We start from the raw sequence: 144179 nt of genomic DNA on the forward strand, positions 1-144179 counted from the left end.
TGATTTCATTGCGGTCACAACAGTAGAGCTCCATGGATGTTACCCAGAGCTACAGGGCGTGCTAAGAATGATGCCTGAAGTTGCCATAATTCCTTGTGGCTTAAAGCTTATTTTTTATCACATAGTTAATGAAAGCCTTTTCTCTACATTGACACAGCCAAAATAGATTTACATTGCTTTTCTTGAGAGACCCAAAATCTATGGCAATTTTTGAAATCAAAACCAACATGCATAGCCTGGAGGCATACGTAAATCAAACCTATCCATGACTGTCCCCTGGCTCTGGGGCCAGGAGCCACGGAGCACCCTGAGCCCATGGAGCACCTGAGCCCTGGCTACCCCGCAGAGCCTGGCTGCGGGCAGGCTGTCAATGGGCTCCCTGGTCCACGCTAAGTCCCATAGTCATACCAAAGAATTGTTCGGCAATGTACTAGTCCTTCTGGGCCAAAACTGTTCAAAAAAATCAGTATGGGATCATGTCCCAGTGCCCAGGAGCCTTTAAACCAGTTGTGCAGATGCATCCTCCTGACTGCAGCACTGGTGCCAGCCCTCTCTTTTCAGAGTGGCTTTAATAGCAGCCTCAGGGACAAAACCTCCGACCAGACATACTGTTCGCTGGGGCTGGTGTGAAGCTCGGTGCCCTTCTGGCCACCACATTGAAGGGAAGGCTGCGCAGGTGAAGAGGACCCAAACTGCTGGCGTTGAGCCCTGGTGCTGGCAGAGCTGCTCCCCACGAGAGCCGGGCGTCTGCAGCAGGAGCAAGGGAGCTGCTGCAGGAGCATCTGGAAATAGAGCAGTGAGATTTTCCTGAGGAAGATGAGGATCCAGTTGTGCAAATGGTAGAGAGCTGTATGCTGGGGAAACAGGAGGTTCTTCACACCCTGAGACTCAGCCGGGTGCTACCCAAAATCTGCATCAGTGTTCAGACATTCAGCATTGGCTATAAGTGAAGAGGAGCCAGCAAAAAAGACCAGAGATATTGCCTGTGCTCAGAGATGACAAATGAGATAAAGTAAATGAAGTTTTGAATGAAATCTGTGACTGGGTTGAAGAAAGACTCACATGTTTCTCTTCAATATTTTCTGGAAGTGCTAGTATCTCAAGAACACCTTGGGTTGTTTTAAGCCTTTTCATGAGTCTTTCTACAGCTGGTTCTCCTGTTTAACATTAATAATCCCAAGGATGTTTACTCTTGCTATATGTGCACACGAGGATTACTAACCAAAGCCCACAAAAGATTTTCATATCTATAAGCCATACTGACTGATGTTTTTCTCATTGAGACTGGGATTTGGGGGCAAATGCCGACTATTAAACTAAAGAAGTGCTGTAAGTGATGATGTTTTATTTAACCAAGAAACAGATAGGAAAGAGCGTTATTTTACAATACTTTATCCTAGAATTCACAGAAACTCTGTCTTCTTTACCTCCAAAACATCAACAAATTCCACAGTGTCCCATGGAGAGGATGCCACCTTCTGCTACAAATGTGAAATCTTATTCAGAAAAGAGACCCAGTTATTTATTTTAGAGAGACAACACAAAGGCTCACCAGAATAGCTCTTGGTTCGTTGGGCTGCTTATTTAAAACAAGGCTTATAGAGTTTTAAAATACCTGTTTGGACTACAACTTCAGGGAGGACTGAGAACAGCAGAAACACTTCTAATAGTGTTCCCTCTTTATGTTTGCCTTTGAAAATGTAGTAAAGATATCCTCTATCCTCTCTCTTTCTTGCGCAGCTGAGGGAACCATTTTGGGTCATAGCTTCTCAGATTTTCAACATCCCTGATTAAGTTAAGTTGAGACACAGAGAGGTATTTACAATGATACCACTCTTTTAGGTTCCAAATGATTTGTTTATCACATAATCATTTATGGCTAAAAAAAAATTAGATTTTGAAATTAAATCATTTTGTATATAGCATTGTGAATATAAATGGACACTTTGATCACTAGCTGACACAATGGATTGTCTCCCTGAGAATAATTTGGATATTAGACTTATGCGTGCTTGCCCGCCATCACGCCTGTAATAAGTTAAGCTACTTAATAAGATTAGCTTCCAAAATGGAATTTACTGAATCAGAGAAGACGGGAGAAAATGAGGAAATAAAGTTTTCCTTACTGCTGAGTACTAGAAATACTGTGTGTCATTTTCGATATGGGAATCTGAGTTTTGTCTTGTTTTAATTTATGGCACAGAATAGAAGTCACACAAACACTGTCTTCTCTTTGGATGACAGTTTAAGGGATAAGGTATAAGAAGCTCAAATTTAGATTTGGTTTATGAGAAAATAATTCACACATTACGTCAGTTCTACCAGAGGCATCGTACAGAGATCGAAGACTGTCAGAGTCAAGGTTGCTGAGTTGTTCTAACGAGGCCCATGTCCTCTGCACCCAGAGGGATAAATCTGAGACCTGGCTTTTGTCTCTGGTTTAGTGTGAACTAGGATCTTGCTTCTGCCTTTCTTTCTGTAGAGAGGTCAAGAGCCGTGGCTGCCCTTGTTTCCCCAAAGCAGCAACCTTCTCTTCATGAAAAGACTGACAAGTTATAGTGCAGGGGTCAGCTTGATGCAATTTCAGAGAGTCCAGACATGAAATTTCTGTAATGTAAAGAAAAATAAAAGACTTTCAGGTTTAATAATGAGAAAAAAACAGGGGGAACATTATTAACTATAACCACTTCCATGGCAGCAGTGGTATTAATTAATGTTGCCAACACAAGAAATCGATCTTATAGTCATTAAAAAGTTGCAAAAGTAGCTTCAGTGTAAGCAATGTCCTGTTCAGCTGAGTTTTTAGTGGTTTAACTTTCATGCAGCATGTAGTAAACATACAAATAAGCCATTACACGATGTTCAGGTTAGTGAGGATCTAAAAGAGGAGGAAGAAGTTGGTTTCTTCCCTAGTGTTACTGGAAGGGAGCCTTTAGCATGGAAAGGATGGGGCAGATCCGTACCGGGAAGGCATTTGGCTGTACGGACGTCAGCTGAGCTGTGCGTGCTGGTGCAGGTCTGACTCCGATTCCTGCAGTCAGGAACGAGGAAGCAGGATTTTTTCTTTTGAAGGAAACCAGTTCTGAGAAAAGCCATAAAACTAGCAGGAACCTAAACTTGTTGAATCCCAGGGAAGAAAGTTTTATGCAAATATAAGAAGTCATGTTTTACTTAGAATTAAGCTTCTGGAGTTATTCACTCCCTGATTAAGCTGTGTGAAGAATTAGGCCAATAAAATGGAATAGACCATAAGAGAGAATTTTCCTGTCGCAGTGTTTTATCTGGGGGCTGCTTGTGGCAGGAGAATTTCAAGTAGTGGCAAACTTTTTAAAAATTTATGTGTATTTACTCGTTCTTTCAGTCTCAACAATCTTCAGTTGAAGGCAAACGGGAGGTCAGGGATACATGGATGCGTAATAATCAAAGCTTCTAGGAAAGCACCGAGTTTATCCCTTCTGCTGGGAAAGGCAGACAGCAACCCTTTCGTTTTACCAAGACAGATATAATTATTGCAGTTCTGTTTGTACAGTTTTATTGGAGATTCTTTTGAAAATCGTAATAGGAGGGAGAAGAAAAGATGGCCTTTCACCAAAAGCTAGGAGAACCTGAAAAAAACCTCTTACTTTATCACTGCATAAAAGGAATACACAGTTCAAGAGACATCTGCCCTCCCACTGCTTTGAGCCTAATTTGGCTGGAGAGAAACAGAAAAATAGTGGTCCTTGAAAACTCAACATTGCACTGCAAAAATCCGGTCTAATGTTAACACGGACCTTCAGCTGCCATTGCCACAGTCAGATGGTTTAGAAGTGTTGATTTTCTTGTACAGATGATAAAATGTTACGAGAGTATTTGCCCAGTGAGTGCTTAGTGGCTCTTTTTTCAAAGTTAAGTACATTATCTCATCTGTTTCAGAACATTTTTGTTTCAGGGAAACCGTATGACATTAGACTGCTGGGAGTATGACTGCCTGCCAAGTCTCCTTTGTCTCTTCAATATTTAATTACAGGTCCAAAGAATGACACAAATGTAGGAAACTGTAGTCTGAAAAGCTGTGCTTACTGCAACCCATTTTTCTCAACAAGGAGAACAACAAAGTCAGAGCAAGGTTTTTGGCCGAGTCGAACAACGAAAACATTTTTGCATGAATATTCACTCATATTTTCTAAGACTTCAGCTGGTTACATCGGTTCTGTCTGCCTTCCACGAGTTTCAGATTTCTTGCCGAGAACATTCATCTTGGAAATGAGGTCCCATAGGAGTTATGCCAACCTGCATAGCCAAGTGTCCCATGTGGCATGGCTGTGGAGTATGTAACTCCACCTCCCCAGCGTTACCTCACTCTGACCTCTCCTCTCCACCAAACTGCTGAGATCTGCTCACACTTGTTACTACTTTGGCCGTGCTCTTGACACGAGCGTGGTGTGTATTCACTGTGCTGATCCGGCGGATCTGTGCGAGTTCAGGCGTGTCCTGGTCTTCCCTACAAGAATCTATGTACGGTGTGGTATAACTCATTGTTTTGAAAAGTAGGATCGACCCATTTTGATACACAAAAAGATCTGAGGACCAGATTCATCCACATGAATCGCTCTCTTACATTTAGAAGCTCATCATCAGGTGACGCACCAGCCTGGTCCCTTAACTGATCACCTTCCTTAAGGGAAGATGAATTTTTAGCATCTGTCAGAGCCCTCATATCCTTCCCTGCTTCTCTGGACCATCAAGGAATGAGTTCCTGCAGGTTCAGAGGGAGACTAAGCCTGAATCTGGGGGCCTTTTTTCTTCCTGCCTGCCTGTTTTCTCAGACTCTTTGGGTGATTTAAGCCAACACAGTCATGTGACAAACCATTTTGCAGTGCTAATACACAGTTACAAAGCAATCCCCGGCTCATTAGGGTGCGTGTCCCACAAAATACAGTTTTATTACTATTTGCCCTGCCATCATTTATGCAGAATGCTTTGCTTCAGAAGGAAAGTTAGAGACAATAAGAAAATTAAAACACTGACACAGAACTAAAGAAAGGAGGAAAGTATTTGCCCCAGTAGGACTCTTAAGGTCAAGCAAAACAAGGATATCTCTGGTTACCCTCCAAGTGATTCTCCCAAAAGGCCACAGAGCTGTCCCATCTTTTGTCAAACCACCTATGTTTGTTCTTTTTATAGTCCTGAACAGTAATTTATTCCTGGATTGGCCGAAATATTAAGACCCTGGTGTTGCCACTAAGATGCTTAGGCAGAACATACCGCTAACATAGAAGGACAACTGCTCGTGTGTGCAGTTATGTGTGTCAGAAGTGTTGAGAAGGAGAGAAGAGCATTTTGAGGAGGGACATGACCGCATCGATCTCAAGTGAAGCAGGGGACAACTCACCACGACAGGGACTTACCTGGCCCAGGGAACTGACCCATGAATCAGCCTTGCCGGTGATGGGCTTCCTTAGGCTGCGAGCTCAACTCAGTTTTGCGCTGGGGGGAGTCTCAGTTATTTCTTCCAACACTGATACTCAAGTCTTTCATTTTACTCTCTACGTGGGCAGCCTAGGCAAGCCTTTTTAGACGCAGGCCCTCCTGGCCTTTGGGTGAGAAATGTCCATCCTAGAGGGAGTGCCTTGAGGCAAGACAGGGCTTCGAGGAGCTTCAAGGGAGCTTGCAGAGTGTTGTTCCGCTTTTGCTGGGGAACATTATTTCCTCTGCAAAACTCCATCACCATCCATAAGCCAGGGCTGGGGAATTCACAATTATTCTCTAAAATTGTCAGAATCATTCTATCTTCATCTGTACCCACAGGCAGATTTCTACAGAGGGCTATCCACTGTTGTGGTTAAGGACACAGGTCTCTTCTACTTTGCAAAGACCTCCGCATGGTCTCTCTTTCATGAATACACACACACACACACACACACAAACCTCCACAGCCCCGTTTCCCTGCCTGTTACAGGCAGGACAGATGATGTGATTGGCAGTCTCCTAAAAGCTTTTTGGCTAGCAGACAGAGGCACACCACTCCTTTAATCTATTCAAGCTCTTTAATGGCCTCACCAGAACCATACCTGAACCACTTGCCGACTTTAAGTGATTCTGTTTTACAAAGCCCCTCGGATACAGAGAAATGCCATCCCTACCTTACAGACAGGGAACTGAAGCACAGCAAAGATTAGATGTTGAAAATCACAGCTGCAGCAGAGGTATGAGCAAAAGCAAAGTACATCCTAGGTGAGTGTCCTATTCATTCAACTATCCTATTAACAGTTACATATTTGGAAAGGAAAATGAAGGTAAAATAATGAGGGAAGGAGACATTAATAGAAAGGAAGGAACCACGGGAAAGAAAGATTTATCATCAACTGATTTTACTGCGTAATCAGGCAATTGCTCTCCATTTTGACTGCTTGAGAGTGTCCCCTGTCGCATAACTAAAATGGCATTTGGGGCAAGTTTTCATATTTCATTTAGTGCTGCTGCGAGCGTGGGATGTATGGGAACGAGAAGCGCCACTGGATGAGGGAGCAATATCTGCTTTGACGCAGGACCCCAGGGGAAAGCAGAAAAGCAGGACAGTGAGAAGAAAACCTCTGGTTAGTGGTTTGAGAACGCGTCCGGTAAATAGGTGAAACGCTGATCGCTGGCCCGCTGCTTCTCTGCACTCCGTATGCAGCTCCGGGTACTGCTTACTCAAACTGAGGGGCTTGGAGTCAGATCTTTGTTCTGGGGAAACGGCTCAGAGCTGCAGGCACTCAAATTTCAGAAACTCAGGCCAAACTCAATTTGAAGAACAGAAAAAAAGAACAGAAAAATAAGAAAAGGAAAACCAGCCATTCTGCAAAGCGAGCTAGAGCCACTGTCCCTTGGGTATCTCATAAACGGGGTTATCAACAGATACTCACCTTTGGGAAGCTGTTTGAAACTCAAACAAACTCAATGTATTTAAATAATTATATAAACTATACTTTTCTAGACTATTCCTGCTCCCATTTTGATCAAGTTTTCTTTTGCAATAAAAACAAAAATCTAGACGTTTAACTACCATCTCCCAAGACAACCGTATTATTATAAAAGAAAAGCAGATTTAGAGAGTTAATAATGAAGTACAGATTATGTTTTCTTGAGCTAAAAGAATCACTTCATAATATATTGCTTGCAATAAAGAGTAAGCCTCAGATTTCATGCAGCAATATTAATTACAAAGGGGAAAGAATGAAAGAAACCACGTCAGATTAAGATTCTTCTGAATCACAGCAGAGACGATAGAGCGCATCTTCTGAATAAACAGATTATGTTACAGGGAGTAAAATTAGCAGGCAATCTTCAGCGATGCCTGCCTCTAACAGTTATCCATATGACTTCTTGTGGGCAGGCCCAGGGGAGAACAACTGATGGCAGAATGATTATTTCAGTTTCCCATGTTATTATTCTGCAGCCTTTCTCAGAGCGAGGGGATATTAACTATTCCACCTCGTCTCTGCGCTGCGGAGAAATTAGGCTTTACATCAGCATGTAATGTGCGTGTAACAAATAATTGCTTATCACAAAAGCTTTTTGATCTGAAACTATGAGAAATGGCACGCAGAAAAGAAAGGACTTCGTGTATTACTGCTGGAGGAATGATACATTTCAAATAATTGATGTAAAAGAAGATTGCCATCAAGAAAGCAATGTAATAACCACAGGTTCTCATACATGAAAGACCAAGGTACGCGCTTTACATGTTGCAGTGAGAATACTTCCACCGATTTTGGTGGACTCAGCCATTCTCCCCCGCACACCAGGATACTGCCTGCGGCAGCGCAGCCCCCCAGGGCAGCACAAGCCAGTGTTACGGGGGCTGGGCCGCTCTCCTGCTCTTCGGCTAACGCTGCCTTTTAGGAGCTGGTTCTTTAATTAGCGTATACACGTTTCATCCCTAATGGAAACAAGGTTTGGGAAGGCCCTGGGCTCTGGAGGAATTTTTGCAGGCTGCCTCTGAAGAAAGCTCTGTTTTCTGCCGAGGTGACAAGAAAACTAATAATGTCGATGGTGCCGGAGCCTGCCAGTCTGCACGTGTCTTCCCAAGCCCCTCCCGAAGTCATCAGCAACCCAGTAGTTACCCCAGCTTCATGCCTTTGAATGCCTCAACCTTGACTTAATATTCTCTTCTCCAGCCTGCTGAGGAGAGCGAGCAACAGATCAGAAATGCTGAGAGGGGTCCACGTTGCTGAGACACGTCCTATGTAGGCTGGAGCACCCGAAGGACTGCTGGTGTGGGGGCAATGGCTCAGCACCGGGGTGGTGGGAGGCGGGAGAGACGAAGGACCCCTCCGCAGGCTGCTCTCGGAGGATGGGGTGCCACACGGGGAGCGGGGCACCGGCAGGAGCGCAAGCAGGCGGGCAGCCCCAGTTGTAATGCCAGCTCGGTGGCAGGGAGCAGAAATGTTGGCCCCAGAGTTCTCGTGTATCAGGGTTGGGGAGACGAGTACCACGCCACCAGCCTACCCTCAATGCCAAAAACACTTGCCCACGTGTGCCGAGTCAAGAAAAGCTGTCACTAGCAGCTTACTTGTAAAAATCTCTCCTATCCTAGAAACCCTGTGGGGAATCCATATTAAAAAAAGAAAAAAAGAAGGTTCTGAAATACTAACTTTCTCCTTTAAATGCAGTGAGGTTACACCACCTCATGCCTATGTGGCGTTCACGGAAATGTCTCTCCTTTTCGTCAGCTGAAAAACTCTTTGCTTCGCTGAGCTCTGCAGAGATCCTCAAGTGCACCGTTGTTATTTGGTGACAAGAGCGGGGTCAAGCATGAGAGAAGTTCTTCCTCCTCTAAACTTTAAGGTGCTTTTTTAAAGTCATAGAGTTAACTGTCCCTCCTAGAAAGATGACTAAAATAAATGTACTAGTGTACACCGTTCAGAGCTGGTGGGTAGACTATACCACACACCGTCGGTTCTCTGCCCTGCAAAAGGCATTCCTTCCGTGCCCTTGTGGTGGGCAAGGCTTGCCCATGACCATTTATGACACAGTGTTTCTGTTAAGAACTCCAATTTAGCCTAGGTGTTTCTCCAAAGTTTCATGCAACAGCGAAACAGCAGCTGCCTAGAGGTAATGACGTAACATCTTGCCCTTTGGGAAATACCACCTAATAAGAATTTACCCACTCTTTGAAAAATGGGTAAGAGAATATTTTTCTTTTTTTTTTTTTTAAAAAAACATTTATATTTAAATCCTTACTAAGGAAGAGACTGGCTTATATTGTGCTTGTAGTTGTGCCCTACCTTGTATTTGGGGGCAAGATCTCATCTGGTGTGTACCACCACTGGGGGCTGAGCTGGCTCTGGAAGAAGAGATAACCATGTGAATTTGAACTCCAAACAAGGCAAGCCCCTCTCTGGAGGAACGGAGGGATTCTGCCTGCTCCACTACTCGCCGTGTCCCCCAGCACCACCGTGCCTCAACAACACGCTGGGAATGGGGAGCTTACAGAAAAAAACCCACAATAAATTGCTATTAGTGATAACAAATACGGTCCTTTATTTCTGAAATTCTGTGATAGTTCCTAGTTATTTCTTCACTGTTTTCACTAGAAGAGTCAAACAACCTTTAAGGCAATGAGATGGCTTTTGTGCTAGCTTGGGGGTTTTTTTTAGATTTGTGTCTGCAAGGTCCCCAAAAGCAGAAGGGGCTCTGCCTTGGAGAGTAACGTAAGAGGGATATAAAGAGTTTCCTTGCCGTTCTGAGAAGCATTTACAACTAAATGGTAGACAGTACATGTGAAGCAGTACAACTTTCCTTTGTTGTAACTATGGTATAAGGTACTTAATTCCCATACAGTTACTCCCACCCAGGAAGAACAGTGTGATGTAGCCAAATGGGGCACCCTTGTGCCAATAGAAACCCTAACTATATGTTGGGGAGTGAAGAAAAGGGGAAGAAAAAATCTCAGTTACTAAAGCAGTTATTAAAATAAAATAGGAACGTTTCAGCTCAAGATGAAGCATGAAGTCAGAGAGAAGATATTTGATGGCATCGAGAACTGAATGCTGGATGATGGGTAGCCCCCAAATCACAGACCAGTGGTCCCTGCTCTGCAGGAGAGGAGGGCTCTTTGCCAGAGCAAACGTGTTGGCTGTCATTTCTTCAGGGGATTGCCACGATTTGGGTTTGGGCACCCATGAGCAGACCAGTGACAGCAAATGAGCACAGGTCTCACTGTATAATATTTCCACCTGCAAGGTTTTTTTTGGTATTTTCTTGAGCTTGCTTTGATGTGACACAATGAAGGGCCGTAACTGTGGATACAATCATAGAATCATAGAATAGTTCGGGTTGGAAGGGACCTTTAAAGGCCATCTAGTTCCAACCCCCTGCAACGAGCAGGGACATCTTCAACTAGATCCGGTTGCTCAGAGCCCTGTCCAACCTGACCTTGAATGTTTCCAGGGATGGGGCATCTACCACCTCTCTGGGCAACCTGTTCCAGTGTTTCGCCACCCTCATCGTGAAAAATTTCTTCCTTATATCTAGTCTGAATCCACCCTCTTTTAGTTTAAAACCATTCCCCCTGGTCCTGTTGCAACAGGCCCTGCTGAAAAGTTTGTCCCCATCTTTCTTATAGGCCCCCTTTAAGTACTGAAAGGTTGCAGTAAGGTCTCCCTGAAGCCTTCTCTTCTCCAGGCGAACAACCCCAACTCTCTCAGCCTTTCTTCACAGGAGAGGCGTTCCACCCCCGGATGACCCAGTCATCTTGCGTCAGGATTTCACCTGTCAGCATATTCACCGTCCTCTCTCAAAAAAGAGAAACAAAGGGCTCAAAGCTGCTGCTCACCCTGCTGAGAGGAGGAATTACACTCAGGTCAGAAGAGTTGGGGCCAAGGGACTTTTACTCATGTACTCATGCTCTTGCTCAACAGGCAGCTTTCAGAGGAAAGGGAGAGGGAACTGATGTGTGAAAATCAACTACGGACATAAAAAGATAATTTGCCAAACTACCTGCTGACTTCAGTCTCATTAAACTCACATTTCCAGCAATGTTTCGTGAAGAAGCTGGCCTATCCCAGCTGGATATGAGGTGCCAGCCACCAGGGATGGAGACAGCCCGAGGGAGCGGAGCCCACCCCACGGCTGTGCAACGGCACTGCAGACCAGCTCCACCACCTCCTCCTGCCCCAGAGTCCCCACCAAACGCAGATGCCGATGGCACCACCACGGAGAGGGAGGCACCGTGCTGCTGTGCCTTGTTGCAACAGGGGCAGCCATCAGGATCCGTCCCGTTTGGTGCATAAAAATGGAACTTACAGCTTCGGTTCAGCTTTAAATGGGAAGGGAGCTCTTCCTTTCTTCAGCTCAGCTGAGATTTTTAAAAGACTCTATCTTCCCTATGTGAAAGATGGGTATTTGCTTATTTTTTTTAAGCTGTGAGATAGCTACTGACTGTGGGGTGACTCCTGTTGTTTGCAGAGTGCTGTTGAGGAAGGGAAAGTTGCTGTCAATATTAAAACAAACAATGCTGACTTTTATTTCTACTTGATTTTGCAATAAGATAACTAGGACTGGTTATTAGCTTAGCCTGTGGTAAAACATCTTTTTTTTCTTCCTTTTTTTCAGCAACCTTTATTTAAGCCTGGAGATTTCCTGGACAGAAGTATAAATGCACGCACAATAAATCTGAATTTTCTGGAAAGCTCTGCGAAGATGCAGCAAATCTCTTTCAAAGACAAAATTAATTTACCACAAGGAGCAGGCAATCGGCAGCATCTGAGCTGAAGACCTCTCTGCCCCTTCCCAGACCCATCAGGCCTGCGGGGAGCGCGGGCGGCCATGCGGCCGGCAGCAGCGTTTCTTCCCAACAGCGGCAGCCTTCTGCCTGTGACTCTTGTGTGGTGGCTCCAACGGGCCTGCTGCATATTCCCAGCAAAACTCTGGAAAGTCCTCAAAACCTGCCGAGAAAAACCTTCTGGGTGTATATGGAAGACAGAGAAAAAACTGTGAAAACTTGGAGACGAGGTCATCTTAGCCTAAGCAGGCTACAAACCCCGTGGCTTGTGGAAAGCTTTCCTGTATTACAGTGATTTCATTACTTTTGCCTCCAGGTCGTGAAAGTTTATTCAGCATTCAAAAATCATGGAAAACAAAGGGGGAAAAAAACCTTTCTTTTCCCAAAACCACAGGCCAGCTGCTCACTTCAGGGTAAACCAACCAATTTAAAGAAAACCGTCCTATGCAACTCATATTCACCCTTCATTTATCAAAAGACAACCTTCTTGTAGGCTGTCTGTTGTAAGGCAAATTATAACCTACAATATCAGGTACAAAGTTTAAAAAAGGAGCACTTCCCAACCCACTTAGATGGCTTTAAATTCCTTCTGGTCTTGCCAACACCCCTGCAGCGTGCACACGGGTAACCATGCTTCCTTCCACTAAGGGGCTTAGGGCAGGTGGGGTGGCCTGCAGTCACCACAAGAACTGAAGTCGGTGCCATGGTCCCAGCAAAAGGTGTAGATCGTTAAGTCTGTGTATCACACTCCAGCCCAAGAAAAATTAAATTTCAAGATCAGTGAGGAAAGCCAATGATGAGCCTTAGTCAAGCTCAGCAATACCACACAAGTAACAGAAAACATACTAATCACCAGTGAAGCCAAATACACCATGGGAGCTTCATCTTCCATGTAAATGGATGCTCAGACCAAAAGGTTCCTTTACAAGGCATTACCTGTCCTACCGCACTGCCCTGGTTTTGGCTGGGATGGAGTTGATTTTCTTCCTGTTAACTGGTATAGTGCTGTGTTTTGGGTGTAGTACGAGAATAATGTTGACAACACACTGATGATTTAGTTGTTGCTAAGTAACGTTTACGCTAGTCAAGGACTTTTCATCTTCCCGTGCCCTGCCAGGTGCGCCGGGGGCTGGGAGGGAGCGTGGCCAGGGCGGCTGGCCCAGCTGGCCAATGGGCTATTCCATACCATATGACGTCATGCTCAGCATATAAGGCTGGGCGAAGAAGAAGGAAGGGGGGACGTTCGGAGTGATGGCGTTTGTCTTCCCAAGTAACCGTTACGCGTGATGGAGCCCTGCTTTCCTGGGGATGGCTGCACACCTGCCTGCCGATGGGAAGTAGCGAATGAACTCCTTATTTTGCTTTGCTTGCGCGCGCGGCTTTTGCTTTGCCTATTAAACTGTCTTTATCTCATCCCACAAGTTTTCTCACTTTTACCCTTCCGATTCTCTCCCCCATCCCATTGTGAGGGGAGTGAGCGAGCGGCTGGGTGGTGCTTAGTTGCTGGCTGGGGTTAAACCACAATACGTACTCTGTTCTCATGCTGCCTTTGCGGGATATCAGACCTCACTCAACTCAACGCACCCAACTCTAATTTACTAATAATGACATGAGTAATGCAGCAGCAAAGACACGGGGGCAAGGGGCTTACAGCAGCGGTCTTGGCGTGTGGTGCAGCCTCTCCAGAGCCCCTGTGTACCTCCCCGATGCGGGTCTGCGTGTTGTGTCCTCTCTGCTGCCCTCCCAGGTGTGCCACAACGCGCGACAATCGCACCTCCATGTCGCCACGCAGACCTCTCCTGAAGTCTTGCCAGCACATTTCAATGAATGACGCTAGCAGGACACTTTAACTATCAACTTTGTATTCAATATTTCCGTGGGCAAAACTGAATATTTTGTCATGCCCAATTACATTTCTAAGTTCAAGTCTTCACTCAGACCCTAACTAGATGCTGAGTAATTTTCTTCCTGAATTACACAGAGACTAGCAAACCATACGTAAAGGAACCATTAGGGGAAAAAAAAGCTATTTTGTGATTGCTTTGTCTCTAATAAATAGAGATTGTGAAAAGGTATTATGTTCAGTATCAATTATTCATATTTCCAACAAGTGACTGACACATCCTCAAGTTACGACTTCCATCCACACTGGCTATAAAATACCATTTTCACTATGATTGGAATGGCTGTTACCGGCTGTCAATTAAAATATAGATCATGTACCAGGCAATAGAAGCTGACAACACCAGGAAGAAATAACACTTGACAGCCACTTGGGAAATATATAGGCAAGAGAAGACTGAAAATTGCTGAAGATCTTTATCTACATCTTCTTACTTTTAAACACTGACCTCCAAGATATGAAGAACAGAAAGATTTATCTGCACTTGAAAATTTCCCTTACCTCCTGTTGTTCTGTTTCCTTTTCATAACCAGGATAAATGAAATATTTCTAAATTAGATTGCATTACGCATATTTTAAAGAAGCAGCGCCGAAATCACTCCCACTGCCCAGCATGAGAAATTCCCCTTAGCAGAAATCCTTGGCTGTCATTTCCTAGGTACAAGGCTGGGTGTACCCTTGTACCCAGGGTGGACTGGAGCTAATTACCTGAAGTGAGGAAGTCTTCAGGTGAAGCTCAGGGAAGATTTATCATTTTGTTTGTTTAGCCCTTGGATCCACTGGAATTGGCCTTTCATAGCAATGTATCATTCATACAGGAAGGAGGAGGTTTTTTTTCAGAAGCTGGGAAGTCAAACAAAATATTCTCAACTCTCGGGTAGGCACCCAGATATGGACAACTTACGCAAAGTAATTACACTGTCTCAAAAATTAACAGTCTAGAGATTGCAGAGTTGGCCAGATAATTGCCCAGCAGTTCCCAAGGCTGGATGCAGATGCTCGGAGCTGTGCCTGTTCCCCTGTCCGCGCTGTCACCGTGCTCTGCAGGAGGGCAAGGATAGGCAGAGCTACTGCCAGAGGTCAGCCTGTACCCCGTTTTCTTACTCTTGGGGCATGGAAGAAGCAAATGGCAGAGACTTAATTGCCCTTTTCAACTGCAAAGGTCAAAAACACCAGCTTATCAAATTGATACAAAATGAGTGAGTGTATTTCTGGTTGTAGATCCCACCTTGCTTAATCCAACTTCATCATGCAAGTCTTACATGAGGGTCATGGTGAATAGGGCACCAGGTGAACCAGATCCTTTGCTCTGTCTAGACCAGAATTATTCTTCTGTCGCAGACGGAACTGATCACTCTTGTCCTATTTCATTTATGAAAACTCTCATCGGGTACCTTGACTATCATGATCAAAATAAGTCTATTATCCATGGATGGGGAAGTGCTTTAAAACGTCAGTGAATCTGGAGCTCCAACTAGTGGGATGCTTTGTTTTCCCTCACTTCCCACAAGCCAAGATCTAATATCTGAATCAATCCCTCTTATCCTTACTGGTGTCAGAAGGATCATTGTCCAAGCTTACCACTGAGTAGATCAGGCTTTAAAAGGAAATTCTCTGCACTTATCAGCTAGAGAAAGAACATATGTTGGGCTCCTGATCTTTTTTTTTTTAAATGAATATGACAGGTGTGGAAGGGATAGGAACATCGGGATGCTACTCTTCTGGCTTTAAAGACAAGCATCAGTAAACCTACATGTTTATGTTGTGACTTTTCCCAGGCTTCTTGGTTATCAGGTCAAGCTTGCCTTTCCGCAGGACTTCAATCCTGGCTTCATACAGCATCCCCTCTCTGCACCCACATCACTAGTCACAGCTCGTCCTCAATTTCACTCACTGAGGCTGACCAGAAGTTATAATCAGCAATAAAAACCAGCAACCAGAAGGATTTTAATGATAGGTTTTTCAATGAAAATAAGTATTGGCTCTTGCCAAGCTGAGTTACTTCCATGCCCCCCATTCGTTTTGCCACCCTGCAGGTGCCACACACCAACCCCTGCAGAACCCGGGAGCAGCCGCTTGTACAGTGGGGTGTGAGCACTCACGGCTGGGGAAAGGAGCCCTCCCCGGTACAGAAGGATTACTAATTGCCCTAGTTTGATTGTAATCACATAGTGAGAGCTGGTGGAAGCCTTGTTTTACTCTACCAGTCTCTCAGATGTGTCAGGGACCATTCATACCTCGCTATAGTCTCTTGTGGATCATGAGGATGGATATACAGCGATAGCGTAGCAAGGGCTGTGGCAGACCTCTTAAACAAACGTTCACAGTTTGTCGTAAGGAGCCTAAATCTATCACCCAGGTAGGACGGTTTATCTCCAAGTTCATCATTAGGCGCACACACGTGTATCAGCTGACTTCCCAATCCTGAATCAGATGGCTGATCCCCCACCCTCCACCTCAGAGGAAGAGCACCACCAAATGAGGAACAGTAATGCAGCACGTATGCATTTATTTTCATTCCTAAATCTCAAGAATTTACCTGACGAGGTCTCAGCTGAGGCACAGTAGTGGAGACTGCACTACCACAGCACTTCTCTGATGAATGCCCACAAGAACTCTGCCTTGTTTTTTCAACACAGAAATAATGATGATGATAATCGACAAGGGCAACCTCAGATGATTTCATAAATTCTTGTTATGTGAAGTAGCAGGTACAGAAGCAACCTTGTCTCTTAGCTGTCAATAAATGGCAGGTACCCTGGTATCCCTTTATGCCTTGGCAAGTAACCAACCGCCCCAAGCCCATTACGGTAACAAAGCAGCTCACTGCTATGATACTCGGCCTCCAACAAGGGCCACTCGGAAGTATACAGATTTATTCCACGTGTATGTTCTGCATATCCCACTGTACAATCTATACAATCTGTAGTTGTCGAGTTATTGTTCAAGTTTCAGGGTATAATGAAAGAGTTTGAGGCCTACTACATGGGTTCACTGGATTCCCAGCCATAGATTAACATTTTGTTTAATTAAGCACAGCCTAATCACCAACAAGTTACTGCCTGTATAAGACCAAGGGGCATTACATATCTAAAAATTAACCCAGGAAGTGTATTATACTTCAACAAAAAGGGTAAAAACAATTTCCCAGTTGAACGATTGTTCACAAAGGTCCAGACACAGAGCAGGGGCTATAGGTACCGAAATCTCAAGGCAGCCCCAGAGAATGTTTGGGCTTTGCAGTTTCACAGATGCCCATAGCATGCCCTCCTCTCCTGTTAAAGATGATCTACAGCGAAGGAAAACAGAAATGTTTAGAAAAGAGGAGATGTGCTGTCAACCTGATAGCTGGCAATACACGGGGAAAAAGACATCCCTCGGAGCTGAGCTAAACCAGAAAGCAGATGTGGGCATGACTTCTTTTTCCATTTCCCTTTCCTCTTTCTAAACTGACCACATTTGGATTTTTGGAAACGGAGAGAGAGAGCGGAGTTTCATCACAAGCAAAGCTTGGGCTGAGGGTGATCTCAGGATAGCTGCTGAACAGCTGGTCTTCCTCCCCTGCGGAGGAGGTGATGTTTAAATCCAGGGCAGGGATGACTTGCAGAGCCCAGCCTCCCCAGGCAGCTCCCAGCGGTGGCAATGGAGGGGGGCAGGGGAAGGGTCTGCTTGGAAAATGTTTTCCTGTGATCAGCGGTCTTCGGAAAAGCTCTTTGGCAAGCAGCAGTAAAATAAGGACACAGCCCTGAGGGATCTTGAGAGAGCGTGTAAAATAAGGGCAACGAGATGAGTCACTGGTAAATATGCTGTAATATAAAAAAGACTGGGCAATTTGGATAAACTGGCAAAAGGCCCCACCAGTGTCCAGATTAGGTCCTGTAATGGAGGACTTCCCGTCAATACGATGCAGGATCTATCGAGAGAAAGTTGGGGATGGCTTACTGGCCATGAAAAAATGGTTTTGCCCGTGTTCCTGAAAATGAACATATCATAGATGTGTTGCAAAGGGCTAAGATGGCCAGCCTGGCATTAATGCAAGAAAAGAGAACTGCCTAGAAGCCTCCCCCTCAGCAGGTTTCCTGCGAGTGAGCAGAGGGCTCAGGTGAAGACTCCGGCCTGGGGAAAACCAGCATTACACAGTTCCCACTTCAGCCTCCCTCCTGCAGGCTTCAGCTATTTAAAATCAGCTGCCTCCGCTGGCAGCAGGCCAGCTCGCCTCCATGAAGGAACCGGCTCCATATGCTAGGCTGACAAAAAAACCCACTTTCTTCAGAAACACCTAAGTCTTTGGCTTTCCTTTTGTTTCTGTTGGCTTTAGTCCATTCTTAGTCACCACTGTGATAGCAATGGCATCCAAAGGCTGCCCTTTCCTACTCTCCACCAAGGATGCAAAATACTAACGGTGCATAGCGTAACAAAAATAATTCACATTTCCCATTCCCAGTGCTGTGTAAATATTGACCATCTAATCTTCACAGCAAACCGGACAGACAAACGTTTCTGCTCTAGTTATTGCCTCCAGCAACTTGAGTTACATGATCCCCAAGCCGGAGCTCCCTGGATCCTTCTCTGGGCTGTTCTCCTGATTGCATGGCAGCTCTTAGCACAGCCTGTGCTCATCGCTTTTGCCCTTCCTACAGTGACGGTCACTGGCAACAGCATCAGCGAGCGTCCTCCGTAGGTCATGCAAAATCAAAAAGTCTTGACCATTTTGTTTTTCCCCATCTCTCCTTCCTTTTTGTAAAGTGAGGGACCATCACCCCTCCTTTCTTTAGTCCTCTGCTTGTTCATCTCTTTTGGCTGCACACCAAGATCATGATGGAGCAGGAGGGGTGTTTTTAGAATGGGTGCACTACAATCCAGGCTTGGACCGGGGCTCTGCTTTTCGGACCTCATACATTGCTGCAATATAAAAACCACCAGTAGACTGGGCGTACCCATTGGAAAACAATAAGGACCACTTGATAGAAGGTCCTGGTCTTTATTTTCTCAAGGTGTTTTGTCCAAGCACTGACGTTTTAGTGAAACTGAAGAAATATATTCAATTTCCCTTGATTCTTTTGTGCAGTTTCTGCCTCAGGGTGTTACATACTATTACTGTGTGCTGTTAAATACATGTTGCATTTTATTCCAAGGTGACTAAAATAATTATTTTTCTAGTTACTAAAGTATTTGGAGAGCTTCCAGGATGAAAGTGAACACAAAAAATGCCAAACATTTACTATTCTGATAGCCATCAGTGCTTTATGAACTATCCCATTATGTCCAAAAAGTATCACTGTGGTTTCACAAAGGGTCTTGAGAACATTTGCTTTAAATTGAAAGACTCTATTTCTACTATGCCGAGAACAGTGTTAATATCGATCCAGGTGCTCTATGGAGCAATCTGATCTTTTCATTGTGGCACTATCGAAAATCCGGTCTAGTGCACTGGTAAAACAGCATCTTTCAAAGTTATCAACATTAAAAAAGCAAATCGTTACATTTTTCATTAATTAAAAAAGGCTTACAATAGCATTAACGATCCTTTCATCGGAGTGTGTCATTTAGGTAATGGCAGCCTAGCACATTAACTTCCCTTGGCTTTGCCTTGGCCTTTTAACTCCTCCAACTCATTATTACCTAATTTGTAAAGTCTCCCAAATGGGTCATTAGCTCTTAAATACATTCCTCCTGCTGTTTGGTATATACCCGAGAAACAGTAGGCTGTCAGAGAGATAACTAGTTTGGAAGTAGCTCTTTCTGGGAACAAAAAGTTAAAGGAATGCCAGATTAAACTAAGTTTGCAAAATGAATCATGGCTTGAAATATCCCCGATACATGATTAACTAAGACATCACACAGAATTCTTTTTTTTTCCACAAAAGAGGACTGGCATCAGCACGTATGCAAGCATATGTGCCCTTGTAAGCACCTGCAACTCCTGCTGCTTCCAATCCGTAGCAGCAACCGTGCAACCAGGCAGCCATCTAATGTGCTAAACTACGGAAGGACAGAGAAAGGCTCCTGGGACCCGGTCCTGTACTCCTGACACAGTGACCTTCCCCGTCTGCCTCCCCAGCTCAGCCTAGAAATCGTGAACCAAAGGCAGAGCAACCCCAGACCACAAGAAAATCAGTAGCATCTGGTCCAAGTATATGAACTGCTCAGGGCAACACTACATTCACTGACCAAATTAGTGATATTGTCCACTGCCAAGCGAGAAAAGCAAAAGATCGTTTGGCCTTTCCCAGCCATAGATTACATTTTTGTATTTTTTTTCTTACTTTAGAGTATGATGTAGGGCATGAGACTGAAATAAGTCAGTGTGACTAAGTAAAAAGTCTTTGTACTAGTCCACTCATCTGCAAGCTATTCATGTGAAACAGAATAAACGACTACTGGCCGGCAATATCTGCACTGCAGGAACTTTGAATATGGAGGTGTTGAACAAATTACATGTTTCCACACAAAGAAAGTAACACTTAAGGTATAACAACACTGCAATTTTTTCAACTAAATTCAACTAATAAAACTTGAGTATTAGCAAACGCTCCCATTTGTTTAAGCAACAACTTCTTTGTTCCATTCCTTTACTTTTATAAATCTTTCTCACTCCCTCCTCCTCTTTGGCTGTCTCAGTTTGCTTGCTTATTTTCGATGCAATCATCACCTCTCTCTGAAAAGAGGCTACTCTCTACTAGTTTTACCTGGTTTGCTGGAAGGGCAACACCTTTATGTTTTATGCCCTTAGCAAGGACAAGAGATGTGGTGTCCTTTGAGATTAAAATCATTGTCTGGTATGGCCCAATATATATGAATCTGCAGAAGATTAATTAACATACTAAAATCAACATCTACATTAGTGTTTCCATATCAAACAAATAGCTCGCTATCGCTATGAAATTCTCAAATTCCTATTTCCATAATTGTCCCCTGGAATAAGCCATGTATACGTTGTAGGTACTTCACTCACCGTGACCTTTATGCAAGATCATCAGAGGCAACACGCAATCGTAAAGCTGAAAAACAGAGGACTCTGTGATCAAAGACTTTTAGTTATTTTCCAGAAATGCCTTTTTATTTAAGAAACCTGCTCTATAACTTGTTCTGACAAATGTCACAGCTGGAGAAATTCTTCCTCTAAGGGAAGATTTACAATCTATAGGATAGTTTTCTCTCTCTGTATTTTTCGGGAGACCGGATTCATCAAAAACAAACTGTGCTTTGATTTGTGTGTCTGCGTGTTCAGCACAAAGAAATGAAATACAAGAATGGGAGAAATGACAATACTCCTTATCTATAGGTAACTTTTTGGCACAGAAATATCATCCCGTATGATCAACTGGAAAGTGCTGAGGTACTAGCGTAGAATGATGTGGTACAAACAGGACTTCCCACAGAGAAAACTATGCTTATTCTGTTCTTCACGCTGGCCACCACGTTGAAGGCACATCAATACCCCAGCAGATGGTTTTGAGCAGGGACTGCCAAAACATCGTGCGCAGAAGGTTGCACTTCATGGGAAGATTTCAACTGAGGAACATCAGTCTCTTGAGAGGTCATGGTACCAGCTGAAATGTTGCGGGACGTAGGGCAGAGTAGAAGTAATTGTAAGGATAACCTAGTTCCGGACTTGTCACCTCTAAGCAGCAAAACAGAAATGAGAATACAACTCTCCTTCCTTGGAGAAGACTCCAAGGGACCAGCAGCAACCAAAATCTATGACGCAGCGCAGTTCTCCTCTGACTGGGTTACAAATGCCTAGGTAGCCACTGGGCCTGTGACTCAAGGCTCGGTTTGGCCAAGGGCCACAACATAGATCTTCTGAACTTGCAGTGGCGAGGACTGAAGCCATTTGCGCTTTCAAGTGGGGTTTCAAGAGGATAAGCTTAGTCAGCCTGGAAAGGACGAATACAATTACAGAATCTGAGCAAGAACAGTCCATAAGGTCTTGTTCACAAGAAGGCCTCTGAATAACTTTTGTGCTCAAAGTTCAAAGGCTGCTTGAGTTCTTCCCGGAATCAGGACTGAATGCCAAAAATATCAGACTTAGGGGGTGATGAGAGGTTGTCAGCCGACCTCACTTGGATATGGTATCACCTTTTGCAAGCTGTTTTTTTATTCATTAATACACTGATACACCTGAAAAGAAGATGAGGGCCACACTGGAAAACATTTAAATGCGTTCTGATCTCTGGGAATCAGGGTAGTCTCTCCTTCTGAAATGGACCTGGTGCTCTGTCCTGAACTCTAGATGCTGTATTTTTGTTACCTTCTGCTATTTTGGCTGTAGCATTCTCAAACTGCCCAGCCACCCCACTCAAACTAAGGGCATTCAGCACTTTTAAATCCCCAAAGAGAACCACTGTCTTCGTGGTTCGCATATAAAACTGAGAAAAATACTAGTCTTACCATTAAAGGATGATGCTTTAGGTAATGGGATACTCTATTCTGAAGTCAAATAGGTGCTGCTGAATTACAGTTAGCCCCGTAAGTATATGGAACATTTTAAATCATGAAGGCCTGTACTTTACATAGTAGAGATTAAGACATTTTAAACAATATGTGTGACAAATGCAAAAAATATTATTTGGTGACTTACAGTTTTAAAATGCCCAAGACAACATTCAAAAGTAATCTGATGCTCACAGTCTCTCTGCTCATCTCTTTGGTTAGGCTGAGTATCATTATTACTGGTAAGCAATATGATTTAAAAAAAAAATAGTCTTTATGCAATCCAATTGAAGAAAAATCTGTGTTTTAATATTTGGGTTGTATTTCTTCTTCCACTTGTGAGTTTTCCCGATGCAGCATTTTTTACAAAAAACGAAGTATCATTTGCTGATATAAAAGTCATTGTAGCACATGTCCAATGTATACAGTATTTAAGTCCAGGTAAAAGTAAATCAGCTATAAATTAGTGTATTTCACATTAAAAATGCTCTTTATGTTTACATTTCAGGCTAAAACTAGTCTCAAACTGTTTAAAAGTAGGCACTTAAAACAACCTGCACTTGGCCAAAAAAAATTCCATTGTTTTTTGGTTACTGAATAACTCCAACAGCACTTCTCTTGATAATATGCTTATCAGACCAATATGCACAGCTGATCGTCGGGTATTATCGGTCTCAAGTAGAACTGAAAATAGCTTCAGTCTTCCTGGTTCTTCCTTATTCCCCTCACTTCAAGAAAAGATGTAACACATTCTTGAAGACAACAGTTGGAGTTTTCCCCCCAAATAAGCCCCAGCAGCTGCCTCCTGTGCTTTTGAAAGAGCTTGAACCATTTGCACCACGTGCGTGTTCTTACATGGGAAGACCCCCACTCCCACGCGCTGTAATGGGCTGCCGCTGAAGCTAAGCACTGATGCTAAGCTCTACTCATCAGGCACTAACTTACAGGAACTGTTTCTTTGGTCACGCGTTGTTTAATCATGAAATATGATGGTCCAGAGTGGACAGTATTTTTCTTCGTCGTGAGCCTTGGCAACCCTCCCAGGTTATTTCAACACCTGGCCATATGGGTTGATGCAGACCCCATCCTATTTGTCCCTGAGCTGACAGTATTTGTTCCAACGGTGCTGGCTGTTTCAACAGGCAGTTAATATCCCTGTGAAGCCATGAGACTATTTCCCTGAATATCCAGGGTAAGGAGGGGGTGGGGGATACTGTATCGAAGTCTGTGGCGTTGGAGTATAAGGTGGAGGTAGGTCAGCTGGGTACTCCATTTCGTATTCGTAACTGTATGGTGGTGGAGCCACTGGAGTGGGAGAAAAAAGAAGACATAGTTAAAAATGCGGGCCTCCAAGTATTTTCTAGTTGACATTCAGACTTCCCTACAACAGATGTCAAGTCTCCTGGCAACGCCATCACTTTTTTTTCAAACTGTCATTATACAGTCCCTTTATGTCAATGCAAGCCCTTGCTTATTGCCCTTTCCTTCACTGCTTAGCCGTGTGCCCACCGACATGTTGTGCTGGTGACAGCGTTTGAGTGGCCATATGGCAGATGATACCAGGGTGATGTGGCAGAGCTAAACTTTTTCAGGGGAGGAAGGTTGGGTTTTTATCAGATCCACTCCCTTCCACCCCCTTCAGCAGCAACATGGACTTATGTCCTCTCAAATTGACGGCTTTCGCTGATCTCCACAGACCTCTCAACCACCCTCTGGATCCCCAGGAGACGTGTGCCGTGCCATGCCATGCCAAACACAGCTGAAAGCTCCTCACTGCACAGCAGCGTCACATCTTCCAGGGCAAATGCTGGACTTCTTCCCAGGACTTCCCAGGGCTCGGGCTGAGGAAGAACAAAGCTTTCGCCTTGTTCACCCCAACAGAGACATCTGAGGAGAGCCCCACATTTGTAAACTGGGTCAGGCATTTAGGAAACAACAAAAATATTCACAAACAGCTGAAAACATTTTCTCAACTACTTCTAATAACTTTACAGAGGGAGGATTAATTCAGGGATCATAAAGACAGCAAATGCTGCAGAATGATAGCACGGTGGGAACTGAAGGCTCCATATCAAGACCCCACTAGAGTAGTCTCTACAAATTTTAAGGTCCAGAGTCTGCAGCTTCTCTGTTCATGTCACCATGGATGCTTTCCTACGCCCTCCCTAGATGTCTCAGGCAGACTGGCAGTGAAATAGCACTTGAATAGAGAGGAAACAGAAACCTAGGATGTTTCTGATGGGGGGAAGAGACTCAAATCCCAGTGTGCCATGAAAAGCACTCCCTGCTCTCTGAAAACCCGTCTGCCACTGTGGCTGAGGCCAAAGGAAGGGCATCCCCTCGCTTGCTGTTCCTGTCCAAAACAGGTAATGGCAGGGGGGAGGTGGATCACAAACCCTGCAGTCAAAGCCAGGTCAGTCATCCAGAAGTGTTCATGACAGCAGGGAACATGGAAATAATTTCAGAGCTTCCCCATTCTCCAAAAAATTGCTGCTGCTGAGAGGAAGCACTGCTCAAACTAATGTTTGCACCAGGAATGGGGAGCATGCAGAGCCAAACTGCCTGGAGGTGGAGAGATAGGGGTGAGTCATTGCAGGAGCAGACTTGGGGAGGAAAAGGCTACAGCCCTGGAATCTTCATTTTGCTCTTGTTTTTACAGCTTGCAGTGACTATTAGATCCTGAAGTAGCTCTTCAGCAATTCATGGTTGAGAATATTGCAGTTTTCTTTCATTACTCATCTCTCTATGCAAAACAATGTTGCAATGATAAGGATGATTATAGATGGTTTTAGTTTAACTGGAAAGTAAGAGCATGAGGGAGAAAACAGACACTCAGAGCAGTGAATGTGATAAAGGAATGCATAATAAATATTGCATAGCTTGCCTGTAAGTATACATAATGCACCTGGGATTTGCCGCAACCTTTGCAACAGGAGGGAATATAAAGGCAGGGGATCTGTAAGAGTGGGGTGAGGGGACTTCATCCATGAAACACCATTGCCTTTTATTACAGTGAACTCTCAAGTTATCCCAAGGCAATCGCTCCTGGATTTGTAATTAACAGTGTCATTGAAGCACAGACATAGTTACATTGCATAAACACCGTTATGCTGCTTCCAGGGTCAGTTTTGCTCTTCAACAACGTGGCCACTTTCTCGTGGTGGGGAGCCAGACAAATGAGCCTTGCAGACCCCAGCTGGCTGGATGCAGATCCACCTTTGGTGCTCCTGTACCCCAATCTAGACTGGCGTGAGTTGACAAGTGTGGTGCAGAGCGGCTCTGCACAGAGCTAGCTCAGTTACAGCCTGATGTACCAGTTCCCACTCACTATGGGCACAACTGCACTGGAGCAGACCCATGAGGGGTCCCTACTGTCCCGTGGGGTGCCCCAGAGCCTGTAACAGCTTATTTGCTCAGTGCCAGATCTGACTTAGGCTCTGTGCCTCCCCTGGTACTGCCCTGCACCTAAAAAACCATTACACCAGAACAATGTGAACCCACAGACAGGCCTCCATTGAGCACGTCCAACGCTAAGCTAGAGCTAACAAGCACTGCCAGGTCTCAGCTAACTTTGACCAAGGCGCAACGGGCATCTCTGCACCGTGCTCCAAGTTCCTATCAGTTCAGGCACGGTGCCAGGCGGATGCAGAGAGGTAGCTCGGATCCAGCACCGCATGCCAGCCAGCAGTCCCTCCTGGGACACTCAGCAGAGAACACACCGCAAAGACGTCTGTGTGCCTTTGTAGAAGTCATCTGGGATCCTGCAGCACCCAGCAGGGCTTGTGAGCTCTGGCCGAGTACCAGCCAGCTGGGGCTGCATTAGACTCCATGTGGCACCACTCGAAGCCTTTGCGCTATGACCCACAGACCTTCTTGTCCAGGTTTTCCCCTCTCTGTGGTATGTCAGGCCCCCATTATATCCGACAATGAAAGGGAGCTGACTGCACGTGAACAAGGGCTAATACAAGAACCAGAAGAACAAAAGAAGAACAACTGATCCGTTGCCAGAGAGCCTCTGGCACACGGAGAAGGTCTATCCTGCACAATGCAGCACCGCCCTGAGCGAGGTCTCAACGTGCTACTGCGGGCATCGCAAGCCATACAGCTGTGTGAGTATGGCACCCCGCCAGATCTCATTAGCCCACTGAATAGCTGAATAAATTAGCCCAGGCAGAGTGCTGCACTGACGAACACTGCGCACACTGAGCTGTCTCGCGTTTCTCAGCAGGGAGTCATGCCGCTCCCCTCCGGACTGAGAAGAGCTGCCTGCTGTATTCACGTCCCCCATTTACTGCGGAGCCGTAACTATCCGAAGATAGACTTTTACCACGAATGCAGGCACTCTTGCAGGGCTGTCACTTCGCTTCCTTACCTGGGTACGTGCTGATAGTGTTGATGTGCGTAGTTCGGATGACCCCTACTCGAGTCCCACGGTTGTTCTTCATGCACATGCAGATACAGATGGCAATCCCAGCAATCACTCCCATTATAAATACTATACCAAAAACAATTCCAGCTATGGCTGTGCCTCTGCAAGGGGAATGGAAACATGCAGTCATTCTCAGCCAAATGATGTTTACAAAACAAAATTCTTTTCTCAGGAGTGGCCCTCATTTGAGGAAAAAAGTGCATATTGATTACTGAAAATGCTGCAGATCTTGATTCATCAGGGCATCTGAATAGAAGAAATGAAAGATCTCCAAGACCAAAATGCAAAACTCTTTCAAAGTCGCCTTTGCAATCGTGCCAGATCACTCTGCTGATTTACCCCATGTTAAATCCTCCCATTCCAGGGCCTTCTGAATTTAACAACTTTTAAATATTACCAAGAATAATTTCTTCCCTTTCCCCTCATCACACAAGACTTTTTTTTTTCCTAAAGGCATCGGTATGATTTTTTTTTGAAAAGAAAGAGTAAGTAATCCCCAGTAATATATTCCAGAAGCATCCCGAAGCGCCTGCATGCTGTGCTTCCACAGGAGTGGTTTTGTCATTGTTTTATCTTAGGTCAAAAAGTCCTTCTGCTGTGCTTCTGAGCCCACAGATTAAGAAAAGCCTCCTCTTCTTTGAGGATGAGCAGCAAAAAGCAAAGCGAATGCCCACTCTTTCACACATCTGCTGCTGCAGCCAGCATAAGTATTTGAGGCTTAAACGATTTCTTTTAAAATGGTCCAGAGGAAAGAATTTAGCTCAGCCCCTGAAGTAAAGAATCAGACTTTCCTTGAAATTATATAGAGAAAGGAAAGGAAGCCTTAGTGCACTGACACATGAGAGAAAAACCTCACCAAAAGGCACTGAAGAGCTCCCAATAATATTGAAGGCAAAATCAGCCCTTCTGATGAACCCTAGTTCACTCAGGTTTGTTGTCAGACACAGGCAGTGAAGCATATGTTATATTAAAGATGGTATTTATAGCCTGCCCTTCTATGAAAAATACCCAGTGACTTGACAGAAGTATTCTTACTCTATGCACCTCTTCATCTTCCAGCAAAGATTTCAAATAGCAACCTTGCTGGCAACTCTTTTACTAGACATTTTAATCAATCCAAACTGATAGTTTGTCAACATGAATAAGCTCCACTAGGAATTATTGCAATGTAGAGAATAAAACAGGCACTGCAATACTACAAAGACAACTATTAAAAGGAGCCTAAACCATAGTTTAGCTTCCCCATACAAGTGTGGGAACACATAGAGGCCTGATTTTCAAAATGCTGATAGCCTGATAGCCAAAAAGTCAGCAAGAGTCAGGATGGACTCAATATTTGAAAAATCAGACCTTAGGAACCTAAATATGAATTTAAGAGCTTGTTTTTAGGCCCCAACTATTGAGGAACTTGGCCAAGATTTGCAGTACAATTACTGAATTCTATAGCATAAGTAAACACAAACAATTTGCTGTCTTACTAAAATACACTGCCAGGGATCTAAATTGCTCTCTGCTGTTATGTAGCAATGAATGAAGAGTGTGCAGGGAGAGTAAACCTGTTAATATTTTGCAGAATATATAAAGGCCTAATTTACAAAACCCTAATTCATGGCAGCAAGCACCTGGCCATAAAACCAGTAGCTCAAAACACTGATGTGATCAAGTGCTTTGGTATTAACCACCATGAGTAACTGAGAAATACTTCCCCACGCCCTTCACGTCCCTGACAGTTTGCATCTAACAAAAAGATAGTCTGATGCTCTTGGAAGATGTGACCAAGAGACCTCCAGTTTTCCCATCCTGCTCTCTCTGGGAATATTATCTCTACCTTGAGAGAAACTGCCGTATGAGAAAACAGTTTGATTCAGGAGACACTTTAACACAACACTCTCTTCATTCCGGAAAGTTTTCTTAGAATATCACAATTAAAAAATCAGGCATAATGCACGGTACCCCTATTATAAACAACAGTGAATCGCTACTGCTTTTGCTACATCCACTTAGTGGATGAATCACTGTGCCCCTTGCCGGGAGGGCTGCATCGCAGAGTCGCAGGGAACTCTGTTACGCTGAAATAATCCGTCTCCCAGGTGGAAGGAGCAGAATCAGCCACTGCTGACCACTGGCCTCAGGTCCTGCATTGCATTTCTGCTTTGTACGCGGTCTACTGCTGCCCAGCTCCTGCATCCCAGGTACGCCCTGCCTGGCTGACCTGCTCAAATCCCAGAAACCACAACAGCTTCTTGCACTTCTAACCAGATGCACCCTGAGGAAAACCCAACCTCCATCCTAAAGGCTGACAGAAGTGGGTAACACACAGCACACCTTATCTTCCCAGTGCTAAATTAATAGTTCTCTATTAACAAAGCCCATTTTAAACACAGTTTAAATAGAGTTTGTCTCACCTGTCTCCAAAGGCAAAGGTGTCCCGTTTGTTCCAGAAGTGGTCAGCCAGATGCCATTCGGTCATCTGCCCTGAGCGATGGGTTACCCTCTTCATGAGCCAGCGCCTCCCGGAGACCCGAGCCTCACACCCAAAGCCCACTCTCCCCTTCCGCATGAAGAGCAACTGCTCCAAAGCAATATCGCTCCACTAATTTAAATGACGATTCCGTGCTACTTTACATAAGAAGTATTTATAAGGAAAGGAAAAAAGATGACAGAGGATCTGATACCATCTTCAAAAGCAGTTTCCACCCTTCCTCAGGTATTAAGCAGATACTTATACACCCGCCAGCTTGCTTTGGGTGACGGAACTGAGATCCGAGGACTCATTTGCAGTCCTATAGCTTTTCCTAGTGACTCTTTGGCAGTGCTGGCTGACTGGCACCATCTTGCCTCTGCAAAGAAACAGTGGCAGGGCAAGACACAGCTGTAGAAAGCCCATCTGTGTCTGCCTGCATCTGAAATTCAAAAAGGGCTGAAGTCCACGGGCAAAACTTCCAAGTTGGAAAAGGCCTCTAACTCTGAACACAACTATACTGGAAAGCAAAAACCACTTCTGTCGGGCTAGCAAACCTGGTTCAGTAAGCAAAATAAGGAATATCCACTAAAGCATTCTTTTGCTGGTCCCCACCATAGCTCCTGTTGGTATAGCCATGAATCAGAAACAAAAATGGTCACCAAAGAAAATATTCACCAGCTTAGCTCTGCTGACAAAACTGGTAAGTGCAAGTCTTACTCATGGTTCTGAAATCAGGACAAAAAGCAGTTTAAATAGTTAGACCCACCGCTGCTCGTGGATTCAGATTTTCACACTGCAGTAGTAAATTTAGATCACCTATGGATGGTTACGCAAAGAGAGCCTGAGATACGGAGCAAAAGATGTAGGTCACTTTTTAAATCTGGTTACAGCCTGACTGAGTACCAGCAGGATGGTTACAGCCTGACTGAGTACCAGCAGGAAGGCGCTCGCTGCTGCCGGTGGGCTTCAGATCAGACCCTGTGCCACACATGTGAAACTGTTCCAGGAATGGAGTGTTTGAGTTGAAAAGGATCTGTCTGAGAGGACTTCAGGAGATGTACTCTCCCAAATATCTATAACAGAATATATATAACGCTATATCACTCTCTGACGGTGAGTCAAAGCGTAAACCCACCCTGACTCAGAGACCTGCAGCCCCTGCCACTTACAATGGCCTCCAGTGAAACTAGGAGCACTCTGCCTCTGAACATCAGGCTGCACCTTCTTCAGCACCAAATCCTGGCAGGACGACGGTCATGCAGTTCTGGGCACACAGCACAAAAATAAACGCTTGTTCTTTTTGTGGAACGCCTGTGGTATGACTAGAATGTATGAAAACACATAAGCATGTATGCTTTATAAAATGGCTATTAGGGAAGTTTTTAAAACAAATATCCTATCAATAAATATCCCTTATTTTATATTAAAAAATGCTTGCTTTGTCTCTCTCTCACTGCTATTGTAGACTTCTGTATAGCGACACAGATACACAGAGATTTTTCATGGTATCACCACTGTAGAGCTGTTCAAGGGAAAGTGCCCAAGAGAAAAAGGACACTGCAAAGCAAAAGAAGACCTAGAAACCACACAGCAGAGTCACATAGCAACTAGGAAGTTTGAAATAAAGGGAAAACTTGGAAATGGTACAATTTGAAGGAAAACATTATGCAAAGTCCTTTACAGAAGCAACACCAATGAAGAGAAAAAGACTGCCACAGAAGAACAATGCACAGAAAAGTAAAGATGGAGAGGGGGGAAAATAATTTTAAAGCCTTGGAAATGTCAAGAGAAATTGTCGGAGTAAAAATCAGATACTCAGAGAAGCAGCTTTCCACCTGCTTTTAACAACAGCCCGCTGGAAAGAATATAAATCTCATTCACAGCTTAACATTTCTGGCCTAGCAGAACCCTGTGCAGGGGAGCAGGGCGTTTGCTGGGTGGCACCAATGCCTTGGCAATGCTGCAGCCAGGCAGGGCTCTCACAGCTCTTGCAGCCGGTGCAGCTGAGGTGCCCGGGGTCAGAGGACCCATCCCTCGGGGGAACTGGTAACTTGAGGGTTTTACACAAGTGGCAGAGGCGTCACCAGCAGTTGCTCCAGCCTGCGACAGCTAGGCTTGAGATGACTGGAGAAAAGGAGAGAGACTGAAGGGCAGCCCTGCTCCTTCAGGTCTTAATGAGTGGGAATGGAGTTCATTTAGCGCCTCTTCCTCCTCCAGAAGGCTACTAATTTGGGATTTAGGCAAACAAAGTGGATGTCAAATTTCCTCAAGACGAATACCGCCTCCGCGGTCATCTGCACTTTGAGGACAGTGGATCTGAGAGGCCTAAAAATCTTATGGCTCAATAGGTTAGTGTTTCCTGAAGGAAGAATGATTACTGAATAGGCATAAATTTTTAAATGCATTGTCAAAATCTGGGAGCCAGGTATACATGGCCTGCACTGCTGTATGGCAGGGACTTTGTAGTCTGTTGGCCTCTGTTTTTCCTTCTTGGGTTCTGCCCTAACTTCACATGTGGTATGGTATGGAGCATAAAACTTTGCTGGGGAGCCTGGTTTATTAGTACAAAACTGCAAAGAAAAGAAAAAACCTTTCAGTCAGCTTTTCCAGAAACCCCGCAGACTGTAATGCAAAATGTTTTAATCCCACTGGCACCAAGACAGTCCCTCCTGCCCCCTCCACCCCTTCTTCCCACCCAGGGATCCCCAGCAAAGTGCATGTCCCAAAAACTCCCTGCATCACTGTGGCCAAGGGATGCTGCGCAGCACATCACCCTGGCCTCCTCCTGCCTCTGAGGTGTCCTCTGGATGGGGGCATGCACAGGTCTGGCTCCAGTTATGGGTCAGGGCAAACGAGGCGAGGCACAGGGGGACAGATGCCCGCCAGCTCATCCTCGCTGCACTAGAGACCTTCAGCCATGTCCTTGCATCCCAATGCTGCTTCAGCCTCCCCCCAAAACCCTCCTGCTGAGGCTTGGGTTGCCCCCCTCCCCTCACATTAGCACTCAGCCTCCACACCTCCTCAGTGTGCCGGGACAGCCCCAGCTGCTGGCGCCGTTCTCCGAAGGTGCTGTGGAGACAGTTTCCATTTGCACGTCCCTCCGTGTCCCCATCGGGCAGCACCCCTTGCCCCTGGGTGCCTTAGAGGGAGCGGGTGCTGCCTGGCGCTCTGCTGGCTGTCCCCACGCTCCTGGCTCTTCAGCTGTGGGTTGTGCGACCCTCACACCCCTGCCCTTCTTGCATTTGTTGTCCTTCACAAGCAGGTGGTTTCTCTTGATTCCTATCTTCCTTTAGCCCTCTCCCTCCCTGGAATGCATTTAAAGGCTTTCTTAAACTGGAGAAGCCACTAGGGGCAAGTAGGCAAAAAGATGCTTCGGGAAGAGCATAAGAAAAGGGAGAAAACTTTCTCTCCTGGCCTCCTTCAATGATTCGCAGCTCAGCAACTTTCTGACCCAGACAGGTTGGTTTGTTTTTTAACTGTATCACTCAGTGAATTTCTCTTCTGCAAACCTGCTCAGCCTCGTCCTGAGCTCATGTAAATTTTAGCATCCACAGCCTTATGCGGCAAAGAGCTCCCCAGCTTCGTGACGTATCTGAAGAACTGTCTCCTGTGGTCTATTCTGAACTGAACGCCCAGTAATTTCACCCGAGCCTCCTAGCTCTCAGCTCGTCGGTTGTCAGCTACCCCTTCCGCACTGCTCGTGATTTTACAGACCTTTAGCATCAGGCGCAGCAGCCAACTCTTCCCCATCCTGCAGGAGCCCTGTCCTACTTGGCTGTCCTGTGTGCAGGGACCGCTTCATGCCAGATCACCCCGGCCACTCGTCATTGCACTTCTTCTCATCCTCTTCTGTTGTCTTCTGAGAGCTGCAGCAGAACCATGTACGACACAGAGGCACGATAACGTCTGCTGTTTTCTTCTCTATTTTCTTCTTAAATCATCCACGGTATTAGATCTGTTTTTTCTTGACTGTCAAACAGTCAGGAACTAAGGTTTCATGGCACTATTTACCATAATATCAAGTCTCATTTCTGAGAGGTAATGTCAGCCCAGAACCCATCAACTTCTGTGGGAGTTTGGGTTGTTTTTCCCTGTGTGCATTATGTAGTGTTTATGGGCCCTGGATTCCCTGCCATGCTGCCTGGACTCGTGTCCTCTACCGGAGGACACAGGCTAAAGCTAGCACAGGTGAACTTAAAGCCACCAGTTTTTCCAAAGCCCAGCTTACTAATACTGTATCAATTTAGAAACTATCACTGCAGAAGTGACAGAGCTCCGCACCAGAGATGCATTTATATTGGCATAAAGGTCTTTTCATCCTGTAATAGCTCACGTTAGCAATTTTACAGAAATTTGACCAAGTATGGCAAGAAGTTGTTAGAAGCATGTGAAGATCAGTATTCCCACTCTGTCTTCGCTATATTTCATTACCATATTAGTGCAAGAAAGACGTGCCATCTCAGTCTTCACTTTGCTCAGCTGATCTCTTCCATCTCATCATCTTTCCTAATTTCCAGTACTTTTTTAGTTCTCCAATTAATTTATTGCCAACTCTCTGTATCTATGATTTGCTGGCACTGCATCTCTAGAATAACATTAATAATAATGCATGCAATACATTTTGGAATACTACTGCTAATACTAATAAACACCCTTTATTTTTCCCCCCTTTCAGGCATTCAAAAAGAAGCTGATAAGGGATTTTTTAAAACTCATTTTCTGAGATAAAATACAATAAAAAAAATCAATGATCTTTGATCTTCTGATCCAGCCACTGACGTTTTGAAAAACGTACCCTTTGGATTCTTAATCAGATTTGATGTTACTTGGAGGGAGGGGGTGTTGGGCTATTTATTTAATTTGATTGGCAAACCCCGGTTTACTTGGACCGATAGCAGAAGTGCAGCGGGGTCGCGCACCATTTTCTCCTGCCTCCGCTGGAGCAGGCAGACCCGTTCTGGGAGGTTTGCCCCTCTCCACGGTTGTCCCTTTATTTTCTTAAGGACAAAACCACGTAGTCAGTGATCCTCTAAGAGATTGGCTTTGCTGTCCAGGGCATCTTGCCCTTACGGCTGGGGTACCTTGAGAATCCCGTGGCAAAAGCTGACGGAGGAGCCACTGAATCAGCTGCGGTACCCCATGGCTGAGCCAGCAGCCTTCTCACCACAGAGTTTTACAGCCCGGGAATACCGACACCAGGGTAGCATGGACTGAAAAGCCATCCAACTCGGGAATCAGTTAAATAGTCAGCTAGCTGCTGCCTCCTGTTTTAAATTAAATAATTAGTTTACAGAGTAGCAACTCAAACAGACCAGGCTTGTCTTTGAGGCTTTACTTCGCAAGTTGTACTTAGACAAAATTCCTACTAGTACCTCCTTTAAAGACACGTTTTACCACAGAGAGGAAGGAGATGATTGTCTGCTTCCGTAAACAAATCCCGCCTGCCTGTTAAAACTGGGTACAGCCTGTACTTGAACAGTATTTCCCTTCTTTTGCTTCTACTCGGTTGTATTTAAGGTGCGTTGTTAATGTTTAATTCCTTCCAAATAATTTCCTTTGTGCCGTTCCCTCTCTACCTTGTTATATTTGTAAGATTATTAACTCAAGCACCAGAATATCCTGAGTAGCAGCTGTACAATGAAAAGGTAGTGGGTAATCATCCCAACTCCTGACCCCCCTCCTGCCAGCTCCTTGTGGACAGGTCATCACTTTGAGACTGCTCCATATTGTTAAGCTACATAATCTTGCAAAGGGTTAAAGAATAGTATATACCATCTTTTAGTATTGCCAGTGCCTGAGCAATAGGGTACTTTCTACAGCTTGTTAAAAGGCTGCTGAGCCACTGAAGCGTAACTGTGGCACACTTGCAAAACCAGAGAGAAAATCATAAAACTGCAAACCAAAAGGATATGTAATTACAGCTTGTTCTGGTTTGGGCTATCGTCAGACAGACTTTTCAGACAATTTGCCTTTTGAGAAATATGTAGACATTTTATGCTTACTTCCTTTATGCCAAACCATACGCTTTTCTCCCCAGCACACTGCCGGAGGTGCTGCTTGGCCAGTAGTGCTGCAAAGTGCTTCCAATAAGCAATCCTGGAAAGGACAACATAGCTGCTACAGTAAAGGGAGAGTAGAGAAAGCGGGCTCTTCCTCTAGCTGCTTCCCAAACTGCTTCCCCTGCCTGTGTACGACAGGCCTGAGATCTTCCCGCTGCCCTAGACAGCAGGGGTGGAGGGAGGGATGGCATCGCTTCCACCCTGCTTAAGACTCAGTGCAGGGCTGGCTCAGAAATAATTTTAGGAACAGAGGGAACGATGCATGAAATATAGCCGGGAGGTGCATGCTGCAATATAGCAAGCACAATACTTAATACACAGTGCTGTTATTAACTGATCACGCCTAAACAAATACATTTTGATCAGTCCCAGCCTGCCCAGCATTTTCATCAGACGAGTATGTGCGCACATGCAGATGCTGGTTTTGAAACACTGAGTCTATCTGTCTGGCAGTTCAAAAATTTCAGAACATTGCCAGAATGTGAAAAAAACCCCAACAATGCATATTTAAATTAAAAGAAGAGATTAAAAAAAGTCAGAAATAGAGAAGGGGGGAGAAGCTTTTTTTTTGACCTTTTATGTGAAAGAATTCTGATTAAGATATTGTAAGGTTTCCGGTTACCACTTTTCACCCTCATGCTCTCCTGCTGCTTCTCTGTCCTTGTTTTGCAGCAGCTCCTCTCGCCCCACCTTTCCCTCTCAGACATCCTGTGCTGCTCCCTGCAGTCATGACCTTCCCTCGCTCTGTAATGTGCTTCACATGCTTCCCTGGAAAGGAAACAGAAACCATAACGCAATTTCCACTTTCCAAAATGTTCCTCATTGTGCTCTGAATTCAAGGCCCAACCTGACGTTGACTTAAATAGAAAAATATGGCACAATTGTACCTAGTGTAGCCTTTGCTTTAATTTAGGGATTTTTATTCTTTTTAAGCCTGCAGTTTGCATTGCTGGCTGAGCCTGCCATTTAAAACACCTTCTGAATCAACGGCAATGGGAGAGGCTAAAATTGCTGCCCAACTTCCAGCCCTTTGCGCATCAAAGCCCGAGAGGTCAGGACAACATGGTGGGCTTCCAAGACCACAGAGTTAGTAACCCTTAGTAATAGCTCACTTTTGGCAGCTGGGTTACTGGGTGTAAACACTTAGAAGAATCCCAGGAATATTATCTTTCTGATAATTCTTAACATACTCTTTCTGACAGTGGTTTTATTTATACCAGCTTCTGCAAATGCTTCACTTTGCACGCTCCATGAGCTCAGCACAGGAGAATCCCACAGCTCCCCTCCTGGGAAGCTCTTGCTGTAGGAGCCTGACTTACTATTCCGACTTCTGGACCTCTTGCCTGTCAGATCCTGCAATCTCTGAGCGATCGACAGTCAAACCTGCCTAGTTTTACCCAGGCATGCATCTAGAGCGTATTTTTACCCGGCCTGAAGCCAAGCCTGTAGAGTCACAGTTGCCAGAAGGGTTGATACTTCGGCACCTTTTAGCATGTCTGCTGCCTGCTTTGAGCATGTAACAAACCCCGAAGCCAGCCACGCGTGATGAGATTTTGATGTGCCAGGGAACATCCTGCACAGGCCTAACTGTGTTTTGGTCAGTGAAACAAGTGAGCAGGCACTAAGGGAAAGGGCCAAAAGACGGGGCTCTTAACTCTGCTCCGTGAGGCAGAGGAGCACCAAGGCAGGACGGAGGTAACCCACAGATTAATTAATTTTAGAAGAGAAAGAACTATGATGGCTGTAATTAAAAAGAGCAGTTCCTCATCATTTCCAAGGCAATGGGCTAAACAGAGACGTAAACACTAGATATGGAAACCAAAGGAGAGCTCTGCCACTCTCCAGGATGTCTTCTGTGTCCTCCCTTCATTTTCTTGCTGTTGGCCTTGATGTCTGTCTTCATAGTTTCACACTCCTCTGCCTGTTCCGATCAACTTCACTTGCAAAGTTTTGGTGAAGGCTGGTGCTTACAGTATTTTTCTCCACTAAGACTGTCTCCTTCTCAACAGCCTTGTGTGTGCCATCTAGCCACTACCCTGAGTACTGCGGCACGAGCTGGCACAGCAGAGACCAGGACCGGGTGGCTGAGGAGGGCAGCGCTGGAAAAGACTTCCCTTGCCCATTCCCAGTGGCAGCAGAAACTCGTGCCAAACTCACTTACTGTGTATCTCTGGCTGAAACTCAATGACTGAGTGAATTAAGGTAACAACATGTCATTTCCCTGCCAGTTAAATCCTTTCCATGACAGGGTTGTCTTTGAGAAGCAAAATGCCACACTTCCCAAAGAAGGCCATAGTTCAAGCATTCAGTCTCAAAATACTCTAACGGAGGCAAAATCCCAAACTTGGTATCTTGCATTCAGTCCATGCTTCATATAGAATTGCATGTTGCTGATTCAAGATCTCCTTCCCAATTGTGGAAAAGTTGACGCCAACAGCAACATTTTTTTCCTTCTTGGTGGTCAGCTCTGAAGACAAAGTAACCTAGATGCCAATCTAGTAGCTTATGTAAATTGCTAAGTAAAACATATTTTTAATATTGAAAGATTTCTGCCTAGATGCAACGTAGCCCCTAAATAAACACTTGGTGAGTCATTGCAAAGAAGTGCACTACCAGCTCCTGACAGACAGCACAAGCCAAATATGTGCTTTCAGAGGAATGAAGACCACAGGGTGCAGAGGGAGAAGCCACCAAGCAAATGCCACAGACCACATATTACAAAACTGATTGCAGCTCTTTCTTGTGCGAACTGAACTGGAAGAGCATCACAGAGATCGTCATACCTGAAATGCTCCCTGCTCATTCAGCCCACTTTTCAGGAGTCCATCGTTCTCCCTCAAGGGGGATCACAGATCTTCCTCTGGCGTCCTAGGATATATCCTCATCACCTATTTTAAAGTTGCATGGGACCTCAGATCATCCAGAGTAACAACTTCTCAGGAACACACTGTTTCTTCATAAATTGCCTCTGTCTGAAATAAGTACTGTCTTGGGAGACACCAGTAGACACCTGAACGCAGCAACACCAGGACTGCAAACCGTATTTATCCACAACGTCACTGGAAAAGCATCCCAAGAGTATAAACAAATTGGAGGCTTTGTCTCCCCCCTGCACCTTCTGGAAAGACCAGCAATGCTCCCGCTCCTTTTAATGGAATGTCGCATGGACACCAGAACCATGAGGGAGGGAGCACTGGGACCCACTTGCTGAAGCAGTGCCAGGGCTGGTGCCAATTACCTGGTGACTACATCTGCAACTAGAAAACAGCTTTGACGGCGAAAAGCCAAGCCCCTTCCAGTTCCTGCACAGCTCAATGCACGTGGCATGCAATTCATGGTCCTTTCCTAACTCATAGTGTTGTTTCATTTATACTCTTTCACTGACATTAGTGAGCTATAAATTACTGCCAGAGCAGAAGTTTATTAACTCTTTTCTTTTTTTTTTCTTCTCGGAGATTGAGGGAGGAAGAAGGAGAGAATTTTGCCTTTTTAGGCAACAAAGAAGAGGAAGATGGTAACCAAAAATCCCTTTTCACAACAACAACAAAGTAAAAATAACATCAAATAAGACAAAGCAATAAAATATCTGAAAATTAACAGATGCCTGCAACCAACACTACTTTATGGACCTGAAAAAAAAAAGGGTTTTGACTTTTTCAGAAATCTGATTCTCAGAACATAAACTGTGGCCCCAAAATGCATTTATGATTTATTAATTTCAACTCAAATTGCAAGATTTTACTGCCTTTAGAATTCTGTCTGTTAGACAAATGAAAAAGATGTAGTATTTTTTTGGACATTGAATAATCTGAAGTGGTTCCAGGACGATCTGGGAGAAAAAGTCTGGATTAAGAGCTTAAAAATCCAGCGTCATAAATTATTTGATTCCATTTTAAAAAGAAAATGATAAATTATATGTATTGCCTGAGTAATGGTGCAATAACTTTTAAAAAAGGCAGTGCTAGCTAGTACTGTATATTTTGAGTCTTAAATAAATCTATCTGGGCTTTGAATTACCCAGCATAGGGATTTTTCCTTCATATCTTCCAATAAAAATAATAAGACATTGAGAGTTTAATTTTAGAAATTCTGGAGCAGAGTGAAAGAAAAAAAAATGTTTTTCATCTTCTCTTTCCATCTCCTTTTTCTAATGTACTTTAATATTCAACTCTTACCCTTGTGAAAGCAATAAAAGAGCCTCTTCTGCATTCTTTTCTGCATCAGATTTATAGCACCAATTCCATTTTTCTTTCTTATTCTCTCTTCCCAGGTGCTGGGTCAGAGCTTACAAGGACCACAAAGACCCGCTGAGTCTAAGCCAGTGGACATTCTGGCTCTAAGTCACCATTTGCAAAAACCTACAATGAACTTGAAAGTATTTACAAAAGTCTTTGCAGGATTCAAACCTTATTATGTAGCATAAGCAAATTATGGTTTTAGTGGTTTGGAATACCCTCATTAAGCATGCATGAAGTGCCATTTACAAATGTAAAAGGAGTAAAGTGCTTGCGTATATGAATCATTTTATGTTTCTGGAGAAAAGGACTGTGAGTCAGAAAACTAAAGAAACCTGAAAATTAAACTGTAGGCTGTGGCTCTTAGAGATTCCATAAAATGATGAAAGTCGCTTTATCTGAAGGCAGCTGTGCTGAGGATGCAGAAGTCACTGCACGATAAAAACGTGTGCACATGCTACATTAAGTAACGTTGAGCTAGATTCGACCTCTTCCACCTCAGGAGCTGTTTGGGGGCTGGAGAAGAGCCAGTTACCTATGAATCAGCAGTAACTTCCCTTGCAAGTGCATGAAATCCTTGCTCATCTGCCTGCATGGCCGGGACGAAGGACAGGGAAACCTCAGCGAGCAGCAAGGGAGAGCAGCCTGAGGACCCAGTCCCTGCCTCCTCTTTCCCAGGAGATGGGACATTGCTTATTCCTGTAGAGATGTGCAGAAGAGACACCCCTTTGCCCTGGTCCCTTCCTCACAGTTTCGGTGTCACTTTACCTTGCTTTTTACGCTAATGAGATGTAGCATATGAAGTGCCCTGACTTCTTCAGGCACAGAGCCCAACGCCTTTTCCCCTCCCATGCAGGGAAGGTAAAAAGCGCTCTCCCCAAGGGCCTCGCTTGGAAACCTCAGGAATGAACTTAAACATATGCTTAGGTTTAAATATCACACTCCCAACAAAGACAACAGACTTCATGTGCTTTGCTGAATAAAAGCCTAAATCCACTGTGTCTCAGACAATTAAAATGTTATCCTTCCATTTTAGTTTTGCCTAAGGTAACAGCTTTGACGTTCGCTTGACTATTTGAAAAGAAATGCTGTGCTCCCTCCTCTCGGAAACGTGAGGAAGCCTGGCAGAAGGCTCTCCCATGCTGTGATTATCACATTTGACAGTAGTTAAAACACAACCGGGAACACCAAAGCACAGCCAACCTTCAGGTGTCCTTTGCCATACTGCACGCTCTAGTAATTTTGTGCTCTTTAACAGGGCTGCGCATTCATCATGGCTCTGTGAAACAAGAATGGCATCCGCAAGCCAGAAGAGCTCATATCCATGCAAATATCTCTGGCAGCAGAAATAGAGATGTAGTGAAGATCTGAGCTATTTTGACAGAACGATCTGTAAACATAACAAGTTTTCCTTGAGGCTTTAAGTACTGCTGTTATGTCACGACCTCTTACTAATCTAAACTTTACACCATTTTGCAACAGTGTGAAGGAAGTGACAGAATGCCATTATATGGCTTGCAAAATATTTAACATCAACAGCATCCACAACCGCTAAACCACATATTAATACAGTTTTCATTAAGATACATGCTCACGGGGTCAATTTTTTTTCCAAGTGTCATAGTCCATTACAATCACTTCAGACGTACATGCAACTGTTGGAAAGAGCAGGCAGATCGGTCAACAGTGCAGTGAAGTAACACAGAAAAAGGTTTCCCCAGGAAAACGGACCGAATTCTGTCCCTTGGCATAAGCGAACCATGTACCCCATCTATTAAACAAGAGTTACACTCTTGAATCAAGAAATGCACTTTAGCCTACACAGCCGCGATACGTGCAAGGATATATACTTTGCCACACAAGCAGCTCCCCAAAACAACTCCAGTCTAGAAACACCATCACTTAAGAAGGGATCAAAAAAGCTATTTTACAGTTTTATATCAAAATGGCATATTCAGGGTCAATTTAGAAACGCATCACTAGAATTAACATATTTGTAGAGGAAGCTTGCAAAAAAAAAGATTTTCAATGATCAGAAGAATATGGCTCCGAAACAGCTTTCCAGCAGATGCAGCAGGGGTTAGCTACTTGAGAGGTGTGAATATTGAGCTTGGCACATCCATGAAAGCAATCACGTGATGGGTTGCCTGTGATAGCAGGAGCCTGGTCGCAGTGACCCGGGAGTGCAATGCAAGCAAAAGTTCTGAATTCAAAGCTAAGCTGCAGGTTTAAAAAAAAATATGCAAAGACATCAAAAGGACTCACATCTCTCTGAGTCAGTGCTAAGTCACCAAAGCTCTGGGAAAGCTCTGGGCTCAGAGATTGAGAGAAGGATCTAATTAGCAACCTCCATTCCAAACTTTCAATTCTTTTCTTTCTGAAGCCACTGCATGCATCGACTGTTCCCATACAAAACACAGGAACACCCTTGTATCAAGTAGCACAGATATTTTCATCCCGTCAGGACAAACGGAGGTGAGATAGTACCCTCGGACAGGTCTCGTCATGGCATGAGAGTGGCATTCTTGGTCACCTGCTTGATGGTACCAGAAGCATGCCAGGGACCAGCCAATCTGAACTGCCAACTCAATTAAACTAGTTGTACTGTACAGCAAATTTTCTGAGGTACAAACCAGAATTATGCTTCCCAACTCTGGGGAAGACAAGTGGTAAATGAAAGAAGAACAGAGTGATGTGAAGCAAAAAGGCAGATGGTACAGTAAGGCAGAGAAAGTAAAAAATTGGAATCTAAGAGCAATTATATTGAAGAACCAAAAACACTAATAAAAGAAAGCATTAACTGGTCCCCTCCGAGCCTTTCAAACTTCAAAGGCTACTCACACTCAAACAGGCCGAGTTGAATGCAAAGGTCCTGACTCAACAAAACGCTTCATCACTTAGAGTTGAACATATGTTTAAATGCTTTGTTGCACTGGGACTCCAGAGCTCAAGGGGAACGAGGAAAGCAGGAACAGAAAAATAAGTGGCAGTATGTTGGACTTGGCAGAAGCAGCAGAATGCACTGCGTCTAATACGTGACATGAGTTGACACGGAAGGAGGCTGGGAACAGAGTTAAGAATTAACAGGGTTTTAAGTACTGACAGCCTAGATGACATAATGGCCGAGAAGGTCTAATCCTGAAGTTAAGTGAAGCTAATGAGGCACACTGATTCCTCTAAAATGGATCAGAGTTTTACAAGCAGTTGTGCTCTACCCTTGGATTCCTTTCCAAACAATGGCCTTGCCGCTTCTCACCCTTCAAGTGAATAATGAACATTTCAACCAGACTGAAGGTTTGGGACAGGCACGCTTTAGGAATGGGACAGCAATGGCACACACAGATTGTGGGAGTGAGCGAGAGTGGGGGCCATGGGAGGGCCCAAATTCTGGTCGCCTGACACGAGAGCATCCAGGAGTATGAGAAATACAGCAGAAACCTGTGACTGTATCCCCCGGCACACACATACTCCCATCACAGAGTGAGATCCCACGGGAAGCCACTATGTTTTGGCCACATGATGAAGATACATCCAGCCACAAATTGCAGAAAGGGCCATGGAAAATGAGAACAGCAGTTGAGTAAGGTGTTAGCTGTGTTAATTAGCAAATTAGCCACTCTCATTTTTGAGGAAATTTAATCACTGCACAAAAACAAAGCACTACCAGGAACACTGAAGAAAAATTTTCAGACTTCAAAAAAAGGAGGAAAGCAAAACATTAGTGAGTATAATGAAGGAACTGGAAAACAGGGAAAAATGTGAAGGTGTTTTATCATACAGTTCTCATTTTCAGGCTTTTGCAATGGACAGCTTACACTCTGAGTGGCTTTTTTGCAGTTTCACTATTTCATACTTCAGCTACGTATGTCTGCCTGAACAAAAAACATGACTTAACAATCAGGTAAATGCATTTTTATCTGCCTCTCTTTAATGCTATCCTCTTGTCTACAGCACTGAACAGAAGGTGAAGTCGACACGAAACCCATAAAGCAAGAGAATACAATGACCGGTGTATATGACTTAATGGTGTAATTTAATGGACGTATTTCCTGCCATAAAAATGCACTTGTGCCTTTCTTATGACCTGCCAGCTTGTGAGTAATGAAGTATGTGATCTTCTAGCTACTTAATTATTGTAATGTTTCTGTAGTTTGGTTTTGCTTAGGAATTACTTAATAATCCTTTTTTCCACATTGTGTTTCTACCCAGCTTTATCACATAGTTAATTACAAAGAAAAAGAGATTTACAGCTTCTTTTTTTCTGATCAGAGAACTCATGTGGATAAAGTAACATACATGCTTGCATGTTTTATAAGACCTTAATTTCAAACATCAAGATATCACTTGATTTTCAGCTTTCATCTCCTGCACTCACCAAAGACGACAAAGCTTCTAACGGGACTGCGTCAATGACAAATCACCATTATTTGTAAGAAGCAATTTGCATTTTTTAAAGTGAATATAAGAAAGTAAAATAAAATGTAGTCTCTCTGTATTTCTAACATCTAAGATATTTATTTCGGAACTACTGTTCAGTACATGCCTCACAGTACAGTCACCACAGTAATATATAAAAACTGCAGCTGCCGAAGAAGTAGCATGAAGTATCCAAGGAATCATTTCAGTTCCGCTGTGCTTTTCCTTTCCTTTATCAGCAACTTATCTTGAAAGGTGTTTCATCTATTTCAAAATGTTTTTACAACCCCCTCATTTCTTTAATGGGTTTGGGGATTATGAACAGACCCTCCCACCACAAGGGAATCAGATAAAGCTCAGATAAACATCTGTTTAGAGACTGAAGGTTGTGCTAGACCCATTACCAGATTACGGGTGGTCTGGAGACCCTGTTGTAAACACTAACTTTTGGGAAGCAGAGAAACAGATAAATTAAATCCTTCCATTTCAAAACAGCAATTTGACAAAGTGCTTTTTCCTATTTTCCCCCCTTCAAAAACAGGGTTCAGGAGATTTCAGAGAAAAAGGTTTTCCCTCCTAATGAGAGGCTTAGCTAAAAGCTCATATGGTTTAAACCATGGTGTTCCTTTCTTCCTATTTAATTGTCAAAAGGAACAGCCATGTTTTAATTTTGCCTTTTTCTCATTTACTAATTGCACAGAAAGCTGTTTCATTTAGCTTATTTAGTTCCTTACAGAATTAAACTCTACAAAAACAAAATGTAAATCATGCTCAATCATTGACAGTTCAGACTACCGGCAAGCAGTTAGGTCTGATTTGAAGTGAGAGAGAGTTTAAACGCATATCCAATACAGAAGTCATGATCAAATACTCTGCTCTTCCTAGCCTTACAGCTGTGTTAGACTGGATGCACGCCAAGACAGGAATTTTGACGGCCTTTGACTGGCGTTTTGCACCATGCTTCTGGCCCCACTACTCAACCTTCAGCCTCAGGTGAACGAGCCATCTCAGGGTGAGGGAAAGCAGGAGGCGGGCAGAGAGAAGATCTCTCTCCCAGCTTCCTAAAGAGCCTCGCTTCTTTTTAATTAATCAACACCATGCATGTGTGACAATATTCACAATGTGGAAAATAGCTTCTCCTTTCTTTCCAGAGGACAAAAAAGTTGTTTCAGATCCCAAGCTGGCTTGAGAGAATGTGGGTCTATGAAAGTTGACAAATACTAGTGCAGATACTCACCAGACAAGGACCTAGCTCACAGGGTTTCAGAATAATTTCTCCTCAGTAGCACTCAAATGACTCTTACTGTACTTCCTCTGCGTAAAACTATGGTCAATGAGAGAAGTAATGGTTTCTCCAACTCCTACAGCACTGTACCGAGCAGGTACCCACACTGCACCCCATTAAGGAGCTCACGCTGGAGCAGGGGAAAAGTGTGAGGAGGAAGGAGCAGGAGAGGCAAGCTGTTATGGACAAATCACACCTACCATTCCCCATTCCCACCCCCCGTGTCGCTCAGGGTGGGAAGGCAGAGGAGTTGGGGATGAAGGAGTGAAGTTGAGCCTGGGATAAAGCCCGGGAAAGGGAAGGAGGTAAGGAGAAGGTGTTTTAGTTTTTGTCTTTGTTTTTCACCATTCAACTCTATATTTAATTGGCAATAAATTAAATTAATTTTCCCCTGGTTGAGTCTGTTTTGCCCATGATAGTAATTGGTAAATGATCTCCCTGTCCTCATCTCAATCCACAGGGTTTGCCATCTTATTTTCTTTCCCTGACATCTCCCCCTGACAGGAGGGGGAGTGAGAGAGCGGCTGGGTAGGTATCTGGCAGCCATCTGTCCTCTTTTCATCTGGGATAGAGTTAATTTTCTTTCTAGTAGCTGGTATAGTGCTGTGTTTTGGGTTTAGGATGAGAATAATGTTGATAATACAGAGATGTTTTAGTTACTGCTGAGCAGTGCTTACACAGAGTCAAGGCAGTTTACCAGCAGTCCTGGTTAACTGGGGAGGTCCCGGACGACTGGAGGCTTGCCAATGTGACGCCCATCTACAAGAAGGGCTGGAAGGAGGATCTGGGGAACTACAGGCCGGTCAGCCTGACCTCCGTGCCGGGGAAGATTATGGAGCGGTTTGTTTTGAGGGCACTCACGAGCCATGTCTGGGACAACCAGGGGATCAGGCCCAGCCAGCACGGGTTCATGGAAGGTAGGTCCTGCTTGACCAACCTGATCTCCTTCTATGACCAGGTGACCCGCCTAGTGGATGAGGGAAAGGCTGTGGATGTGGTCTACCTGGACTTCAGTAAAGCCTTTGACACTGTCTCCCACAGCATTCTCCTAGAGAAGCTGGCGGCTCACAGCTTAGACAGGTGCACTCTTCACTGGGTAAAAAACTGGCTGGACGGCCGGGCCCAGAGAGTTGTGGTCAACGGAGTTAAATCCAGTTGGCGGCCGGTCACGAGCGGTGTTCCCCAGGGCTCAGTACTGGGACCGGTCCTGTTCAATATCTTATCAATGATGGATGAGGGGATCGAGTGCTCCCTCAGTAAGTTTGCAGACGACACGAAGTTGGGTGGCAGTGTTGATCTGCTGGAGGGTAGGAAGGCTCTGCAGAGGGACCTGGATAGGCTGGATCGATGGGCCGAGGCCAACTGTATGAGGTTCAACAAGGCCAAGTGCCGGGTCCTGCACTTCGGCCACAACAACCCCAGGCAACGCTACAGGCTTGGGGAAGAGTGGCTGGAAAGCTGCCCGGAGGAAAAGGACCTGGGGGTGCTGGTTGACAGCTGGCTGAACATGAGCCGGCAGTGTGCTCAGGTGGCCAAGAAGGCCAATGGCATCCTGGCCTGTATCAGAAATAGTGTGGCCAGCAGGAGTAGGGAGGTGATCGTGCCCCTGTACTGGGCACTGGTGAGGCCGCACCTTGAATACTGTGTTCAGTTTTGGGCCCCTCACTACAAGAAAGACATGGAGGTGTTGGAGCGTGTCCAGAGAAGGACAACGAAGCTGGTGAAGGGCCTGGAGCACAAGCCTTATGAGGAGCGGCTGAGGGAACTGGGGTTGTTTAGCCTGGAGCAGAGGAGGCTGAGGGGAGACCTCATCGCGCTCTACAACTACCTGAAGGGAGGTTGTAGCGAGGTGGGTGTTGGTCTCTTCTGCCAAGTAACTAGCGATAGGACAAGAGGAAATGGCCTCAAGTTGCGCCAAGGGAGGTTTAGATTGGACATTAGGAGAAATTTCTTTACTGAAAGAGTGGTCAAGCCTTGGAACAGGCTGCCCAGGGAAGTGGTTGAGTCACCATCCCTGGAAGTATTTAAAAGATGTGTACATGAGGCGCTTAGGGACATGGTGTAGTGGGCATGGTGGTGTTGGGTTGACGGTTGGACTCGATGATCTTAGAGGTCTTTTCCAACCTTAATGATTCTATGATTCTGCTTCTCACCCCACCCCACCAGTGAGCAGGCTGGGAGTGCACAAGAAGTTGGGAGGGGACACAGCTGGGACAGCTGACCCCAACTGACCAAAGGGGTATTCCATACCATATGACATCATGCTCAGCATATAAACTAGGGGAAAAGCTGGCCGCTGGTCCGCTGCTTGGGAACTGGCTGGGCATCGGTCAGCGGGTGGTGAGCAATTACATTGTGCATCATTTGTTTTGCATATTCTTTTATCATTATTATTATTTTCCCTTTCTTTTCTGTCCTATTAAATTGCCTTTATCTCAACCCACAAGTTTTACCTTTTTTTTTTTTTTGATTCTCTTCCCCATCCCACTGGGGGGGGAGTGAGCGAATGGCTGTGTGGTGTTCAGCTGCCTGTCAGGTTAAACCACAACACCATCCAAGGTCAAACCGCCACAAGCAGATAAATAACCTAAAGCCCTAAATCTAATATTCTTCAATGATTCAGGCTCTCAGAGAGAGATGTTCCAAGTTATCCAAGTACCCAGCACCTATGCTGGGACGAGTCAGATTTTTAGCTGATTAGAAGGGAGGATCTATCTTAGAAACCCCCAGGACTGGCCCTTAGCTGCCTGCTCCACCTCCTCTCCAGAGATTCCCATCCACACTGTAGGGACAGTTCAGGTTTCTGCTAATTACTTACTCAACTGCCACAAATGACAGCCTGATGTATTAAGAACACACAAAACTGGAGCTAGTTTACCTTAACTGCATGAAGCTTGACTGCCATTTTAGACCAGGTTGCATAGTTTTTCATTGAATGTCTGGGCTTTTTTTTTTGTTTTGGTAATGTTAATGTGACCTCCGAATCAGGGCAGTAGAAAGTTCTGCCTCTTCCAAAATTTTCTGCTTGGTGAGAGCAAATACAAAGCAATTCACTGTAGAGATATCAGAACTGGCACAGACCGGCAAAGAATACATTATATTTAAAAATATAACACACAGATGCTCAGAGGTTAAGCTCACCTATTCTGATCTCAAGCTGACATGACATAAAACCAGAGGTAGAACAGCTTTTGTGAACCGAGCTGAGGGAACAGGCCATTCATTAAAATGTCACACTGAAACACTGGAGATAAGGGACAGTAGTTTAAATAGAAAGCAAAAATAGAATGAGGGGCAACAAAACTCCTTATTTAGCAGTCCAGTAACATTTAAAAAGACTTGATAGTAACTGGTTAACCATCATTTCCAGAAAAAACAAAAATATCCATGATTTAATGTGGAAAGAGAAAAATAAAGACAACCCCAACACTACAAAAGAAAAGGAAACACATTCTCTTTAAGGGTAAACTCAGCAAACACCTGTGTATCATCTAAATTTGTGAAGATAAAGCTAGATCACACCTCTCACTAATACCTGTGCCCACCCTACTAACCTTCCACAGGGAAACCTTAGGCACTTTTTTTAGTGTGTGTGCAGCATCCTATTATGTGGAGCTGTAAAGAAATTAGTCAGTGCTTGAAGGGCAAAGCTGGGAAATGCAGCCGAGAAAATCATAGTCTAGAAGTTACAGTGGTGGCAGAAAGAAGATTTGCTGCTGTCCTGGGGCTAACAGGGAGAAGTGGATGATATTTAGTCCTTTCCCACCCTACCAGTCTCCACTCCCGGGGACAGGATCTGAGTAAGTTTGACTGAAGCAATCAAATAAAATGGAGATGTCATGCTGGAAGGGATAGCATGGCTGGACAAACTAGAGGTCACAGGCTGGATTTTGCCTCCAGTGCCTGTCTTCTCTTCACTATCTGAAAAGAGAGATGGATTCTTTATACATTCACTCCTATGTAGTAGGTTTGCTTTGCCAAGAAATAACATTTTTTAAGTTGTGGAAGTTGATGCTGGTGTCCCAAACTGGGTTTTACAAATCTTGTTTACGACAGAAATTAGCTTTATAAAAGCACTCCTGTAAGGTAAGTAAACAACCCCATTTTACGAAAGAAGAGGAGGCACAAGAGGTTGAACTGCAGCAGTTCCTGGAAAAGAACCCAGGATTTCTAATCCTCATACGTATTAGCTGCTTCCTACAGGCATCCATCTCCCTATTGCAAAATAAAGTTTTATAATTTCCAAGTGTTCTACTGCATTGATGTGGAGATACTGAAAAGCAGTGCTAGAGGCTTCCTCAACAGTCAGAGGGCAAAGATCTGCACAGAAATGTAGAGTTTGATGCAGGCTGTAGGATCCTTTCCTTTCTCTTAGCATATGCTTTCAAAGGGTCTAACACATAAAGAATGTGCTCCAGAAATCGGTGCCGAGCTGAAGAGCCCTCCAGTGATTCAGTCTGACTCCAGGCTTGAATTTCCTTCACTATTCGCAAGCAGTTCTCACCCGAAGAGGCTGGCAGTCATAAATAAATGTACAGCCGTTTGTGGCTACCACTGAATTTCCATGATCCATTAGTTTGGATCTGGGCTAATTATGAACCGAAACTGAAGAAGTTACGGGTCAGGGCACTGATGCATAAGCAAGGCTGGCAATAAATGGAAAAGTGCAGCCCCAGAACATACTACAGATAGTTTCAATCTCATCCAGGCATCTCTATTCAAAAACAGACTTTGGTTTATTGGGTGCTTCTCCTGCCTCAGGCGCTGTGGCAAACAGGACCCTTACTGAAACACTAACCCTTGATGTGCTCAATACATAAGCATTGAGGGCTGCAGATAAGCTGCATGTAGCTGCTGGAAGTAGTAAACTTCAGGGATTTTCCCTCTTTTGTACCGTAACACTTAGATTTTTTTCTCCCCCTTTGACTGGAGGATGAATGGAATGAGTGAATCCAAGCAAAGAGTTACGCTGTAGGTTTGCTTGTTTTGTATAAAGGGGGAAAAGGCCTCCAGGTAAATACAGAATTCTTCTTTTACTTGGCACTAAGTCATGGGGCAAGAAGCTGGGTGGAGTGGAGTCACTCCCCAGGAGAAAAGACATAGGTCTTCTCAGCTATCTGTTAATAAAGAGGTTAAAAATCGGTAGCGCATCCCATTCTTCATCATGTTTTGCACTTTAGTGTGGCCATTTACATTCATGCGAAACGACAGTAAAAAGTCTGCAAATTAGAAGGGCAGGAGTTTACACTCACTTTGCTCCTGTATAAACATGCAAGATGAAAAGCAGTGGAGGGGGAAAAAAAGGTAAATCAGGCATTCATGGTAGAAGTGGTAGGAAAAAGGAGATTGTAAGGCTTCCATGAAATCCTCATGGCAGATTGTAGAAGACCACAACACTGATAACTTGCTATGCTGGGACCCCGTCATGCCCTATGCGCTATGCATAGCCCTAAGCCCCTGTCAATCTCTGTGATGCTCCTTCTTTCACACAACTGGTGCTGTAGCAGAAGATGAGTTATTTAACAAGCAACATGCACTTCTCAGATCATTATTACATGCTCAGACCTTAAAAACGAGCAGTGAAATGGTGACACAAATGTAATACAAGAAGACAGTACCCACTCCCCTGGGAATCTTAATGGCACTGCTGTGCACTTTTGAACCAGGCAGAAAAGTCAAGAAGGTATGTAATAAAATATAAGTGAGCTTTTGTAGAACAAGTCTGATCAAAATCCACGCCAATGTGTTTCACCCCCTTCAACACTTCAGTTCTTTTAATCTTTGTGTCAACTTCCCCATGTTTCAAATAAACCAGGAACTATTAATGCATTTCCTTTCATTTCGGGAACCAGGCAGGCTCTTGGCTCAGGACTTGGTGATTGGAAACAGTTATTTTGCCTCAGCATTGAGTCTGCATGAACATAAAATGCTTTGGAAGCCACGATGGCATTGGCAACATAATTCTTTCAATGTTATCTATGCGGTGTAAATCCAACCTTTTTTGAAATTCATTGCCTGCCAAGGAAAAACTATTAATGCATAATACATATCTTGGAGTTGGACACAAGATTACTGACATTATATTACTCCCTATTTCCTTCGTCGTGGAAGCTCTGCATTCCTGGCAAACAGAAAAAAAATCTTACATCTCTTGTAAGGAAAGACCTCTCAATTATGTTTTTATTTACCATTTCTGAGCACTGACTCAAAGTTTGGCATCAGTATAAGAGATACTCCTGTTCTTCGTTTTCATAAAGTTTTGAATTTTTTTGCATTGTTCATAAACTATCTTCAAAATGACATTAAGAGAGAGCGTGCTTTACAACAAGCGCAACCACAGTACAAGTAACAGCATGTGTTTTCAAGAAGGTATGTATCAGCCATTCCTGCTGTAACAAAATAAAAAATGAAGCAACTCTGAGGTAAGCCTGTATTTTTTCTGAAAGCCGTAAGTCCACATTCTGCTCATATTCTTCACACTTTTGTAAGGCAAGACAGTGTCACATTTGAGCTTTGCTTTGTCATCTTTTTGAACCTAAGCTTCTCATTAACCACCTCGAAAACATGTATTTGTTCCCAGGAAGAAATACATGCGTACGTACTGTGTTGCATACATGCGGTAAGCGCAGTGCATCCTGGACACAACAGGGCTGCAGATATTCAGGAAAAACAACTTCAAACCATGCCAGGCTAACTGTCTCTGTGTCAACGGTATAATGCCTGCTTATGAGGTTTGCAGACTATGGAAATTTTGGCCTTTTGGCCTTTGTGTGCAGTTCTTACCTCTGGGCACAGAAGATCAGAGTCTGACCCCTGAGGTGTTCGCAATGGAAATCCTCCTGGTTATGGGAAGTCCCAGGACCCGGCATCAGGTCTGCACTAAGATGGCCCATCCTTACCCCTCATCTCCATGAGCATGACAAGAATGGCCAAAGATGGGTTTGACAGATCACAGAATCATAGACTCGTTTGGGTTGGAAGGGACCTTTAAAGGTCATCTAGTCCAACCCCCCTGCAGTGAGCAGGGACATCTTCAACTACATCAGGTTGCTCAGAGCCTCATCCAACCTGACCTTGAATGTTTCCAGGGATGGGGCACGTACCACCTCTCTGGGCAACCTGTTCCAGTGTTTCCCCACCCTCATTGTAAAAAACTTCTTCCTTACATCTAGTCTGAATCTACCCTCTTCTAGTTTAAAACCATTCAAATAACTTCTAGGGGCTAGCAATGGGTCAAATGTAAAAGAAACTCAGACTTTGAGATAATTAAAGACAGCCTGTAACCATGTTCTTTTAAGTTGTCCCACTGGCCACTTGGGAGTGTGACTATTCACCTGATTTTTAAGGTGTCTCCAAGGAGGTGTTTTTGAGGAAATCAGTATGATTTAAACTCTTGGCTTTGTACTAGATAATAGTACAGCAAGCATGATAAATATGCAGAATTAAATTGTGGAGCAGAAGTCAAGCTGGCAACGGCTGCTGGCATGGACCTACCAAACATTCAAGCCTCTGACCCAGGTGTATCGGGTTCTCCCCCGACTGTTAATCACACCTGAGTCAGTATTTCTTTCAAGGATTATATGGAGTACAATGATAGTACAAGGAGTACAATGACAACATTTGTACTAGCAAATTATGCAAAATATCATGTGACAATTACTTGGCAGTTTCAAAATAAGGAAATAGAGCTAAGAGGTCTTTAGGGTAGCTTTCCATTAGCGACAATACGTCCACTGATGGAGCGAAGTATTTGGTTTTCCCATCTCACCACTGTGATTTTTTAAACAGAGTAATTGTCAAAATCCAGTCTGCTTTCACTTCAGAATCTCAAATGACAGGGCTCAAAGATTTCCTTGTTGCTTTGTTTAAGTTCACCTTTCTTTCACTACACCTCCATCCTCCTGGTTTATATCCCTGTGCATAGGTGTTTGCTCAGCTAAAGCCTCAGACAGAAAGATGATATGGCCATTTCATGGGAGCTACTCCATGAGGGCAATCTTGGGTCCCCATATCACAGCTGTGGAAGGCCGTTTCTGACCAGGGCACCGGCACGTAAGGCAAGTTCGCAGGCTGCAACAGTGCTACACGCCCTGGAAGCTCCTAGGGTCAGTTTTGTGAGGGTCCTGGCATAGTGGTGTTAAACAGGGCAGGAAGGCAGTCAGCGTCTGAAAGCATCTGTTCCCGTACAGGGATGGGCTGCAATAAAAGCCACTGCTGACTGAGGCGCCTGCTACCTCTGCAATGCCTCTGAAAACACAGTTTCATGCAGAGAGCCTCTGGAGCTGTTCCAGAAAGTTACTCAGTTTTTCAAAGTGCGAAGCAACAAAGTGAGTGCTGCTACTGCCGAGCCAGTACCCCCCGGCCATGTTACCTGAGCTGCATGTTACCTGCCCTTGGCTATGGGGAGCAAACTTTCCAAAGGAAAACAGTCAAGTGCGATGGACGCGTGGATGCGGCCAGCCATGCAACCCTGAGCAACAGCTTGCATCAGTGCAGAGTGAAGACGTGGTTGTAGCTATCTGGCACAGTTGTGTTTTCTTCTCTCTTTGTCAGGACCTAAACAACCTGCCTTGGGGAGCAACAACGAAGGAAAACAGTGGAGAAGATGGAGACCAGGGCAGTCTGCAGGACGACACAAACACGATTGCCAGAAGAGGAGAAAAGAACTTCTTACGTGCAAAAGTTATTTTCCATTCTATTCAGAAGTAAATTTAGTCCTCTATCAGAAATCATTTTAAATATGTGACAGTCTCCGCTACCGTTTTGGCAAAAATGATTTTTCCTTCTGAGCAGCCTTTCAGGATTATTTTCGTCCTGCTGGTTTCTGCATTTGGCCAGGCTGATCTCCTGCCAAGGGCCACTGCTGAGCTCCCCACCCCGCTGATCCTCACAGGACCTCTACCAGTCCTGCCCCTCATCTCAGGATCAGGACCAAGAGGGTGACCTCGACCGTCAGCCCTGGGAGAAGCCGACCTCTAAATGCACCAACCAAAGGGAGCCATGCCACTGCCAAGAAGGGCCAGCAGCAAATCACACTCCATTGCTATTACTCATTACTCAACATGTAACCATTTAAAGTCTCCAGAGAAAGAAAAAAACTCTCCTTTCTACCATGTTTACTAGGACGTTTCTTACTGACGACCCAGGCTGAAATAGAACACCAGGACCTATGCCAGTGCATGCAGAAGTAGAAGCAGATGCAAACCATGTGCTGTTCTTCCAGGGATAAAAAACCCAGAAATGCAAGACCAGAATTTTCCATTTAAAAATTATGCCAGGATTTGTAAATCTGATAGAACCTCAGGATTTTTACCGTTCGGATTCATAAATCAGTGATTTCCACCCCAAGGGTAAAGAAAGGATTTATATTTGAAAACGTGTTTAGTATTTATTGGCAGGATTTGTACTGTAAAGGCATGGAAGGATTTGTAAATCTAATTTCTCACTTATAAAAGCTTTTGAGCATTTTTGTGTGGTAAATCCAATTAATGTAATTTTAATGTCATGATTAAAAATCAGGTAACCCTGCCCCCCCAAATTTTGAACCATATCACATCCTTATCAGTGAGAGCCACTGGAATAGTAAGGGTGCCCTGCTATTGAGTGAGGTTGTCTGGAAAAGCCTCAGCTGCCCGCCATGGAGACAGGGGAAGACAAGGAGCACAGCTTCCAGCCAGATGGGTGCTGCAGAAGAAGAAACACTGACAGCACAGAGGTCTTCAACATTTTTCTCAGTACCTTCTTTGCTTGCTCATCACCACCTCTCCTGAGCCACAGCAGGGAAACAGCCAGGGCTTTTAGCCCCAGAGAGGCTGACAGGAGACCACCTCCTCATTTGGACACAGCTGTGTCCCTTCTCCCAGCTCATCCAGGGCAGCAGATATAAGGGAAGGAAAGGATCTGGTGGGTGATCAACCCGCAGTTTGGGACAGCTGTCTGCAGAGCATTGCTGTCTCCACGCTGATGAAGCCAACAACACCTCCTGACACTTTCACCCTGATGGACCTCTCTTCTGCATCTATTCCTGTCTGGGTCTGGGCACCCCCAAACAGGCAGAGTCACAGCATTCACAGCACTGCTTCCTACCAGCACATCTTCATGCCAGAGATGCTTGTGCTTCCGTAAGGACGCTACCATCAAGCTTACCGCTACCCGAGAGACCAAGATCCAGACACTGCTAATCCTTGAAACCTCAGCCTTCCCAAGGTGGAGAAGGTACGTGCATTATCTCTGCAGGGTTTATTTTGAGGACCTAAACTAGTTTAGATCCTAAATAGATTTAAGTTTTGAAATTCCACTGGACTCAGGTCCCCAGGGGCTGGCAGGGGGCTGCAGGGGGGCCTCTGTGAGGAGCGGCCGGGGCTGCCCCGTGCCGGACACAGCCGGTTCCAGCCGGCTCCAACCCACCCACCGCAGGGCATGGCTGAGCCCCGCAGCCACGGTGGCGGTGCCTCGGGGAAAGCCTGGGTAAGGAAGGGCAAAACGCTGCCCGGCTGTGAGGGGAAAAGTGTGAGAAAGAGCCCTGCGAGCCCCGAGGGGAGAGGGGGAGGAGGAGGGGAGGAGGTGCTCCAGGCGCCCCAGAAGGGATCCCCGGCGGGCACTGGAGAGACCACGCTGGAGCAGGTGTCCACACTGCAGGACCCCACACTGGAGCAGAATGTGCCCTGAAGGAAGCTGCAGCCCATGGGAAGGACCCACTCTGGAGCAGGTTTGTCTGAAGGACTGCAGCCTATGGGGAGCCCACACTCGAGCAGGGGAAAAGTGTGCAGAGGAAGGAGCAGCAGAGAGGAGCTGTTATGGACGAACTGCAACCCCTTATCCCCCAAAATCTCCTGGCGCTGCTTGGAGGAGGGGGGAGGCAGAGGAGTTGGGGACAAAGGAGTGAAATTGAGCCTGGGAAAAGGGGGGATGGTGGGAGTAAGGTGTTTTAGTTTTTGTCCTTGTTTGTCACCATCCACTATTCTAACCAGCAATAAATTAATTTTCCCCAGGTCAAGCCTGTTTTGCCCATGACGGTACCTCGTAAGTGATCTCCCTGTCCTCATGTCAACCCACGAGCTTTTTCATCTGATTTTCTTCCACCTGTCCACCTGCTGAAGAGCGGCAGTGAGAGAGCAGCTGGGTGGGCATCTGGCCGCCGGCCAAAGTCAACCCACCACAGAAACACAGGAGGTGTTGGCACAATTCAGGCTGCTGAGGTAGCAGCACCCATGCTATTCTTTTTCCATGACTAAAGTTTCACATTTTTTAACTCTTCCTTGCCAGTCTGTCAGTATTTTTATTTGTTAACCTAACTATGAGTTTACATTTTAGATGAAAACAACCACTACCCTGTTCCTGATGTTTGAAACATTTAATGCAAGACAAAAGAATTCCAAGTACTTAATTATCCACAAGAAATGAGTTGTTTACAGTAACATTAAAAACAAATGGTATCACATATGCACTTGGATTTTAACCAGTCTGTTTCCTGCATTCAAATTTGCCAATCAGTTTCTAAGTCTCCCGTGTCACCAGCTAGAACAGCCTGTTTCTTTCTAAAAAATGAAAATGACTTTTAAAGAAACCAAATTCCAACTTTAGGGCCAACTGACTGCAGGGCAAGATGAGGGACTGAGTCCATTAGCTATGCCAGGCCCTGCTGATCTGCATCTGGTAAAGATTCGCATAGAGATGCAGTTAGTGGAGCAAGGGACCAGATATCAGGAGAAATGGGTTGTGAGTGGTGATGTAATTCCATCCCTTGCTCATTTAAAATGTTTAGACAACTTACTGCATCTCATGGTGCCATACTGCAAACACAGGGAAGGAAAAGAAATTATTTTCTGCTACTTCCAAAAGGAGCTGTAAAGCAATATCTGGTTCCTAGGAGCTTTGGGACGCGGGCAGTATAAAATGTGGAGGTAATTCTAACTTAATTTCACTCTTAAATTCTGTCATAGTGCATCCAGTAAACAGGGAATATTCTTTATTATGACTAACAGTACCACAGGGTTTCAACCAAGACTATGAACCTACTCAGCCAGGAAAAAAAAAAAAGAAAATAAAAAAGACTGCACACACACGCTCACAGATTTGGGAACACTTGATTCCTTCAATGTGTTTATAGGCCGAGCTGATGACATCTTGCCCAAGGCTGCCTGGGACGTCAGTGCCAGAGCCAAGAACTTACCTGTGACTTTCACTAGTCCTAATCCACCACTTCAACCTGAATTCTCTCCTTGATACTTTCACAAAATGAACCAAGAGGGAGGAAATCCCAGTATTAGCTAAGATAATTTTGATGAATCACAAAAACTATAGTCTGGCTGGAACATGTGTTTCTCTCCCACGCATCAGAAACAGGGACGATGCAGACAATCCCCAACAAACCACTGGCTTGGTAAAACAATTAATTACTGACCTTATAAAGGTTTAACAGGATAAAAAATCCTGCTAACAGAACAGCACAATTAAGTTTTATCTTTTGATGAAGAAACCTCATTTGTACTAAAATACTGGGTGATTTATATTTTCTGTTTCAACAGATCATTTAAGATTTAACAGATTGCTGAATGAATTGTTTAAATATGCAAATCATCTGGGCATTTGGTAATATTTCTCCAAAGGCTTTTTCCCAGTAGTTCTCACCAGATCATGCAAATCACTAGTGATTCAGAAAAAAAAGCATATAATATTTTAATTGACAGAGTGTTTATTTCGGCTCCAGTTCTTTTACATCTTCCCCCTCAGATAAATAGAAACATATGACCACCAGGAATCCCCATATTCTATGGGGCTCATGACAAAATCGAGTATTAGGAGAGACGGAGCACAGGAAATTAAGTATTTTATGTAGATAAAATGAGCTGACCTGGGGAATACAAATAGTACTAAATTACACTAAATAGTCTGCCCTGTATACCTAATTTCCATGATAAATGACGAGCTTTAATGGGCATTCCTTGCACGGCATCCCCAGAACTTCATTTTGCCTCCTCCCATGTCCTGCTTAGAGGCCAGCAGCCGCTGCTTCCCAGGGGTCTGGTCTCGGGCAGCTCTGCGAAGGGAGCCGCCGGCCGTCGGGCTCGTCACCACCTCGATGCTCGGGTGGGGGCAGCTCACCCGCCTGTGGTTTCCACCGCCACACGCTGCTGCAGCCAAACCCCATTTCCACGAAGCACTCCCAACTCGATGCTCAGGGAATCTACCTTTCCACCCCAAAGCCACAAAAAGGAAAGGCGGTTTTCTCCTTCTTTCCCATAACTGTCTCCTGAGACTAACCCTTTAATTACCTTGTTAACCACTAGCAGCCCAAAATCTGAACCTCTGGGCCAGAAAAGGGGAAAAAAAAAAAAAGAAGGGGAAAAAAAAGGCAGCTTTTTTCTTAATGAGTCATGCACTGATTTCACTTGCCCGCTACCTGGTGAAAAGGGCAATGCATTTGTAATTACATTACCGAATAACATTAGACATACTACTTTTTTTTCCAGTTTTCTTAAAGCTCAACCTCTGTACCAACCTAGAGAGCAAGTAACACAGACCGCATTCAGTGCCTGCTAGCCAAATTGTTCCTCTCATATGCTTCTGCTGAGAAGCAAACCCTGCAGAGGCAGATTTGGGTACGCTGGCTTCAGCATACACACAGCTCCCCAGTGATCCACTTCAATCAGAATCCGAAAAAAGTGATTCCAGCCCTGCAGCATGGTGTGAGCTCTGCTACCCCATGCATTATTTCAGCATGAAATATTTATAAACTGGAGAACAGGGGCAAGCTCCTTCTTTAAAGTGTAATGAATTTTTTCTAAATGTATGAGCACAACTTGTAAGAATCTGCAACTTGTTTGACATCCTGGGTTTAACAGCCTAGTCCCCACTCCTCATCCACCCAAAAGGAGCCGAGATTTTACCCTGTAACCGATTTCTCTTTAAAAACTGAACTTAGACTAAACAGGTATTTTTATATCCTAGGGCTAATTTTGCTTTTCTTGACATTAGTTCTCAACACCACACCTGTATATTTTTTTGTAGAAAAGAGAAAATAACAGCATTTGTATCATAATTATCTTTCCCCTGGCAGCAGTTTGTATTCTGAAATTAAAACAGTGGTCACAGTCTACAGTGACACACTGTCACGGAACTGGTCCTTGGAAAGCCATAGGGGACTGATGGTGGCAAATCTGACAACTTAAGGGCCAAACCAGTATTCCCATAACACAAAGCAGTCGGTGGAAAAAGCCACTGACGGGTAGATTCCCTCGCTCTACTAGATTACACTTGTAAAATGAAACTCCTGTTTTAGTTGGAAACCAGAAGGTGGGACTTCAAAAAAGCTGCAGGTAAATTGGTCCCCTGTGGGCAGCAGTGTCCTCAGCCAGTGCAGCAGTCTTATAGCCTGGAGGACTTGGGGCTGACGAGCACAAATCTCTGCAAATTAACCTTCTGCTTTTACGTGTTACTCTGCTAACGAATTCTGCAGAAGCAGTTACACAATTGACCTGTTCTCTGTAGCACTGATGAAGCTTTACTCTTTTTTTACCTACAGATTTAGAAATATTTACCAGCAGAGAACTAATTGACTCTCAGGAGAACAAACCCAATTTTACTTCCTTTGAAACGTCAGGAAAATAATAGCACCTCGCAAGCAGGAATACAGCAGTTGTTACTACCTAGCATTTCTGAAGTCATTTGATTACAGAGTAACTAATTACTTTTATTTTTCATGAAAATGGAGTGATTTCATATATATTTTTTGTATTTCCTATTTGGCAAAACAAAGGTTAACTGACCTGCCTTCCACTCAGCTCTAAAACACGTCCTATCTCTGTCACCTGCTAGTGTATGCCTTAATTTACATTTCCTTCAAGCCTGCACTATAAATAGACTTCTGTGGAGGTACTGCATGTGCAGAGATCCTTATAGATGCCAGGACCACTGTGACTCCAGCCCAGGGAGCCAAGAGACATGCGTGGAGCTGAGAGCCCAAGCATGCCATGCAGCCTCTGCCGGCTAAGGGGAGCGCAACTTTCAGAGGGAATGGGCAAGTCCTAAGTGTCCTGGTTTAAACAGACCACAAAAAAAGCTTAAATCCAGTGACAGAACGCTAAAAATTAGTTATAACTTGGATTATCTGTGGGATTTTAAATTCCTGGTTTGGTAACTGCACTGTTTAAACATCAGGACAGATGCACCACAGCTGAATTAGCAGATGCAAATTGTCTGAAGACAAGGCATTTGCATCCCCTTACTAAAGTGATAATAGGAGAGTACTACAGTGAGTTGCTGAAAAGATTACGCTTTTACTTTATTAAAGGTAGCTGGTCTGGCTACAACAACTTATCTCAGTACAAGGAATCTTCCAGGAAATCAAGCACTTGCTCAGGCTGATAACATTTTTCCCACCTGGGGTCATCACCCCCCTTTGGTCATTCATTCCTACAGAGCATCATCTGCTTGACTGACAGATACTGCAGTGAAAGGTACTATGTGGGGAGAAAAGTCTATTTCTATCTTGCTGGACATAGTCTTACCACCACCACCACCACAAAAGGCTCCATTTCACTCAGTGCAGCGCAGGCTGTGCTAAACCTGTGCCATCTGGTGCAGATGCACACAGTAAGTACCTATTTAAATTTAGAGAGCAGTTACAGCATGACCTGCAGACCACGGCAGTAGATATTCATGTCTGAGCAACATTATGTGCTTCCATTATCACCCTGCCTTTTAAATGGAGCCCTAAAGCCGACAGCACATTAGCTATTTTTGCAGGCGCTGTCTGTGTTACACACCGCCTGCTCCGTGGCAATATAACTAATTCACTGGAAACTGCCAGACGTGGACTATACATTGCAATATTCACTGTCCTGCTTCCTGGCATTAAGCGAATAGATTCAAAATATATCAGCTTTACTTCAAAGCACCTCTCTTGGAGCCAAACTCAGCAGTCTTGTGTTTAGTATATGACTTCGCTTCAGGTGCTACATGGAGATTACACTGATTTTTAAACGCACTGCTTGAGAGCTTGAGACACCCAGGGGAGCTGTAATAAAATCTGTATCCATGTGATCAGTTCAGAAATACTGCTGTAAGATCAGCAACGAAATTATTTGATAGCTTCGGTCCACTTTTTGAACTGGAAGGAATCCAGCTCCCAGTAACCACAACTGGCTATTAAGCCACCATAACCGGTGCCAGTCATGATGCTGACTGGTCGACTCAGCAGTAGGATTGAAAAGCAAATGCCATTTCTGCTCAGGTGGAGGAGGAGAGGATAGTATTACCACTGAGAAGGTGACAGTCCTCCAATCTCCTCTGCCACAGCCCATGAAATACAGCATGAAACTTTCTGCTGATTCCCTGGGAGCTGAACTGGGGGCCAGGTTACAAACCAAGCAGATTTTAAAAGAAGTTCGCTACAAATGAAACAAAATAAAAGACGACATCTCCATGGGTTACAGCAAATCCATACACTTCCAGCATGATCACATGTACTTACAAAATAAACAGTATTTTAAACAACACTTTGGCCCTTGTAAAACGATTCAAGAAATGTTACAACACGCCTTAGCGTAAAACTACTCTGGTTCCCACTAAACACGAAGGCTTTCAGAAACTTGTACCAGTGTTGGAAAGGTCACTTAGGTTCAGACATCACTATGTATTTCACAGTAGATGCTTCTTTCTTACGCCCCACTCCTTGTGAGAACCAGCCCAGCGGGCTATCTGAAAGCACACCCCCTCCTGCCTTGCTGACCCCACTGGAGTAAAACGCCACCTTCTCCTCGTCTTCCTCCTCACTGCCCTGGTGAGGTGTGGTGGGAGACCTTGGGGATGGGTGGTCACCTCCACATAGGCATGGGCGAGCTGGGCACGCGGAGGAGCGAGCTGCCTTTCCACGTGCTGCTCGTGCCAGCAACCTGGCAGAAAGAGGAGGTGATTCATGAAACAGCTTCGGCTGGTTTCTCATATCCTGAAAACAGGCCAGGCTTCCAGAAAGAGAGGGATTAAGTGGATGATGTTCTCCACAACCCCTTTCAGCTCTCACACTCTGCAGGTTGCTCTGCAAGAAGAAACATCCCTGAAAACTGGCACTTATATTTGAAGGATGACAACCTCTGCTACCCCTTTCCTGCCTCTCCTCGAACATGAAGCCCCCCTGGAGGGGGCAGATATGCTCCACCATCACCCCTCATTTCTCATACCTCCCTGCTGAGCCCTGCCACCACCTTTGTGAGCTCCTCTGGACAGACAGCTTACCATGAACTAATACAATTACGTAAAGTAAACCAAACCGATCAGTTGACAGAGCTATTAAATGGCAAGATGCAGGCAACAACTGATTTGCCAGGGAATAATCAAACAGTTTGAGAACTTAAAAAGAAGCAAAACAGCAAATTCACCCTGACTTTGGGTGGGAGAGGCTTTAAATCAAGGCAACGTCTTCTTAAAGTTGCTAGATCTGTGCAGTAAGCCACGGGGAAGGTAGTCCCCTTCAGCAGACAGTCTCTGGAAAAATTTCTAGAGCCCATTTACTGTACAAAGTTGGATGGTACGACATCCTGGTTCACGAAGAGATGGAAGAATGCCACAGGGATACTACACTGACAATGCATTGCTATGATGATCGGGCTCCAGCCATCATTTCCATCTATTTTATTTCAGAGATTAAAATGGCACACATGAACCATGCATCAACCATTGCTATGCACGTGGACCAAAGGCATTTATTACCAGTCCAGTTCTACAGCCTCAACAAGATTCCTATTGACTTCAAGATAAATCAAGTTGGCATTTTCATGACCATTGGAAATCTGTTTTCAGACTGCAGAAATTAAGCCTGAGACAGACATATAAAGGCAGATTTTAAATTTTTTTTTAAAAGACAGTTTTGAAAATATCTTGCTAAAAATACAACTACAAAAATCTTGTTTCATAGCTATGAAAAATATGATAAGTAGCTTAAGAGAATGAATATATTGTTACTGAAATCTATTTCAAACAGAATAGAGCTTATTTTCACTCTCTTCTTGACCTCTATTTGAGAAGATGCCCTGAAACTCTAGGTATTTTGTATTACATCTGATGGCACTAATTCAAAGGAGTTTTCAACCTATATTCAACTATCAGAGATCACAGCACAATCCAAACCCCCCCTCCCTCCCTCGTTTAATTCACCGTCTTGGACAGCTTTCAAAAATAGGAATGCAGTCACATCTGATTAAGAGTTTATTTATTATATTTCATGGTTTAGCAGAAATAATGTAACAATGTTAGGGGAAAGTATGGAAGGATCAAGAATCAAATTAATTGAGCAAGCAGAAAACGCAAGGGCTTTTTTGGGGGGGGTGTTCTTTTTTTAAAAAAAAAAGAACAGGAAAGAGCCATGGTGCTAAGACTAAAAAGCCAGGAAGTAAGTGCACTGAAGTCAGTGTACACAAAGATATGCAGTTTTCCAATACAGGGGGTAAAATTCTGGCCACAGAAAGCAGGTGTCCCAAAAGCCAGGGGTGACTCCACGAGTGACCACCTGCAGAAAGTCTGAGTCTTTTGAGGTCTTCCAGAGCCTCTCCTCTGAAAGCAAGCCTCTTGCTGGATACATAAAATGGGATCTGGGATCCCTAAACACTTTTGAACACAGGGGCTGGAAAGCACTTCGTTATGTTTTTAATTAGGTTGCGTAGATCATTTCTCATTGTATTGTGACTGAATTCCTGAAACACCACAATAAAAATGACAATTAGAACGCTGAAATTTTTATTGCCTTTTCTTAACGTGCTAACATCACAGGAGAACACATCTTGTTTGTGTTCAGGAAAGTTATGCCAGAGAAAACAAGAAAAAAGCATCCCTGCACTGCTTTGCTGGTTGTTCACCCTGGCCAGGAGGTACTGCTTCTGCAAGGAAAGGGCACACTCAATTCTCTGGCCCTTGTGCTTCTGGTTTGAGCTATCCAACTAGTGTTTCGCCTGGCATCAGCTATGATGAATTTTGGTTGTAACCACTAGCAGCTGGAATGAGGCCAGCAATGTATTTCATATGAGCTGGTAAAGAATTTTGGTCATCAAAGGCCCAAGCCACTTACTGGTCTGAAACCGCCCATATCAAGATCAGAGAGGGGATCTTTTGCACTACTGCATGCAATATGCATAAGGGGCCAAGTTTAAATCTGTATAGAGATGTACATGCCCTTACACATTGAAAACATCTCCATGGAAGACATATACGAATATTACAATCTCACTGCTCCATGAAAACCATGTAATTGAAGGCTGACCCAAAAAGTATGCAGAAGAGGAACAAATTAAGGTCACAGAAACACCCTTAAATCTGTCATCTGAGAACTTCCGAAGTGCATGCATTTAAAATGCATCTTTCTCACACACACACATTTACGACCAGGGATTTTGCATTTACATGCTAGGTCCTGACTGGCATTGGAAAATTTTCAGTGCTAGTACTAATCCCCGAAGAACCTCACTGCAAACAACCTTCATTACATGATAATTCTTTGCTGCCTCCACTTCTTGACATGTCAGCCAGTTCTTAATCCTTTTAACTTCTTAATGAAGGAGTAGTTACACAACAGAAGCGTCCCACGGAAGGTCACCAACCTCTCTCTTGAGAGCGCTTCCCTGGCACATGGCATGGAGAAAAGGGCTGGGACCCTGCTCATGGGGACGGACAGCTCTGGGACACACACCTTCTGGGAAGATGGGGCTCCCAGCCTGGGAGAAGCAGCAGCAGCCATTTAGTGCTGAGGAGTAACACCGCTGCAATGCATAATTTCCTCTGAAGAGATGTCCTGCTTGCAGCTCGGCTCCCTGGGCGGAGGCAGCGACAGCTCCCACCCAGGGACTGCTGCCCGACCTTTCTCGGGATGGCTGATCCATGCCCGCATGCATCCCTACAGCACGAGAGGCACAGCATCGTCGCCCCATCGAACAGCAGCGGTGACGCCGAGCCTATGCGACGAAGAGAAAGGAGAGCTTTTCCCTCCAAACCATTATGGTCCTGCAGTGGATAAGCTGCACCTTCTAGACCAAACTGTTTTTATTTTGGCTCCTGGGCCTGTTTGGAGCTGCTAAAGCAGAAGAGCAAACGCCTGGCAAGGGAAGCTCTTCCAAGCGATGTGGAAGAGCTTGGCCGAGGCTTTTGTGTTGCTGCAGTCGTCGTGAGGGCTTTCCAAGTCCACCGGCAGGCCAGGCAGGTGGGACAGAGACAAGTAAAATCAGCTGGCTATTTTCTGAGGAAGAAGCAGCTAAAAACCGCGAGAATAAAACAGGACTGGAAACACTTGGCTACAAAACAGAGGCCAGTTTGAAGTTCAGCCTCAAGCAACTTCTTAAGTAGGTCAGAGCATAAAACCTAAAGCTGAAGATTTGCATTCACAGGGGGAGAAACCTCCAATCCCTGTTTTATGGCACAGGCACCTGGACAGAAAGCTTTGTGTTGCTCTTGCAAAGCCAACACGAGGATTTTGTGTACAATACCAAGGAAAAAGGTACTTCTTACACCTGAGCGTGGCCAGTGGAGCACAGGGAATCCTTATGGCGGTGGAGCTGCTGCAACGCTCTTCTGGATGGCCCAGAGACAGCCCGAAAGATTTTGTTTGCCAGTTTTGGAGGAAAATTGCATAGCTTTTCTCATGCTGGACCATATTTTCAGCCAGCGCATGTCAGTATAAATCAAGTGACTAGAGGATTTTGCCCAGTTAATTGACAGTTTGTATCTCCTGACACAAGTTGAAGAAAAAAATGAGAGTGATAAAAATATAATGCAACAGCTATAGCGGTGCTACTGGCGGTTATGAAGCAGCTGTTAGTTCTGGCAGTTATTAAAACCATTCAATGCAAGTGACAGATAACAGTAATAAATCAGCTGACTTGTTTCACGTATCCACACATCCAGTGTTTTCTGTGAGCACAGCAAGTATTCAGCCTGGAAGAACAACGGCATCTCATTACAAAGCCCCATCAGCAACTGCAACATACATTAAATTATTGACACATAATGAAGCCAAAGTGCAAACCCTGACTTGAGTCATAGCTCCTTCAGATTTAAACAACGGCTGCTAACTGGTAACTTGCTTTCCAGTTACCAGTCTCACAGAGCAGTAATTGCTTTTATATTAGCTAAAAGAGGTACTGCATTTTCCCTCAACGCAAGGGCTGTATCCCGATGGGGTGGCCTTGGGAGCCTACCAGGAAGGTACAAGGGGGCAGCCATGCAGCAAGAGCACGTCCTCACCACCCGCAAGGCCTCCGCGTCCTCCCTGCCAGGTCCCAGCCTCGCTTGGGGGGGCCCTCCAGCTGTCCCCAGCCCACCAAGCAAAGGCTGAGCACCAGGCTGGACCAATGCACCCAAAACCACGCCCTCCCAAAGCACGGCACCACAGGCAGGTCAGGGAGGAGAAAACACAGGTGTCCACCAGAGATGGGCAGTGGGGTCAGGCCCCCACTGAGCGAGCTCGGTTGGCGGAAGAGCTCATAGTACTGAGGTACAACCTGCCCTTTCCCTTCAACTATGGAGCAAAAATGCCATGAGCAATTCTCCTTTAAACCCCAGCATGTGACGAGGCATAGCGAGAGAGTACCAAGCAGCAGTTTTCCATCTTCCACACAGCCTTGCTCTCCCCGACGGAGTCCAGGCAGCTGGAAGCTCCTCAGAAGGAGTCCCATTGATTTTCTGGATGAGCCAGCAAGCCTCCTCCCCTGGGGAGTAACCTCCCCACCTTTTAAGCAACAAGAACTTCCAAGTAACGCAACTTCTTCACGGAAGAGATGAGTCAACCTTTAATGAGAGCATAAACTAGTCGTTGCAAGTTCCTGGTGTAATTTGGGATTGCAAGTAGCTCTGCGATGACAACAAATCTCTGGAAGAAAAATAAACCAGAAGTATACAGAAACTGAACTGATGCTGTCTCAAAGGTATCTGACTGTAGCTGTACCTGACAGATTTCAAGTGACATTGAGATGAACTACAAGCATTATTTTTCTGGACTCCCAAAAATATCTGACGATCTAGTGGACACTCAGCACAGAGCTCAGGGAGAAGCCCTGGGCTGGCAATCACAACAGCCTCCCTGCAGCCTCCCATCGCCCACCTGCCTAAGTGGGATCCCCTGGCATGGCTTCCCAGCCCTTCGGAGGGGATCGCAAGGCTCTTCAGATGCCTACCGGGGCATCCTTCTGGGGAATTGGTCACAGACACGCAAAACAAAACCTCCCTTGCAGGAGGTAAAAAAAAGACCCTCCCTCTGTTAAACAAGGATGCATGGCTCAAAAACCCAAAGTTGCTTTGTAACTTGCCAAATTTGAGTGACGTCAAACAGGGCTGTTTCCCCCGCAGGGCACGGGCCAGCTGACACGCAGAAGTGACTGTCCCCGCTGGACAAACAATACTGATCACCCTCTGCTGCGCAGACGCCAGCTTGGAGGTCAGCTTGTAAGTAGCTGTTGTCAGCCTGTGACTGAAGAGGAATACAGGAGAGAGACCCCATACCTACCAGCTTGCCGAGAGCTTCAAAATGTTTGATCAGCCCAGGCCCGAAACGGAACAAATTCTTACTTTTGTGGCTAATGCAAAAGGACCTTCCATTAAATCCAGCCCCTGCTAGCACAGGCAGCCACGCCATGAAGGCCATTTCACGAGCTGATCGCACTTCCTCACACATCTACTTCAAAAGAAAGGATGACTAGGGAGGGGAGTGACGAGCATGCAGGAAAAATTTCCTCTCCTGAAGGAGAATACAGCATTTTAATGCAAAGTAAATTATATTAGCAGATAGCGACAATGTAAGCTTACCAATACAGACGTTAAATACCATAGCTCCCCTCCTAATCTCACCACATTATTTTAATGTAGCATATTATTCAAAACATACAGCAGACATGCCACTATGTTTACAGCACCCCTGTCATATAGCAATTTTGAAAGCATTATTGTCAAGCTGACATTTTATTACATTTCTGGAAATATGCTAATTCAATCATTAAGTTTCGTTCCACAATCGTGAAGGCTCAGGAACAAAGACATATTGTGCTTTACTTCAGACAATTTTACATGTTGTTGAAAACAGAGAATGAGGGCCATAACTTTTCATCCATCTCCCATCCCCTTGAAGCTCTATTCTTTCGCTCTCCACTGGAATTTAGTATCAAATTACCCCTGCTAGGAGCCACCGGAGGAAAGCAATGCGAGGTAAGCAGACTGGCAATCCTGTCATCCATTTTCATAATTTCAGTTTATGTAAATAGGCCATCTATTTCCAAGCCAAACACAAGGTTACCGCCGTGGACTGAACAAACTTTATTAGTTTTCAGCCATGTAAATATATTAGCTATCATCAGACACAGCCACACCAAGGTCTTTGGGGACTAGGACCATGCCGCACAGCAAGTAGTCGGCGCAATTCGGGAGAAGCTGTGCCCCAGAGCAGAGATGTCGGCAAACAGAAAGGTAGACAAAAATAGCTGTTGTCTTAAAAGAATGCAATGTTTGCACATGAGATGCTCTGACAAAAGAGATTTTGCGGGAAGGTTAGTAATTACTTGGATTAGATTAACACCACGGCTTCTCACTCACAGCTGAGAGCACTTTTGTGCTGGACATGGCACACAAGGACTCCTCACACGCAAGGCCATTCTCCATCCCAAGAGGTTTTCATATGAATATGCTTATAGGTGGCATATTCAGTGTCTACATTCAGACATCAAACTTTCGCTCCAAGTAATCAAAATTCTGCCCATAACCCAAATAATTAATCTGTATTTGTGGTAGTTTATACTGCTCTTAGAACGGAGGAGCCATCCCCAGCAGGCGTACACGCCACGTGGATGGCAGACAGGCAATGATGCCCAGACACTGTAGCCTTGCCTGACAGGATATTGCGAGAATAAGACTGACACAACTGACAATCTTAAGTGTTTTGAAACCCTTGGAAGATAATACACTACACAAGTGGAAAGCAAAGATGATACAAAAAAGCTGTATTCTTTATACAAAATACCGCACTAACAAAATTCTTGTTACTCTTCCAGAAAAACCTCAAAGATTCCAAGAGATGTATTTCAACAAGGTCTTGTACAAAGTACTATTACAGTTGCTTTAGTCCAAACAATGAAAAGTTAAGTGTTAAATTTATGCTGGCTGCTTATTTTCTCTCCTCTTGGTTTACATTTCCAAAGCAGCAGATGAGGAGAGGCCCAAAAGCTCAGGGACTTGAAGGATTTGATCCAAACAAAAGAATTAAGAGCTGCTGTCATGTATCATTTAAATACCATCATATTATAAGTGCTACTTATACTCAAGTAATTAATTTTGGGTCTCTCCAATGCTTGTCTTCTATTTCTGAACTCTCCTCAGTCTGACACCAGAATATTTCTGTTTCTCCGTTTCTCCACGCTTAGGGGTCTATTGCAGAGGCATCGTGATACGAGAACAAGCGCTCTGCAGCGCTCCTCCCCCCTCCCCGTTCACCACCCCAGCCAAAGTCGCAGAGGCCCGCTGGCCTGGAGCGCTCCTGGCAAGGGGGTCCCACAGGATCCGCGGAGCCTTGAACTCCGAACGGCGAGTGCTGCTGATGGGCACCACCAATGTGGTGCTGCAACAACAGAGATACCAGAACAGGATCGTAACGCCAGCCAGTACTCTAGATGGTTTCAGTATTGTAGGAAACCGGGAAAGTAGAATTTCAAACGAAAATTGCCACTCTCCAAGGCTAACTGCTTCCCTCCTGTCCCAAATAATTATGTCTATTCTATTCTTTTTCCTGGGGAGGAGGAGGGAGCACCAGTGGTGAGGGGAGGGAAGGGAAGGAAGGGGCACTGCTTACATCCAGGCCCTCTCTGACCCTGCTGTTAGAAGGAAAAAGTCAAATGCATGGGCACAACAGGAATAAGCAGTAGAGTATCAGACCAAAACTGCAGGTAATGTCATAGCGTAAGCACACACATTTGGGACTGCATTTTATCTGTTGTTCCTAGTTTACTAACACCGGTGCCCTATGGGCTGCTCAGCAGCTGGAAATAGCTATAGGGCAGCAGTACCCTAATTATACTTTCATTAGATCACCTTGACCATGGACTGTATGAAGGACTGGAGTAGAGATAGTTTGCACAGTCCCTTTACGCTTCAATGGCAGCGTAGCAAGTCCACAAGGCACCTAAAAATAAGGTTCACTGCATCTGGGCTGATGAACAGATGTTTCAACAGCAGCTGTAGATCCTTAGTACCTCTTGAGCTTGTGACAAACTGTACCACCGGCCTCAATAAAGAGAGAGAAGCTGGAACATTCAACATTAAACCAAGCCTCCCTTGTGAGCAAAAGGAATAACTCCATTTAATGATAGGAGTAAAAATCTCTTACCTGTGTGGATGAGCCAACAGAGGGAGACACGATGACGAAACATGCCTGCCCAGTTTGTGGTATTAATGCCTCTCCATCCCATACTAAATACTTACGGATAGAGTAAGACCCAGGAGAAATCTTGTCTTTTACAAAAATAATTCATTACGGGGGGAAAAAAAAGGTTTTTATGATAGCGTAAGTGATTCTAAAAGTAAACGTCACAACTTTTTTCTTCTCTAAATAGAGAAAAGTCATTGAGAAAATTTCACTGAATTTCTAAAGATTGTATTAACTGTGGAATTTCTATCTAGTTGCGGTTATAAATCTCGAAGGAACTTGTGGCTGCCGTGTGAATTAATAGTTCATTTCCTTTAATTTTTAATAACTCACTTATATACACCAAACGTCGTTTCTGTCCCTTAAAGAGGCGTATTAAGATTAGAATGAGAGTTTATCTTTCTAGGACAATATTGTTCAAATATTGAATCAGTGCCACAGGTTTTATTTGGATTGGCTGCAATTACACTGTGTGCAGCATCAAATGGCCCTCTTGCACAGCTTTTGACCCAGAAGTATCTTCATTAATAACCCTGTTCTGAGTTGGTGTGATATTACTTACTACAGAGCAACCACTACAAAACGCAACAGACTAACCCTCTGAGAATCCCACCAGCTCAGTGAAATCTCAGAATTAGCCAATAAAACAGAAATTCTCCAGCTGGGGATAGGGGAGGCACGTATGCACTGGATGTGCAAGGAGTGGCTGAATCAGCTGAGGTGGGATTTGTCCTGTGTATCTCCTGACCCTCCAGGAGTGAGTGACACACCTTATTAAGCAGCGCTTGAACTGGGAGCAAAGGAGCATGAGGTGGCAGTGAACGTGGAAGGTACCATGGTGATTAAAAAAAAATGAGAAAGAAAAAAATGGTTTTTTCTGACACTTGGATTCAACAAGGTACTTCAGCTTACAACTTGTCCCATTAGAGCCAAGTGCATGAAATCCCCACTGAAGTAATTAGCTTATTGATTTCAACAGGATGAGGACTCTATCCATTGCACCTACTCACCACCTTGAAGTTACAAATGCATTTAACTACTTTGCTGAACTGATGCCTGGCAGACTATCTGAATTCTCTCGAAAGCTTCGGAGGTACAGATGACCGAACAAAGTCAGAGGTTCTTACCAAATTCAGAGGTGGACCTTTCCCCCACTTGAAAAAGGGAAAGAGTTGTGAGGGGCTATAAAATAACAGACAGAAGGTAAAATTCTTATAAAGAAAGGACAGTCCTCTTGTGATCAACATAATCCCCAGGCTCAGTCTTTACGTCAGTCTTACTAAGTGTTAAGAAAACATTTATCTTTTACATGACCAAACCTCATGCGAAAATCCTACAGACTTCCAAAACAGACCACTGCAAATGATAAACACAAAATGATCTCTCCTTTTCACTGAAACATCTTTTCAAAATGAACAGTGCAGTATAAGCAAGCTAATTTCACTGAATTCCTTATGAATGTTTATTTTTCCCCCTTAGAGTTTTCTGTAAGCCACACAGAGCATTTCGGTGATTTATACCTTAATGCTTCTATTTTCAGGCCAAATTCTAACAATCTTCCAAATGATGAAAAACAGATGATCCACAGACATGTCAACAATTCAAGTTTTAGCACAAAACCATGCTAGCCTTTTTTCTCATGAACAATTGAACTTGCATGTTTACAAAGACTTCCAGTTTTCACTAAAAAAAGTATTCTAGTTCCTATGGCTACCTACTAAAATAAAAAACCGTAAACTTCCAAAAATGATCAAACAAAGAAAAGAACCCAATCCCATTAGTCCCAAACATTTCAAAACAGTTAGTCAGACACCCAAAAAAAAGAGGTGGGAGACTTGAAGCGGGAGCTATCTTTTGAGAGCTGCTGTTTGGCAAGCAAAACAGTTTTTTCCCATTTTGAGCTGCCTGTCACAACACAGGGTCAGAAATGAAACCACAAAGGGCTAAAGAAGAGGCGCCCTGTGTTTTAATTCTGGTGCTGACAAGGGTTTCCTCTGCAGCCGTCATCAAGAGCAGATGCTGCTCTGGTCGTAAATCTGATCGCACATTCTCTGCTGAAGGATATGAACTGGGACAATAGGCATGGAACAAAAAACAACTGGAAGTTCAAACACTTTGCAAAGGTCACATTTCGAATACCAGTTTTCTCTCCAGCAGATCTTACAATGAAAACGTGGTGCTAGATCTTTCTCTAAGCTGTGGTTAATCAACCCCGTGCACAGAGTGAGTTGGACACCTCTCTTGCGGAGGTTTTCCCAGGCTGAAGCACAGATAGCATGCTTCCACAGGTACTCCAGGTGTTGAAGACCAAGGATTAAAAGGCTGAACTGCTTTTCACCTGTTACACAGAATGAAAGGGAAACCGTTTTAGTCTACCTATCAGAGTCTGGCCCTTACCGATGACACGTTTGTAGCTGGCCCCCAGCACGCAGCACGAGCATCCTCAGGCTCTGCTCCATGCGCTCATTCAGGAAGACTCTCCTGATCAGAAGCCACAACTCAAGCCAAATCGAAAAAATAATTATTGAACCAGGCCTTTGGCGCACCTCTGGCATCGTATCAGAAGTCACAGAGCCAGAGGCATGAAATGGCAACTACCAGGTAAATTGCAGTTTTACATATTGTCCCAAAGTGCTTCAATCATGGGAAATTTTGAACATTACGTTGATGAAGAGGAACACAAATTTATTTTAAGCAGAATACCATACAACTGTCGTGCAGACACAGAACCATCCCCAACCCATATGCTGTTTCACATATTTACTGTGGGATGCCTGAAATTGTCTAATTTTAATTATTTGGAATCTACAGCGAATGCCAAGCTTCCTGAAATTTTTTTATTCACTATGAACTCCAGAGGCTACATCTCTATATTCCTAACTCTTAAAATGTTAATTCTGTCCTTTGGTGCGCTCCTCCTCCATACCCATCCTCCATCCCATATTCTCATATCAAGTGAATCAGCTTAAGGGACATTCTTCGTTTCACAAACAAAAATGGCATTCTCTCAGGTCGGCTGCTTTTCTCAAAAGTACTACTTGATATAAAGTACTCCACGTCAAATGCCACGCTTAAATACACATGGCTTTTTCTACTGTTTTGCAGGCTGAGGCATGCACACAATTTTTATGCTAAGTGTATTCTCTGCCTCTTTTCCTCCCATTCTCTCTGTCTGCCTTCCTTCCTTCCTGGCCACATTGTGCAACCTCTAGACTTAAAACAAAACAAAAAACCCACCCAAAAAATTCAGCCCCTCCAACATACATTAAGTTCATGTAAATAGCAGCTGATATTTCAGCGGTCACTGAACAACTCTTGCATCCTCATTAGCTCTGGTAAGATTTTTCCACCTACTCTCTTGCAAATCACCATCCACTACCTGTAATGAGATCACAGTTCTATAAAGTTTTTATTTACTTTTTCCTCCAGTTACTTCTGAAGTCCTTGCAATCATGTGGGTTTTTTTATTTTGCTTTGTTTTTCTAAATAAAAGTTGCCTTACAGTAAGTCATTCTGAAGACATTTACCAAGAAACTTCAGACACTTTGCAATGTAATGCAGCATCACTGCATCTTAGCTTTCTGCTTAAGCCGATTTTCCATTTTACTCCCCTTAAAGACTTACGCAGGAAAATACGGACCAATCACCAGGGCCGAATATTTCATCGATGAGTTTTCTTAAATACTATGGGCCAAATCTGGGTGTAAGTCCCTTCATTTCCACTGAATATCCAACTGGCCCAGCAAGATTAATTTGAAAGAACAGCTGGACTATTGGTCCTCTTTGCTCCATTATTTACCTGGAATCTGGGATTATTCCACATCAACTCACAGCTGCTGGCTGTGAAGTGCTGTGAAAGAGCAAAGGCAGCATCCAGAACCACCGCTGACAGCATGGAACTCCTGACATCTCTGCCCAGAGAGCTCCCCGCAGCTCAGAAGTTACCTGTGGGCCATGATAAACACAAGGCACAACGTGGTGGAGAAGACTAAGCTGGAAATCAGCCCACAGAAAATCCACCAGGATAAGCATGAGGGCCAGACAATTTGGGGCCTCTCAGAAGCAAATACAAAGAGCACTGTCAGAAACACGCACTCAAATTTGGGTTCTGCAGAAGAAACCCCTTTCGTACCAACTCCCACCTCTGAGGAGCTCTGTGGTTTGAGGCTGGAGCTGAAGGCAATAACCAGATGTCTCCAATTCCTCTGAGCGACAGAAGGCAAAATGCTGCTGGTTGGTTAGTTAGGGAGGTACTGTTGTGGTGGGCAAACCTGAAGCATCTGTCACGGAGAAAACACGATGCGGTCCTCGCAGTCCCTAGCCTGGTAGCAAGCTGCAGAAGCAGACGCAGCACAGGGAAACTGATAAAAGGTCAGTCACAAATGATTCAATAGCTTAGAAGCAGGAGGAGGAGGAGTTTGAGTTAGAGGAGGAGGGCAGTTTGAGTTTCTTGACTCAAAGGGCTGGGAGGATGCTGAAGGCTGGGAAGCCTGCCTGCCTCCAAGCTTTCTTCTGGTGGGGAGTGAAAAGATGGGCAGGAGCGCTTAAGCATCCCTGCACCTTTTCCTTCATCCCACAGACACAGCTCTGATATGCTGCACAAGTCCAAACATAAATCTGTAACTTGTCCAAGAAAAAAACATTTTTAGAAGGGCCAACTATTAAGCACTAGATGCCGAGCAAATAAATAGGAGGAAATGCACATGCATCAGAGGAAATAATGACAGGCTGTAGCTATGGAAAACTAGTGGGAAGGGAAATCTAGCTGGAACATTAATGCTGCAACAACTTGCTCTGAAAGGGTATCATGAAGGGGGGGGAGGAGGAAGGATGTGTTACTTTACATTAGAGATGCTCATGGGATTATAGATGACTCAATCACTGACCTCGAATGCTTACAGATTATACTTGTAGTCCAACTAAAGATGGAGTTACTGGAACATCTCTTACAGGCCCTGAAATCCTAAAACTAGAGTGAGCCGGTAACTCTGTATCTGTTCTTCACGTCGGGAAAGAAAAACAGGCTAATCACAGATGCACATAGCCTGGAGGATGTTTGCTGAAAACCTCATCTGACTAAAGAAAAAAAATTCCCCGGTGTTCTAAAAACATGATGATTTCTTAAAATAGAAAATTCTATATGGAATATCTCAATGTTGAATCTCATTTTAACGAGTAAAGAGAGTTAATTAACCACCTAAAAGCTACAAGCAACTTAAGTATTAATGATCATGATCTAGTCACACTGACTTTGTTTTAAAATCAGTATATACATTATCACCTGGTGTTTATAGTCTGTTTGCACAATTGCTGGCATATGGGTCTAGAAAGAGAAGAGTGAGAGGCGTGAAACAAAACAGAGAATTGTTTAAAAAGAACCTACTGCACACCAAAAGGCTATTCCAAAACTACAAGAGAGAGTTATACTTGTGAAAAAAAACATCCCAGAGAAGATAAAGAGCAGAAACTTCAGAAAGACATGCAGATTTATAAAGAATGGAGAGAGCAGAAAAATTAGTGTAAACAAATGAGGAAGCATAGGCAACCTCTAAAGAAGCAGAGGAATCAATACAACACTGAGGACTACTAATGGTGTTTAAGACAGTAAAAAGGCACTTTTGAAAGCACCCACACAGATCAAGTCCATTGTTCGGTGCAGACAGTAGGATCAAAAATGATGACACAGGAAAATAAGGACCCGTGTTGGAATAAAAATGGTTCTTTAAAAGATTTCAATACACAGTTGTTAACAGAAGGACATAAGCAGACAGGTCGCTAGTCGCCATTTCCAAATCCCAAGGACCGTGTTTTCTTCTAATGCAATTTCACTGGTTTGTCATTTGGGGGTGAGGCAACATGAACCTTCTGCGGGAAAAGCTTGCATGTAAAAAAAAAGACCAATACAGTGCCAAATAATGAAAAGGGAAGGTTATTCTGATGGAGCATAGTTAAAGAGACAATAACATCTTCTGCAATGCAACTAAATGCAAGGTAGTAAGCCTAGCAAAGACCAGTTTGCAGGCTTAAAGCAGTAGACATGCTTTGAAGACCGTGACTTAAGGACCTAGAGCTGGAACAAATTGCTAGAGTTCATTTATGTCTTCTGTGATCATCACAGATAGCTGCTTCAAAATAGGTACTCAAAGAAAGGTACAGGAAAAAATAATCCTAGCAAGGCTTCTGTCAAAACCCTGTGCACAGCCCTGCTAGCCACACTTCAAGAAGGAAGTGAAAATACTAGAAGGAGCTCAAAGGAAGGCCAAAGAATTGACCCCTGGGCAGAGCAAAGCGAAACAAAGCAAATCTTACATGTGAGGCTGACAGAGTTCACCCAGCTCAGTGATAAGGTTGAGAGCTGTCATGATGACTACTTAGGGCCACATTTCAAACTCACAGATAAGTTAAGAGCTGACAGTAGGAATTTCAACCTTCGTTTCCCAGCAAAATTTCCCAGCAGTGTGAGTAAATGAACTATAGAACAGTTTACCAGGACAAATGGTCAACTCATTAATGCCTGAAGTTTTCAAAATGAGATCACACAAGTTTAAAGAAGACATGCCCAAAACAGCTTTTAAGGAAAAAAAACATATCTATGGCTCAATCATGCAAAATATCAGGTCAGAGGAGTATAATGACTCCTGACTGGTCTTCAAGTCTGTGAACTGGAGTACTTAACCACAAAAAGGAGAAGAATCAAATGTCTCCTTCGAGACATGTTGTGGCAAACAGCACTTGTAAGAGCCCCTCCAGTATTCAAAACCATCCAGATAAACGCAAACCTTTCCAATGTGTCACAGCCACTCGCACTCAGCTCTAATTCAATAGCTGTTTACATTTGTTAAATAAACATACAAAAGACTAGGTGTCAACCTGGCGCTGAAGGCATGGTTTGAACATTTCAGCAGTCACTCTAAAGAATGCCCTAGTCAATCCTTTCCAAAGCAGAGCTCTGACATTAGCCTAGACAAATGCCAGTGATGTTCACGTGGAAGTGGGACATGAAATCCACTGGCTGTGTTGCTCTATGGGAAGCCTTCTTCTTATAATGCTATATCATATGCTATTGTGCCCATCATTCCTAACCATATGTGAACTGGAATAAGGTATTCAAACACAGCACCTTCTTCCACACATGTAAATGGGAAAGTAATTTTGGAATGAGAAAAGAAAAAAAAAAATCAAAGTAGACATTCCCTAGGTGAGCAGGGGAAAAAAATCACTTGCCATTCTCCAACAGTAATCAATCTTAAGTACATGCTTTTTATTTCCAGAGCAATGAAGGATTCTGGTGCTCTATCACAATTTTATTTACTTTAGCTGAGGAAGTGTCTGAGCTGCGTTAAAAACTGTGGATCAATTCTGTATTGAAATACCGTCACCCTGCCTACTCCTTCAAAGTGCTATAAAATATGCTGAAGGGAACACTGGCATGTTCCCCGGGTACCATGGCTAAAACAAAACATGCAACAGAGGAGTCTTTTTAGAAAAAGCAACTACCACCTTCCCACTCACTCCTCCTCAAGCACTGAGCAGTCCGTATGACATACCTCTTTTTCCTTTTCTGGTTTTAGTCAAGAATATAAACCAAAAATACGTCACAGACTGCATGCTAAAGGTTAAGGAAATTACTGGTGGGGTTGATGAAACAGAAGGTAAGATGCCCTGTCTTGAAGAGCAACATTTTATGTTTTGTTTAGGTTTGTCCTTGCACATGAATGTAATATTTATGGGTTGTCACTTAAATTAAGCCCAGGGCCTAGAGTCAGGTCCACTAGCATGCAAGCTTCTCTTCTTCCTCACCAATGCAGAGCTAACAGCTGCACTGGAGCCTATGTTTTTAATCAAGAGTTTACTCTTCTATTTTTCTCTAGATAGGAAATACTCATATCCACCCCATTTTACCTCCTGTGTTTTTTTAAGTACTGTGAAACATGCTGTTCATACCACAGTGTTAAAGGGTCAGATTACCCTCACCTAGAATCTATTCAATAAATTCCACCAACAGCCAAAACACCATTTAACAAAAACAAACAAGTCAATAAAAAGAAAAGGAAAAAAAAGAAGTACTCAAAGCAAAAACAATCTCAAATCCGAGTCATTTGCATAGTGGTTTGACTCAGGTATTGCAATAAAGCATTTCAACAAAACCCACAAGATTTCTATTCACAGTCCTTTTCATTTGTAGAGCTTGAAACAAAGTTCTCACCACCTCTAAAGCTTACTTCCACAAATTGTATTTTTGTACATAAGCACATAACCCTCAATGTAGCAAGCTTTCTGGTATGCTTCAAAAATATATGCAACATGAAACTTTAGAAGAATACTGATGTTTGTTACCAGCAAGGAAAAAACCAAATCAAACCAAAAAACCCCAAACCTTGCCACTGTTTATTGCCAAAACACAGTTTCCCACAACCCAATTTTACATCAAGTCCATGAACACAGCACATCAGCTTTTTTCTAACGCACAAATATACTTACGAAAGGACATTCCCAATGTAGGCATAATATGAACAGCAGTAGGGAGTAGTCCCATCACAGCAGTAAGCTTTGCAGTCATTATCACACTGAGCCAGACAATCTTCTGCTGTATAAAAATAACATTCATGCGGTCAAACGGCAGCAACAACAAACTGCTGTACAGCACAGCTTTAAAGAAAATGCAATCTAACAGTTTTATACAATCACAGGACTTCACTCGAGGCGCGACCTGACCCTGTAATCCAAATGGCAGCCCATTCCCACTCACTCCGCACTCCAGTCGGAAGGCACTTTGTGTACAGGTATTTTGTAGCTGGCCGTATCAGTTCCTTCTCATATTTAATCATTTAAAATAAAAAAGAGCACTTTGAAACGTCAAGGCACCATGGATCACCTTTTTCCATGCCAGCAAGGAGTCCAGAGAGAAACCTGAGGCCGGGCTGCCTGTCCCGCTGAGCTCCAGGAGAGGAGAAGGAAGCTGCCTGGGAACGGGCTACCTCCCCCAGGCCCTGCCCAGCCCCGGGTGTCAGTTAGAGCTGCCTGGGGCTCTCTCATCCCCTGCCAGCTGGCAGCGGCTCCCCTCGCTCCGCTCCAGCGCTAGGGCCGTGGCCGGCGTGGCACGGCAGCGCCCAGCACGGGGCCAGCGGTGCCCTCTCTGCCCCATCGCCGCACCAGAGACTGCCCTGCCCCGCCGGGGCCACAAGCATTTCCAGCAGCGATGCTCTGCCGGACTGAGGAACGACAACGCAACCTGGGAAACTACAGTAAGAGAGCTCTTTACAATTAAGAAACATCCTTTTATTGCCGTGAGAAGCTATTTTAAAGCTATCGACCTCTTGTCTCTGGGTACTGCTACTGCACTGTAAAAGTGTCCTCGCGAGTTCCACTCTTCCCGAATCTCATCCCGGTCTCTCCTTGCCCACTGCCAAGACCTCAGCCGCAGCCTGGATGAACCCAAAGAGACTCCCTGCCCCGCACACTGTCACCCTTGGTGACCCTTCCGGTCACGCAAACGCACGCTGCCACAGTGGAGACCTGAAAGCGAAGATGACAAACTACGCTTCTGCATTCCCGGTAGGCTGTGGCGCCCGTTCCCCAGGCAGCAGATCGCACCAAGGGGTTCCCCCTCTCCCTGTAGGTTTTGCTCCCATTCCCATTTCTGCTTTTCATCCATGCCGGCCCAGCTTTTGGTGTCCCGGGATCCAGACAACCCTACCTCATCCCAGCTGCTGCCACGCTCCTATTCCCGCCCCACCTCTGGCTGCAAATGCCCACCTCGCACCGAGGCTCCTTTGCACCCTGACTGCGTAGTGAACGGCTCGTGCTGCTGATCCAACACCCAGGACCTTCATCTTGCTCATGAGATCGTAGCAGGTCACCTCTCTGAACCTGCTCATGCTTGGTCTCTGCTTGAAAACAAGCGCCAACTGAGGGTGAGGGCCGGAGAGGGCTGTGCGACGCAGCACATGCGTCAGCTCATGTGGCTGCGCCCTAAACCTGTGCGATTGCCCTGTATTAAAGAAATGCACAAAAAAGCGGAACAACTGACCCCTCGCTCTGAAGACCAGCCCCCCAACAAGGGAACTGGGGCAGCCGGAGGGACAGCAATCTTCCGAAGTGCAGGAGCAGCAACGGGGGGCGACTGCCGTCCCTGTGTGCGGGGCTCCCCATGCCAAGGCTTTTGCACCGTCATCCCTGCAGGACCCCCCATGCCAGCAGCTTCAGGCTTTTTGTACCGTTACCCCTTTTTTGGCACGAGCACCTGTCCCTCCGGCTATGCCCCCAAGGCGCCCGGCAAGCACAGCTACTCGACCAGAAGCGAGCGCAGCAGCCGCCCGCGGCTCGCACTCCCGCTTGCTCACCAAACCCGGCGGTACCGAGGGGTGCCCTCGCCCTGCCCGGGGGCCCGGGGCCGGCACACCTCAGGACGTCGCTCCCGAAGGGCGCGGATTTACCCTCCCTACAGCCCGGCGAGGGCTCACACACAGCACGCCCCGCCGGAGAGGGGTCCGCCGAGACGCCCCGGAGAGCCTGTGCCAACTCCGCCTGCCAATTCAGTCACCGACAGCAAGAAAAAGCCCCTGCGTCTGCCTTACACCGCCGCGGCCCCGCTGCCCGCGGCGGCTGCCGGCGGGGGGCAGCGCGGCGGCCACCGCCGGGCCCCGGCCCTCGCCGCCCTCCCAGCCCCGCTCGCACCCGTTGCCGGCGGCTTCGCGGCTCCCGCCCCGCAACGCGCACCCGCCCGGCCCCGCTGACCTGCCAGGAGGAGGAGGAGGAAGGCGGGGAGCAGCACCCCCCAGGCGGGGCGCCCCTCGGCCCGGCCGCGCCGCCCCGCTGCCTCCATGCCGGCGGCGGGCGCGGAGCCGCCGACCGCCCCGTCGCGGCGCGGCGCGGAGGCGGGCCGGGGGCGGTGGCGGCGGTGGGCCGGGGTGGGGAGGGTGGCGGTGGCGGGCGGCGCCGTCGGGGCCGGGCCGGGCCGGGCCCGCTGCCCCCCGCCGCGCCGGGGCCGCCCCCGGGGTGTCCCGGCGGCGCCGTGGGTGGCGGCGGCGGGGCCGCCCCGTCGCGGCACGGCCCCTCACGCGTCCCCCCGCCTCCCGCCGCCTTTGTCCGCCTCGGCCCCCGCTCGGCGGGGCCCGGGCCGGCGGGGGGAGCGCCCGAGGGGTGTGAAAGGCTGCGCCAGACTCCCTCCCGCTGCCGCCGTCAGCCGCTGCGTTCGAGGGGTTTTCTGCTGGGATTAAAGTCCTGATTGTAAACTGAGATTGAAATCGTCGTCATTTGTTTGCAAGAGCAGAATCAGCGTGTGGGGCGGGGTGCGGTCTGGTGAGGGTGGCTGCCGGCCATGCTGGCGGCTGTCGTGGCAGCAAAACCGGGCTTCTCCCAGCCTGGCCGCCTGTGCCCCGCGCTCTCCGGAGCCGCTCGGCGGCCTGCTGCCGCGGGAGCCACCGCCGACCGCGCCGCTGGCTAAAAACCCCAAACACGCTTGTCCGTGCTGCTCAGTATTAAAGATTTTCCATGACCAGACCAGGACCGTACTCCGCCTAAAAGTATTTTTCAAGAGTCATTCTTGCTAACTGCTTAAACGCCGCCGTAACTAACCCCGTATGAGGATTCCCACAGTCGGGGCCCAGAGGCCAAAATACTCACCCCGTGGTCTCACAAAACCAAAGGGTTAGCTCTGACTTCGCATGAGGAGGTGCAAGTCGAGGAATGCCCTCTGAAAGGTTGAAGTATGCACAGAAAAATGAGAAACATCCACAGGTGTTTCTGCTCATAAAGGGCTTCCTGCTGCTGGCAGCTTGGAGGGGAAGGCTGACACAGAAACACATAATGAAATTTTTTTAAAGGATTTAGCCATTCCACACTGACGACAACAACAAAACCCCAAATCACCAAGCCAAATCACTTGAAAGCCCGTTGTTTTGTTTATCAACGCACAGCTGAGTGGCTTTTTTAAATGTACACAAGAACCTGTCCATCAACAAAGAAAAACAAATTTTCTTGGTTTTATCTACCCTGCAGTGTGTATCCCTTAGTTTATGCAACAGCCTGAATTAAACGTATAAAAGGAAATTTCAGTTATATGTTAGCTGCTGAGAGTAAAACTCGGACCAGGTGGGTAACTTAATTTCAAAGGAATTGCATCTGCTCTCTGTGTCTTCCTCTGGTCACAGGCCACAGTCTGTCCCTGAACCAGATCCCTGAAAAAATAATATGGTTTTGCCAGTAGATAGCATTGGTAGTAAAGGAATAGAATTTATCAGATAAAGGAGACTCAGATCTGGTAGGGAGCTCCCAGAAACTCTGACATCTCCAGGTTTTTTATTTTAATTAATCATCTTTGATCACCATGCCAGTCTGTCTTAGAAAAGCCTTTTGTTGCTATTTATTTCCTGTTCTTCAGTTTTTGTGGTTGATTCCTTCCCTTGCAGTCCCTTCCCCTTCATAGCTCTCTCAGCAAGTCACATTTCAGTATTTCCCAAGAAAGTCACGTAAAATTGTCCAGTAGTTGTAAGCCAGCGTAGCACGTTTGACTTCAGTACTCATTTGCACATAACAAGGTTATGGACCTTCTGTAGCTGTTACTTCTTTCTGTCAGAAGGGGACAAGTCCCTTGAACATCTCTGAACACTCCCCAGCCGTAATTATTACTTCCCAAATACTTATCCTTCGGACAAACGATTGAAAGGTCCATCTGACAAAGAGAAATATTCTGTCCTCTTTCCACTGCTCCCAGCATCATGGAGGGTGTTTGTAGAAGGCTGAGAAGAGGAAGAACGATGTCAGGGCGGTGTTGTCTGGTTGTGCTGGGGTGAGGTGAGGGCCTTCTGGGACCAAAAGCTATTTCTCGTTCTCAGAAAGAGATTTTAAAGGAAGACTACTTCATAGCAAAGAACAACGAAAGATTAGAGCTCAGGTCCTAGCCACAACGATACTCCTTAGAAAACTCCATATCAGCATCACATGATGGCAAAATCATACCTTATCAGAAATGTTTTTTGAAAGGTAGTTTTGAAAAGCATGCAGGATTGGTGAAATTACATTAAGTGTACAAGTCCTGAAGTGCTAATCTTCAGGCACAGTTCAAGGAGAAAATCCCGTTCCCAGTGCACTAGTGTTTTGAAACTCACTATAATCAGGCATCTCTGTCTCCAGAAGCTTAACTAGCAGTTTAGAAATAGTGATTATCACACATGGAGCACTAGAGGAGATGTAATAGGAAAAAAGGCACATGCTTAGGACAAGCATTTAAATTTCTTTACCTCTAGACTACCTCTAGAGAAATCACTTCAAAACAATTAACAGGATATCTTATATACATCCTGAAGATGTCTCTTCTTGAACCCAAGCTGCTAACTGGCTGAACATGAGGAATGATAAATCTTCTACAGGTTTTCTAGCATGTAACCAGCCGCCCAACTTCAGAGCACCGTCAGAAGAGCTTGGACGTACTTTGTGGCAGCAGGGGAGCTGTTGAGTTGGGCAAACCCCTGGTTCTGGAAAGAGGGGAGGCTGGGAAGATGTCTTTTCATCTCTGCCCCATGTTATCTTGTAATGGCATTGAGGGGTAGTCTCATCTTCTGAGCGTTAGCCACCTCTGAGCACCACCTTCTCCTCCTGGCTCTGCAAGATTCGGCTGCGTGGTTCTTAGTCAGGAGTGGTGCTTGTATCTGCTCTGGTACCTGGGAGAAGTGTGAATCTCACCTTATTTTCCTGTAGGTTCCTTGTGTCAGTGTGCAGCGGTAGGGAGTAAAACAGGTACACTGTACTTCAGATGGCAAATATCATTTCATTGTACATTTTATTTAGTATCTTCTCTTTTCCTCCACCATGGAAGAACAATCAGGATTAGGTGACAGAAGACATACTCCAACGTCCGCTGAAGTTAATGAAAGGCTTCCCAGCAACTCCACTGTTAGCTGGACTGGGCTTTTAATTTCTGACTCCCTTCCATCTCCCTTTACTTATCTCATTGCTAGTCAAAAAGACTTAATCTTCTCTCCTCCTTTAAACGGAAATCTTTTCGCACCTCTAATCAGTTTCATTGCCACTTTGGGATGCTTTTCTGCTACATCTTTTTCGGAGGATGGCCTGCATACTAAATGCAATATTTAAAATGGATTTTCAATATCAAACTCTGTCCTGCTTTGACAGAGTGCCATGTCTTTTTCTGACCACTCCATTAGCATGCATTAGGTCTATTGTAGTATTGGCATATAGTTACACATACACTATTAATGACTATAACACAAAAAAATACATGCTTGCTTTCTTTTTCAAAAATGTTGTCTACGATTGCATTGCTACTTATCTCCACACAAGCCACTTTATTATCTCCTTCGGGGTTTCTGATTTCTGCCAGTACCTTTGCCACTGGAGAATTTATCACAGCGCTCCTAGAAGGCAGTCTTGTTTTTCTCTGCACAGACTGCCGGTCTCTGTCACATGAGGAAGGTACTCAGCACTCCTGCCTCTTGCTGTATAAAGCTCACAAAAAGCATAATGCAGGAATGCCATCATTCCTAGGCAGCAAACAACATACCTTATGGCCCCATTAGTTATATCTACCATGTTAAGGTAGGTGTAATCTCTGCAGTATAGCGGTTATATTCTACAGAATAGAATAATTCTACAGGTAGAAATACATTATTTTTGTAAACTTGCATAAAAGCTAGTGAAATCTTTACCTACATTTTGCCTACAGAAAAGCTCAAGGCAGCAGAGAAGCAGATAGGTGGATGTTTTTTAATTATTTGCAAGTCAGAAATTTCCCTGTTCATACCATCCTCATACATTTGCCTACAGGAAGGGAAATAGTAGAACACCTTTGGCATTATTTCGGTTAAGAGCAAGGAGTGTCTCAAAAACACTATATCCTTTCTGGTAGAGCACCAGACAGTGATTTATAAATCTATGCTGACAGTAGGCATCTGCTGAAAGGCTGCATTTCATTCAGACTTGATAAACACTATTTAAAAATACAGGCACTTCTGTGCTTTATTGGTTTCCTTAGTGAAACATTTATTTAATAAACTAATCAGTAGTGCTTGGTGAAGCATAGCAAACAGTAACAACATCTGGGGAAAATTCAGTAACCACAGCAGTCTTGGGTTTAGGCATTAACACTGATGTTTTTTCTTTTCCAAACCCCCTCCCTCCCAAACAATCAATTTTTTTTTTCATAATTCAGTATGAGAATTCAGAATCTGAGTAATGAAATAGTCTTTCTTAAATATCTACATTGCTTTTGAGGATGTATGATTTGACAGGATCAAAATCAGAAATTTAAGAACTTAGTCCAAACTCGACTTTTATTTCCTTTTGAAACTAAGCATTAGCCATTAAACACTCATCTATGACATAAAATCTGTGGTTGAAGTGAGTTAACTAGCAAAGTAAAAGGTACAAGGAGAGCTAGCTTATCACCTGACTAATAATCCTCTTTCTTTTTTTTTTTCTTTTAATTAAAGAAAATTTCAGGGGGATTATTTTGCACATTTTATCCTGCACATGGTTTTAGTGGACAATGGTAAGTTTTTGTGAACAGCATCCTTTTTCAGAATGACAGTCAGCGAGGAAGGTATGTAAGGGGATGAGCAACAAGCTGGAGATTACTAAGCTAAAATGTGGTACCAATGCCCTGGTCACAGTTATTTTTCACATTCCTTCTACAGAGCGTTTTAAATTATCAGCCAAACCTTCAATTACATTGGAAAGCACTGAAATAGTATGGAGAGCTCTGTACCAAATTATCTCAGTGCCAGGAAAAGTGATGTACCCCAGAAAGCAATAAATCCCCATAGTTTGTCAGGGGCTATTACCAGCAGCCCAGCATTACCAGAATAATTTAGCATTATTCTAATACTTAGTTCTGTGCCTCAGGAAAAATCCAGCAGCCCAGGATTCAGGGAACCATGAATATGACTTAAAGCTCTCTCGCATGTTGATTCAGGGATGCTACACCTAAGAATTTCGCCTGGAATTTTTAAATTGTATGAAATACTTGTAAAAAATGTTTAGAAATTACTAAATATTATCTCCTTTTTAATAAAGTCGATTGTTTACAAATACACATCACTGTGCTGTATACTTCATAGGAAGTGTTGGCCTCTGTTACATTCAGTGCAAACAAAGCAAGACCTCTGAAGACATGGCAGAGGCTAACATTAAAGAACTATTTACAAGAAGATGATGAATATCCCCACTTAAGAAACAATGAACTCAGTGAAGTTCAAGTTTCTGCTCCAAACAGAATGCTTTTTTAGTTTTAAACAGAACATCAGAACACAGTCATGATGCCTCCACTATTCAATGCTGAGTGGGATTTTAAAAGCTTATGTTGGGGATAGGTAGATGAAAGTTTCATTGGCTCAGCAGTTGCTGGTGAAGGATGCATCAGAGTCCAAAGAACAGCTCTGTCTGCTATGGTACATTTTCTCTTCCAAAGTCTGCTCTATCTTGTGTTTTCTCAACACATCACGTATTGTCTCAGTTTGTCTTTGTTATTTAGCACCTATGATAAGAGCAGAATGAAGGGGTGGTAGGAAGGTCTCTGTGTTTGGGGATTTTTCCCCCCTCATATAATGAACCTACTGAAATTATTTTTCCTGAGAAATGTACAGTGCGAACTGCCAGATGCCACCTTTTCCTGCAGCATCCAGCATATAGGGTGAGTAACCTCAAGTTCCCTTATCAATGTCCGTTATAATTACTGATGCTTGGCTGGTATTTGTGACCTTCAGAACTTCGTCTTTGTGAAAAGTATCGCTAAATTTACTTTTCTTCTTTGCTAAACAGATCTATATAGGAAATGGTTTTATAGAAACAAACACCAGACTATAGATTATTCATTTCAGTCTGCTGGTAAACTGGATTACAAATTAATATACTTATTTACTTGAATAAAGATGAAATAGCAAGTAGCAGGAATGAGCTAAGACTGGTGACAAATGAAGAGGAGCATACTGGGTAGGAATTGTAGCTTGTTGTATTTAGGAGGGAGGAAATAGTTATTGCATATTTAGGAGGGAGAAAATAGTTATTCTGCTGATCCTTTAGTCTCTGGCCTACAGTTATAAGGGTTGAAGCAAGTAGTCCTCTGTAGTACTATGTTCTTACGTATTTGCTTGGGAAAAGGTAGCTATTTGCTATTTTTAAAAGGCCCTCTTTTGTATAACATCCTTTTAATCCTCATGGTTGCAACAAAATATACATGGCTCCCTCGCTGTTGTCAACATTGCATGACTTGACAGGAACCATTACATTGGAGAAAGCTTAACTTTTCCTCTTGAAGCCTAAGGGAATATAGGCATTGCCGGTCTGAACGGACAGCAGTCCGACATGCTGTGCGTGGAAATGGTGGTGTAATGTCGCTTGCTGAGCAGACACCCTATGCTAATGGGCCCTGGTCATTCCGTTCAGGATCCTATTCCATGGATTGAAACAGGAGAGTGGTATTTGATAACATTATTTTATTTAACTCTTGCATGAGAAAGAACCCAGTCCCTGTTAGCTGGACTCAGCACCTCGCCTTTCAAAATTCTTTTGGGCTGTGTGTCTACACCTCAAATTCTTATACAAATTGATAAGGGGAACAAAAATGGTAGATGAGGAGTTGGTGAGATGAGGAAGAGAAAGAAACCCAACTACCATATTCACAAGTCTGCAATTATGAAAGGCCTCAAAATCACCTGTCTGAAGGCAGCCACTTTTATTAGCTTCAGTATTTGAATTGCTCTAGTCAAAATGCAGTTGCTCTTCCTTGAGCAACCTCAGGACATGGAAGCAAACCTTTGGCTATTTCTCTGTCTTACATAAGGATGCTTTCAGAAGCGGCAGAGTGCTTTCATTGAAAAACAAAACAAAATGTTCTAAACTTTTCAGTTAAAGATGACAAATGTTTTGGAGCAGGGTAGAACTTGTTCAAGTTGGAGGCAGAGAGAAGGGTCAAGACAGCACCATCTATATTCAGCAATGTTCCTAATCATCATGGCCAGTGGCACTGGAATTACTATTCAGACTGTATGCTCATTAGCACAAGTTGGCAGCTTGCTAGTTCACTAGAACTGGCAATAGAAACAAGTGATTTGTATTAATAAACTGTGGGGAAAAAACACATCCTCATAATTGCTAGATGTTTTTCAGCTTCCCAAAAAAGCTCAGCTGAACAACTTGTGTCTCCTATTTACAATGCTCTATGTAAGCGTCTTTGTATCGATCCCCATGCAGTAGAGGACATTAGAATAAAAATATTGTCAGTATTCTTACAGTGGTGTTCTGCTCCCTGGTCTGTAAGGAAATAAGGTAGAAAGACTGCATGGCTTTTCTAATCCACTATGAGAAGTCAGTGACAGAAGCAAGATTTGAATCTAAATGATCCTCCTTCAAGTGCAGTCATGAATGATATCCCGAATACAGCACTAGAAGGATTAGGTAGACTGGTTTCATCAACAAGTTCTGGTGAGAAAGTTAAGACAGAACTGGCCATACCTTGCCATCACACTCTGGCCACACGTGAATGAAAAAAGCTGCTTCAAGAACTATGGCTCTGCTTTGGTTCAAAATGCAGAGATGGTGTAACCCCATATAAAAGCTATAAACATGTTGCTCTTTTTCCTATCAATACACTAAATGTACACATCTGTGCATATAGATATATTATATTTGTATATATAAATACTTTTACATTCATACATAGATGCACACACACACATATATATTTGGATATGCATATATAGAAATAGGCAATGAGCCTGTGTTCTGATAAACAATCATACAGGAAAACCCAGTGATTTGGAAGTTTAGTGAAGCTGGAGGAAGGAAACTGAAGTGCAGTGCAGAATTCATATGTATCTCCCATGTTATAAATGAAGGGTGGTTGGGTGTTGCAGAAGGAGGACAAGGGACACAGCCTAACGCTATCCTCTTAACATTATTGTCGTTCTGTTAGCTAGACGGTGGGTAACCCCAAGCCTTACCCCTCACTTCCAAGCCTCACAAGATATTACAGCAGGATTTCAGAAGAGCGAGTAGTGGTAAATCTCCTCCGCAGCAAACAGCACGGAAAACCAGAGCTGTTTGGTCTGGTTCTTGGCTGTCTGGCCTACACCAGCTGCACAAGATGCTCGTCGTGGAGAACCAGTGCTTCTGGCTAAGGTTAGGAGGCGATGTCCATAGGAGGCACTGGATTCAGAGAAGGAAACTGCAGTTGTGAAAGACTATCCCCGTGCTCGTCTGTGGTGGCACTGTGTTCCGGCCCTTACGCGAGGCGGCCACGGCTTCCTCCTCAAACCCTGAGAACTGGCAATCTCCAAGTCCTGGGGCTACAGACAGAGAAAAAGCACAGGGATTCAGAAGTGAGTGCCAAGGACTAATAAATGGAAGATTAAAGCTCACTCTTCTGAAAAACGCCCCACAGACATCTCACAATGACTTCTTGCCATAAGACGGACTTACTGGAATCAAGGAGCTGTTAACACAAATAAAAAATACCATTAATAACAACATGTCTAGCAAGTGACAAATGCACCTTCTTTATTCTTCCCAGACACTTGGGTCTTTGGAGGTCCTGCTCTCTCCTACAGAGATCAAGGCTTTTGTTTAAGGAATAATTTTTGAAGAGGAAAATATTTTCTAGAGATTTCATGGCCAGCTACCATAACTGTTCAAGTGATCCATTTTCAAGCAGTGGCCCGTTTTTCATGGTATGCCTTAACTTTGGGGGTGGAAGTTTTTCAATCTCCTAACATTTTTTTAAGGTTTTTCTTTTGAATTGGGTGGCAGCTTGCATGCGGTGTCACCCTTGCCAGCAGCACAACAGCTGTTAATTGTATTCTGCAGAGTTCGTCATGTGGTGACACAAGATGTGGAACTGAAAAGCAAAGGGCTGGAACAGCACAGGCATATAATCATAAGGGAGGCTCTTATAATCAAGCCATATACATTCCATTTTGGAACTGAAAAATTGTCTTTCAGAGGGATGAAAGACTTGGTAAAATGGATTGTAGGAGTTAAGCCAAGAGATTACTAACTTAATCAGAAGAGAAGGCATCTCCGTGTACATTTTCATTTAATCGCACCTATCCAGAATTATGCTGTTATAATGCATCACACAATGGGCTATCCAGTATACAATTAGTAACTATTTTTTATAAAGGGTAGGGAGAAGGCGAGCTCTTCCCTCCTGTATTGATCCATGCGCACTGGATGCAGTAGGGGCAACATTTTATCAAGTACTTCAGCCCTCACCCATAGGGACGTTCTTTCTGAAGATCCTGTTTAGCCATCAGAATGGGTCAGTTTGTGAAAACTGTTGCAGCACAGGACTTTGTCCTCACCATGTCATGAAAGCAACACTCCGTGCAGACTTATTTAGGGTCCCAGGAAGGTGGGCGATGGAGGAGGAAGGGACATAGGGAAGCTCTATATTCTTGTATTGATGCTGAGTGGCTAAAAATCTGTTCTGTTGGAAAATTGTTTCTCCACAGCTCTTCAGCACCTAGCTTGTCCATGTGCCAACTTTGATAGGTATGGGATTTTACTAAGAACACACCAATGCAATCATGCAGTCCAACTTACAAGAGAGCTGCCTAGACTCTCCTATCAGCGCGGGGCAATTCCCATGAAAACCAATGGCATTATGTCAAGATGGACAGCTGTAACTGAGCTCAGTCCTGCAAACACCTTCCACCACAACTTCCTCCAAAAGAAGCCACCTCATTATGTACCCATGCTCCCATTCTGCTCCTGGTATCCCCTTCTCTTGTTCTGGCTTGAAATCGCTGGGATCGCCTGGTGAGGAGGACTGGGAAACTGCTCTGAGTTAACCATTGCTTCCTTTTTTTTTTTGAACTTTTCTGGTTGGGTGATTTTCTGAGAGGAAAATTGGGCCAGATGTCTGTGTAAGGCACATATATAATGAGCATATCCTTATCCATTTTCTTTGTTCTATCTGGAGTCCCTGTCTGTCTAAGATACCACCCTCTACATTGTATTCATTATTTCTTTTCATGTCAGACATTCCTGTGATAAAGCACAAGTTTAAAATTCCATTCACCTGTTTATGGTGATCAAAGGTAGTTATTGTAACTGGTTGATGACCAATGAGGGTCACTTCAGGGAAATCAGCTGGAAAACTGAAGCTATGAAAGGTCATTTTTAATCAATTCCTCTCCTAAAAATCTTCTCCCAAGGTCTCTTACTTTTGGTTGTATACTCAGCTAGTAATGCAACAGTGATTAAAAAAAATATAGCAATGAATACAAGTAATCTCAAAGATGCTTCACAGCCTATGCGTAAGTTTACATGTCATTAGTTACAATAAAGTGATTGTCAATGAAAAGTAGGATTTGCAGACTGTTATCCACAATGATTGATATTTTCTCTATTCAGAACAGAAAATATTTCTACCTATAAAAAAAAGTTGACGTCTTAATTATAACCACTGATTACACCAGCTGGCCACATGTAGTTTTACTAAAACATTAAAAAAAAAGTTGCTACATATAATACACGTGTGTTCATAACCATAACTCTCAAAAGAAATACTGTTTTGGCTTCCTAAAGGCAATACTATTGGTCAACAGTATCTGTGTCCATATGACAAGCAGTCAAGGAGTGACCTCTTCAGGAAACAGTGATATTCTAACTCCTGTTTGACAGAGATATCCTTACAGGGATTGATGGCACCTGGGGATAATTAAAAAAAAAAAAGAAAATGCCCATAAAAAAGCAGTGTTCTTGAGGATTAGGTAAATCCTACTTTAGCATTCAGATTAAAAAAACCCCACTAAATTCATGAAAGATATTTAAAACATGCCATTTATGTTTGGAATGCATGGCTAGAGCCTCTGCTGTTGCAAATTGCAGGACAGCCACTGAAATCTGAGCAGTTACACTAGTCTACAGCAAATAAGGATCTGGCTCATGGTGTTTATGCACAAAGCTTGCAGAAGATACAAACTGCAAGAAAACATAAGTGCAAACTCATAAACTGAGGAGGTATTGAACCACAGGATCAAATCCCAATTACTTTTTGAAAGCCACAATGAGAAATGGAAAGAATAACAGGAACAGAGGACTGAAAGCAAAACATGAGAGTTATTCTCAGAAGTGGCAAGGTTTTCCTTTGTGAGCTTCCTAACCTTTGTATTCCTTGTTTATCAAACCATAAGTTAAATTGGACAATAACAGCTACTCACAGAGTGCTAAGTTCACTTCTGTTTTGTAAGATACATTGAAAGTCTTCAAGAGAATCTGCAACAGAAAGTAAATTGTATCTTATAGCTCAGATTCTACAGGTATAATAAATCAATAACTAATTCAAATGTATAACACTTTTGACATTGCCGGCGTGACAGTAAAAGAAAGAAGGATTTTTTGATAACACAAAGATTGCTGATGAACTTGTGCTATAGTTTGAAACCATAACCAACATTCAGAGAAGAAAAATCTTGGTCGTCTGCCAACAGAGAATGTAAAAACGAGGCTTTTAAAACTTTTCTTATTGTTTGTTCCATTATTATACCAGGATAAAAGAAGTCTTTACTAATATGCTGTGCAAGTGAATGCATAGTTCATGGTAGCATCCACGTTTGAAGGCTGGAATGTAGCTGAATATATCCAAGGCCGTTTGTTATTTGGAGGAAGAAAGAGAATCAGCATCATCCACATTTTCCAGAACAGAGGTCATTTTACAGATTTTAATAGGCTTGGATTTAAAGGTCTGTTTCCTACAAGAGCTGCTTTTTTATTGTCATTCTCTCTGTTGAGTAAAGAAAAAAGAAGCATTACTTTGAGCACAGGGATTCCTGCTCAGTGTCTTCTTCACATTCTACAACAAAGACCACCACCACCATCCTCCTAGTTTCAAAAACGCTTCTTGCCTAAATTCAGTGTTCCACAAAAACCTTTAAAAAATGCAGTTGGTTATGCTGAGAGATGGCAATATTAAAAATCTGCAATGGTATTTCACTTGTTTGTCAAAAATAACTACTTTTCTTACTCCTGACAGTAAATGACTTGTCTAATTGTTGTAAGCCATTTACAGGTATCTAGGTTATGATGAATCTGGGCATTCATCAATTCAGGCATACTCTTCTTCTGGACAAAACTTAAAAGATGAAAAAGCCTCATTTTTTGTATTTCTAGGAATGGTCTCATTACTTCCACTAGTATGATTGGGACTACCTGTTTGATAAAGTTGTTAAGCTTGTGCTTAAAAGCATTGCTGGATCAACACCTAAAAGTTGTAACTTTTACCAGATGGTTACTTTTGCAGATCACTGCTTATTGACGGATCCATTTACAATGGAGGTCCTACATATTTTATAGAACATTACACTATTTAAGTGGCATTTTAAAGCATTTTAAATTGCACACGTAACACATAAAAGTATAATAAAAACATTTTAGAAGTCTCTAGAAATTATTTAAAAGACATCACTCTTCAGTGTTGATGTTTTCAAAATTGATATAAACTGAGCACCTGCTTAAGCAGGGCGCTCAAACCTATCCTTAATGTTGGTTTACTTCAAGGGAAGAAAACTTGTGTAAGTATTTGCTAAATAAGGATGAGCTTAATTCATAAAAGCTCCCATGAAATGGTCCTGAAAAACAAATAGAAAAGCTGGGATGTTCCTTTTCCTATAGTGTAAAGCTTTCACATCCAGTTCCTGTTAGTTGTATTGCATGTTTATTCTGTCGTTAGTCAGGACAGGAATACCATAGGTTTATATATCATTCTCATGTTAAGGCAAATTATTTTTGTGGCAGGTTTTAGTAACTCTCAAAATCCTAACATATGCTTCATGGTAAGGATTGTGGAAGCTTGGAGAAGCCCCAAGAGAAGCAGCAACAAACAGAAGATAAGTGATGCACCCTAGATGCAATATTTTATACATCTAAGACATTCATCACATGTTGGATAACATATATTTCTCCATGCACACCCCACTAACTCAAAATATATGTTCAATTCAGTTGAATAAATGAAACGTTGTTACATACAAAGATGAACAAGAGTGCTGTCTGTAGAAAATTTAATGGACTTGAATGACTCTCTTAAACAGTAAATAAAAATTTGAATAACAGGTATAATTGCCTATTTACCAGATAGACTAGAGTAACTTCTGTATTGTCATTCTGGTCTGCTGAGTACATAATATGCTTTAAAAAAGCTTAATTACATACTTAGCTGATAGACTAATAGCTCCAGTGGGAGTAATTCTGCTCTATTAGGTATGAATAAATAAGTATTTACCCAAGATGGAGCCTTCCTAGTCTTCAGAATGAAAGGTAAGAATTGTTGGTTTCCACCCAAACACAAAAGAATAACAATTAAAAGAAACCCAAAACCAGAAAAAGTGCAAAATAAGGTAATTTACCGACTAGAATAACTACATAAAAATAAATACATGAAAAAAAATGCACAGACAATAAAGCATTAAAGTAACACTTTTCCAGTCTCTACCCCGATAGTGTTGCAGCTATGAATATCCACAGGTGAGAAGGAAAATCCCCTTACATCTTTAAAATGCCAACAGCCATATAGTAATTTCCCTCCTTGCAGGACGAATTGTGCTACAGAGAATACATGGGCTTGCCAGCTGGGAGGTATTTATGTTCTGCGGGGCTTGGTAGACAGCGAGAGAGACCTTGAGGAGACAGTTCTTCCAGATGCTCTGAGCAGCTGCATAAGCAGCTCCACACCAACCTGTTCAGCTCACATGAATAGGTGCACCCAATTCTCTTTGATATGCTAGAGAAACGGCCAGCACCCCTTTGCACCCCAGGACAATTAGCTACTGTAAGTCTAATTCAACACCTTGCTCCAAGCAGGGCTAACTTCAAAGTCAGACCAGGTTGGTCAGGCTTTGTACAGTCACATTTCGAATATTTCCAGGGATGGAGGTTCTGAAAATTCACTGGGCAACCTGAGCCAGTGTGTGAACGCCATGGTTGTAACCTTTTTACCTTACGGTTGTGACTTGTGTACATTGCCTCCTGTCCTTTTGCTGTGCACCTCCAGCTATTCTGAGTCTGTCTCTTCTATAAACCCCAGAAGATAGCTGAAGAAGGCAGTTGGTCCCCTGGCCACCCTGAAGCCACCTCTTCTCCTGTCTGAACAAACCAAGTTCCCTCAGCCTCTCCTGTGCACCAGCCCCTTAGTGTCCTAGCGGTCTGTCCCCAGACTTGCTCCAGTGTGTTGGTGTTTCTCTCACCAGTCCTCCAGCTGGGACCTTGAAAGAGCTGCATATAGGGAAGGCATCGCTTCTCTCAACCTGCTGGTTACACTCTTTCTAACTCGGTGCAGTATGCGGTGGGCCTGCATTGCTGCAAGGGTGCACTGCTGCTCATGTTCGACTTGTCAGCCACCAGCACCCCCAGTTCCTTCTCTGCAAAGCTGCCTCCTGACCGGTCAGTTCTCAGCCTGTGCTGCTTCACAGGATTGTTCAGTCCCAGATGAAAGACTGCATTTGTCTTTGTTGAACTTCAGGAGGATTTTTTCAGCCCATTTCTCCAGCTTGTTGAGGTCTCTCTGCACGCAGCTCTCCCCTCTGCCTTGCCGACCGCTTACCCTTGGTTTGCTGTTATCCACAAAGTTGAATTCTGTCACATCGCCAAGGTCACAGGTGGAGATGTCAAACAGTTGGGCTCAGCACTCAACCCTGAGGAATACTGACAATAATCAGCTGCTAGCTACATTTCAAACCACTATTATTTGAGCCCAACGCTCTTGTCAGCTTTTCACCCATTTTACAGTCCACCCACCCAGTCCATACTCTTAAAATTGGCTATAAGGATGAGAAATAATAAATGTTTGTTGCACTTTATCCCTCTGAGTCCATACCGTGACTTCATACAGATGCTGAATAGAAAGAGAGAGAAAGAAATGATCCTTGTAGCAATCCATAATTGCAGCTTGCCATCCTCCCTACGCATTCGGTACGTTTCTCTATTTAAGTGCACACCCTTGGACATATGTTATTTTTCTGACGAAAAACTACAGTACTGCATGACCAAAGGTGAGTTCCTGCACAGAAGCGCAGAGCGATGAAAATGGCCCTCCATCATCATCAGGAAGGCATACATTAAGATTTTTTAATCCCTCTTCTTGTCCAAATCTAGATTGTGCCAAGTCTAAGATACATTTAAACAATACAAGGAGTGTATTTGCAGCTGGGTTTTGACTATTTTTTCCCAAGAGTTTGCTATGGAATACACTGACAGTAGCTGGTTAGAGGTAATGGATGGAAGATTGGCTTATCCACCCGCAACTGACCTGTTGAGAATTCGAAGTTGAAAGGGAAGACCTCTTCCTTGTTTTGATCAAGAATTGCATCAGGAGCTCAGGAATATCCTTCAGTGGTCAGAAAGGGAATAGGCTAGATTTGTAGCTCAAGGATCAAGACTCTTTAGGAAAGGCTGATATCTCTGAAGAGCCTTGCTTAAGAGAGCATATACAAAACTGAGATAGAGATGGCCTAACCGGCTGTATAGGAAGCACAGATCCATGCTACAGAGGAAAACTTGCTGAATGCGTGTATTTCACTTCTAATGTGGTGGAATAATAGTTTGACATAAGAATGCCTGGTCCAGGCCAGGGTGGATGTCTGCTTTGTTCAGTACTATGTCTCTGATGGTGACTAAGAAGGGATGCATAGGACGGAGCATAAGGAAGAGACAGAACCACACTGCAATGCTTCTTCAGCCTGAGACTCAGACTTGTTTCATTTGACAATCCTTGGAGGACCTTTTTTGTATGAATGTGTCTGAATTTCTTTTTGAACCCCTGAGAAAGCTTATAGCACTCACCGCCTCCAGCAGTAAGGGATTCCACACCTGAGCTATGCATTGTATAAGAAGGTGACTCCTTTTGTTTGCTTTGAGCCTGTTGCTTTTACGATTCATTTGATGCCCCTTTGTCCTTGTGCTGGGAAGCAGTGAATAATCATCCTTTATTTACCTCTGCATTATCATGACTTTATAGGTATCATAAAGGTCATTTATCTTGCAGGCTGAAGGGTTCTAGTCTGCTTAATCTCTTCTTGCATGGAAGCCCCACACCTTAACCATCCATGTTACCTTTTGCTGCACCTTTTCTAATAGTACGGTATTCTCTTGAGATGGGGGGATGAAGGTTATGCATCCTACTGAGGATGCAGCTACCATCTAGATCTATACAGCAGCCTAGTGATGTTTGTTCTTTTGTTCTCTGTTCTATTTGCTTTTTTGACCGCTGCCAAGCTTTGAGCTGACATTTTCACAGAACTATTTATTATAATTCCAAGATCTCTTTTCTGAATGGTAATTGCTAGTTCAGAGCCCATCATTCTGTATGCAAAGTGAGGGTTGTTTTTCCTCCTGTGAATCAAGTCTCAAACAGCGAAATTCATATGCAGTTTTATTCACCCATCGTTCTTCTAAGAACCTTCTGCAGCCTGTCACAGTTGACTTTTTTCTTTTGATCATTGCCCTGAAAAATTTAGTATCATCTGCAAATTGACACTGCACTCTCTACTCATTTTTAGATCATTTAGGGATATGTTAGACAGCATAGGTCCTAGCACCAATTTCTGCAACCTCTCCCCTTTTGCAAAAATGTCATTTGTTCCTACCTTTTGTTTCCTACCTTTTAGTAAAGTACTAATCCATGAGAGGACTTTCTCCTTTTAGTGTGTAACAACTGAGTCTATTGAAGAGCTTTCTGCTTGGGGAGGAGGAAATCTTGCTGAAAGCTTTCTGGAGATGAAGTAGACCATGAGTCTGTGTGCTCAGTCCACTCAATCCACTTCAGAGGACTCATGCAGATTTGTAAGGCATGACTTGTCTCTACAAAAAAGCAACGTGATCTTCCCCAATATCATATTTGTCTGTGCATTTATGAATTTGGTTCTTTAGTGCAGCTTCTGTCAGTTTGCCCTACGCTGGTATCAGGCCTACAGGTCTTCATTTGCCAGTATAAAAAGAAGAAACAACAAAAAAGATGCTGCTAAAAGCTGTTGGGGAAAGGAAGTGGCCATGTTTTGTTTTCTGCTCTGTCTCACCTCTGGTAAGTTCTCTGTCCCAGGAGGTATACTCCCTGCTGTAGTGTATGATAGGGTCCTACAATAGCTATTCTCCCCTTACAATGATAATCTGAGATGCAGTTAATGAGAAGAATGAGGAAGTTCCTCATGCAAGGACATGGCTGACCTTGGAGTCCTCATGCAGATCCTGAACAGTACTGGCATGAATAAAAGTTTTGCACATGCAAAGACCGATTAAAAAAATCCCACCAGTAAAGACCTCAGATTTGTTCTGGTTATTTATGGACGCAGCTATGTATTGATGTTTACTGAAGCACACCTTAATATGTCTTTTCCCCTGTCCTTCAGTATTTAAAAAGGTAAATAGTAGTTTCATAGGATACTTGGAGCTTTATGCGTGCCATATGACAATAAGGTTGCCATGGAGACTTCTCATCCTTTAATACTGGTGTAATTAAAGTAGAAGATTTCAGCTCCTTTTATCTGCATGAGAGTTACAAGACAGTCTCTTCTTTTTTGTCGACTTTTTTTTCTAGTGAATATGCATGCTTTGTGTAACAGAGCAAGGCATGTAAATCTGCAGTCTGCTGGCCTCTGAAACAATGCAGAAAATACAGAAATACAATGTTCACCGCTGCAAGCAAAGACTGAGATTACAGCCTGTGTGAAAAATGCATCAGTAACAACACAATAGCAGCTACTTGCAGTAGGATGCGTACAAAGCAGGAGGAAAGCCGGAAACATGATGAATCACAAAATGGCAGCTCCCTTCCAACACTTCTCTTCCTTGTAGTATCAGTAATAATTTGTGACGTATGATATGGAAATGTCTCTTTAATTAATTCATTGATAGCTTAGTAGTCACCCAACATACAAAAATCTGACGTGGAAAATTTCCTTTACCTGACACCGCAGAAGTAAATGTGTTGTTGTCTGGAGATTTTCACCAAAAGCAACATGTTGCATTGACAATGTAATGCTTTGAAAAAAAATAAAGCTGCATATTTAAGAGCTATTGGATGAAGAAAGGGATGTTGGCTTTAAGTCAGAGCAAAGATTCTCTTGCAATTCTGTATAATTCTTTATTCACATTTGGGGTGCTCTCCAAGACTGGACCAAAGTTAGGCTGCCTTATATACTAAGGCTACTTAGTTTTTTCCTTCCATCCTGTCTATCATTAAGGATTCCGATCCTGCCTGGACGGGATGATTCTTTTCACTGCAGAACTAATGAAACCATGGCTGCAGGAGAGACAAGAAAATGAGCTGTTACAACGAAATAGGGTTTCAACACAATTGTTTAAAAGTATTTTTCGTTTTGCTTTTGTTAACACCTATTTAATTTCAGCACCTCATGCTCTGTATAAATCAGCAAGGTTTTGTTAAAATTTCTACACTCTTAGCATTTCACTTGAGAATTTGGAATAAACAACCATTAGACTGTCTCCCAACAAAAAAACCACACGTTATTTCTGGTTTTATATATTCCAGGGTATGCTGTCAGTAGAAAGTAATACATGTTCTCAATTCATGTTTATTAACTCAGGTCAAATGCTGAAAGATAATTTCTCATGCTGAACTTAACTTAATGGTCTCTTTTCCCTCATGGAGACATAAACTAAGGTACAAACCAGGCAGAATTTAAGGACAACTGTAAAAAACATAGAAAATATCACCTTTCAAACTCTTTGATATTCCAACTGATATTCAGTAGAGCTTTCAGCAGTCACAAGATTTCTTTTTTCACCTGTATACTTCCATCCTCTCTGCTATTTTTGAAGTGGAAATACAGGATAAATAGCTACTGATAAAACCCATGCAACTCAGTCCCTGTAACTTTATTTTTGTGAGACTAATCGAGGTAAGCAAGCCTCAGCTTTCCCTTCAACACATGGTCCAGTTCATCTACAATGAAGTTGTCAAGTAGACTTAGAAGGAAACAGACTTCAGGAGCAGCAATCACTTCTAGCATACAGGCAAGAGAGGCCAGACCAAGCCGCAGCACTGCAGTGGGCAGAGCACAACCAACAGGCTGTTGGTAAAGACATACTTTCAGAGGACATACCACTTCTGCTCCCTGCAGCAGTTGGCCCTTATCCAGAAGCCTTTTGAGCAGGGCCTGGACTGGAAAACAGAGGATGTGATCTCAATTTCTGGCTCCCTCACAAGCTTCTTAGATTGGATATTAGGAGATTTGATATTAGATTGGATATTAGGATATTCTTTAGATTGGATATTAGGAGAAATTTCTTTGCTGAAAGAGTGGTCAGGCCTTGGAACAGGCTGCCCAGGGAAGTGGTGGAGTCACCATCCCTGGAAGTATTTAAAAGACGTGTAGATGAGGCCCTTAGGGACATGGTTTAGTGGACATGGTGTGTTGGGTTGACGGTTGGACATGATGATCTTAGAGGTCTTTTCCAACCTTAATGATTCTATGATTCTTGGGGCCCATGTACTCAAAGGGTTTTCAAGGACCTGACACCCAGTGAACAGAGGTGCCCAAAGACCTTGGGGATGCTGGGCTGGAGTTCCCTGTCCATCAGTGAGTCTGTTCTCATCCTCCTCCTTTCAACCTCTTGTTCATCCTGTCTGTTAAGACTGAAAGAGTAATCCTTTATTCCATACCTTGTAGAGCACCTTATTTAACTGAAAACCTGCTCTCGTATTATGGGTAAATTAGTAGATGAGATGTGCCCACAGATGATGTGGCTGGCACACTGCTCCTTGTCTTCATAGCAGTTCTTGTGAGCCAGATGGCCCCAGAGGGGTGCCCCATGCCATCTGAGTGAGACCCTACGTCGGCTGCATCAATGGAAAGGGAAGAGCACAGTAAGGGTGGAAACAAACCATTCTAGGAGATGGGAGCTGTCAGACCTCTCCACACAGAGCTGCATTAGGTGTGTTGGACCCTAATATTATAGCTACATGCTCCGTGGAAACATTTGGTGGTAAGCAAGAGAAAGACAGAGAGGGAGAGGAGGAGTGTCTCTGCAGTCATGACTGTGTCTCTGTGACTGGAGTGTTGTTGAGGTAGCCATGATTTGACACCAGGCATACAGCTTGCTCTTGATGCTCTTCTGGTGTAGCCATTAAAACATCAGATTCAAATTTCTGGAACCTGTCCACAGCTTGCCGTAAACCAGCTCTCAAAGAAAATGTACATACAAATTTTCATTTCGCCTTTAGGTTAATTTCTAAGGGACCTTCTGTCTTAATTTGCAGAATTCTCTTGAAAGTGATTACAAAATGATCCAGTAAACAACCAGAGCCAGCCACAGAGTTCCTGGCACCTCTAGCGAGACGAGTTACAATGACCCATATGGAAAAAAAGATAGGACAGACTTTCCTATCTGAGGGTATTTTACTGACAGGAGTTTTAAGATTTCATTTTCACTCACAGAAAAAGGTTGTCAATAGAAGCAGATCTTCTTGTCATACGTTTAGACAGAAAGGTTATTAACAGCATTTGTTGTCCAAACATTGCAGGTGGCGAGCTCAATTTGGGGCGCAGGGATTATTATGTGGTATAATTCATTCTGTGTTATTTTTGGCTCACAGAAGTTGAACGGAAAGGAGTAGCAAGAGTTTGTGCCTACCGTTGCTGCGTGGAAGGCGCATTACTGTGCTAGTGCCTGAGTAGCCTGTTGGCAATTACACCACAAATGCCCAGGTAATGCTACTGCACTTTAAAAGGAAGCCCATGTCAACAGCCAAATTTTATTTAGTGAGCAAGAAACCAGAACTGCCATACAGGCTGCTGTGAGAAGTCAGTATCAGATGGGACTGCAGAAAGACCACGGCTTGCCTGAAGCACAGTTTTGTTCCTTATGTGGGTTATGTTATGCCTGTGGCACCTCACTCCACTCTGCTATTGGTCTGATCCTGAGCGAGGTTCTCCTGCACAATTCCCTATGTCGGCACACCCTATGTTTTAGAAAGAACATTTGCCATTGCAAATGCCCCGCAGGGGAAAATACCTGCCTTCGTGTGCTGTCAGAGTTTGTCGGCTCTGCCCTTGGGGAAACTGGTGTCCCAGCAGGGCTGGGCTTGCCCTGATGGGGCCTGTGGGATGGGACCTGGCTGGAGAAGGAGGGCATCACACTGCCCTGATGGCCTCGCATTCCCCCCTTCTTCCCCAGGCAGGAATTGACTGAGAGTATTTAAGTTACCATTGCTTTTTCTTTTTTAAACCTAAAAAAACCCCAAGGTATTTGGCTCTCTGACTGTAAAGCCTGGCTTTTTTATTTCTAATCAGGAAGAAGCACCTCAGATTTGTAGACATCATTGATACCAAAACTGGGCATTAGAGCAAAACCCCAAAATCAGGTGTATCTCCTACTCCTCTCTACCCACAATGATACAGTCAAAGATTGCATTGGCTACATCAGTCGTGTGATTGCACGTTCAGCTGGCCATCTGCTACCATGGCCTCCTACTGGAGCGTGACCTCCAGTCCCCACTCCCAGATGCGTGGCTGCACTGTGCCGTGTCGAGAGGAAGGTGGTTTGCTAGCTTGCCTCCCGCTTACCCGGACGACTCTGAATCAGTGACTTCGTCCTTTCTGCTGTTGGCTGCTGTCCTAGCACTCATGTTGACTGCAAACTTTGTTAGCAATGATTTTATAGAGCCTTACAGGTCACACTTCAAGTGTTAAATAGCACAAAACCAAGGCCAGCGATAGAGGGGTCTTCAGAGAGAGCCAGCAACCCCATGGCTTGTCCTTTTTTACAATTATACTTTGAGATAACGTCACTTAAGCCAGTTTAGATCCCTTTAGTGAATACCAAGTTGATTTTGAATCATTCTAATTTCTTGACCAAAATACGAAATAGTGTCTACTCAGGCAAACTGCATAAGCCTAAATACATTACTTCTATATGTTCTGTTTATTAACAATATTTGTAATGTCCTGAAAAGCTTTTTTGAGAAATAGGTGTGTGTAGGCTGGTGTGCTATATCACAGCTTCAAAGAGACATAACAGATGATACACCACATTTTTCTGGTATGGGTTAAGGACAGTGTTCCTATTGAGGAATTTGTATTTGTATTTTGTCCAGTATCACTTTGTGGTATACACCCATAATAAGCTCCCAAGCATGGGGTAGTTATCTGAAAGATCTGGGCTATTTTGGTTTTGCTTTTCAAAAAGTGTAATCCAAATTCTGCTACCTTCAGTCACACTCAGACTTTATTCCTCAAGCATTTACTTGAATTCATGAGGAATTCACAGATTAAAAGCACACTCAATGCAAGAAAAAGTCTCAGGATCCGGTTCGAAATAGTAGAAGTATATGAATGCATATGGTATTTGAACTATTGTTTTGAAAGTATATGACAGTAATAACCCATTACCTACGCAAAAACAAGTAGAAGTGACCAGTATTACCACAGGTATAACGTTTTTTTTCCTTCTCGATGGGTCAATTCTCAAGAAACCATCAAGCTTCCCTCTGAGTTTTTCTGTCCCTGCCCCCATCCCTGAATTTAAATAACTGAGGAACACTTCTGAAATGACCTGCTGAATCTTATACACCATGTGCTTTAAAATCAATAAGAGTGCGAATTTCCTAATGCTGCTTGATTTCTTCTACAGCATCAAAATATTTTCAAAAGACAGGAGTAAAGCACTCACCGTGGCAGAAACAACTATTATGAGAAAAAATGTAATGATAAAATCAGTTTCTAATAGCTAACAATGCTGACAGGCAGACACAAATGCAATATGGATCTTATGTTTTCCCAAAGATATGCACCGCATTTTATGGTTTTAAAATGAGGACTTTCCACAATGAAAAATGAGATTACTTTCCTCCTGATGTTTGCTCTTCTCACCATGAATTTCCCCATTAACTGCTGCTTTCTTTGGCAACTAGATCTTTTTATTTTCTAGGAAGTAAGTTGTCATTTTAGTAGAACAAAATGGACTGTTCACAGAGTAAACAACTTAGAAGTGTGTTGAGAAAGGTGTCTGCCCCAACAGGGTCCTGTTCTTCAGCTCCCTGCTCTGGCAAATACTCTCTCTGAAATCAATAGGATTGCTTTCATTGCAGGGGTTTTCAGAAATATGTGTAATTGATCCCACTGCTTGGATCCAGTTGAGCAGTCTCTGATGCTGAGGACGAAGGAGAGTGCTGGCTCTGACAAATAGCAGAGTCAGGTCCTTGTGGCATGTGAAGGTCTTATTCCAAGATTCAAGGAAGAATTTTTTTTGAGCAACCACTGGGTAGTGCAAAACACTGACAATGACAAAGCAATAACAGAATAATGTTGCTAACTGCGTTTCAGTATATTTTATTTGATTGGCTTAAAAGCAGTGAAAACATACACTGCTAAATACACTTTTGGCTGTTCCATGTAATCCACAGAGCCCACAAGGATTAGAGCTGAATTTCTAATGTTCCCACAGAAGTCTTTTTTAAGCTCTCTTCTCCCCTTATTTCTATTAATCACAAAGATTGTACAATGCTTATTTCAAAATTGCTTTTAACAGCCAGTTCAATTCTCACAGCATGCTGTTATCCTTTTCTAATGCATTATCTTTTTGTATTGTGTGGGTCATAGACTGGGATATATGAGAACTTTCCCTCATGCTGACAGCACGGGACAGCCAGACCCAAATCCCTGTATCTATCTAAATTAGGCTATCAGACCACAAAGTTTCTGTTTTGTTTTATTACAGGTACTCAGCATATCCTGGCATAATTCAGACGCCATCCCAATAATTTTCTTCACTTGATTATCCCGTAATTGTGAAAAGGGGGGGTGGGAAGAAGAAAACAGTTCTCACCGTAACAACATGCTGTTCTCTTGCTTCTGGATGCTTGAAACACTAGTCTTGGATGCAGATTTGGATTTCCTATCTGGTTTTCCCCAGCTCTGGAGGCTTTGGGGACCTCACTGAATCTTCCTGTTCCTTGGTTTCCCACGTGTGCAAGTAAGATACAAATATTGCCTCTCTCTTGTTGGCAGAGTGCTAAGCAGAGAGAGCTCCAGTTGTAGTACCAGCAACCAAATTAAGAAAACCCATCAAACCCATCTTATTTGTAACACCTGGATCCAAATAGGTCTGAAAGCCTTTCAGCACCTTTCTTTAATAATAAGATGGACAGGCAGCATATTCATAAAAGACCATAAGTCAGTACCAGCAGAGATGAACGGGACATTAGTGTGTTTCTACAGAGGAAGAGAGCTGATGGATTTTTTTGTCCCATTTTTTCTAAAACTTGAGAATCGAGTTTTCAGTTTGAGTTAATTGCCAGTCAGAGGATCTATGACAATTTCCTCCAGCTGAGAGGTCTGCCCACTACGGCTTTAGTGTGGGCCCTGAGCTGTGCAATACGCTGCTGAGGAAATGCAATTACAGGACTAATATTAAGTTCTTTTATCACAAAGCTGTTGTCATATCAAATACAGTATCAGCATGTGTCAAAAGGAGAATCGTGAGAATAACACCACTGCAAAAGCCCCGTAATTCTATTTCTAGTGGGAGTAAAATCTCTTCAAAATGATTCCAAAGGACATGAAATGCAGAAAACTGAGTCACATTGCAATAATTAAAAGAGATTGCTCCTTCTGATGAAAGTTTAGAAGCAACTGGGATCGCCGTGATCATGTCTGTTCATTTAATATAGGTTGGTTACAACAGTCTTTTGGACTAGTTTACCTAATGATTCAAAATCTTGCCTGCTGCAGGCAGGCATTAGCTATCCCACTCACAATTCTGCCGTTTAAAACCACTCCAGCTGAAATCCAGGAGAGGTACTGGATGAGCCATGTGGTGGTCACCAAGTTTATCTCCAGGCCCTGAGGGCACTAACAGGCCTGACTGTCCCTGCCCAGCGCCCTGAGGCTCCACCACCTGCCCTGGGCCCAGGACCCCATCTCGGGGCCATCAGCCCCTGCCCCAGCAATGCCGCAGCAGGGCCGGTCTCCAGCTCCCCACAGCCCTGCCTCCCTGCTCGGCCATGGGTCCCTCAAGCCGGGCCCACCCCCAGGCCCACGCCTTGGCCCAGCCTCGGCCCATCCCCAGGGAGGTGCCCGATGCCAGGGCTGGGGCTGCCCCATCACTCCTGGCTGCCCTGCTCCTGGCTGGGGCCGTGGGATGGGCCCTGCCATCCCAGGGGAGCCCCCGCCATTCCTAGTACCCTGTTCCCCAGGGAGCCAACGACCCAGGCAGAGCCCTGACAATGTAGGCCCACGGTCAACGTTCTGAATCAAAGTTCTGTATTAAAAGCAATTTTTGGTCAGAGTCTCGGATTTCAAAGTTCAGGAAGATTTGCAAAAATTTTTCATCGCCACCAAACTGTTGAAACCATCAATATGAAAAAAGAAGTAGTCTCTCTAAGCCTTACCTTCAAAGTGTCTAGGGAAATTCTAACTAGGCTGTTTTTCAGTGTCTTAATAAGGTGCTTATTCTGGATAGATCATGCAAACACTGCGTATGTTAGGAGAAATCTAATTTCTCAGCTATGAAACATGAAAACAGAAGTTTGTGGCTCATCACTGAGACGTGTGTGCTCACGTGCGCCTGGGGTAACAGCAGAGCAGGGGCTGGAACCGCTGCTGCAGAGCGTGCGAGAGGCACCCCATTTCCCCCAGCCGAAACCAGCAATAAAAAGTATTCCTCAATAACATTCTTTGACAGTAAGGCAGACACACATAAAGAAAGGAAAATCTCCTGCAGAACAGTTGTGATTATATAGACAGCGGCCTCCTATTAGAATATTAATCTTCATAAGGGCTAAACCCTGTTTGGAATAATTTCTCCCTTCCCCACAGGTTTATAGTTCCTTGGAGAGAAGGAAAAGGTTTTCATAGGGCACGTTTCAATAGCTCAGCAATTTCTAAGTTTATGTATTAATCTTGCCATGAATCAAATAAGTGTATAACGGTTTAAAGTGGAGTCTTTGTGTGGGCAGAATATTGTCTGGAAGCTGATACCCCAATGGGTTTGTTAATGAAGTGACAAGCATCCATGTAGTAAAAGACCTAATAGCAAACTTGCCGTCAACGATGTGTAACTTCAGCTGGATGAAAAACACAGTGGAGCGTAGATGTCTGAGTGAGAGAAGCAACCACAAATGTTATAATCAAGAATACCATTAAGCAAAGCCTAAACATGTAAACGGAAAGAGAACATTTGCTACACTCACTACATTTCTCCATACAGGTTGTTCCTACAACAGGGAAATTCACTTAAGGGAACATTGCATGATTTTAGTGCAGAGTCACACTCATGCTTTGTTTGTTTACTTATTGTGTGCTAGGCACGGAACATGCTACTTCGGAGAGGGAAATGCCTAACAGAGCTTCCACATTACAAACGCATATGCTGCCCTATTATTTTGAGAGCTCAGCATGGTGCCCTTTTCCCCATGGTGGATTCCTTCTGTTAGACAGGAAACACCCACATGTTGCCAGTCTTCATCACCCCCTGCATCTTTTGGGGTGGTTCCAGGGAGGAAATAGATAGAAACTTTTCCACTCCACATTAATAAGTTTCTTACTGTCTTCCTAATATACTGTGTTTCAGGGAACAAGGAATCGATTCCTCAGTGATTAAAGAAAAAATTAAGCCATTAACTACATTCCCATGGTTATAATAAGGAATCAGACTCTATTATGCCTACAAAAGGCTATTATGAAGAACATCAACAAGGATGACCAAGGATGGAATAAGATCTGTAGGAAAAGAGAGAGAAAACACAAGCATGCAGGGCTATTCAGGTATGAAAGGGAAGCTGACGTTAAGTTGTCAATGGGAAGAAGTTGTTATGTTTGAACAGGGAGGTGGAGGCACAAGCTGACTTGGAGGCTGTTGGGATAAGGACAGACAATCTGCCTCGTGAGCAAAAGAGAAAACCAAAAGAAACCTCACAACAATCTCATCAGAAACTTTGTGGACAAATGTGTAAACCCATTTGTTCATTTAATCTTCTGTATGTAACTATGGGCTTTATTCAGACAGAATTTTCAACTCATGCATGGCACCAGGAGTCATTGCTGTATTGCAAATGACCAACATGCAGAACATGTTTTATCCTAAGCACCACCATAATATTGAATTGCAGTATTGAATTATGACTTTTTGAATCCTTTTAAGATCTTTTAATTCTTTTCAGCCTTAAATTTGGTTACTAGCTTTTATTATGAGTATTGCAGCGAGTATCAGAAGTCACTGTGGTTAGCTTGTCTTTTGTATAGCTCTTGTCACTGGGAGGCTTTGCATAGGCATCACAGGTGGTGAGGTAGTGGCACACAATAATTCTGAAAGAGTTTTTCACAGGAAACATAGAAGAGAAGGAAATATTGAAATGCACGTGAGAGAAGCTGCCTGATGGGCTGCGCTGGTGGAAACCAAACACTAGGCTAGTATTTTGGATCCAAATAACTCCTCCCTAGGAGGCCAGAGAGACTTGTTTGCCTTTGAATCTGAGCACATGGACAGCAGTGTATGGACCATAGGTAAAAAATAGTGTAGATACTTTTCCTCCTTTTTCTCGTTAAGTACTCAGAGACTGAAACAGCAACTACACAATGGTAAATACATCCCTACAGATTCAAAAGAATTATTATGTACCTCCACCATAACAACAGATTGTTAGATCGCAAAAGACCAGATGGGAGTTTCATAGCATTTTAGTAATGAAGCAGGAATAGGGCAGTGGTCCTTAGCAATGGCTACAAGTTTTTCAGCACCTTCTAGGCAGGGATCTCAAAAGTATTCTAACCTTATACTACCTTTCTGCATTATGCTTTAATATCTCAAGTAAGTATGCAGAAAAATGGAAGCACCAAGTATTACATGACTGAGATAATATGCAAATCAATAACAGATCTAGAAACAGAACCCAGGGTTTATAACTTCTAACCTTGTTTTCTCAAAACACTCTCTAAAATGGAATTGTTTGCTCAGCACTCTTTCAAAATGTGGAGCAAAAAGCAATCTAAGTGAACATACCCCACATTAGGTCTTGATAGGTGTTTTGTACAAAAATCACCTGTTCTGGCTTTCTGTGCGAGACTAGAGTAATGTAAGTCTGCATTGGCAGCCTGCCAAATGAGGTAGGAAGAGTAATCAGTGTCTCAAAAACATCCTCCACAACACTGGGGCTAAAGAAATTTCAATAGGAAAGAAGGGAGGCCTATGTTCTTTCCTGCCCTATTATTTTTGCATGTGTTGGGTTGAAAGTTGAGAATCTGTTTCCAATTTTTTTCCATACCTGGAATGGCATATTTCATAGAATTAGAACCATGCAAACCTCAGACCTGCCAAAACACCCATACACGTGTTGTCATGGGGAAATCTGCTGATGTCCACTGACTCGTTATGAATATAGCGCTTGTTGCTGCTGCAGGTTAAGAGATTCTGAATAGCTTTGATTAATGCTCCTTGACTGGTTGAAAACAAGTAAAGAATCACTATACATTTGGATGATCAAGTTCCCTCATGGAATATAAATTAAAACATAATACACTTATTAATTGTCATAAGAAGGGAGATGAAGAGTCCAAAAGATTACTTGCATACTTATTGTCCCAAATCCCTTGACATCTACCAAATTGCAAAAGATTCCAGGCTTTCACCAAAATGCAAGTCAGATTAAAATGTGAAACCTTACAGTGTACTGGATATAAAAGTTCATAATCCATTTTTAATAGTTTGAGATTAATTTTAGTTATATATTTCCTATTAATCTGCTGAAGTATAGAGCTGTAAGCTGGAGAGAAAATAATGATATTTTGAATTCATTATATTAAATTGTCTTGTCTGGACTCGCTGCGCTCTGCTTCAGTTCTGAAACTCCAGGAATTACATGTAAGACATATAGTTCTAGATTAATTATTTTTAACACTGTTTTCCCCTGTAATTCTTCTTTTAAAACCAGCCCAGAAAAATATAGAGTTTCTTACCCCACAACTTCCAAAATTCAATTGAGAAGTAAAAAAAAACCACCAAATAACCAAAACTCTATTCCAACTTGTATAGCATCCTATATCTGCTTTATATCAAAGCATCCTATTAACTGCTTTATTAACCCATCTTGTATTAAGATGGCAACCTTTTCTTGATTTTATAGATTAGAACTAAGTTCTAAAGGCTATAAAGAAACATAGACTTACTGTATCTGATTTAGAGATACAGCAGTCTAGCAAGGAGTTCAGATGTCAAAAGAAGTGTCTGTACAACGAGTTGCAGCATAGTGTTGAGATACACTAGCTATTTTTAAACAAGAAACAACCAGTCTGAAACACATGGACCTCTATGCTACCATGGTTGCCTGCTTCTAGAACCTGACCTATCTTAGTGAAAACTACCTGTAATGTTACTGTATTAATGCTGTGAATGTAGGATATGGTAAGTCTTCTCTTCCATTGAAAACTGCAGGGGAAGTCACACCACTTGCCTTCAAAATTGTGTATTTCTTTGCAAAATGGTAAAAAAAATGATAAAAGGAAGTGTTAAGTTCATACGCTTTAAATGTAATGATGTTCAAAATTCAAAACAATCCATTCAGACATGGTCTGCAGTAACATGGCAGGGAAAAGATGAACCAGTCTGGCCTACAAAATAAAGTAAGGCAGAATTTGGGAATTGAGAAGGACTTAATATGTATATTAAAAAAAAACCAAATAAAACATAACCTACCTATACCCAGTCAGTGACGCACACACAGAGGAAAAGAGCTAACTACTACTAACTACTATTTCTTTCCTTCTTAGGCAAGAATTCAAACGATCTGCTTGAATGCAGGGGAGATTCTCGGGAAGGACAAAAGCCCTCTATTTTTCCACATGTTCCTCAGAGCTCCTCAAGAAAACAGAAGGAAAATCATTAGAGGTATAAGGAACTTCTTCTCCTCGCTTCCTCTCAGAGCATGGCCAATATTATATTTCTTTAGAGATTACCCCCCCAGAGGCAATGGAGGACAGTGTACATCTCCCATACTCCAGCCAGTCCCTCTACCTTACTTAGTATCACTACTGCAGCAAGGGCATAATTTATACTGGCTTTATAGCCACATTATATACGAGGCACAGCAGAGAATATGCCCAAAACACTGATCTTAGCTTCTCACCTTAAAAAAAAAAAAATCTCAGGATGGTAATGCTGGATCTTTCTGATCCAAATCCTAGGATCCTATGAAACAGTTTATAACACTTAAACTTCTAGGAAAGACTATTAGTGGTAATTGACCTTACTTCAGTGAAATGTGTGCCCTTGGTTCTAGCATGCAATGCTTAAGTGCTGAGCTCCGTCAACTGTATCACAGTGATATTGATGTCATCATGTTTTACTATTTGAAGATACTGTCTGCCACTAAACATCAGCAAGACTTTCAGCCTGTCGCACGCGAGCAGTCAATGGCTGATGGCCTGTAATTCTCAAATTATAATAAATCTAAAGGAAAGAATTGTTCTGCTAAATGTTAGCTGAGTCATTGCTCATTACAATACAAGGCATAAATGTGGGGCTGAATTTTTTGAAGGGTCCAACACAAACCTTGATAGATCCATTACGCTTACAGTTCAATTTCTTTTGAAATCTGAATAAAGAAAACTAAAAGGCAAGAATACCCCTCATAGTCTTTGGGAATGTTCAAATACTCAAAAGATATTACATATTAAACCAATTTTAATCTATCCTGTCCAAAAAAGCTTGGAATAAGATGGTATTCCCTGCACTACATTTGAGATCACTTGATCTTTGGTCACAGTGAGACTGAGCTTCTCTTAGCTGGAAATAAACATGACTTATATACCCTCTTGCAGAGATTAAGTATTCTGGACTCACTTAATGTTCTTTCATAATGCTTTGAACGTCAAAAATAGATCAAAACCCAAAATACAAAAATGACTCTTTTGAGAAATAGCATATTATAATTCACCCAGAATATGTGTCAACCTACTGGGTCTTTTTCATCTTAGCATCCTGATTGCACCTGAAGCCTGGAGTCCTACAGACCAGCACTTTTTCCACAGTGACAGTTGTGTGGGAAGGGTGGTGACTGTCTTCTTGGAGCTAATCCTAAACTTTTTTTCTTGCTTTCTCACTTGCTTGAAGAAAGGTAATTTGCTTGGCCCTATACCAGAAGAAAGCTGTAACCATCTCCTATTGGTTCAGCCATACTAGCTTCTTTAGTGGAAGAGTGAAAAACAGGCCTCTATATCCTCTCCACACTTTCCCCTGCCAAACCGTCGGGACTGATACAGATCTTGGCTTGGGTTTATCATTACACAAGATGGTATCAGGCTTCTTCTGCTACAGAAAGGCTGCCTCCCCCACTCTCCCCTCAAAATCTGCTTTGGGTTTTCCTGTGGTTAGTTATGAGACTGAGATTCAAAGTGTTATAAGCTTAGATGAAAAGCCAGAATGTATTATAGTGCTGGTTCCAACTCCGATTTGTTAATAGAAAGCTTCCTCTGCCAGGATTTATCTTACCTCACTTCAGATACTTATGCATTAGATGTCTAACTGTACCAACTGCCTAAATTCCTACTGTGGTCAGTTGACAGAGACAAGCAGTGCTCAAGGATGATTTACTCCATGTGACTGAGATGCTGGCTGTGGAGACATAACATACTGCTAGAGGATGCCTGTCTCCCTGTTTCTCCCTTGACTAACTGAGATTCAATGCCTAACTCCTAGGTAGTCGAACAGATGGATCCCACCCCAGGGAACACCAAGGGACTGGGTCAGCTTCCTAAACATTAATACTTTTTATCTGCAGAAAGCCTCTGTAGATAAAGTTTGTAATTAAGTAAAGAACTTTAATTCAGTAGACCAGGTGTTGGAGGTAGGTAGATTTTTAAGTATAAGGTAATATTGCATCACAGTATTGGTGTATTTCAACCTCCTGGGCTGAAACATGCTGTGCTGTCTACCTGTCCCCTATACCTTGTCATTTAGAATCACTCAGTGATTTTTAAGGAGATTAAGAACAAACATGTTGCCTGTCTTACACTAAAAATTTCCTATAGAATAATACATGTGACAGCTCTAGTATTTTTGGAGCTCCAAGTTCAAATGTGGCTCTAGTATTTTTGGAGCTCCAAGTTCAAATGTGGCGAGAAGGATTTATACGCTGTGGGTTGTCCCCTGCAAAGTCTTACCCAAATTTGGCCAAATTATGTGCATTTGGAAACTTCAGTTCATATTGCTCATCAGAGCATCTGGCAGCTGTTCATCTCTGTTCATTCCATCTGCTGGGATTATGCCCTAGCGTAGTTCTTTCAAGGGCTGCACAAAACTCCCCACTGCAACCTGGAGGCTACACGAGTGTTTGCCCTGTGCTCTCAGCAATCCTCACCCTGGTCCCAGCAAGACTCACCTAATGACCCACAAAGAGCTGGGGTAGAACTGAGGGAAGGGAAAGACGGGCACAGAAGGAGCCTGGGACTAAAACTGAGGAAGGGCTGGGGAAGAGAGGAGGGAGGAAGAACTTATTGATGAGGCAAGAAATGGAGGGTGCAATATTCACTACAGCAGGCTCAGTGTCTGGATGGGGCACTAGGATTCCTGTGGGTCAGGGTTTGCCCCTTCTCAGGAGGTCAATAACCAGGAAATGAAGGCTAGCACCTCCTCTAGTGTCAGCCATGAGAGTGGAGGAGACGGCTGATGCCTGGAGAATCCATGTGGTTCAGTCTGGCTTTTAATTACTACCCTTTATAGGACTGACAGAGAACAGGCCTCCCAAAGAATCCTGCTCCCTCCACAATTGCCCTGCATACATTTCTGTTTGCAATAACAGGTTGTACCACACATGTCAGGTCACGATTCAGTCCTGCAATCTTTTGTCATATAGATTGTACCTGGGAAGTAGAGAGTACTTGGGAAGTCAGGCTAGAGGCAATAGATTAGAATTCAAAATCGTTGGGGTCTTCTAGCTTTTGTCGACACAATTATTCAAGCACCATAAACATACCTCCACAAGAATGTAAGAGTTCAAAAATAAAATAAATACAGCATTATTTTTATTCACCTTCTGGTTTTCTGTTTCCACTATCCAGGCATCAAATACCGGTCTGAGAAAAGCTCTTGTTTATAAAATTAAGAAAAAAAATAAAGCTGTACATTTTACATAGTCACATGAATTAAGGAACAGAAAGGGCTTGGTGAAAAGAGAGGACTAGCTAATGCTGAGTATGGACGTGGGAAGGAATAGCAATACAGCACAGGCCTTCTTATTGCTTGTCACAACTGCATTTATTCCTGTCACGTGAATGATGATAGAAATTGTGTGCACTACGTTCTGCTTGAAAACCAGGGAGCAAATACAGTAAAGCATAGAAAGTATGTACTTTTCTGTTGCCACTCTCTTCTATCTGGTTCCAAGAGCACTAAAAATATGTTATTAATCTCCTTTCTCTGCTTCCTCCTATCTTCTTCATTATTCTTCACTGAAAGGAGAGGAAGGGGAAGGAAGGTTAGAAGGTGAAATTGTTTTGTGCTTCATCTTAGAAATTAACTAATCCTCCCAGCCCCCTTCTCATAACTCCAGCTGCGAGGTGAATATCCTTTTCAGCTGCTACTTCCAATACAGGGTTTTCTGAAGCAACATGTTGCACTGTGGCACTTTCCAGATTCTTATTGTTAAAATTTACTATAAGAAAACAAAATACAGCTTTTGATATCCCCTGCTTGCCTTGAACTCTGCAGTAAAGAATAAAAAAGCCATAAAATGAAAGAAATCTAAGGCTTCCTGCCACCCCCCACCTGCTTTTCAACCCAAACTCCTTGCCTGAGCTTTTTTTCTCCCTTCTCTTTTGTTTGTGAGTGCAAATCCAACTCTGCCAAGCTAAACAGTTTATATTTTATGGAGTGAAAGAAACAAACTGTCCAACAAAAATGCCACTCTCCTGCTGAAACTGTTGACACATTGTTTGTTGTTCACAGCTGGGGACTCTGTACATTACTTGTGCTTACAAGGTGAGTGAGTGACACAAAAACATTGGAAATACAGAGTTTAAAATGTCAGCCTGGGTGTAAAAGGCCCTGTCACCCTTCTGTATATGATTTGATAAAGTGCCTGTAATATTCCACTAAATGTTAATGGTGCAAGTCCATCAAAGTTAAAACTATACTTAATATTACAAACCCATGCTAAGAAGATAGACTCAAAGAGGCCCTTGATAACATTATGCACTGCTACCCTTAAGACATGAAGAGAAGGGCATACATGAGTCATTTAATGTGTCTTTTAGGTGCCCAATGAACCTCTAGCTGAAGCAAAATGTTTAAAGCCCTGATCCATCACTGGGACTACTGGGATGAGTAAAAAGTATAGAACCCAGCCGTCACAGAGGAGTGCCAGAACCCCGCTAAAATGTCCCCACGAAATGTGCCCCTGGGTGCATTGAAAGGGAAGTGATCTGCAACTGATGCCTTGGGAGAAGAGCTCATGGGTCTGCCCATCCCAGGATCAAACTGGGGCTCGTTTGTAACAAGGTAACCATCTAGGACTGACTGGTTACAAAATAAAAATACTAAGCTGTCCGCCTCATTCATTTTGCTTCTCTGTGTTCAGACCATCTGCATTATATTTTTAACACTCCCCATCAGCATAACTTTTGAGAATGACTTTTTTCAGTGTGGTCATACCCTATTAACTCTCACCTATCTCAGAGAGGTTTAGGAGTTGAAAAGAAGTAGGTGGCATTAAAAAGAAAAGGAAATGCTGCTCTGCCATAGTCAGAGTGAGGTGCTGCTTGCCCAAGAGGGACAGCGGACATCTTGGTCTGGGCCCCATCTCTGAGGACTCTGAACAGGCATCACTTGCAGGCATCAGTTCAGCTGAAATTATTGTGATCTTTAGGTTATATTTTAAGGCTCTGTGACTGAGACTGGGAAGGGTTTGTAATAGCCATGGCAGAAAGAGTGCCCTTCATGGTCTTTTCTACATTATGAGTGCATAAAGCTGTACCAGGCCTAGAAGCTTTACCTATAAACTGTTAAATCAGCTAGCTGAGCCAAATAAGGACAGACAGGAATAAAGTATTCTGACATTTCTTTGTTGCAATGCACCCTATGGGAATCATTCTACTGCTTCGATTGCAGACACTTCTTCAGTTTAACTTTTTCCTATACCTAATGTCACATGCCACCTAATGAACCTAAAACCCACCATTATCTATCTTTTTCAAAAAATCGCTTCACTGTACACACCCCACACAGTCCCTACTTTGGGGCTGTCATAACTGGGCAAGCAGGAGGACACTGGGGACAGTACAGTGTTGTTGCTTGTATGTTTATGCTTTGCGACTAAAATAACGTAACACAAACATTTTAAAATGTTTGCTTCCTTTACTTTGAAAGGCTACTTCAGCATCATTTCCAGGCTATTCCTTCTCATAGGCAAATATTGCCCTTTAAAACGCAGCTACTTTTAAGAACAGTAAGCAGCTCGTATAAGCTATTAAAGATATTACAGATGTAACAGCGTGGTGTGAGAAAGTGATAATTAAGACACAATGTGGCACCTTAACTGAGCCAAGCAGCAAATAAAAATGTCTGCTTAGACTTGAACTGGATCGTATTTAGTAACTTCAGGCATCGTGGCTTCTTGCTCCCTGGATGCCCAGCTCCGTGGTTAGCAAGGGCAGAGCCGGATCAACTTTACTGAGACGTATGGGGAAGCGCTACTGTAAGGGGTTTGAACAGCAATTAAACTAACTCTTTCCTTACTGTACATTGAATCAGATGCCTGTGTGTGTGCAGGATTTGATTTTCAGTATCTCAAAACGAAGAATGGGATGGGGGCAGAGCAGAGGCCAGAAGCGCTAGTGGCACTCCAGCCACTTTTTGTGGGGTGTTTCAGTTTTCATCCCAGGATCACAGAGAGCTTTACAAAGAAGGTCAGAATCATCATTTTGTTAAAGTCAGCTATATTCATAATGTTTGCTTTCTCTGTTCAGCTGCAGCATTCCTGCAGAATCAGAATTAGAAGTGAGGACCTTTCTTTTGCTGTATCAGTCATGCCAGGCCAGGCGAGACTCTGGGACTGGAGTACAGCTGGCAGGAGAGACAGGGCCAGCTATATTTAGCAGCTGGACCTTTTTCTCTTCCTTCAGGCTGGGAGTGCATCCCTCGTGCATAGGACTCTTGAGAAGGACTGGAAAACATGGCTCAGGTGTGATCACATCAGGATGCCAGAAATGCCTGCAATTTGGTAGTTCAGAGTGGGTCATATACTTGTTATACATTTCCATGATATTCTGTTTTCGTAATCAGTTTGCATGCATGGCTATGCCTACCCAAAAAAAACCCCTGATACTTCTTCATTGCTGAAGGAAGCAATAAAACGGTAAATGATCAAATACAGCATTAATTTGTTGCATTTTTGCAGCAGAACAGCCAGATAATATACTTTTCACAGAGTTACAACACCAGAAGCCTGCAGCATCTTTGGGCATCATATTGGTATGAAATAACACGTATCTTTCTTCTAGTGTAGACAAGGTTATGAATCATGCATATGTTATAAAATTTCAGGTTCCAGTATTTCAGATTTAACAGCTTGGTGATCATACTGTTAAATGCATTTACTTATGGTAAGTTCAAAATTACTTGCAACTTTCAATCTGTGAGGCTAATTACACGAAAGGCAAATGAACATATTTATTTCTAAGAGCACAGATTAAATCCCAAGTAATAAAAGCCAAATGTGGAGGATCTTACTAAGACTCGCACTGAAATCAATGACAATTTTGCTGGAAGTACATAGGGAAGACAATGGGGAAGGTTACAAAAACATAATAAAGAAAAGAGCCCTCATATTGTTTTAGAAATACTGATGTCTGTGAAATAATAAAAGCTATTGATACTGTACTGTAAAAATAACATGGAGTAATTTAACTAATTTAGACCTGTGGCCAGCTCCTTCTGTCTTCTTTTTTTCTGCAGAGACAACGGAAAGCAACATTGGCCACAAGGGTACCTTAGCTCGGAGGCAATGGTTCATTTTTCTAAGAGCAGCATGCTATTTGTTTGAATCGGTTCATTACTCTTGTTTTCCCTCAGACAGTTTATAAGCAGTCTTTTGTGGCTCTCTTACAATCAAAATTCAATCAGTTGCACTGGATCTCACTACTGAAACCACTTGGGTGAACATTTGTGGCCACAGAGACTTGAATACAGGATCAAGGCATACACTGCTTGGTCCAGACTGGTCCCAGTCCTCAGGGACTCTTTGCTCTTTATGTGTTTGATAAATGTAATTCTTTGACTTTTTAATGATATTTATGAATTCAAACATCATTTTCGTGGATATCTTCTGAAACTGCATATAATTGTAATGCTGCAGTGACTGTTCCCACTTGTAAACCCATTTACTAGAATATTCATGGCTGCAAATGTCTGAGTGCAGATAAAGCCATTTCATTTTTAAAGGGCATTTTCCCAGGTCTTCCATTCAGTAATTTGTCAATGAATAAGCACCAAAATGTTTTTCACCAATGGGAAAACTAAAGTGATCAATCAGTATGTGGCTTGGTGCTGTTAATCTACACAAGAGTTTTGCATCCCGCATTTGCTTCTGAACTTCCCAGCTTATGAGAGTGGTGAGTAAATGCCTCCTGCCCCTTCTTCTCCTTACATCCCTCTGCTGGGCAGAGCTCCAGGCCAGCACCACACTCGGGTGGATGCACTGCTGTTATGCAAGGAAGGGCCTCAGCTGTTAGGGAAAAGCTGATTCCTTCGGATGTGGGGGGATGCGAGGGAGGGAAGGAAGACAGGGGCCATAGCTCCAAAGGTGCCACCTCATTAAACACATCTGAAAGCTGTATTAACCAATTCATGAGCTATGAACTCCATTCTTACTTCCATTTTCACTATCTTGTTTCCTTTCTCTCACTTCAAAAATAACCAAATTAGATGGTTAATCTTCAAAATTATCTCTTACTCCTGTTTGATTAATGCAAGTTCCTTCCTCTTGCTAGGAATCCTTGTTGTCATTTGAAGAGCAGAATACTTAATACAAAGGTTTTTATTCTTCCATATAGGTTATAGAAAATGTCATATAATTTTTATATCACTGATATTATTGCTCTGTGTTTCACAGTTGAATTGGCAAGAAGCAGCAACTTATAGGTTTAATAGTGTAAGGTGCTGTATACATTTCCAGAGGTATAAAAGCATAATAATAATAACAATAAATTGTAATGGTGAATGTAGAAACATCACATAGGCAGGACTGGATAAAGCGCACTCCTCTAACTAGGGAGAAGTTATTATCTCTAGACATTCAGATTAGTCATACCCGACTTCATCTCTTCTCCCACAGGCTCACTATGTTTACTGAAATTGATCCCAGTATCAGTCAGGCAGTCAGTGCTGGGGTGATTTCTGCTTTCAAAGCTGTTCTCACAGCTCTTGCCCCCAAATTAAAGAACTGAATGTATCCTATGGTGTTTCTGACTGAGGAAAGTTGTAAAGTTGACTAAATTTTCTCTCTTTTTAGTCATCTCTCTTTGTCAACTTTGTAGGTGAGTTCTAGTTTGGCACAAACTTTACCGCAGACCTTGTAACACAACAACAACACAACTCAACAACAGTTGAGTATTAATACCTTTTCCAAAATAAGATGTAATTTACAAATATAATTTTCTTTCTTTTACATCACTGGCCTTCATGGCATTACTGATGAATCTGATAAAATCATTAAGGGCCATATCTACTTTTTAAGAATCGTGTCATGCATCTCTCACAATGTTTTATTTTAATCCTACCATTCATCCTAGAAGGTCCCAGACCATTGCCATCAGCTAATCTCTCCCTATCACTGGAAAGTAGCCCTCTCTACAAAGTAAACTGTGCCAATCACTGCACTGTACAGCATTAGGAGAGGTGGGAGGAAAGTCAGCATTTTCTACCCAAACATTAAGGTTGATGACCCCCTCTTCTCATTAACCCTGTTACAAGAATTTTAATAACTATCTAGGAAACACAAGAGCTAAAATATTAAAATCTCTTAAAAGATCCTACTTAATAGCCTGGAACTGAATGTCTCTAACCTCAGAGCAAGGCAGGCATGAGCTGGTCCTGCAGCAGTGTGAAAGCATGGCTTCAAGGAGATCTTCCCCTGGGCAAGGTAGGAGGAGAGCCACTTTCTGTCCCTACCTATTCTTGCTGATTACACATTTGTATTTTTGCCATGTCATCTTCTCCTCTATCCCTGCCCCTTCATTTTGTTCACTTGCTGTGTCTAAGCTTTATGGTGGTCAAATTTCTTTGGTTCTGTGTGACATTTTGTGCAAGTGACTTTGAAGTTAGTTTGATTATTTGGAAGAAAGCAAATCTGAAACAGTCAACATCTCTGATGCTGAGGAGGGAGGGCAAGAAGCCCTACAGAAGCTAACAGCCCTGGCCAAGGGAGGCATTTGTGTGGGTGGGCATAAGGGTGTCTGTCTGATCTCCTGTGGCAAGAAGGTCATTCAGGTAGAAGGGGGCTGGTTATAAGAAAAGGGAACCAAGAGGTAGTGTTAATTAAGCACACTTTTCGTCTGCTTCTGCTGTGATCCCTGTCGGAGAGGAGTCCTGGCCATTCCCAGCCAAAGGTGAGGCTGCCTCATGGCAAGCTCAGCCAGGAGCTTTGGCATGTGTCCCAGCTGGGCAGAGCCCAACCAGCAGAAGGTGGTCCCAAAATACCCCTGCCACGTGAGAGACCTGACCAGAGCATCTCCAGGAAATAGTTCATGGACACCAGGTCAATGGCGTTACAAATGCCAGAAGGTCTCATTGTGGGTACATGTGTAGGTCCTGGTTCTTTGCCGGGTAGCGGCAAATGGGAATCCTGTTCTCTCAGCTGGGGCATCAGGCACAACTAGAAGTAATGTGAATCATTTGATTTTTATTTGCTTTCTTGACTACTGGCTCAACGAGGCCCTTGTGCTGCTTTATGTATCTGAGATACCATATGCTGCGTGCAGAGAGATACAGATAAGGACACTTCCCCTGTGTGCACTTCCCTTTGAAAGGAGTGTTTTTCCCCTCTGACTGACTTTTAGATTTAGAGTTGGAGAATGAAGAAATTATTCTTTTGGCCACACCTGCCTTCCACACATATTTACCAATGCCTCAGTACCTATTTTAAAAAACACGCTGTGATAAAATTTGTTTTTAACTGGTTCTTCCTTTGGTTGTGAAAGTCGTCAAGCTAGCTCTTTTTGACCATGGATGATGCATGAACTTTGTTACTAGCAAGTGTCTGTTCCATGCTACATAAGCAAAGCACCTCACACAGCCCCCATGCAATCATGCTAACCATACCTTGACAATTTACAGCCGTATCAGAGAGAAAAAAAATGGGGAAGACAGCCTAGAAAAGGAAAGGTGCAGAAGATTATTTATTGTTATGATTATTTAATGCAAAAAAAAGGCTGCTCGAAAAGGCTACTTCTACTCTTGTGTTCATAGGAGAGTTCCAGCAGCATATTAGCAATTTCCAAAATTTCTTATAGCTGATATGGGGCTGAACTCATCTCACATATCCTTAACAGCCTATCACTTCTACTCTTAAAGAAGTGAGAGAAGTCAGGAAGAGAAATAGAGAACAGATAGTTCTACACACTGGAATTTTTTTCAGTGCAAGGACTAACTTGTTAATGCTCTTCATCAGTATTCGTGCTGTGCCCAGCACAGTAAGTCCTACTACCAGTTAGAGCACATGGGTGGCTGCTGTAAGAGAAAGGCAGAACAACAGAAAATGATAACAGCACAGGGGTAAGGAAGGGCAGTAGGGGAAAGAAAGAAAAGTGAAAGAACTTACTTCTGAGGAAGACGAAAGAGGAACAGCAGGAGGGTGCTTTGCACTGCTTTTCCTGTGTGCCATTTTTGGTGCAGGGAATAAAATAGTAATGCCTATTTATCAGTTTCTCTTTCTTACTAAGTAGACTAAATCTCTAAACAGCCAAATTATTTCTTTAGCAAAGAGTTAGAGATTTGCACAGACTTGGCATTAAGCAACTAATCTTTATTTCTTATTATGACCATATGCAAAATTTTGTCTAGCCTACAGTTTGGCCTTACATACGCTAGATAGTTGTGTGAGTATCTGCTGGTGCTATAACTTCTGCCACAGTGATTCAGAAAGAAAAAGGAAAAAAGAAGAAACACTATAATGCTGCAGCCTCATATCTGAGTCTTTTCTTCCCTGTTTATACTCATTACCCTTCTGTTGTATTCACGTAAGTTGTAAAAGAACACAGTGCCTGATACTCACTTGTGCCGCTGTCGTGCAGACAACGAAACCTTAAAACGTGTTCATTTGTTGAACATGGTATGATAGCCTTCTGTTTGCTTATTCTGGGTTTGCAAATTGCTTTAGCTGTACATGGTTTCACATTAGGGTCATCAATCCCTCTTCATAAATTCCTTTTTTATCATTTATGGCATTTGATGTGATTATTTTATCTCTTTTTTTTTCTCTGTTTTTTGGACTGGGAGTGGGAGGAACAGAAAAGAAGTTAGGCTCTATATCTCTCTTCATCATTTTTTACATGGGACAAGATATTTCATCTTGCCCAGACAGACAGAACATGAAAATTTCTGAGTATAAGCTGCAGATACAAAGAACAAAAATCCCCAACCTATGTATTTATATCAGTGATTTATAGATTTTATCAGCAACTCGTGCAAGCCAATTGGCGTTCACTTAAAGTTTGTCTTCTTAGGAAACTGAATTGGAAGCTTCAAATCAGCTTTCAGTTCTGCTTTTAAGTACTTGTTACCTGTAAATTTAAAATCAATCCCTCTCTTTCTCAAGCACTGATGACTCCGTGTAGCGAGGCTATAAGGTAAAACATGATGGTTTTTCCTTGGAACTGCGCCACTTGAGAAGTCCTAATGGCAGAACTTGAAAAGAAAATTTACATTTTCAACATGGCCTCACTTTTGGGATGGAACAACACCTAAGAAGCCGAAGAGCTGATTTTCACTGGAGCGTTATTGGACCAGCATGAAATATTCTACTTGAAGGGAAGAAGAGTTTTGTCTGAGATCAAGCCTCATCTATGAGCTAACAATGATTTATTAAGCTCTTATTAGAGATTTCTTGACCTATCTGTATCCAGTGCCTGCTGACTTTCTGAAGTTGTTTGAGGAGCATTTCAGGTTCAAGTAAAATTTATCAGCAGATAGCATAAGTTCACACAATTCATTTTCACAGGTTTGATGATCCTATCATACGTGATCAGCAAACCCTTTTTTGAGACAGAGAAAGGGAGAAACAGAATTATAGTGACAACCTGACCCAGCTGAGGAAAAAAAGAATAATCAGATAAAAAAGTAATTTTCTCTGACTGCCTTGGTATTTTTATCTGTGTTGTGGTGGCCTTGTATAGTTTTCTTTGTGTAACAGTCCCGGCTTTGGGTCCATCTTAAAAATAATGTGAGCAAAAATAAGAAATAAAATGAGTCCTTGTTGCATAAGGAAACTTCCTTTCCCTTCCCGACTCCTATTAAATAAGTGTCTAGAAATGCTGTCTTTCTCTTTCCATAGCTTTTTTAAAAGCTTTGGGAACTTTACATTTTCAGTTACATAAATTAGTAATAGTTAGGCACTCACAGGCACTCATTTACTGACCTGGCTTGCTGTCTTGGCAGGTTTGCTGCTGCTGGGAGCTCTGATCTGGGGTGTAGTTGAGGCTTGCCCATTGCTATTACATGGCGCTCATCCACGTGGACACCAGTGATACTGCTAATGGAGATCTGGAGCATATCAAGAATGACTACATGGCTCTGGGGGCTGATAAATGGGTCCATAGGTCCATTCAGGCCTTTTTGTGATTTCCAGTTTGTCTCCACACTAGACCTTTGAAGGTAATGGGTAAAAAGATGTCAGGACATCGGTGGCTTGAAACTCCACATCACCTCACTCATTTTAATTTTACTTTCTTCACTTAATGGAAGTGAATCGCTCAGAAAGGAGGGCACTGGGACTGTAAAAACATAACAATGTCACACAATTTGCATTCTTCCTTCTCTTCTGAACAGATCTGAGTTTTTGATTGCAGTGGATTGTTAAAGAATGTATGTAAAACCCCCCCAAAGAGGTTGAGAAAAACATAGGAATGAAAAGCTAGCATCTGGAGCAAGTTCATAATATCAATACTCCATACCACAGTAGACAGAACTAAGAGGGCCAATTTTTTATAGTTTTGTAAATAAATCCTTTTTAATCTAATCTTTGTGAACATTTTGGGGAGGCAAATACTCCCACAGAATGAATTACAAGTTTTTTGTGCTAGCTACGCATAGGTCCATTTTTATTGTTTCCCTTCTACCTCACTTTGTCTTCACTTCCATAGCAAAATAAGAAAAAGAAAAGAGGCATGGCAGAAAAAGCAAGGAGAAATGGTAGTGAAACAACCTCCTCCTTCCCTCCAAATTTCAAAAAGTGACTCGTTGCTATCTGAAATGCAGGATGTATGTACAACCCTATTTAGAGAAATTGCCAAAGCCATGGCATATAATAACCTTGATCACAAACTAGAACGTGAGTACCCATTTGTCGTGCATCATTTCACAGGTGGAGTTCAGTGAAAATCTAATACTTCATGTTCCTGCTTTGCATTCACACACATACTCTATTCCTTTCCTTTTCACCTTCATAAAAAAGCAAAAATTTCACCAAACTGAAAAGAAGGGGACGGTTGCATAGTACCGGTTCTCCATATTTGAAACCACATTGACTATGGAAGATGGTTAATCCATCATTGCCTTATAATGCCAGAGAGAGTTCCCTGCAGGAAAAGTATCTCCCGGAAAAAGTGTGCAATGCCATAAATGGCGATGTTAGATTTAGACATCAAGGGATGGTATACAGAGGCACTTCTGAAAAAACAAATAATACTTCTGCAAGACTAGAGGCCGGCTTTTGCCCTAGCACAGTGCATATACTACTGGAAATGTATGCTGCAAGGATTTTCTTATTGTCTATAAAATCGATTTTTTATATAAAAATTAAGAGACAGACCAGTGAATTCTGGCATGGCTGTGACACCATTGACTTTCTCCAAAAGCTCTATTTATGCCCAGTTATGAAAAGTCTTTGATAATCTGCACATATTTCTGCACCTTATTATATAGCAGTGCTAGCATAATCATTTAAAAAAAATCCATATTAGAATGCTTGTAAAAAAAGGAGAGGGTTTGAATATAGTTTGATGGACTATTTATTATAGAGAAATCCACATACAGCTAAAAAATGAGATCATAACATCTAATTCTGTTCATTCAAGTATTTAGATTCAGTTTTGTATTCTGGAGCTGTATTCATAAGTATTTTACTTTCTGTTCTTCTGCCTGTATTTTTTTTTTAATGACTAGTAAAAAAGTCATAGGAAGGAGCCTTCAAATAATAGAGTCACTTTTCCTTTAGCAGAAGTAATAACTTGCACATCTGAAACATTTTCAGTACTTTAACCTAAGCCAACAGAGGTAAGACCTCTCGAGAAAATACTGAAGAAGACACAGTGAAATAGTAGTCTGGACAACCAGATATTAATCATTATTGTCTCATCCCTCTGTTCAAGTGATATTTTGAGGATGTTTATGAGCATTCAATGCAATTACTTTCTGGACTGGTTATCAATCAATAGACATTGCAATGCCCTCTTTCCATAGCCTCCTAGGGTACCTCTCTTTCCAGTCTCCTCAGATACATCTCCCACTAAAGGAAAAAAAATAATCCTATGTGTAATTCATCCTGGGCTGTCTGCATAAGACTGTCATGCACTGTAGAAAAAAAAACAAACCAAAATCCTCTCCCATACTAGAGCTTTGCTTTGCCAAATATCCCGCTTTCTTTTTGTCTTCTGAACAGGCAAGTGAAGTCCAACAACCAGCTCTAAGAAATGCCTTATTTCAGTCTTGCTAATTCCAGGTATTCCAAGTTATGAATTTGTACGTTCCTATGGCCACATGCCCTTATTGCCTTCAAAAGGGAAATGTGATTATTTTAGGTATATAAGTAACTTTCTGGTCTTTCTGTTTCCCTTTACACATTGAAATGTGTTCTTACTTTCCAGTTTCCTTCCAGACTCATGAGGTTTGGAAATTTTTATTTTTATAAATGAGATTGTCATATCCACATGATCCAGGGGGTATGATATCAAAGGAAAAAATGAAGCCATAAAACTCAGTAAAATTGGTGGTCAATCACAGTACTGTCAATCAAACAGCAGATATGCTTACAAAACTAAGTAGTGTGATTTCCCAAAGGAACTGAGGTGAACCAAAAAAGTGTGCTATAAATCTCTGGTGCTTTTAGGAATAACGTGTCTGATCTGATTGCACTGTTAAGTGTTGCAGAACCCTTTGCCAAAATGAACGGAGTTAAATGAAAGGCGGCTGTGCAGGATTACCTAAGTGCCCCCCTGGGGAAGGTAAAACAATGGACTCCACAAGGAGCGTTCCCGTTCATCTAATACCTGATGTTTATAACCGCAGAGAAGGCCTCAGTCTTGCCCTGTGACAGTCCTGATTTACCTGAGAGAAAGAAGGTCAAAGTGATCCGTTAAAAATTGGCTCTGCAGAGAAGAGGAGCCTGCAGGTGTAATCCAGAAGGCTGCAGAGGTTTTGCCAGGGGAGACGGAGACAGGCTTGGAGTCAGAGGTGGGACAAGGCAAACCTGCCTCAGCTGTTGCTATGCAGTTCAGCTTAGGAAAAAGAAATTATTAACCTTGGTCTTTCACTTTGTGCTGATTTTATTGTGCTGTGTTTCGAAGAAGGTCTCTATGCCAGCTGGCCAATTGTCATAGCTCCAGAAGGAGGACCTGCGGCTGAGGCTGGACCAGCTGAACTCATCATGGCTGGAAGCTGCAGGCAGGGAGGAAAGAAGGTGCAGCCCAGCCCTGGATCGGACAGTAAGGGGGGAGGTGATTCAAGGCCCGCGGCCAGCGAAGATAAAGGGATGCACTCTTGTCACTGGAGAGGTGTGTTTGATGACGCTTAAGGAGCAACATGCAACAACAACTGTTACCAAATATTCAACACTTTTGCAGATTACAATGCTTAACTTCCCTTTAAATATGAAGTTGCCAAACTCATTTTGTTGATGCTCAGGTAAAACAGAGAAAAGGGCCAGAAAAGTTGTTCTTCAATGTGGATTTAATAAAACGTTTCTTTACCCTTCAAGTAGCCTAAATGGGGTCTCTTCCACAAGGCGCCCTATAGCCAGCAGAGCCTAGCAAGTACAGATGCAGAGACTCGGTGAAGTTCAACATAGACATAAGTGACCTGAAAAGAAATTGAATTTTGAAGTGACAATATTCACTAAGGATATAAAAATCAACTTCAAGGATGTTAAAGAGCAGCAGAGGAATCTCCTAGCATAGTGATTTAAAAAAATAGCAGATGACATTCAATATAAATAAAGTGAAGTACATGTAAAATGAAATAACTCCAACAGTACGTATACAATGATAGGTCCTCAAGAAAGAAATAATCATTTCATGGAGACCTTATAGATGGTACAGATGGTTCTCTAAATATATCACATTGCTGCACATTGACCAAAACATGAGCACAATGTCAGAAAATTTTAGGAAGGAATGGAGAACAAAACCAGAGGACACTGCTATGCTACTCTTCACATTGTTGGAGAGAGCGCAGCTTAGAGGGGAGATGACTGGAGGGTGATATGATAAAAGTCTGTAAACCCACAGGTGATACAGGCAAAGTGAATATGGAATTAAAAAATGTCACAAGAAGAGCTAGGGAGCACTAGTATTTACTAGTTTGGTAATTACTAATGTAATTACCAAATAATTCCTAAAAATAATCAGGGATCTTGATATGCAACCCAACATAGATACCCTTCTGGTCTGCAGTCTTCCCATACTTGAAGCTTACCAACCAACTACAGAAAAATAGCTCTGCAAGGCAGGAAGGCACATCGCTCCCTGCAGGCATAGATGTGTGCCTGGTGCCTGGCCTTAAAGTCAGCGTCTTCACCAGAGGTTTGGCAGGTAACCCAGAGTAATGGGTACGGGTTCAGAATGACCATCTCCCTGGGTAATTTGCTCTGGTTCATGGGTTCTCAGCCTCATGCACTTACCCTTCAGCACTCCTGGGACAGGAGAAGGTGTAGGGAAAGAAAAGGACCCTGAAACAACCTGCTGGAGATCCAGGAAATGAATAACAGTTGGGATATCTTTCTTCTAGCTGTTCTCTCCCAGCTAGAAAGGCTAGCTCCATGCCGTCTGCCTTCTCAGCGATGTAGCAGCAGACTGTACAAAAGTTCCTCAGCTGGTTTTTTTTGGAGGTAGTTTCGCCTTGCCAAGCAGGAGGGAGGAGAAACTTGGCACAAGATTCCCAGTGTTTGCCAGGGCAAATTTTCAGATACTTTTAGTCTCAATGAGTATCAGCATCAGATTCCTTTGTTAGGAAACAAGGACTGCCATTGTGCTTGTATAATCCATCTGACTTGTAAAAATCGTTCTCTATATGCTGAAAAACATTTGGTTTTCCAACATGCAACAGAACACAAAGAAGTCTCTGACTTAAGATCCAAGCTGGGACTTTTCAAATGCAGTTTTGCTACAGTTTAACTACTTTAAGAACTATATTAAGTTTCCTATTAATAACATCTACACTTAAGATGTCAATTTTACCTATATGTAGAAGTCATTCATCTTCTCCTTAAATCAGAGAAAATCAGTAATACTGAGCAAGAAATAAAAAGGGTCTAATAATCATGATGCCTAAATACAAACAAAAATCCTGAATCAGAGGTCAGAATAAAACCTGTCCATGGGGCAAATAAACATAGAATCACAAAAACATAGAATAATTTGGGTTGGAAGGGATCTCTGGAGAACATGTGGAGCAATAACCTTCTCTAGCACTGATTGCCAGGGCTGTTCTAGTACCCTGATCATCTCGCTTAACAGCACCAATCACTCAGGAGAACTGTACCGATATTAAGATTAATAGATGATTTTTTTTAAATTTTGGGTAGGGTAGGTGACAGTCAATATAAATAAAGTGAAAATGGAAATGGAAAATGAAATAACTCAAACAGCACGTACACAATGATAGGTGTGTAAATACCTCAGTACAGTGGTAGGTGCCTAAACCAAGTGGTTCTGCTCTGAACAGAAACTTTAGAACAGTATCAGCTGTAAATGGGCTAAGTAGCACATGGGTCTTTTCCGATGGAGCTTTTCAAAAGCACTAAAGCCCGGGCAAATTCCAGTCTCTCTGAAATGTCCAATAGCTTCCCACTGGAGTACGATGCCGGGTAACACTGAGTATTCAGCAATATTTCAGTAGGGGGAAGAGTATCTTCACATTTTATAAAGGATCCATTTTGTAACTGTAAGAAGACTTTTGAATGAATAATGTGATAAAAGTCTTTGCTATATACCAATAATTATTGCACAAACTGCCGCACGTGTTTACTTTTAGGCTATCGTTTACTATTAAATATGTGTATGAGGTGACTACAGAGAAACACACACTTCTAAAGCAATAGCTTTACAGAATAGCTGCATCTTCAGAAACGATGAAGAGAATGTTAAATGCTATCATTTAATGCAGTGAATATCCAAATCCAAACATATGTTAGTACTTATTGATAATATCAATCTAATTATTTCCAAATGAAATTACAATAATTTCAGAAAAGACCATTTTAGAAGAGAGAAACTATAGGAGTAGAAACACTGAAAACAGAGCTCTGCCAGCTTGAATGCAAATCTCTCTGTCTGACAAGGCAGGAGAGGGAGGTGGGGTAAAGCTGTGTCATGCAGACTGCCTGCCTACAGAAATGCTAACATGGCCAAGGCAGACAGGCGCACTTTGCCGCTGCTCGCATAAGGCCGTTAGGCTATGGTCTCTGTAGTTAACCCATCCCAGAAGGAAAGGCAAACGTTCACAAACACTAGAGCCTTCAAGTTATTTCTTGCTTAGCTCTACGAACCGAAATGTGGGGCACCCCCTCTCCCACCACCACGACACTGATTAGGCGTGGAAGACAAGGGTGAAATCTGCCCACAACATCCCCACCTCCGTCCCGAGCCGTGCCCACGCCCGTCGCACAGCCCAGGCCCACGCCGCAGACGTATGCAGTGCCGTACCCACGCTCAGCAAAGCTCTGCTCCCTACAGCAAAGCTCTTCTCCCTACCCTGCTCATCTCCGATTCCCCCACCGCGCTCTTCCCCCCGACCGCTGGCAGAGAGCCCATAATTAAAAGAGCCTCTCAGATCAGTCATTTCATCTGTCAGTGGTCAATATTTACCAGCCGAGGGTGCACTGGACTCGTGGTGTTTATTCGGCATTCACTGTAATAAGAGGTGATATTTAATGCTCTATTGATCACTGCAGCAACAGGTCCCGTTCTGAGGAGAGGGAGGGTATCCCCGTTCACTGCATTCAGCCGAGTTTGGGCCTTAAGGCTCAAATACACGGATCCACTGGTGTGTGTAATACACTGAATATAGCAGATCAGCCTTGCTACAGTGAAGCTGGAAAACATGTACTCTTCAGGAAGGAAAGCTGATGAAATTAAAAAGGCTTGATTTTGTTTATCTCCGCTGATACGGCATGAAATTTACCGTATCTACCTACTAATATGGGTTCATTTTTATTGCATTGAACTAATTTAGGGCCTCATCCTTAGTCCCGATATCAGTGGGAGGGTTTTCATTAGTCTCAGCGAGCACTAAATCCACAGTTCCCACTGTGCTTTTCTCTGCCAGAAGAAAGCAGTTGCAGATATTAGACATTCTGCAAGGGAGGCCGCGGGGCTCGGCACAGCATCTCTTCTGATCAGCCAAATATGAGAGCGCAGTTCAGCTTATAAAAATAACAGGGATCATTTTGTGTGTGTATAAGCTTCAAGACAGCAAAGTCAACCTTCATCTGAAACCATGAGAAAGGAAGATTTTCAGAAATGAACAAGGGAGTTTTGCAGGATTTTCCATGAGAAACAGCTAACTGTCTTTGAAAAGGTACCCTCAGAAGGATATGTTACTTTTCCATTTTCTTTCCCCTCCCTAAGCTTTCCCTTTTGATCAAATTAATCAGCCATTTTACTAACAAACAGCTGTGGAAAATATCCTTATGTTCATTTTCAATATTAGTCGAATCAAATTAATTAGTTTTAACTTTCCTCCATAATCCTATCAAATTCTCTTTCAAAAATATTTTTATCTTTAGCATCTGTCTCATTATGTTTAAAATGAACTGTTCTCATCCATCAGAATTTTATACTGGGAGTCTTATATGTCCACTTGTTTAGAAGTCAGTCATATAAGCAACCCTCTGAAATATTAAGTGGGACTAGATGTGACCTGACAGTTTCAAACTGCCAATTTCTTCCTTGAGCAAAGAGATTTTGGTTAAGCAATGCATTTATTTCTCCTCCCAATTTGGAACAAAGCTGCCTCTTTGCACTTGCCAAGTTATAAAAACGTTGGGAAGGACTTCTCTCCGCTCTGCTGATGTAAACAACCGGAGTGCCAAGAAGAGGAATGCAATTACTACAAGAAAACTTAAAACATCTTATCGAACTGTCGAACCATTTCCCAAAAAGAAGAGGTAGACACATTACCAGAGTCATCTCAGTACAGGCTGGATCAAGCATTTGAGAGTACACCACAAGCACCAAACTTTCTTGATTGGGTGGCAAGTAAGGAAACAGCTTCATACTCCCAAGTCTTCACTATCTGCCCGTCAGTGTAGTCCCATGTAAGTTATTGCCCAGTTTATTTCTGTAGGCACATCTCCTATGTAATAAGCTTGGAGATGGATGCTATAATTATCAAATATTTAGAAAATTATGAAGATACTTAAATTCATTACACAATTTCTTGTAACTGACAATCAATGCTAGCATTGCTCTTGGCAGTGAAGAGAGGTGGACAGAGGAAAGGTGCCTCCCAATAGATCACTAACACTTTCAGGTGTTTCATTGCCATCCTCCCTATTGCTAACTTTTTTCTGAAGATTTCTGTAGCACTGCAGAAAGAATACATTAGCCCTTTGAATATAACCACTGCTGGGTACCAGGGACACCCAGCTCTATTGACAAAGTTTGTATTTCAGCAAGGGGTTCTCAGTTTCCCTGGTGTCAACGCTGATAGCTCTTTCATGATGATGGTCCTGACAGCCCTTACGTAGGTTGATGAATAGGAGTTTGATGGATTAAAAGTTGTTTAGTTGTTTAGTAAAATGTTACATTATTCCTGAATATCTTTGTATGGAAGAAATTACCACTCCAGCAAAAGAGTAGTTTCATCTATCACTCAGCCACTTTTCCTACAACTCCAAAGATGATCATCTGCAGACAAGAATTGATGCTGGGGAAGAAAGTTGGGGATTGACTGGTGGGCAGCCTTATCAGCCGGTTAGTGAGGGTGGGAAGGTGAAACTAAAACATTCTGAGGTTATTTTACCAAATACTGTTTCAAACTGAAAAGTCAAAATATTTCGTTTTCAGTTTGTCAAAGCAAATTATAAATCCTTCCTTTCCACTTTTGGATTCAGAAATATTTGAAGTGTCCATGAAATACTTTTTGGGAGATGGGGGACAAGAGAAATTTGCTACACAATGATATATATATTTTTTTACTCGGTTCTGTTTGCTCCTGACTATAACGGATAGTTCAAAAGCCAGCTCATACATTAGCTAGGGACAGACTGAGGATGAGATGACCCAAGAACAGAAAGCATTACTCTTGTTCTGCAGGCTGTTTAGAATAAAGGAGTGGTCTCAATACACACAATTACTTATTTACTTCAGTTAAAAAAAAGTGACACCCAAGATGTCCATGAACTATGTCTGGAAGCTAACTACTGTGTCACAGGATGTCTATCACCTGTTGGAAGATATTGGAAGGGTAGTGTTGAAGTGCTAACAAGTGTTGGTTATCAAACATCTGGTTACTTCTTTAGCCTATATGCAATGAAGAACACTCAAGGACTTAGCACAAATGGTAACTGAGTCTAAAAGAGCAGGAAAAGAATATTTTCAAAAATGGCTGTTAAGAAGAAGAGAAAAAAATAGATCATAGAATCACAGAAGAGTTTGGGTTGAAAGGGACATTTGGAGATCGTCTAGTCAAACCCCCTGCCACAGGCAGGGACATCTAGATCAGAAAATATAGATAAAATATTAAAATAGAGACAGAACACAAGGTTTTAGGATTTAATTTCCTTGTAGGAAAATCTTAAAGGAACTGTCTATTCCTGTACACTATTCCTGAAATGCGAGCTTGGGAAAGTGTATATTAACTAGCAGAAAGGCATAACCTTTCACATAACCATAACTACCATAGAACACGCCCCCATGCATTATTTTGCAGTACAGCTGCACCAAAAAAATAAATAAACCCATAATCTACTCTAAAACTGAAAGGGGGAAAAGTTGTTTCTCAGCTTTGAAAGTTCTTTTACCCTAGACACTTTCCTAAGCATCCACATTACAGAGGGCAGTCCCAGCACTTAAGGTAGGAGCCCTTTCAAAGTCCACATGCACCTTTTGGATCTCCCAGAAGGCTACCGCTAAATGTTTTACTCTGTTATTCTTTTAAAACCATCTCTTTTCCGCAGCAGTAGTACCTTTAGTATTTTGAAAAGAAAAATATTGAAGAGTATGGAATATCTAAGTTTTTATTATGCATGACCCTACAGAGTAAGTAAACTAAATCCCCAAAAGTCCATGCCTGCTGATCAGCTATTATACTTAATTAGCCAATTCACTCAGCTGGGCTAAGGAGGCTGATATGACCAGCTTCTCTAAGATGAAATGGGCCATCTAATTATGCACTTTTATAGCTCATTATACCTCATTTTGAACTTGAAGCACAAATTAATTCAGAGGAATTCAGTGGCTGTGTTAAACTGAAGGCCATGTTATTTAATCATGGAAGTCCTTATTGATACTAAAAATGTGTATCTCTGAATCTATCTTAAATCAATATACCGCGACATTTAGCTTTATTATTCTATTTTTAACATTTTCCTTGAACCAGTTCTTTGAAGCTGCAGCCTGGTGGGTCCCTGTTGATGTAAGTGCGGTGTGAACGTGCCTGGCTGCTGCAGAGACAGGCAGCCTCTGTCCCAAAGGGTAGCTATTTGTCACTTAGTGGCACTGCAGAAGGAAGGCCAAAGGGAAGGAGGGCACTGGGGAGCGAACCAGGCATCTCTCTATAACTGTGCTGCTCCCAGACACATCCATGTTAGTTTGGTGCTGGCACGATGCGAGGGGTAGGCATCCCCGAGAAGCCAACGGGGCGGCCAGCCACCACCTGGCCCTGCCACATGCTAGGTCACTGACCCCCGTGGACTGTATGCCCAACAGGGGAGCCGCAGCCGTGAACCCCGGGGCCAAGAGTAGGCTGAGGGCTTGAAGGGATGTCCTGGTTTCAGCTGGGATAGAGTTAATTTTCTTCCTAGTAGCTGGTATAGTGCTGTGTTTTGGATTTAGTATGAGAAGAATGTTGATAACACACTGATGGTTTAGTTGTTGCTAAGTAGTGTTTACACTGGCCAAGGACTTTTCAGCTTCCCATGCTCTGCCAGGTGCACAAGAAGCTGGGAGGGAGCATAGCCAGGACAGCTGACCCAAACTGGCCAAAGGGGTATTCCATACCATATGACGTCATGCTCAGGATATAAACTGGGAGAAGTTGGCCAGGGGGCAGCAATCGCTGCTCAGGGGCTGGCTGGGCATCAGTCGGCAGGTGGTGAGCAATTGCATCGCACATCACTTGCTTTGTATACTCTATTATTACTATTATTGTTATTATTATTATAATTGCTACTGTTTTACTTTATTTTATTTCAATTACTGAACTGCCTTTATCTCAACCTACGAGTTTTCTCACTTTTACTCTCCCAATTCTCTCCCCCATCCCACGGAGGTGGGGGGGAGTGAGCGAGCGGCTGTCTGGTGCTTAGTTGCCAGCTAGGGATAAACCATGACAAGGGACTAATGGACATCGAGGAGGATTGCCCTATACGGCTCTCCCGCTCTGCTCCTCTGCACCACTGCAAGCTGAAATCGGGACCCTGCAGAGAACAAGGGCAAATCCCTCCATACCCAGGGATTTTGGGCCCAGAGCTGCCTGGGAGTGGCCATGGGCTTCCTCCACTGCCCACACTCTGGGGCAGGGGCCGGGCTGCCTTTGCCAAGCAGCCCAAGATCCGCTTCTCTGCCAGCAAAGGGCCCACATCTCCTGCGGGGACACAGAGCCCAGCAACAGGGGGAGACCTGCTACAGCTGCCTGGCTTGGGAGGAGGGCCATACTGGGACGCCCGGAGCTGTACTGGTGGGTATGGCCAGCTGCAACCCCAGTCTTCCACTGGGAAGCCTAGACCTCCAGCCTGCGCCCCAAATTCACTCTAGCAAAGTTGGGTGGTGCGTTCACATCGGGCAACCACCAATAAAACTGATTTAACACATTTCTCTTTAGGTACGTAGTAATAGAAAACCGGATTTTGTTATCGTGACCAAAGACATAGCGATACCAGATCTAAATCACAATTTTTAGTATTGTGGGAAAAGATTTACTGAAAAATATATGAATGGATTGCCTTCCCATCAAGTAAATTAAATGTTTCAATGCCACTGAAAGCCCAAATTAATTTATTTACCCTTTGCAAATGTGCATTTAAACTCACTCGGTGCACGTAACGTTTATCACAATTTTCTGCATCAGCTGAACTAAAAATTACTTGTAGCCTTTATTCCGAGGGCTTTTGAAATGCAGATCATGTTCGGCTCGTTAGGGACGGTTTACACTTCACACGCCACTTTTTATCTAAAATGAAGATTGAAACAAATAAACCCGGCTTTCCCCGCCGGGGGGGAGGCCGGGCGGCGGGGCCGGCAGGCAGCAGGCAGCAGGCGGCAGGCAGCAGGCAGCAGGCAGCAGGCAGCAGGCAGCAGGCAGCGGCCGCGGCGGGAGCGGGAGGGAGGCGCGCGCTGCCTGCCACCCCGCGGCCGCCGGCCGCAGCGCGCGCTGCGGCGGCCCCCCCGCGGCAGAAGGCGGGCGCGCCCCGCCGCCCCGGTGCCCTTTGCTGGAACATCGGGATGGTGCCACGCGTCAAAGAGCGCTGAAACGGCGAAGGCGTCAGCGCTAGGGCTCTCTCCCCGCCTGCGTCGGCCCAGGGCTGTTTGCTTTTTCGCCCTGTAGCTAAAGGCGTTGCGCCGTCCGCAGCCACCCGCCGCCAGGGCCCGGCGGGGCCGGTGTCCGCAGCCACCCGCCGCCAGGCCCCGGCGGGGCCGGTGTCCGCAGCCACCCGCCGCCAGAGCCCGGCGCGGCCGGTGTCAGCGAGCCCCGTGCATCGCACGTAGATGCCTTGGGCTGGATCTCTTTCCTGTGCGCAGCCTGTTTGTCCTGAGCACCCCTCTGGACTTTCCTTTCCCACTCTTTGCCGTGCAGAGACTGTACTTCATTGGTTACGCATCAAAACAACAAAACGCAATTGTGACCGGATATTTCACTAATTTACCTTAAAATAGTCAAAGTACACAACTAGCAAGCAATTTGAGGGGCCTACTTGAAAACTAACCAGAAAAATCTAGATGCTCACCTTGCATTTTTGTATTTGATTTAAAAGCCATACTGCTACCATTAACTTACCTCAAACAGAGTCTGAAGAGTGACCAGCTCAGCAATTAGGTGCCAACGAACAGAAGTGAACAGAACGCCTCTCTGTCTTATCATACGCTTCATATTCATGGCCAGGGGTTTTGTGCTGTTTGTGCGGTCATTCAAGCAAATAATGAATCAAATTTCAATGCAGAGGAAGCTTTTGCTCTATTTACAGTTTTACAAATTACGCAGAAGCTTTTATTTTGGTAAAATAAACATCAGATGCTGATGTTTACCAAATATCCTGAATTCAGACTATTTTGCTAAAAATAGCTACAGGGAAAAAGCATCTATCACTGGTAGTGGTTAGTGTGACAAAGCCCGTACTTGGCTTTAGCAGGTGAAGCTGCCTCAGAAAGCCCAGATGGTTCTTTCACAATCTGCAAACCTCTCCATAGAACCATAGAATGGTTTGGGCTAGAAGGGACCTTTAAAGATCTTCTAGTCCAACCCCCCTGCAATGGGCAGGGACATATTTCACTACACCCGAGATCAAGGCGCTACTGAATTAGGTGCTGTACGTAAACAGCTAACGATGGCGGTGCTGCGCATTGATTGATTAGTTAAGGAGGGTTTTGCTGTCCCGGTGCTGCTGAGGGGAAACCAACCAACATTTTCAAATTTGTTCAACCTGCTTTTGAGTAATGAGCTCAAGCCACTTAAGTTCTACTGAAGTTCATTGTAAGTGGTAAGCCTACACTTGGTCTGAAAATTAATCAAAAAATCACCTGAATCCCTGCGCCTTAATCTAATTTTTGAGCAGTTTGTTTATGCTTTTTCTGCAAAGTACTTTGAAGCCAGAAGGAAAAGTAAAGGCATTAATTCCCTGTCTCACACCTGAACCAAGAGCCACCTATGACTTTAGGGACTCGCAAGCTGCTTATCTACAATTCACAGATGTTTCATCAGTCTGACCTGGGTGAACAACTCACACCCAGTTTCCATTAGTTAGTGAATAAATTACTTTGTGCCAGCTGGGCTTTTCTGTACTAGAGGTGTTGCTGCCTCCCTCACTGCCCACTATCCAGCAATGCGCCCAACAAACGTCACTGAGCAAAAGCATTGAGATGACGGGAACTGCCACAGCACCATGGTACAGCCCTTGTTCTCTTTTTACCCCCTCTCTCTCAAAAAGAGAACAGGGTTGACTTTGGTTTTCTTTGATGTATAAGTATCTATATCTACAAAATTAAGAACTCAGAGTGTCTGCTCAAACAGTTGATTTCTATCTATTCCCAGTAAAAACACCCAACAACCAAAACCCCACAAAACATTCAATGCTTCTCGATGTTCTATTCTGCTCTTTCAGAGCTCTTGATATTCACACCCAAAATAATATACACAATGTTGTTATTGGCTGCAGGTAAATAGCTGTAAAGAGAAGGCTAATAAAACATTGCTCAGATTTCTACAGATGCGTTTTTGCCTTTCAGATGAAACATATTTCTCAAGGCTCTTACTGTAAAAATTAGAATCCTATTAAGATGCAATTAAAACAACCAAACCACCACCCCCCAAACCCCACAACACCAACCTCGACAACCTAATTAAGGACCTGTACCTGACATTCCTTTAAGAGTTTCTGCTACTGTTGAACCCAGTTTTCTCAGGCAACAGCAAAAGAAACCCCTGGATACAATCTCAGCAAACCGGCAGTTGTGGAAGAAGCCTGTTACTGCACCAGAAAGGAAAAGAAACAGTGAATGAAAACAAGTGCGTGTGTGGGTATTCCTCAACAGAACCAAGGAGTCAGAACTTCAGCTTTTTTACTTTCTCATTTTTTCTTGTCTTCCAGTTCTGTTTTCCTTCACAAACAGGCTTATAGTGGTCCTCCATTTGAAAACTCTGCAGGTAGCCTCATCCAGCTTACAGCGAGCGAGACATTAGTCTGTCACAATTAAACCAAAAAAATGACGATGCAGGACATTCTTTTGAAATCCATGAAAGATATGTCTCTGGGTGCTGTACTGCTCCCATCACATTCCTATCCTAGTGCCTACTACATGACATGGTTTGGCAGAAGCAAGTCAACCTCTGGCTTTTCTCAGCTAACAGAGAATACATCATCGTTCTCCATAGATTCCTCAGCTTTGCATAACTAACAAGCTACCCCTCTGAAAGCTTACTCCTATCACATGCGTAATGTCTTCCACCTCACAGAGAATCGAGGTGGAAAATGTTGCATCTGTCAAGGGATAAAGACTCTGATGAGAATTCCCAAAAGAAAGAAGAAAAAAAAAACGTGTGAGAAATTGGTAACACACATCTATTCCCCCTGTTGTGTTCCTGCCTGAAGAATTTGCTGCCCGAAGTAGAACATTTTATCAGTGGCGAGTGGATGGTCCTGCCCGAACTTGTTAACGATGCAAAGAACAACTCTCACATTAACTTTCTGAAGCGTGCAGAAAACCATAAAATGCATATACATCCTAGAGGAATGATTCTTCAAGAGCCATTTGCTTACCGAGGCTAACAGATTATGGTAATAAACTATCATCTATTTATTCCTTAAATCTCAAAAAAAAACCCCCAACCCTTTTCTAACATGCTGAAGCAAAGGATGTGATAAACATTTTCAAGTCACGTTACAGAAATAAAGGCATGCATAATATTACTTTTATGCAGATACAGAACCATGATGATCTATGATGGTAAGAAAGGCTTGTTGAGAGAGGCCATATCTTTTACTAGGACAATAGAGAGCTGGAAAAAACCTCCACAGGCTCTTCTTCAGGTTTGAAATGCATAAAAACCTTTACAGTCCTGACTAGAGCTGGCAAACTTCTACCAGCAAATAATTTATTTGTCAAGAAATGTAGTTTTAGGGCAGACAAAACTCTGCCAAATCTAAAATATTCACCATCAGTTACAGCCAAGAAGAGAAAGAGCTGGAATGTCAAAAGGATTTATCTTGTTTCTTCTGAAATGGAAACAGTGACCGAGCTCATAAACAAAAGCCCTGACACAGACACGCAGACACATGCGCACGATTCCCATTCCTTTCACAAAATAGTAGGCAATCCTCCACATCCTAAAGCAGGGCAGCTGGAAAGTTTGGGCTCAAATGTGCTTCTCACATTTGGTACATCCGAGACTTCCATATTCTAGAGAGCATTCTCACTGTCTTTTGACCATTCTGAGGTACAGGTTTCTTGCTTGCACCGGTAACCTGTGCTATATTTTAACCTCACTACATCGGTGAAGGAGACTGAGCCAAAGTCAGATTTTGTGTGACAATATCCAAGAGTGGGGGGGAAATAAAAGGAAGAGGAAAAAAAAGAAAAAACAGATTCCTTGCATTTCCATGCCACAGCTTTTAAAAAGATAATTTGGCTTTAAAAATAATAATAAAAAAAAGTAAAAGATTTTTTAGAGTTCAACTCTTAACTCACTTATGTTCAAAATATCTGTTTCGACATGATGTTCTAATATATGTGCAACCAAACACCCATACACAGCAGTATTTCTTGTTAGACTCAGCAATAAAGATTTCTTTTTGAAAACCATCCATTTTCAAGCCAGTATATGATTTTGAGCATTTTCATATGATTGGAATCAAAAGGGAGCCAAGGTGAACTAAGAAACAGCATAAACAAAATAGATGCTTAGATGACATGATTTATTAAATGAGACTAAGTGATTTACTGTTTGCAATTTATAAAAAGGAAAACAATCACAACAACATTACAAATCTTGATTTCTGGTGTATTTTTAATCTCAAGAGATAAATGCTGTACAAAATGAACTGAAATAAAAACACGCAGATTATTCAGTAGTGAAATACAGCTGCCTCTAGGATGGGAAGCAGCAAATGCAGATTGGGACAATAAGAACAAACCTCAGAGGACAACAGGGAGGGGGAAGCTGTAAATGCTGTGTGTGGTGACCATGGTACAGAATTGAGGATGACTCTGTTAAGCCCAACACTAACCCGAAATGCTGGCGGTGTAGAGGCAGAGGCAAACTTCAGTCCTCTTGAACTGCTAAATCTTCTTATTTAATGCCTGTCCCAGCTCTGACACTGGTGAGGTCTAGAAGGGATTAAATGCTCAGGAACACAGATGCAAAACTGCCTCATGGTTTTTCCTGGGAAAATAGTAGGAGAAACTGCCAGGGATTATTCCCCACAGCTCGGAGGGTGAAACTATGAGCATCTTCCCTGGCAATGAGAGTGCCAGACCCTCTAAGGACAGAGCTTATGACTTGAAAGGTGTTTCTAAGACACACACTAGCTGCAGCTGAGCCCATATCTCCTTCCCACCATCCCAATCCCCAGCTGGGCTTATTTAACACACTATTTTTCAGGATTTGTAAGGGGTCAGACTGACCCCATCTCTCTGTGGTGTAAGAAATAGCATTAGTGGGGACAAGACCTTACCATGCTGCCATGTCATAGTGTGAGAGGAAGAAAGGGGACAAGTGATACGGGACACCAGGGAACCCTACCCACAGCTGATGGACCAGTTGCACGCCCAGTGTCTTGCGTGTCCTTCTCCCCTCCTGGGTGCTGGTGGGTGCCCCTTCAGGTACAAGAGTTTGTGATTCTTTGTGTTCTTTTCCTTCAGGTTAAACACTTACATGACAACAGGAGCACAGGAAAGTATCAGTTAATACAGTGGGCTGCTTGCCTGCCTGGCAGTTTTGCCCCAGAGTTTTCTTCTTGGCCTCCAAACAGCTCATTATCAGAAGGGAGAGCAACGACTCAGCAGTTGTGCAGCAACATCTTGCTCTCAACACCTCCAGCATACATCAGATGGGGAAATCAGCTTGCAATAAGCAGAAATATTTCCTGACCCAGATTCAGGCATTTTATAAACTTTGAGCCTCTTTCCAGCTGTAGAGATAAAACACTGTGCTGAAGCAAGAAACAGTGATAGCTGTCAGAAACAGACGTCTTCACCCTCCCTCACTGTGTGTGGCACAAGTGTTAAGGAAATTTATACCGGATTTCACAACAGAAATGAACGCGTGTTTCGGTTCTGAAAGCCTCTCTACTTGATTTGTTTCATTGTTTCTGCCGAGCAAGGCAGCGCTGACTGCAAAGCCCTGCTGCAATGCAAAATGTTACACAACGAGCCATTTGCCAAGTGCTCTGACAAAAAGACACCTAAGTAGAGCAGTGGCATCCTCCCAACTTACGTGTCCTTCTGCAGGAACCGACTGGCGCCTCTAGGCTTACCGAAAGGCTCCCGCAGGATCTCAGCCTGTGCAGCGCCCGTTGTCACCCTGCGTAGGTGGGAGCTCTCAGGGCGATACGCAGGGACTTCACGCCCGATGGCATGAAGCACCGCAGTAACATCCACTGTGGTTGCCCAGAGCACTAAATTAAGAAAGACTGAGATTGAATTTGAAAGACAAATTTAAGAGTTTGATTAAAAAAAATCCATGTTAATGAATCCCCATTTAAACCCGAATAACAGGACTCTGTTGTTGCAAATACAAATTGCACAGGACTATGTTATACTTTAGTTTGAAGCTACATTTAATTCTACTGTATTTGAAAATTTCCTAATGTCTTCTAAGAACAGATATCCACTTTTCTGAAGAAGGCAACATGGTTCATTATTGCCCTCGTTCACTACCCATAACAAGAGGGTCTTTATACACGGCTACAACACAAATGCTAATCGACACTTGAGAGTAACCTTGCTAGAGGGGGAAATTGTATGGAAGTGCTTCAGAGCATTTTTTTTTAGTTAATAAAGTCTTGTATATTTATTCCCTTTACACTGAAATGATTTCTTATGAAATTCTGATGACAGTTCTGAAGGTACTTTCTCCCAGATCATGCACCTCAGGTGAGCAGGCGTGCTATTTTACAGTCACAGTGTAGAGCCACTGCTTGTGCGACATGTTTCATGGCATGGGGTTTCTGATGGCACCGGGGTTTCTGACGCACTGACACCATGCCCTCCGCTCAAAAATGATGCAAAGGTGATCAAAGGGCAATACTAGTTGTCAACCTTAACTCCAAATTGCTTTTGCTGTTTTAAGGATTTAGATGGTGGAGTAGGAGCAATGTTACCAGGGCGTCTGGCGTGCTGAATTTTTTCTCCTGTTGCTAAACTAAACCATACCCCATTATCTGAACTAACATGAATGATGAAGTTCAGTTACCCACTTCCACATTCTCCATCCTTTCCTTTGTCCTGTTGCAATTCCCCCCACGTCCACCCTGCCAAGTCCTTCCAGCTGTTACCCCTACACAGAGCACAGCCCAGGCTCAGGTGCGGCCAGAGTCGTGGACGGTGAATCCAGCAGTTTGGGGTCGTCCCTGCCTCTCTGCACCCCTGGAAGCAGCCCAGCTCTGCTCGATGGAGGTGGGGGATTTCCTGGGCGCTACCTCTCCCCTCCATCCCTGGGTGGCCGAGGCCTGCCCAGCTTGCTCTTCATCCTGCGTGGGCTGGACCGGACAGCCCTTGGCCCGCCGAGGGGAGCCGGCGCCTTCTCCCAGCCCCTGCGGGGCTGCCTCTGTCTTGCCTGCCCATGGTTTCCAAAGGGAACCCACCAGAAGCCACGAGGGTCGCCGGAGCAGAGCTGTGAGTCAGCACGGTGAAAACTCCCCTCGCTTTCCCCACGGCAGGGCCATGCTTTTTAATAAATTCAGTAAAAAAACCAAAAATGCGGCAGGGGTTGAAAATGACCCAGCTGTAATAGTATAATTGGATTTGGAAAGGGGAAGCCTGTTTCAAAAGAAAATTCCTGGGATGCTTGTTTTTAAAGTGGTAGCAGCAACCTCGAGAAAACAACAAAGCATCTGCTAGAAAAGGAAGGGTAACGCAAGGTCTGACCTCAGGACTTACCCTAGCGCGGCTCTGTTGCCCTGCAAATATCTCACGTCCTTGAGAACAAAATCATCTTCAGCACAAGAAAATCAAGGTAAATCGCTCCAGACATTTCTGAGCGCAAGTTGCCACAGAGTGCAATTCCCGTTGAGGTAAAAAGGGCATATGTAAAATTGGATGGAAAGACAGCTTTCAGCCAACTAAGGCGGGCAATATTTTTTGGGCAACTTTTTAATAATATTTTTGAAATGCTAGTAACTTAACCAAGTTCCAATGCTGCTTAAAGCAGGTTGTTTGTAATTGCACTATGCAGGTGAAGGAGCAGGACTCTGTTTATACAACAATGCTGTATGCTGGCTTCAGCTGAGCCTGGGGGACTGCTGTGCTAAATACAGTACAAAACTAAACCTAGAATAAATTAT

At 43.4% G+C, this 144179-nt stretch overlaps 1 protein-coding gene across 1 annotated transcript; it reads right to left on the reverse strand.

The window, feature by feature from the left end:
• Positions 1 to 20697: 20697 nt before the first annotated feature.
• Positions 20698 to 81185, reverse strand: CYYR1 (cysteine and tyrosine rich 1). The gene is made up of 4 exons (XM_075173901.1): positions 81098 to 81185; positions 78842 to 78947; positions 26461 to 26618; positions 20698 to 23393 (listed from the first exon to the last, which is right to left on the reverse strand). Exons 1-4 carry the CDS (start codon positions 81183 to 81185, stop codon positions 23260 to 23262), a joined length of 486 nt encoding a protein of 161 aa, XP_075030002.1. The 3' UTR covers positions 20698 to 23259.
• Positions 81186 to 144179: the final 62994 nt, after the last annotated feature.

Source organism: Calonectris borealis, chromosome 1 (genome assembly GCF_964195595.1).
Source record: "Calonectris borealis chromosome 1, bCalBor7.hap1.2, whole genome shotgun sequence".
In the NCBI taxonomy this organism is placed as follows: Eukaryota; Metazoa; Chordata; class Aves; order Procellariiformes; family Procellariidae; genus Calonectris; species Calonectris borealis.

What these genes read in the sequence shown, in the direction of transcription:
- CYYR1 (XM_075173901.1), bottom strand. Translation starts at nt 81,185, where the DNA reads ATGGAGGCAGCGGGGCGGCGCGGCCGGGCCGAGGGGCGCCCCGCCTGG. An exon ending in CCTCCTCCTCCTCCTGGCAG is followed by an intron (nt 78,948 to 81,097) that starts GTCAGCGGGGCC and finishes ATTTTTATACAG; the next exon opens with CAGAAGATTGTCTGGCTCAG. An exon ending in TACATTGGGAATGTCCTTTC is followed by an intron (nt 26,619 to 78,841) that starts GTAAGTATATTT and finishes TTCCCCTTGCAG; the next exon opens with AGGCACAGCCATAGCTGGAA.